At 34.5% G+C, this 127,976-nt stretch overlaps 3 protein-coding genes across 7 annotated transcripts in view; 2 read left to right on the forward strand and 1 right to left on the reverse strand.

The window, feature by feature from the left end:
* The window catches only part of LOC128214858 (melatonin receptor type 1B-B-like), a 17,340-nt gene extending 16,301 nt beyond the window's left edge, over positions 1–1,039 (forward strand). For all 5 annotated transcript variants that reach the window (XM_052921543.1, XM_052921541.1, XM_052921542.1 and 2 more), the window contains exon 3: positions 1–1,039. This exon is cut by the window's left edge and continues 812 nt beyond it. In XM_052921543.1, the coding sequence (XP_052777503.1) occupies positions 1–30 (30 nt within the window). In that variant the 3' untranslated portion in view covers positions 31–1,039.
* A 12,192-nt stretch (positions 1,040–13,231) lies between these two features.
* LOC128214234 (dopamine beta-hydroxylase-like) lies at positions 13,232–37,136 on the forward strand. The gene is made up of 10 exons (XM_052920594.1): positions 13,232–13,418; positions 15,735–15,927; positions 28,119–28,257; positions 28,905–29,018; positions 32,132–32,308; positions 33,648–33,683; positions 33,889–34,034; positions 34,571–34,814; positions 35,226–35,322; positions 35,898–37,136. Exons 1-10 carry the CDS (start codon positions 13,405–13,407, stop codon positions 36,460–36,462), a joined length of 1,725 nt encoding a protein of 574 aa, XP_052776554.1. The 5' UTR covers positions 13,232–13,404; the 3' UTR covers positions 36,463–37,136.
* Positions 37,137–45,529: 8,393 nt separating this feature from the next.
* On the reverse strand, positions 45,530–114,447 carry LOC128214256 (dopamine beta-hydroxylase-like). The gene is made up of 10 exons (XM_052920631.1): positions 114,099–114,447; positions 110,706–110,898; positions 52,565–52,703; positions 51,748–51,861; positions 49,655–49,831; positions 48,810–48,845; positions 48,467–48,612; positions 47,671–47,914; positions 47,352–47,448; positions 45,530–46,714 (listed from the first exon to the last, which is right to left on the reverse strand). Exons 1-10 carry the CDS (start codon positions 114,110–114,112, stop codon positions 46,174–46,176), a joined length of 1,701 nt encoding a protein of 566 aa, XP_052776591.1. The 5' UTR covers positions 114,113–114,447; the 3' UTR covers positions 45,530–46,173.
* Positions 114,448–127,976: the final 13,529 nt, after the last annotated feature.

Consider the following 127,976-nt stretch of genomic DNA (forward strand, 5'->3'; position numbering starts at 1 on the left):
TGTGACCAAGTGGAGATGACATCTCGATAGGAATGAAATTAAGAAGGATTTGAATTAACAAAATCATGAAAAAACAGTGTAGTTATTGTCTTAGTGAGGAAGTTTTGTCATCAGCAAACGCGTATTCAATTGTTTGTGTACTATTTCCCTATTTTCAGTTGTTTTGTATTATTATTTGATTATTTGTTAATGTTCTGATATAAGGAATAGTATGTTTTAAGTAACAGCGCCCATTACACGATTTAATTAAATTATAGACGAGCACGATTGTTGGTGAAGTCGTGTTGTCAAGAATTACTTCGTGCGTATGTAAACACGAATAACATTATAACTTATCCACATGCTATAGCTCTGTTCCAATAGAGTAATTAACAACAAAAAGAGCACTTCCAAACACAGTAACTGTTTTGTATCATTATGTCAATCATACATAAAACTCTTGCGTTCTGAATTTTGAACATTTCAAAGAGAAGAAACTGTAAAGATTAGAGTCAAGATTTGGATTATTTTGAGTGACCTTTCATACAGCTTATTAATTGAAACCAAGGAGGTTTGGTCTTTAAAGATGCACTCTTACTCCAAAATAAGATTTACCACAATTAATAATTAATTGTTGTAAAATTCCAAATTGGATGAATAAATATCGAAAACAACGTTTCTTATGCAGTATACCAAGTTTAATTGGAAAGAAGTGTGCATAAAACACGGAATTTTTACCTTAAGAGACTATAGTAGATCACAGTAAATATTTTAGCATTCTTCAATCATTTAACAGTTTTGCGCTATTGAATACACGGTGACGATCTTGTTATCAGTAATTAATATATTCCATAAATGCATAATTTTGTGAGTAGTTAAAGGTTTATCAGTCAAAATTGATGTTTGTTATACATGTGTATGCATTGATTTTGAATAAGAGTGTCACTTTAAAGTATTTGTTTATGTTGCTTATTGTCTTACTAATGTTCATATAAAAATATCCCTTATGATTTTCGTGTAAATATATAATGATACTCTTTCTTATTAAACTTTAACAATATGTTGTGTTTTCCTTCCAACATGGATAACAGAAATATAAAACTAGATCTAGTTGACAAGCTACCGTTCAATAAGTATCGTGCGGGTTATTCAAAACAATGTGAAGGATAAATGGTTGCTTCAGTGTAAGATAACAATATATTTCATCGAGTTAGCACCAAAGGTTATATTTTCCCCCGATCAGGATAAGGCGGTGGGCACTTATAGAATACTTAAACTAGGCCACTTAAGTTTAAAGAACATAGGCTAGTTGATTACGAATAAAGTACCAGTAATTGCATTAAAAAGGGCTGAATAATCTTAAAAAGGAAAACGTTAAGCAATCAAGGTCTACAATAAGGTTGTCTTTTCAGAAAAATGCTCAATCAAAACTACCTCTTAAAGTTAGAGAGTAGCAATACATCTAGTACATTAGTATCATGATTCTGGTCTATGTTGTTTTTTTTTTTCATTTTTCGATATTTCTCATCAATTGAAACATTATAACTCTTTCACATGTTAGAATGGTTTGTTTGAGCAAATATGAAAACCTGCGATTTGATCTTTTTTCAGCAGTCTTATATCACTGGTTTCCAGACATTAACGCAAAAAATTACTGATTCTAAGACAAAAACTAAAAAAGTCGTCAAAACGGTAAATCTGTGAGAGTGTAGCTTTAAAATGACCTACACTATCAATCGTAAAAGTCCCTTTAAATAAAGTATTTCCTCAAACAAGCCTAGAATTGTCAATGCAAGCTAGTATGAGGCATATAATACATCATTTTACATGGTGAATTTTTAACACTGATGTTGATCTGTCGGGCTGAGTGTCTACGTTGTTTCGCTTCCTTGCAATGTCCGGTCTTCCGGGAAGCCACGAAGTGTGTATATTAAGCATGTGAAAGTCACGTGATGAGCACAGATAAGCAAACCGGCGCTTTTTCTTAACTTATTGGTTTTATATGGTAGCCAACCGCAGTTCGAATTGGAAAAAGGCGCAAAATCTGCGAAAGATGCATGTGATACATCAGTAAAAGAGATTCAATGCGTTGTACACAACGATGTCAATTTTATGTAAGTTTTTTTTTCTTGCAATCTTCCCGTGTTTAGTTCCTTTAATATAATAATGAATATAAACTGAAAAGATGGTTGATACCATACATGTTGCAGGGCAAGTATCTTAGCATCTACTCTAGGTAATACTCTGCAAATAGAATGTAGGATATTATGCGAGGCCGAAAGATTGTATTCGACGTGAATAACTTACTACGCAAAACCTTATTATCTACGAACTTACGACAACATATCGCAATATCACGAATTTCAGTTAAAATGTTGAAAATGTTACAAATCAAATTAATAGAGTAACTTCCAAATTCAAATATTTCTTTCCTAAACTGACCAATACAGCTCTTAGAATTGAAATAAAATACTGATATGGATGTGACAAAATCACAATTCCATATTTCGATCGATATATAAATACTTATAACCATGTAAGGAGCTAATAAGTATAGTATTATCAGCTCATACATTTTAATAATGGTACAATCGCAACTACAGATATCACAAGACAACATACACATATTATATACATGTATTGAATATCGTTATCAATACATTTTGAGAAACCGCCTAGGAACGGTTGGATAAAAAATGAGGTCACTGGGGCAGGGGTGTTCAAATGGTTTGTGAGATCTGAAACACACCCTTGTTTTGTAATTTGTCAAACGTGTTCACTTATATTGAGGCTTGCCCCTGTAGTTTTCATTGTATTGTTGTATATACATTCTGGAATAGGGATCGTTAGGAAGCATTTTTAATGCTTTAATGAAACCGTTGTTAGACAGTAACTATAAGTCCTCTGTCAAAGTCACTTTTTAAAGGTTTTCGCGCTATCATATTTTTCCAGAAAACAGTCAGATAATGTCACGGAGCATACATACATACATAAATGTATGTCAACCTCATCCGAACCGTTATCAATTCGAAGAAAATAAAGTATAACGCAAACAAAATCTTACCCTAAATAAAACATTATGATTGTACCAATTAAACAGCAGGCCCAATTTGCTCGAAATAACGTAACAGGCTTAGGTAGCTTAATTCAAATAGTCATTTTACATGGTATTACCTAAATTTGATTTTGTTAATGAAAAAAATGGTTAATTGTGATTATTATAAAGATAGCTGCTATTGAAAGGTTGAACACTTTTTAAATGGGAGTAAATATAATATAGGTTATAGAAATACAAAAATATTAAGCTTAGTTTTATACTGTTATAAGGGACTTATGCAGTTTGGGAGTTTGAGGTCAAATAAGTACAATGTAAACCTATGATTGTTAAATATTTATAACAACACAAATCTTTTTGATTATTTAAAATCCAATTCCTAATCCAAATTTAAGATCAATGTCTAAACCCATGGTGGTTATTAAATACTGAATTTTATTATATACCCATCATAAATCCATATGCACTACAAATCGCAAAATACGGTAGTCCGTATTCCACTCCAGTGCACTCTTGTAACGTCACGTCATAAGAAGTATCGTTGCGCGATGTTATAATGACGTCATAAAACAAAATAGTGCGTTGTTAAAATGAGATTTATTATGATAACATGTGGTCCACTCTTGTAACGTCACGTCATAACAAGTATCGTTGCGCGACAAGCTTATCATTGATGACGGAGTTTATAAGTACGATGACCTGTCAAAGCAAGTCAAGAGGATCGGTAGTACACGGCTGGGTCAAAAACCACGTGGGACGGACCACGTGGTTGCGTTAACAGACCACGTGACCACAACAATGACCAGTCAACGGGCCCACGTGACCATGACGTCAGCAATGCAGACCAATCGGGATCGGAGGGCGGATATGAAAGCGAGACAGTAGGCGGGACTGACTGGGATGCAGGTCAAGGCCCCGTAAACATAAACACTATCACGTGGAATGTGTGCGGTTTGAGAAAGTTAACTGATGATAAACATTTTACAAGCTATTTGCAATCGTTTGACATTATTAATCTCTTGGAAACGTTGGGTGGTTTTAGTAATGAATTTGAGAATTTGCTTGATAATTTTACATGTTTTGATTGTGTTAGATCAAAATCCTTAAGTGCCTTGCGTAAAAGTGGTGGAATAGCTGTTTACATTAAGAATAATTTGTTGTAAAATGATTTTATTACCAGAATATGCCATGAATATACAGATTAAGTATTCTATATCAACAGTACTATATTTCGTTCTATGTACGATATAATATTATATGTTGCTTATGTTTCACCCAAGGGCTCGAACATTTATAGCAATAGAGATGAGAAAAATGGAATTAAATCTATTGATAATAATATTTCAATTTTACGAAGTAAGTATCCCGGTTCATATTTTTATCTAGCTAATGCCCGCACGAAAGAAATGTTAGATTACATTCAAGATGATATTCTGCAAAACATTTTTAATACTGATGTTGAATATAATTCAGACAATTTTGAGTTACCTCGCAATAACAAAGATAAAATAGGATAGATAGGATATTAGAACTTTGGGAAATCTCTTATTGAGCTATGTTGTACTCATAACATAAATATTTTAAATGGACGTATTTATGACGACATTGTTGGCAATTTTACATGTATAACATATAATGGTGCAAGTGTTGTTGATTATCATATTATGTCTACTGAGCTTTTTTCTGATATAAGTTCTTTCAGTGTCACAATGCGCGATGAGTCGGATCATTTACCAGTTTGTTCTAAATTGTCATTCTTCCTAGATAGAATAGAGCATACTGATGAAAACTTAGCGGGACCACCAAACGACGATGGTGTTGTACGTGTAGAAAAGTTTAAATGGAAACTCGCATGTAAAGATGAATTTTTAACGTAATTTGCAAATAAATGTAATACGCTCGTCGCTCAAATCGCACTTGAAATTAATATAAATATAAATGACGCGGTTGAGAAAATACTTGGACTTTATCGGGATTCTGCTTATATGATGCGCGTAAATAACCGTGATTCAACAAATCGCGATGTAATTTCAAATAATCAACCCCGGTGGGATAGAGACTGTGCTTTAGCTAAACAATTAAAGTACGCTGCATTACGAAGATTTAGATGGACAAGTGGGTTGTTAGATTTTCAAAAATTTCACTGCGTTGACATTTCAAAATTACGTGTTTCACTAAAAGACAATTGTACCAGCAAGCTAAAAGGAATGAGCTAGTATTATCTAGTTATAATCCAGAATCCTTTTGGAAATTGTTAAAAATGTACCAACGTAATAGAAAACAAGAGCTTCTGCACGTAGACCCTGCTACATGGCGGAACTATTTTCGAGGATTATTGTTTAATGAATATCAACCAAACCTGAACGATATAGCTTTTGACAAGAATAGATTTAATGAAGAATATGATTCCAATTTAAGTTGTGATATAACTGACGGGGAGGTTATTCCAAGCATTTCAAAATTGAAAAAGGGGAAATCTCAGGGACCTGATGGATTTGGGGCTGAATTTTACCAAAGTACAAAACAAACCATAACCCCAGTGTTGCGTCAATTATTTAATAGGGTTTTAAATACGGGTGTATTTCCGGATATTTGGAGAGAAAGTATTATTGTCCCAGTGCACAAGTCGGGCTCTAAAGAAGACCCATCAAATTACAGGGATATTTCTCTTATAAACGTTATGTATAAAATATTTTCAAATATAATACATGACAGATTATGTGCATTGTCGGAACAGTTTAACAAAATTGATGAGGCACAAGCTGGATTTCGGACTGGTTATTCGACAACAGATAATATATTTACTTTGCAAAGTATGGTTCAGAAATATACCAGTAAGCCCGGGGGGAGATTCTATGTATTATACGTCGATTTTAAAAAGGCGTTTGATGGACTGATACACCGTAACTTGTTCACCAGTTTGCATAAAATAGGAGTTCAGGGAAAGCTCTTCCGTATATTAACGTCTATGTATTCAAATCTACGTGGGTATGTCCGAGTTGGCGGTGGCACAGTTACGCAACCCTTTATTTGTAACGTTGGCACGCGACAAGGGGACGTAACCAGTACAATACTTTTTAATCTATATATTAATGAGTTATCTTCCTTCCTACGATCAAAGGGACATACGGGTATTTTTATTACTGAGTAAATCGCGGATATGGTATGCATACTTTTTGCAGATGCGAACTGCGCTGACATTGCTATTGAATTACAATTACAACTAAATTCTATTTCGGAATTCTGCGAAAATACTGGTATGACTATTAATCAGAGGAAAACAGAAATAATCGTGTTTAGAAATGGCGGGCCTCTGCGGTCATACGAGCATTGGTATTTTAATGGCACCCCGGTAAATGTTACATCGGTATACAAGTACATGGGACTCATATTCACGCCAAAATTATCCTGGACAAAGGCAAAATCAAAATTAGCTGCGCAAGCCCTGAAGTCAATTTATGCTATAAAGGCCTACCAGAGGGCTTTTGGAAACTTTTCTCACACTGAATATTTTAAAATATTTGATTCAATGGTTAAGCCTATAATTATTTACGGTGCTGAAATATATGGTACGGAAATATCTTATATTCTTGAACAGGTACAAATGCAATATTGTAAGGAATTCCTTGGGGTAAATAATTATGTTAACGATTGTGTTGCATTGGGGGAATGCGGGAGGTTTCATCTATGTATTGATCATCATGTAAAATGTATTAAGTACTGGTGCAAACTGCTATACATGTCCAATGAACGTTATCCAAGAAACTGCTATATAATGCTTAAACGACATGATGATATTGGAAGAAAAAATCGGGTTACATATGTAAAGAATTTATTATTCAAATATGGTTTGGGTTTTGTTTCGCTAAGTCAGGAAGTTGGAAATGGCGATTTTTTAATATCATTTAAGCAAAGGTTAGTTGATTGTAAAAGACAAAACTGGTTCGAAAATTTGGGAGACTCAACACGATGTGACACATATAAGCATTTTAAAACTTTGTTAAATCCAGAAAAAGATTTATGTATTAATCTACCATTTTATGTGAGGAAATCGTTAGCGAGATTCCGATGTTCTAGCCATAAATTGTTTATTGAGTCTGGTCGACATTTGGGTATCGAAAGGGAAAAAGGCTGTGTAGATATTGCTTAATTAATTTTGATATCAGATGTGTAGAAGATGAATTTCATGTATTCTTTCAATGTAACAAATTCAGGTAAGAAAGGCACTTTTATATATATAAATGGTACACGGGTAGGCAAGACTTCCCAAACTTCATAAATCTTATGCAAAGTCTAAACGATGACCGAATAAAAAATATAGCATTCTTTCTTAATGTAATAATGAAACAAAAAGATAAGGAAAAATGAATGTCATTAAGGAATCACAACTCTAAAGATTTTATGCTTTGTATTGTATGTGTTGTATTATGGGCCGGAGGCCTTTCTTTACAAATAAAATTTGAATTGAATTGAATTGTTATAATGACGTCATAAAACAAAATAGTGCGTTGTTAAAATGACATTTATTACGAAAACATGTGGCTTTTAAGTGATCTTACCAGAAATGTATATAATAATAAAAGGGTTATTAGTACTGCGTTTTGATCCGGATTGTCGTATTCGACTCGAGTGGATTTTTGCAGATTTCGATTTCACTCGGCTTGCGCCTCGTGATAAACGTATTATACATTCGATTAGTATCATGATAAGAATGCAATTAGCTTTGTAACAGGATTTTAATATTTACTTTCAATTTTTCTAAATAGTATTTTGACAAAGTCAAAACAGTTTTATTTGAAATAACCCAAACATGCAGTTTCCGATTAATTATCATAGAAACATATTTTAAGGGAAAAAAGAGGGAATAAGTATTATAAGGAGGTCCTTGACAAATAAGTTTCTGAATGAAACTAACCAAGTGTTTATGCAAATGTGTACTGAGTACTGATGTCCTTACTTAAACATGGTAACACGGCATACGTAGAACATTATAAAGCTTATTATCTTAAAGCGAAATATTCTTAACTAAAACTTTTCTTTAATCAGTATAAACGACAAGAATGGCAACAAAAATCCTGATTAAAATCCTTTTTTGAAACGGGACTCTTGTGCTTTGAAAAATAATCTTGTGATTAACTGTCGTGCCTGGGAAAAGAGTCCGTATTGGTCTTTTTCTGACTATAAAGGATACCATAATTAAATGATATCTTCGAGGTAGCATTGCAAAATGTTACGGCGTTTTGCTCACGTTTGTTTCGTTGATTGAACAATAGTCGTTAACTATTTGCTATACTATGTGCTCAAGGCTCATTTTGGTGAACGTTGTAACATGCCAATGGATAGGTGATGGTGCAAATTAACATATGTGCTGCTCATGCATTTTTTTTCTTCAAATTATTTCACTTTCACATAAATTACCGGGCTTCTGTTCTATACTGAGTATTAATTTGGTGTGCATAATTCCCCTCATACACTCACAGTATACAGTAGTTAACCCAGTTACGATATATACATAGGATCGCGCAATAATGAGATTTGTGCACATTAATCAATAGTTAACGTGTTTTGAACTGCTCTGTTAACATTTCATGTCATTAACAACTTTGTTTAGGTGAACAAAAGAAAGTCACCAATTTGTAACAAGTTGTAACTACAAGTCCCTTCAGTACCCTTTGGGTTATTATTTCATCATAAATGCATTATGGAAACGTAAAATGGGAGGTAATTCAGCAATGAATAAGAGTAAGAATATGGATCTAGTACACTGCACTTGTGCATATTGCCCTTTGTATATGTTTTGAGTTCACTTGTGCATATTGCCCTTTGTATATGTTTTGAGTTCACTTGGAACCCATAAGTAGTTTTTAAGTTTTAACGTTACCATGACAATAATGTTACCTTAACAACAGATGATTTTACATGATTTTTCTAGTAAGTAAAATGCGATATAAGATATAATGCGCTCTCAGCGTGATGTCTAATATAATGCGCTCTCAGCGTGATGTCTAATATAATGCGCTCTCAGCGTGATGTCTAATATAATGCGCTCTCAGCGTGATGTCTAATATAATGCGCTCTCAGCGTGATGTCTAATATCTAGTTTCGATAAACCATGAATGTGCTCAAGTTCTGATTTTTTCAACTGAATGACACAATAGACGTTTAATAAGACTTAAAATATAAGTATATCGTCTAAACACATGAAATGATCTTATATATTTCAACCTAGGTCCGACATTTTGTCAACAAAAGACTTAAAGAAAGAATGGACACTCCATGTTTTATTTATAGCCTCTTGAATGTGTTTTCAATATTATAATTTATTATTATTAATGAAAGTGCGTTTATTTAACTTTATAGGTATTTATTAGGTATTTATTATTAAGTGTTTTGTCTTCCTGTTTGGTCATCAGTCTAATTGTAGAACAGTACAGAACAGAACAGGACAGAACATACTTGTATTGAGACTTATACATAAGTACATCGTTTTAACACATGTAATTAAATATTTGTAAGTACTTATATGTAACATTAACAAGTTATAAATTACAGTCTTGTTGTTTAGGGTAATAATATATGCATGTTTAAAACAGAATAATGTCGCCGTATTGGAAACAGTATGGTAACAAAGTATGATCAAAATAACGAATAGTAGCATTACGAATACATAGTGATACATGTACTTCAACATAATTTAAGTCTAAATGGTTTACAAACATTTGCAATATACACATATAGAAGTGGTACTTTCTTGGTGACATATTCAAATATTCTTCATACTGCAATGCATTTGTAAAATTCTTATCCATATCAAGAACAGAACTTTTACTTAAGGATCAATGCCATTCCCGTATGAATGTTGTAATCTATAACTCGCCATTTAAATTCGCTAGCAAAAGCATTTACATGTTTATGTTGCACATCGTCAAATACATATTTAAAACCATAATTATTTAAGAGTTTTCTAACGTTAGTAACCCAGTAAAAATATCCTCCATTACTATCAGCTAATATTTGTAAATATACAGCTCTTAACAATATATTTTTTTCGTTTTTGCTAATTTCAACCAGTACTTAATTATCCGTACATACCTACTGAATTATAAGATATATCTAACAAGTTATCCATATACTCCACAGGGGAGTATCACGTGATCGCTATAGTACATCGGCCGAAAAAGATGGCGATTGATTCGCCCGCTTCAACGTATAATTTCGGCTTATACGGATGGTGAATGTTAAGATAGGATCTTTAGAATAGGCGCAGAGTACCCGCATTGTTACACAGTTGACTCGCGTGAATTTTGTTTTTCGGAGGTTTGCTTAGTTTTAGCCTGAAATTCGAGACAGATTTTATTTTTGTTCGTACATTGTCCGAATAAGTCTGTTTTCCGTGTGTTTTAGCGCAAAAAGCAGGTATTTCAAACAAATGTCAACAAAATATTGATTACATTTGCAAATGTATCCTTCGTTGTAATTTTCAAGTGATAGTTCGGTGTTCAACAAAAGTTCTGGACAATTTTCAAAGCGAGTACCATGTCCGAACAAAATATTTACGTGTACAACTCCATATTTCACATGAATAAACAATATAAACCTACTAAACAACTGGCAAAAAATAAATGAGGCTCTAAATTATGTTCTTGACATTAAAACATTAAAACATTTAAAACATTGTAGCTCTTTCATGTAAGTGTTTATTAAATTATTACTTTTTATATCAATGTTGTCAGTCTGATTCAATTTTACCACAAAAGTCATGAAAATACGTTTAAAACAGTGGCTCAATGAGCACATATATATAGAATAGTATACAAGTGTATCTGGTAGTTAATTTTGCATAACAAATAAGCGAGATGTTCTTATTGGGTAACAAATTGCCTTTTGTTATAATTATAAAGCTGTGTTACAGCTCTTGACTTAATTACACTGATATTTACGCACGCTTATTCTGATTCTGCAGCGAAAAAATCAACTGCATTTTACTTCCACGGCAAACATAAAAGGTGTTTAAACATTAAACAATGGCCATACAGTACCCATGTTAGGTGCACAAGCCGTCGTAAAGAAATACATGCAAACTCTCAATAAAATTTAGCTAAAATAGCTCCAAGAACGGTATATTTTGACCCAAAACATAGTTTCAAGTCAGGCAATTTTCTGTTTTCACTTTGTAAACAAACTTCAGCTTATACATTCAATATTTTTTTTTGTTAAGGCCTCTAGAAACATAGATTAAACACCGAGAGAAGCTTACACCTACTTAGTCAAAATATCCTTCAAACACACCAAACAATCCGCAATTTTGTTTCCCATCCAACATGTCCCTAACTTAAGATTCCACAAACATAATTTTACCATTATTTTTGATTTATTTAAATTTCTCTTAGCTATTAGAAACACGACACCATTAACGTCTTAAGTATAACATGCCATATTCCGAAAGACAGTTCAATCTTTCGTTAAGATCAACACATTTGGCCAAAATATTATTTCACGTACTATATTTTGGAAAGAGTCGAACGTGTGAACTATCATTATAACAAGCGGTCCATATTTCATCAAGGGGTACATCTTGACCAAGTTTAAACACAATCTGACCAATCATTACCATGATATGGTTCCTGACAAGATTTTTCTAAGATTTGACCTAGTGACCTTTTTCGATCATATGTGACCCAGTTTTATAAACTTCCAAGAGTTCATCAAGGAAAACATTTTGATTAAGTTTCATGAATATTTGACCATGTATAATGCCTCTAGTTTGTTCCAAAGATTTTTCTACGAATTGACCTAGTGACCTAGTTTTTTACCCCATGTGACTCACTTTATAAGTGGTCGAGATTTGATCAAGGGGAACATTCTGACCAAGTTTGAACATTTTCTTATCAATTCCTACCAAGATATGGTTCCGGACGGACGGAAGCACGGAAGGACGGACTGACGGAAGGACAGACGGACGGACGGACAACGCCAAAACAATATCTCCCTCCCGAAACCTTCGATTCGGCGGGGGATAATAAACATTATACTGATTACATTTTGATAGTGTAAACTTGGCAGTCTGCAAAATTCACATTGCAATAATGCATTTATTCCGTTTATCTTATAAGTTGAAATGTGTATTTATATGTGGTATGTTAACATTAAAAATAATGTATCTAACTTAAATCTTACCGTGTAATTCTGAAACATACAACAGACTGTTTTTTTTTAAATGACAGGGAAAACAATGAAATATTTTATTTTAGTCTGATGAGCTGCTCATGTCGTTTGTGTTGGTGTTTGTTTTCGATGGCTGACCATGCTGTTGGTTGGTTTCGAACAAGCGCCAGTCAGGGATGGATCCGTTCACATTTTCACCAATTTACTTGCTGTTAGACCGGATGACCATTATGACAGCCCACCACCAGGCCTAAAAAACCATCTAATCACGTATATTAAACCGGATTACAGTAATCTACTTGAAAGAGTAGCACCCCTTGTAAATTAACGTATTCTGTACGCAAGTATTTGAGTTGCCAAAGGATAAAGATTCAAAATATAGATATTATTCAATAAAATGAAACGCTTCTGAAAGTGGTTTTAAGTACTAAATGCGATAAACCTATTATTACGATTGTTATTGACAAATTTTGCTAATGGTGTTGTACACTTATGTTTGGCAATTAATATAACCTAAATTATTATAAATAAGTATAAACAGATTAAAAAACAACAACAGATACCTAAAAATGCACACAACAACAAAAACAACATTAAAAACAACAGCAACAACAATATTAGCAACAACAATATTAAGAACTACAGTATTAACAATATTTTTTAATAGCAACAACAAAAAATAACGTTTGAAACGCATTGATTACTTAAAATGCGTTGAGTCACAATTTATATCTTCGAAAACTCTAGGATATAAATAAAATATAACCATGGTAACTAAAAGAATAACGTATGTGTGTCTTGGTTAACATTAAACTTAAAACGCCTCGTTAAAACAACAAAACAAACGCCTATAACCGAGCACTAAAAACAACAAAGTTATCAAGTGATCTTAGATATCTGACAAAATACAATCGATACATTTGTTTCGAAAGACTCTCTCTGAGAAACGTTCAGATCAAACCTGAATCACGTGATCTGTGAGAGTTCCAGGCATCACGTGATCTGTGAGAGTTCCAGGCATTCTGAATGAACTGTTCTCAAGGAGACAAGAGCTCTTTAGAATATTCACTGCAGGGAGTAATTATATTTCGATAACACACGTCCAAACCTTCAAACTTAGGGAAAACGATATGTTCTAGAAATGATATCATGTTTAGATTTTCATAATAAGTGTTGTTAGTTTATAAGCATCCCGGAAAATAGCAATGGAGACTTTCAGGTTTGTAATTTCATTTTATTTTGTGTTCATTTATGGTTAGTCAAAATAAATTTAATATGTATACAAAAAACATAAGATTAGACAGATATAAAATTGTGAATACATACAGTAACGGTAATAATGAACATTTTGTCAGCGTTATTTTAGAAAGATACACAGTAAAGTATTTCAATTGCAGGCATCATTTATACTGAAGAGTCTTATTGAATCCTCAAATTATGCGCACCATTAGCTATGTTATTTTACTAATTGCATTTTTTTTGTGTGTGTTTTTTATACGATTACGTCGGCAGGTCAATTTTGCTTTCCTAGTGTTCAGCGAGAAATTCCTCGCGAATGTCTCTATATTGGCTAGATCGCATGCGCCAGTTTCTTAATACCTCACTTTATTAAACCAACAAACTACTAAATGGGCATTTGGCGGTTGGTTTCGTTACATAATGGATTTTCTTTGCGAATTAGTAACATGCTAAATAGAATAGTGATTGTCAGAACTCTGCTCAATAATTAAAAGTTAAGACGATCCCATTTAGGGAGACATAAAACTGAAGACTTAAACATATCCTGTCATTATATTCAGTGTCCTTTAAATAAAATGCAATAAAAAATAAAGGGGTCACAGCGAGGTCGATGCAAAACTTTGAAGTAAAACACATACAAACACAATGGCAAGTTTTCTTCATTGATGTCTACACATCTATCAGGGATACCCCAGATTCAGAAACTTTGCTTCTGTGGTAGACATATAAATCAACTGAATTATTTCCTATGTATTTGCACATTAAATGGTGTTTGTGCCCTCATCATCTCTAAATACAAACACTCCGAAATATGTGTTATTTGAATAGTACAATAGTGACCACAGGGACAGCATAAAAGCCTTGTATAACAAGTTGCAGGGCCAAAAGTCTAATATTTCGACATTCTCCATAAATAAACTTTTAATCACAAATGTCTCCAACTAGTCTCGAAGCAATAATCTTTGTCGTGCAATCTTCCCTAACTGCCTTCGGGTTTGGAGAGAATCAATAGCAATTGTCTGTTAGCTATCTCTGGTTATCAAATTGCAGGCCCATGATTTTAAGGCACACGAGGGAAGACTATTAAATTTCCTAAGGTCCGATTCTTTGTATTTTGGAATTTTTCATTGTTCACATTAAACTTCCACACAAACTGTGAATATTACAGTGAACAGATTGTGTTTTAATTTAAAAACTAAATTGCAGTTATTTACATATAATATAGTTAATTTTATGAAAAAGTGCCAGATTCAGAAGAATATGCACATACAAAGTTATTAAGGATTGTAATTTATTAGCCGGCGCTGGGCTTTATATTTCTTTTCAGAACAACGTGAACGACCCCAAAACATGAGCCCTAAATAAATGGTTGTGATATATAGTTTTTATAAACCAAGATTATATTCAATTCTGTTTCAGTGTTATTATGTTCGTTTGTTCACGTGTAAGTTGGAGGTCATTTTGGCGATCTACAGAAAATTGAGCGAGCGTAGCGAAGACGCAGGCCGAGAAAACTCGCACCATTTTCTGTAAATCACTAAAATGAACTCTAACTTATTTGGTGTTCGTACTAAGTTAACCCACAAGCTCCGCCCTTTGTGTAGTTACTTCGTTTAAAGCTCGAAAATTAAACGCCCAAGCGTTTGTTTCATTAGACGAATGTAAGGCAATTGTAAATTGTTGCGAATTTGTGAATATGTTATCAAAGTAGAAGGAATTGATTGATGTTCGTACAAATATGGCAAAGCACCGAAACATGAACGTTTATGATACTTTTCGTTTAAAAATTAAACAAATTGTTGAGATTAAGATCGTTTGAATTAACTAGGTGTGTTTGCATACTACAGAGTTTTACTGGGATGACCTCGTTAAGTTTTTTTATTCATAATGGTCAGCGCTTTGATACTGAATTTGTTTGATTGGTGGTATATAATAAAGAGCATTTTAAAGGAAGAAACGTAAATGATATTTGTATTTAAATAGTTTCACATACACATTTTATAGGCACGAGATAGATGTCAATTCGACAACCTGAACTGTCAATCAAAGTTACCTTGCGCATGCACAGAGGGCAGAGCGATCTATTAAAAATAGATGACTACCAAATCATGTAGATTGACAAAATATTCTGTACGAACATAGATGATTATGTTCACCGTCAAATACGCTCTACATGAAATGGAGCTGCGATCAATGTTGTAATTTCTGAATTGTCATTGGTCCACAAATATGTGCGAATACCAAATGTAAATGCAGACCATATGGAATATGATCATGGCAGATACAATCGTTTCAGATATACCAAGGTGGTCCTTACCATACTTCCACTCGTATGCGCCTATCCGAGATTCCAGAATGCCATACCAAACGGCGATAATGTGCCCCACCCATGTAACGCGAGTACCACGTGGGAGGGGGTAGGACACACCAATCCAGCGGGTGGGGGCAAGAGGAATAAATTTGGATTGGACTTCAAAGCGGCGGGAATGGTATGTAGAAATTGTAGTTTAAAGATTTGGAGCATGTATTTGACAATGCAGACCATTTTCCACAGTGCTTCCAAAATACAAACTAATTATTATTTCCCTTAATTAGTGTTTGCAAGACTGGCCAATTATATATTCAACTCAAACCGAGTATGGGGTGGATGCTGAAATAATGATAAAAAATAGAATTCCTATTTCTCGTGCGTGCAGGCAATTTGACCACTCGGGCGCGAGTCTGCAAATCTATGAAGCGCGTTCAAGTTAAACATACACACAACAAGAGAAACTGTGACAAGAATTCGATGTTCATTAGGTATAGGAGTTTAGTCGAATAGAGTTTTACACAACACTTAAGATTCAAGTGTTTTATCATTTTGGTAAAATATACCATTCTTCTTCTTTTCCTTGCCAGGGTTATGAAGAAATCGTTCAACATAGTATAATAATAATAACAATAATAATAATGATAATAATGATAATAATAATATAATAATAATAATAATAATAATAATAATAATAATAATAATAATAATAATAATAATTGTGATTTAGAAGATAACACATTAAGGAACATCAGTATCTTGTTCACAATGTGGTCTTTAATTATGAAAAAATATGGATTATACAACGCACTTGAATTGAAAAACGAATCAACACTCATTTACGTGCATTCATGACGAAAACCATTCAACACAAGTTTTCATTTTGCAACATACATTTATAATAAAAATGAACAAAGATCATACACGGGAAAAGTATCTAGATACTTTCATTTACCGCTATCATAATTTACTGGTCCCACATAAGGTATTTTTATACATAGCTACAAAGCATTTAATGAGGTAAGTAAGTAAGTAAGTAAGTAAGCTAGGGAATGAATCAACGTTCATCCCTTTTTAACAATCAAGCTTTTAATAAAAAACTGAAAAATATGTAACCTTTGCCTGATGGTTATCAAAATTTGCGTCAGAATATATTTTAGCATTTTTACTTCGCAGATAATTTGCACCTTGCAAACCCTTTTGCAAAATTGATTGATGTTCAGTTTTATTGGCTTTCATTGTGGATAATGAATAGTCTGTTTTAAACATCACTGGCAGATCCAGAGGGAAAATGGGGCACATCTGGTGAGTGCTCCCCTTAAATGTCCGAAGTGAACATTTCATGACAATGTTTGAGAGAAATAATGCATATATTACTAAATGGTACATCATTTTAAACTAAAATTACAAAGATCTGTGTAGGAAGACGCCCCAAGCCCCTGTTGCCATATTTAGAGCCTTTCTGATAGTTCCCCTCTTACGTCAAATCCTGTTTATTCCCTGTAAATTCAGGTGTAATCAAAGGAATGCTGATATAGCATGAGCACGAATTGGCTGCACTTCAAAAGGTCGCTGCAAACATATATCAAGCACGCGGGAAACAAATTGTACAGGGCAAAATCGTTTAGTAAGCTTTCATTACAGCCATCTAACATGCTTTTGATGTTATTTGCAATGCTAAGCCTATATCGTTATGAAACAAAATTAATGCATACTGAAAGGAGGCTTTAAAGGGACTGTACACCAGATTGGCACCAAAAGATTTCTGTAACGAATCTCAGGACAATTATTTAATAAAATGCTTTACTCTTTGATATCATAATTGTAAAAAATACCAGAATGTAAAAAAAAAATCGATTCGGAGACCGGGTTCGAACCGGTGTCGCCAGTGTTGTATCCAGTGTTCTACGAAGGCTTAGCCTAAACGGGTCTACTATGTAGACATACCTAGTTATCTTTTTTATTGGAAAAATACGAAAAAACTGCGAAAAACAAATCAATTGTAAACTATGTGGTACTTCAGTTAGTAAGTTTCAATGCATTGTACACATCGATACCAAGTTTATGTCAGTTTTCGACATTTTTCTTTTTTTCTTCGCTATTTCATCATACGGAGTACAGCCCCTTTAAACATAGACTGACACATTCAACGATGGTCCTGTTTTAAGACAACATACACAACAAACACTAAATCTCGCAAGACAATAGATAACATTGAGATACTTGCCGGACAACAGACACAAGAGAAATACTCAGCCTTGCAAGACAATAGAATCAATAGGGACACTAAAACGTGTGAGACAGGAGACGCAACAAATTCATTGCCGCATTGAACACACACAATAGAGACACTAAACCTCGCAGGACAAAAATACAATAGAGACATTCAACCTCACAATTGACATGATTAATATTCACAATTTACTATATGTACCTAAACATAGAACAATTGAAATGAGAGTTAAATGTGCAGTTTCTGTAACCCTGACTTGATAACTGAACAATAACTCAACCAGACATTGATAAATCTATCAATAAAATGTTCATTGAGACATGACTGATATTGAACGAAACACTACGTTTATAATATCTTAAGCGTCATTTTAATACTACTATGACAGCATTATCTTAGAAGGTTGAAGTCGTATTACGTCTTGCATGCGTGTGTTTTTTCATGTTTGTCTCCCCGTTCAGGAGCGGTTCAAAGATAGAATAAAGGGGCAGTCCATCTTGGAATTTTTAACCCCCCCACACCCATCCCATTTCTTTCACAGACTTTGATTCAGGAGATACCATTAAGACCCTTTTAGCCGATAAGGTGCGTTTTGGTGTGTTGTAGCCATGTCTACGTTTATGATACTGACATTAAAAGTGCACTTGAATGTAAGTTTAGAGGGTGGGCAACCCGCTTCTGTCGTTTCTCTGAGAGTGTTTTTCATATATGCGCCATAAATCAATGTCCATGGGACTCGGTATGTTCTTTTGTTGCTTCAATTACATTATATTGCAAATAGATCTATTATATACTTAATCGCGTCCTTCTGTCTTAATGGTAGATGTAATGAGACGTGCTAAAGCAAACAGTTCAATTAATACAAGACTGCCAGCGCGAGGCAAATTTAAGTGAAATTGTTACCCCAAAAATAAGAGAAGTGGCTCGACGAAAGAAAAAAACCCTTAAAATAGATGGATTTTTATTGCAATAACAAAGCGTCAGCAAGAGCTCACATAGCTTAAGTGTGTTTATATTAAATTACAAGTACATAATTATTTCTGTCACTTATAATACGAGATACAGTCGATCTAATATAACTGCACGCGAAACATGGCCTCGAAGTTTCATTGCAATCAAAGCATGCACAAATTGCGAAATAGTTATCAAAATTGCGTCAATAAATATCTCCCCGCCTTCAAAGTTTGAGATAATTTACAAATGCAGTATTAACTTACAACGGTTTCGAAATGTTTAGTTTCCTTCTGATAGTTATGCACGTGCTATCATAGAATGTTTGCATAGCTGGTGCAGATTCTGGCAATTAACAACCGATTATTTTTGAAGGTCGGAGCAGAATGTAACATGCTAGTTTACAAAAATGCGTACTGTAATGCTGTAACCGTTTACATAAAATATTATGGCGTGAACTTTGGGAACCACCTTTGATATATTGATTGAGTCAATGGACAATACACTACGTAAAAATTAATACACCAATTATACATCAGTTATAGCCTACTGGGTAATATAAATACAAACAAATTATACGGTTTATTATATAGCTAATAATATATATTCACGCAATACATATCGCAAACTTCGGTAGCCATTATTTCACTCCAGTTAAATATTGCCGTATTCGACTCTACTGACGTCATATATCATTACAAGAATATTGCACGATGTTAAAATGTCATAATCAAAATAGTGGGTCAATAAAATTACATAATTATGAAATAATGTGTCTTTTAAGTGATTTAAACAAGTAATACAAACAAGAAAAGGGCTATTACTACTACGATTTGACTGTCGTGGGGTTAATCGAGTCGTATTCTACAGAAATGAGTTGCAAAAATAATACTTCATAAACCGATGCGAACAAAATTGGCAGACCTATTCCAAGAATTAAAATAGCTGAGTTTTTCAGACCGATGCAAATGCCACTGTGCTGTTCTGGTATATAAAATTATGAATAACATACCCCATCATATTTGGCAGATATTGTAACGTCCTCTGACAATAAAACATACCAGTTAAGATCAGTATCAAACAAGGATCTTGTCTTACAGACAACACCTCATAGTAAATACATGGAGACATCATTCACAAATTATAGCAAAAATATATTGAATGACATTCCTTTACATATACGTAACTTGAAAACCGTTAAAACGTCCAAAGGAAATTATAAGCTTCATTTATTGTGTGAATGATAAGTTATTTTACATGTTCTTTAACATGTGTATATATTTAATTTATAGTCATGTCTGTCAGTGAATGTTTAAATTTGAATGCATTTATTAACAGAATGTTAAATAATTTTATAAATAAATGTATCTTTTTAGTTTAAACATTGACAGGTGACCTATGTTCAAGAATAATGCTCTTTCTTATGTGTTTTTACTTTGAAGGCCATACTGAAAATGTGAAATGTTTAACCTTCGGTAAATAAAGCTTTTATTATTATTATTATTATTATTATTATTATTATTATTATTATTATTATTATTATTATTATTATTATTATTATTAAGCCAGCAGTATCAAAATACTAATAACCACATTGTAAACTACGGGAACGTACTGAAGCAGAGTTTTAAACTCAAAAATTTAAAAGTTTTACTTGATAATGAATTGTCAGAAGAAAAACACAATCATAATTGTAAGCTTAGTAATAGACATGATACATGTTCAATAAGAAATGAATAAGATTAACTGAAACTATGCTCAGCGGATACGACGCTGGCGACACGGGTTCGAACACGGTCTCCGACACAATTTTTTTTTACATTTTGGTACTTTTTTTTTACAATTATGATATCAAAGCGTAACACATTCTATTAGATAATTGTCCTGAAATTCGTTAGAGAAAAAACTTTTTTGGTGCCAATCTGGTGTACATTCCCTTTAAATACAGTGTTTAATGATTTCAATTTCTGTATAAAACATGTACTTCATACTTAAACCACTCAGGCCACATTTAAAAAAAACACACGTTTGTTTGCGGTTACCATACCAACAAATTCAGAGGGGTATGAACATTTTGTCTTAAAACGCCTCTCTGTAGAAAACAGACGGAAACATTTTGAAACCGTAGAAGACCAAATTGTTTTTTTTTAGTCGGGACGATTTTACCGAACGAACAAACCACAAACAACCTTTTAAGGATGACATACGGATGTAATTGAGAGCAATACCGTTCAATGAACATGTCAGTAAATAGAGGCTTACAACAAAACACTACTTGCTGTTGATGTATAATATGTTTGTATGGACATTATCTAAGCATTCGACATGTGCGAGATAAAAATGATAGAGGAGTTCGGCGCGACGCGTGATGTGCATGTGAGTTCGGTACGATGTGTGGTGTGCATGTTTAGCGCGCGTTATCGTTTAACCTTTGTTCATTGGGGTTTTCACATGTTTTAAAGATCCAACATTCAAATAAGCGTTAGAGAACTATTGGTTGATTCAGTAAAACCTATTGCAATCATAAATTGAAAGAAGCATTTTTTCATCCCATACTTGTTATTAGATAAACTGTATAAAAGGATACAGTTCTAATTTTAGATTTATGACGTCACACCTGATACGACATCTTTGATTTTTTTCCTATACGTAAGTCGCCTATTTTTAAACGGGCTATTATTCCTGAAGCAATGTAATAACAACTATATTACACCGCAAAATAGTCTTCATGATGATCCGTAAAGTTCATCCCAAATATATTTATGTTGAAGAAGTAATGTTAAGTAATATTAATCACTCTCGTCCGCACGATTTTGCGCGGGAGTGTGGTCTTGTGTTGTGGGTGAAACCGGAGTTCTCGGAGAACCCCCACTTGTCCGATTGGTGACAACAAACCAAACTTACATGCGCTCAGGCCGGCAATCGAACCCAGTTCGCCTAGGTGAGAAGAGTATGCATTAACCACTGCGATAACCGGACAACCCCAGTGGTTACAATGTTGATGGGCATTCATACATATAGGTCAAATAGTGAATATTTACATACGGTGTGTGTCTATTCCTGATAAATCATCAATTAAAACAACGGACCCCGAAGCCATAATAAACACCTGTGATTTGTTTAGCTTTGCCCAGCAATTTTTTTAATATTAGCTTGGCAATGATGAAAGATTTAGTATTAAAAGCTAAATTATGTGGGAAATATGAATACAGTCACGTAGACCCATATCAAACTTATTGGGACTGGAATGTGCGCAACAAGCCAGTTTCATTAACAATCTAGTAAGAGAAACACTCGTTTTCTCGTATGAAATCCTATAATTCGATTAGATAGGAACAATAAGGTTCCAATCAGGTGGCCGAAAAGTCTGCTGAATTTATTGTTTAATTACAGCATGCTTTTGTTTCGATGAAAAGGCCAATTAGGTAGCAAAACATTCACTTTCCATAGACTTCATATGCCTGCATGCGGGGGTTACCCAAAAGGTTATTGCGTATTGTCTGTAGTTCTGCACAGTTACGCTTGTGTTATGTGCCTTTAAGAACAAAATGTTTTTTGAAACTAAAATATTAGCTCAAATACAGTGTTTATGTTGGAGATTGTTATTTCTGCTTTTCGTCGAGATATTAACTTCCATATCGGAACGATATCAAGAAGGCGGAGATTTACCGTGTTATAAATAGCGTCCTGATTGATATAAACGATGTTCAATTAACCGAACGCTAGTTATTGAACGTTGACCTTGACAACATGGTACACTTCCGTTTGTCGCCCACAACCCTCGTCATTGAAAGTATAAAACTAAAATTCGTGTAGTGGATGCTGTTACTATTACATGGAAACTACAGGGACAAGCCAGGGACAAGCCAACATTTAAGTTTTTATTGCAAAACATTCTATCACAGCTATTTACAGTAAATGTCAAGCGACCATGTCTGTTATTTATCAGGCGTTTGTGGCGTTGAGCGCCTTGAATCTCTCACTTCATACAGAACATGTTATAATAACAAAGTGAAGAGGTATATCATGCTATCACATTCCTTCTCTGTTAAACTGCTATCAAAGCATGCCACGAAATTCGAGTTTGCGTCCAGACAATTTCCCGGTGTTTCATTTAAGATAACCTGCACATGAAACATTTTCCTTTGAACAATGAAGTCTTTGCAGGTGTTATAAAAGTCGTAATTGATTACTTGAGCGTAATGGGGTAACTATCGTACTTGTAAACAGTCGATTAAAAAAGAAGCAACGTGTTGTCCTTAAAGAGCACGAAATGACCAGATGGGTGAATCATTTCATAATAACAAAAACTCATTGACATTATAACGATGTTTTAAAACGTCATGTTAACAAAAGAATACTGAGAAGTCCATACAGAAGGTTATGGTGAGGGGGCCTGGTTATCTCTTATGCTTTTTACAGAACCTTTAAAAATAAATAAAGTGTTCAGGTATATCCCGAGATAATATGTTTTTACTGCTAATCTGCAATCGAAGCATGCTATAGAACCAGAGTGTGCGTCTATAACGAGTGACACTTTAAAATAAAGCTTTTCACTTCAGTAAAAAGAGGTTTACATCGTGTTTTGACAATATAATGCGTATTTGTATACAATGTATCTATACAAAGCTTAATTGTAATGTCCTCTTTCCTATCGGTTTATCGGCTTCATACAGGGGCGTTTTGTGTGTGCCAAAAAGGAGCTTCGTTATAGTTAATCACGCTGACCGCATCATAGCCAACTCCAAGTTTTATTGAGATGCTCAGGTATCGAAATAAAACACGTACATTATAAACGTTTGTCATGAACATTGCTACGAATACTGTTAATCACAAATGTGCCCTTGAAATTATTTGAAAGTCAACAACGATCACGTTAACAACGTTGTTTACTTTAACAAAGTTCTGCATAATCTGCCTGGTAAACAGTTTAGATACCTTTTGAAAGTTAAACAACGGTGAACGTAATAAAGTTGTTAACTTTTACTACGTTCTGAACCGGTGTCCCACATAAGTAGTTTACATTCCTCCTGGAACTTCAACAACGATGGCGTAACCAACGTTGTTAACTATGACAAAGTTCTTAACAATTGGAGTAATTAGTAGTTTTCATACCCCTTAGAATTTAAAGAAGGATGACGTTAACAACGTTGTTAACTTAAACTTAGTTATGAAAACCCGGCTTAATAAATAGTATTCCTCTTGGAGTTTAAGTTAATTGCAGCACATGAATTGGAATTAAGATGGGAGGTTTTATTGACCAGTTTTAAATCCATTTCCATACAACGCTATGATACAAAAAACAACAACAATGTATTATGCATGACCCTCCCTGCACTGTAGTCCACACTTAAGTCACTTTAAATTAATCATAATTATGGTGTTTAAGATACACCGTTTAACAGAAATGCAGTATGAATGTCCAGCGATGTTTGTAAGTTATTGCTGATTTTTTTTAAACAAAACGAGGGTCTTTATTTTATCATTAATGTGCATACCAAAATATATCTAATCGTCTGACGCGTGTTGGATAAAAATCATATCTGTTTTATTGACGTGTTAGAGTAACGTTTTTATCTCTCGACAACCTTTCAACCGGCAATTGTTCTAAATACACAATTGGCCACTTATATAACTGTATAACTATATAATCTCGTATCGCGTATGTATTGCTTCTCCAAATTATCATTTTTTTAGCCGAATGTGCTTTCATCTTTGCATCGAATACAAGGTGAAGTAATACCACGCAGGGTTAGGTGATACGAGCGTACCAAGCTAGATCAAGTTATACCAATCAAGGTCATGTAATAACACAGAAGGCAGGTTATACCCTGCAAGGTCAGGCTATATCACGCAGGGTTAGGTAATACGAGCGTTCCACGCAGGGTAAGATTATACCACGCAGGGTTAGGTTATACCATGCGGGGTTAGGTTATACCACGCAGGTTAAGGTTATACCACTCAGTGTTAGGTTATACCACGCAGGGTTAGGTTATACCACGCAGATTAGGTTATACCCTGCAAAGTCAAGTTAACAAGCGTACCACCTAGTAATACCACGTTTGGTCAAATCATGCCATTTTAGGTCAAGTTTTATACATCGCAACTTTAGGTTATCCAAAAATTGTCTGGTAAGTTTTGACTTACGCAAGGTCAGTGAATACCACACAAGGCTAGGTCATACCACGTTAGGTCAGATATATAATACCGCGCTAGGTCAGGTTAATACCAGAAAAGGTCAGGTTAATTGCGGTCTGGCAATTTATACCACGCAAGGTCAGGTTAACTGTTGTCTGGCAATCATATATGTCAATCAGCGTAGTGGCACTTGATTGGACACGTGGCTTGCTCATTTCTTAACTTTTGTTCACCAGACCATGTTCCATGGCGGGTTTTGTCAACAATCATTTTAAACCGAAACCCTACATTGCTTTTGGTTTCATTTACGGCTATCCTTAACAAGACCAAATTATTTGTTTGCGCTTTTAATTTAACAGTTAGTTCGGAGTTGACTTTTGTATTGATTGACATGGACTATTGGTTTTGTATCCCGCACTCCACCACAAGATGTCCTCGATATTTTGCTTTAAAGTTAGGCCTTGTCACATTTTATTTTTATCATCTGATAAGAGTCATGTTTTTACTTTCAAAATAGATTTATCTTCAAGATTAATAGACGATTACCAGCAGGAATGTGTTTTATAACCCCACTCACACGGATCAGAAACCACTTTTCAAGATGAGCAAAAGTGCAATTGACGATAACATAAACATAATCAACATGTAGTCGATAGATAATGTAGATCTGATGTGCATAACATATGCAGATTCTTAAAAGGGTTTATATAGTTCATTTTGTCTTAACGGTAACGTTGACACGTGCCCGCAACTTTGTTTGTTTGCTTTATAATACAGACACCCAGTTATGTCTGAATTCCAAATTTCATTGAGGAAACAAAGAGACAGGCTATGGGTTGAAATCCACTAATGTTAGTGTACATGTCCAGATGCTGACAGCTGTTCATGTAAAATCTTACCATTTTATTTCAAAAGTCGTTTTTAAACAGTAATAAACAGTTAGTTGACCGACCCTTGTTTCTCTGATCGTAATGTTGGTCCTATTTATGTTTTTGCTGCCTTTATTATACTGAAGTGTCTTTGAAATTGATGTCAACTTTTAAAACATAGTTATGGAATATTATGTTATATAATAGTGTTAATCTGATTGTTGTTGTTGTCCTTACATTTATGTTCTACGTGTTAAACAGATCTGTGATTTACCCGCAATTGACTCTTAATAAGTGAGTTATTTGCTCAAACAAAGACCAGAATGGATATCCATAGTGTTTTGTAGTCTTTGCGCAAACTTGTCTTACATTAAATAATTTTAAACTTATTTCATGCCCTGCAAACCAAGATAAAATGTTCGGAGCTCTGATCGGCGTAGCTGAGGAACAAACACAAAGATATCAAAACGCCATAATTGCGTAGACACCGAGTGGGCTTTACGTGCCCAAATGTTAAGTGGCCATTCGAAACATGCCAAGATACAATAACGTGTATAAACGTGTATAAGTTACAAGAAATTGCCCGTCGCTATCAATGGTGTAATACGTCTACTTGCATTAATCAAATTAACAGAATTGATAGACATACATATCAAAACTCGAATAGACGGAATTTCATTCTCATAATATATAGGCAATATTCTGACATAACATAACATGTTTGGATATTTAAACCACAGTGTAATTAATCATTTTACAGATTTGATAGACATATATATCAACACTCGTACTGGCTCTGCGTTCACAGAATATCAAAGGCAACATTGGCTTTCTCCAGACAACACAATTACCAGTAATAACAAAGATGCATTGTAAGTTAATGAGGGAATATTCTGGCAACAGGGTGATTATATGACAGTGTATATTTATACAGGATATCGCAAATAATCTTTGGTGGTCTCAAGTCGTCAGTTTAACTGTTTGATATATATTGAGAAACTTTTTGAGTATGAGAACCATATGACACAGACCGGAAACATAGAGATTATATAAAACTTGTATAACTGTACTAAAGACAGATTTGATTTTATATCCCCATAAATATTATTATATTTTTTAGTATTTCAAACGTATGTTTATTTATATTTCATGACAAGTGTGAAAGCCCGTTTTAAATTTGGTTATGAAAATACGAGTTTTAAAAAAATGAAATATTTTGTCTTATAACCATGCGAAGTATTGGTTGGGCCCATTGGGATGACTCCGACTCCTTATTCTATATTTACATGGAAAATCAAAGGTGTCCATAAGGGTTTTTATTATTAATAGCCTGGTAGAGTATTGAATTTAAACGAAATGAAATTAAAAAAAAACAATCCGACTTCACAATTGAAACGCCGGATAGTCTTTTTTCAACATTATATGGTTAGCGTTGTAATTTATATATAACTAGTATAGTATTTTTTTGGTTCAATATATTATATTATTAAATATAGATATACCAGACACACATAATTTACTTATTTGAATCAAATTTATAAATCAATTAAAATTATTGAATATCCTCTCTAAGTTTCGTAATTTAGTATGTTTAATTAACATACAAGCAGAACGAAAAGCAATAAAATAATCATCATCCCTATTTACTTGGACAAAATGGGTGGCCACCTTCATTAGATATAAAAATTGAAGTCAATTATTTCTCTAACTCCGTTTATTATGTAAACCTCGTTATATCAAGTTTACATTCAATTGGCATGTATTAACAGAAGCCTTATTATGAATGCGGAAGTACAAAATGTGCTGTTTTATATCATGTTGCCAGATGCTTAGATAATGGGTTATGTCAGAAAAATGCGAGGTCTTGGAAGCTGTATCTGTCAGAGATAACCTAAGCATGAATGAAAACATTTGGCAATAAAACATTTCATATATATCATGTATGTGACAATATACTGTAAGGATAATATAAATATGAATTTAATCTTCATTCTTCATGTTATTATTAGTCAATTTGTTTCGCATTTCGTTGACGTTATCGACTCAAGACGCATCGGAAAACATTTTCCTGGCACAGCCTTAACTATTTCAAATCTTTCGAATGCATGGATATCAAACGTTCCTTAAACAAGCGTTATTTTATAGATTTGGACAATCACAAATATTTCAATAATGTCACAGATATGGACAGAGGAGCTGTGTCGCAAAGATTCGGACTCGGACGGACGGACGAATGGCGAGGAGCTAGGAGACCCACACTGCACGTGGCGTTCCGGGGTCGGGCAAAAGGCCCCGACTGCCTTAGGCATTACTAATCCAGGTAAATGTTTTCTTTTAACTCATATCTCTTAGATTTCCATTTTCATTCCTGAACATAACTGCACTGTGTTAAATTATTTACTCAGGGGTGACTTTTGTTATTGTTCATAGATAGAAAAACGGCAATTGGTACTCGCCATAGTTACCACTGTCCGTGTATATGCGGTTGCTATTGTAACTGTTCATGGATACATGTAGATGAATTATAACTGGTACTCGCTATACGCGATTTTGGTTAAAATTTGGGCTTCTTGGCGTGTCCTTCCAATTGCATTGTTTTTCTGTCATTGCGGTTAATCAATTGCTTAGTTCGTCAATGGCATATTGCAGAAACGTTTCGATGTTGGTTTTTTCAAATATAAAACTATATTAAAATATAAATGTGATAACCATTAGATAAGCAATGTTATTGTAGTTGCCTTTTGTTGATCACAAATATAAAATAATGATAGGACTCTCTTATTTCGCCGTGTATACAAGTTCGGTGTTAGAGGCGGTATCTTATTCGTCGCGTACTTTCGTTGTTGTGGTGGAATTTCACGTATATTCTATTGTATACTTTTACATTGTTTTTAAACAATTAGTGTTATATGTTTATTGCGGTGAATACCGTATATTTACTTGATCTGCAATTGATTTTGATTGAAGGTATCTGTGAGCCACTCGACTCTCCTAAATGTGTTGCATATAACAAAGCCTTCACTGGAAACTCACTTGACTGTGAACAGACATACGAACGATGCCCAGCTCTTGATCATAAAGGTATGGATTAAGACCGATTTTAGTGACCCTTTTGCAAATTGGAAACACGTACCTACATTGTTATGTTGTTCCCTCGTGTTTCTCTTGCATCCCATACCTCCAACAATGCGAAAGGACACACAGAAAGAAACACATAATTTGCCTTGATTATTGTTAATGCAGATATCGGCCAGCATTTAATGATATTATAGTCACCCTGTCCTTTAAAATGATAAATGATAAATGTTGACGTTTGTGTTGAATAAATAGTTAAGACGCCAATTTTTATTTCAATAATGCGTTCAGGTTGGATAGCGCGACGCCATTTATCCAATAATATTCTAGGTTACAAATGTTTTTTTAATCGTAAAGACTAATTACTTAAAATGTAAAAATTAGTATTGATCGCCATTTTTTCTTGCGTTAATGATGCATGAAGGTTGTAGGGCAAGCGTTCATACAACATACACACTAGAAAACAGGCGATCAATCCTTAAATACAATGAACACTACAGGGATAAGCCCGGCAGAAATATAAACACTAGAAAACAGGCGATCAATCCTTAAATACAATGAACGCTACAGGGATAAGCCCAGCAGAAATAAAAACACTAGAAAACAGGCGATCAATCTTTAAATACAATGAACACTACAGGGATAAGCTCTGCAGATATATAAACACTAGAAAACAGGCGATCAATCCTTAAATACAATGAACACTACAGGGATAAGCCCTGCAGATATATAAAACACTAGAAAACAGGCGATCAATCCTTAAATACAATGAACACTACAGGGATAAGCCCAGCAGAAATAAAAACACTAGAAAACAGGCGATCAATCCTTAAATACAATGAACACTACAGGGATAAGCCCAGCAGAAATAAAAACACTAGAAAACAGGCGATCAATCCTTAAATACAATGAACACTACAGGGATAAGCCCGGCAGATATATAAACACTAGAAAACAGGCGATCAATCCTTAAATACAATGAACGCTACAGGGATAAGCCCTGCAGATATATAAACACTAGAAAACAGGCGATCAATCCTTAAATACAATGAACACTACAGGGATAAGCCCGGCAGATATATAAACACTAGAAAACAGGCGATCAATCCTTAAATACAATGAACGCTACAGGGATAAGCCCGGCAGATATATAAACACTAGAAAACAGGCGATCAATCCTTAAATACAATGAACGCTACAGGGATAAGCCCGGCAGATATATAAACACTAGAAAACAGGCGATCAATCCTTAAATACAATGAACACTACAGGGATAAGCCCGGCAGATATATAAACACTAGAAAACAGGCGATCAATCCTTAAATACAATGAACACTACAGGGATAAGCCCGGCAGATATATAAACACTAGAAAACAGGCGATCAATCCTTAAATACAATGAACACTACAGGGATAAGCCCGGCAGATATATAAACACTAGAAAACAGGCGATCAATCCTTAAATACAATGAACGCTACAGGGATAAGCCCTGCAGATATATAAACACTAGAAAACAGGCGATCAATCCTTAAATACAATGAACGCTACAGGGATAAGCCCGGCAGATATATAAACACTAGAAAACAGGCGATCAATCCTTAAATACAATGAACTCTACAGGGATAAGCCCGGCAAAAATTTAAACACTAGAAAACAGGCGATCAATCCTTAAATACAATGAACGCTACAGGGATAAGCCCGGCAGATATATAAACACTAGAAAACAGGCGATCAATCCTTAAATACAATGAACTCTACAGGGATAAGCCCGGCAAAAATTTAAACACTAGAAAACAGGCGATCAATCCTTAAATACAATGAACACTACAGGGATAAGCCCGGCAGATATATAAACACTAGAAAACAGGCGATCAATCCTTAAATACAATGAACTCTACAGGGATAAGCCCGGCAAAAATTTAAACACTAGAAAACAGGCGATCAATCCTTAAATACAATGAACACTTCAGGGATAAGCCCAGCAGAAATAAAAACACTAGAAAAAAGGCGATCAATCCTTAAATACAATGAACACTTCAGGGGTAAGCCCAGCAGAAATATAAACAATGAACACTACAGGGATAAGCCCAGCAGAAATATAAACAATGAACACAACAGGGATAAGCCCAGCAGAAATATAAACAATGAACCCTACAGGGATAAGCCCAGCAGAAATATAAACAATGAAGACTACAGGATAAGCCCAGCAGAAATATAAACAATGAACACTCCAGGATAAGCCCAGCAGAAATATGAATAATGAACACTCCAGGATAAGCCCAGCAGAAATATAAACAATGAACACTCCAGGATAAGCCCAGCAGAAATATAAACAATGAACACTCCAGGATAAGCCCAGCAGAAATATAAACAATGAACACTCCAGGATAAGCCCAGCAGAAATAAAAACAATGAACACTCCAGGATAAGCCCAGCAGAAATATAAACAATGAACACTACAGGATAAGCCCAGCAGAAATATAAACCATGTACAGAGGCACAATGTCAGGGCATAACGACCCTGAGCGAGAACCACAAACGTTCAAACCCATAAACAGACATCATACATTTCAAAATAGCTTCATCATTAAGTAATTGAATTATCCCATTGAAACGGCCATTTTGCTAAATGGGATAGGAAATTGGGGGTACGTGTTTTAATTTCTTTGAAACACGTAGTGTTTAGGGTTATAAATTTATTTGAATCTGTGAAAACTTTCAGAATCATGAAACGCTTAAAATCAAGCAAGAAAATCAAATATCTTTAATTGGCTTAAGCTTCAAGCACATTATTCAGCCAAACGAGCTAAGAGCATTGATGTAAACATTTTTTCCGTAAAGATAAGCAGTCGTTTGCGCATATAAATTACAATTAGGATACTTTATGTCAATGAAAAACGATGCTATTTCCTACTTATATAACGCTTCATAAGTGTCAGAGAGATGCTCTAAGATAACCCGATTAAATATATAATCAAATACATATGTGGCTTATCAGATGAAGAATTTATGACAATATGACATATTTTATCATTATCGTAATATGATTATAATTCGAAATGAATGAATGCGTTCTTATTTCATAAAGATAAGTTACATTATCATATTTCATTTTCAGATATTCAGAAGATGGATATCAACTTCCCCATGACGAGCGTTCCTACGGAAGAAACGACGTACCATTGCATGCTGGTAGATTTTCCGGCAGGGGACCATCATTTAGTTGCCACTACCCCGTCTGTTGACAACGTCGATATAGTTCATCATATGATTCTGTGGGGATGTACATTCCCAGGTAAGTCTTGTTTGGATACATCAAAGTTGCCTCCCCTAGTTGCCACTTCCCCGTCTGTTGACAACGTCAATATAGTTCACCATATGATTCTGTGGGGATGTACATTCCCAGGTAAGTCTTGTTTGGATACATCAAAGTTGCCTTTCCTCGTTGCCACTACCAGTCTGTTGACAACGTCAATGTAGGCCATCACATGAATTTGTGAACAATTACTTTTCAATGTAGATCCAGTATGCTTCCGTTACACCAAATGTATAAAAAGACTATATAATTAATTATTGCTGTGTTCATATGCCCAATATTTGCCCAAGGGTAAATGTGCCCCGGTGGTCAAATACATCCGCGAGGGACAATCTACCTCTGGGGTATTTTAAAACGCATTTATATGGAAATTGAGAAAATTTATGATTTAAATTAAAAAGAAATATTGTATTTTTAAAAAAAACATCATATTACCAATTATGATAAAATATTAATTAGTGACAGACAAAGGGAAAATGATTAATCAAATCCGTGGTTATTTCCGTTTTATGCACATATTTGCACAGCCCCACCCCCGAGCATGATTGCATGATTTGCCATGAGCGTATCATCATTTAGTTGCTGCTACACCGTGTGCTATAGTTTCACATGTCTTATTGTTTAGGTTCATTTTTCAACAAATCAAATCGCTGATAAGAGCTCCGACTACCGAGTATTCATGAAACACAATACAACTGCTTAACGTCCATTAAGTAACGAACATAACAGGAAATTTTGCACTTAACTGGTTTTATTAAGACAGTTATTAAGAAACTCGTTTATGTATAGTAAAGAGTTATTCGATAAGCATTTTGCGCTGAACACTAAAAAAGTTAGCTGTAAATTTTGATCTGCGCCCGGTATGTCGACTAAATCGTTTAGAAGACCCAAAATCAACACAAACTATTACGTTGTGTTGAGGTTTTCGAACCAAGATAGGTCCACTGCTTGGTTAACATACAGCTGCCCAAACTAATTCATCAACATAGAAAATTATTTACCATGTTCGAGCTGCTTGCTTGGGGCCACCATTTAACGTCATTGAAAACAACCAAAAAATCTTCTCATGTAAATCTTCTATTGCGTATATATTGCTGCTCGTATAACAACTTAAATCATCTCGTCCTTCATGACACACAACATACACAGCAATGACATCTTTTATATGACTAGACATTCACATTACTCAATAACAAATCAAGAACTGAATATTTTAAACATATATTAATTCGAATGTCCTCTATTTACCTATGCACTTATTTTGCTTGTTTTTACCGTTTAGGGACTACGGTTCAAACTTATTTTCCTGTTGTTTCAGAGGACATGGACATGACGGAAATAAATAATAGAAAAGGTATTGTATGTCTGGAAACATTCTAAAGCGTCACATGTTTTATGTTATACTTTCAAAACAGTTAGTATTTGTTACATTTTTAACATTTTTCAAAGCCAATGGTCAGCGGTAAAGAAACATATATCTCTTAAGTTTACAAAAATCAAATTTCGCTAAAGACTGTTAAGTAACCATCTCGCTTCATAAATATATACATGTATTCCAGGCAGGGTGTATCGTTGTGAGATGACACCGGACCGTCACTGTCAGCAGCTACTTGGAACATGGACGTATGGCCACCGAGGAGACTGTTTTAAAGGTGACGCCGGCTTCAGGATTGGCAGAAAAGGCACAAGAATAGCAGCGCTTCAGGTAAATTTTGAATGGCTTCACTTATTAAGTAAGTGGTAGCATGCTTTTTAAAACATTTCAAAAATGTCAAACACCATGCTAATGTATTTGCTGGCAGATGATTTTGTTTTTATCTCATTATCGTTTTAAATGCAGCAGTTCCATAAATATACATTTATTCTTGTATCAAATTACAATGTCAGCTTTGTCAAATATTCAAAAAAGATACATATAAAGGGTCTTCAAAACGAGCTTAACTTAGAATTTCTCATTGCCAACGTGCTTTTTATAAATGTATGTGAGGAACGCGGGATTTTAGTGTGTTAAGACCTCATACCCAAGAAATCATGGTTTCGCGCCCTACCAAGGGCACGTTTTCTCTGCATATCAGAAATGACGCCAGGATTGTCTTATCAAAAACGAACTCGAGAGCGATTTGTGACAGCTAATAGTTTTGTTCACAACCGGAAAAATATGAACACAAGAGGAAATCAGGTAAAATCAATAGTATTCTTAGTTAGCTTTGATGCCATTAAAGTCCGTCTCTATTGTTGCAGATTCATTACAACAATCCAGAAGAACTTACAGGGGAAACCGACCAATCAGGAATGGCCATTTACTACACGACAAAGCTGCGCGCCCATGATGCTTCCATGTTTGTTGTAGGACAAGAATATCTCGATATCCCACCATATTCACGAGGAGTGACATTTGAACACACATGCCCTTCCCAATGTACTTCGGAAATGTTCAAAGAGCCCATTTATATAACAAGAGCAGCAAATCATATGCATTACTTAGGTAAGACTCACTAACTTAACCAGCAGTGCGTTCAGTAAGGCGAGCGTTTACAAAACGCTCGCAAACGCTTTGTTTTGTATCCCAGTGGCAACGCAGCGCATACACGTTAAGCGGGAAACCAGACAGCAAACGTTCGCCGCAAACATCTTTACTGAACGCGTTGCAGATCATAAATATATATTTGAAGACTTGTTGCATCTCGCTTCATGTATTGCTTTAAGTTGCAACCAAATCTAAATTAAATACAGACTTCTTTAAGTGCTTAAACTAAATGTATGCCTTAATGTCTTAAACTAATTAGACCTAATCTCGTTTTCAATTGGCGCTATATTTTAATTACTAAGTTACAACAAGGCAAAATATCATTAGATAAAAGTTGCTAAGTTTTTTTCGTGAATAATTTCTTTTCAGGTGTAGGTCAAAGTATTACAGTTTATCGCAATGGTTCAAAGGTATTCGATCTCTCCAACGATGATGACTACCATTACGACAGACCTACTTTTTACCAGTAAGCTCTAATACATCTAGTTAGACACTATAGAGGTAACGCACCTCGACGTGTATATGTTCGCTGATGATCGCAAATATCACGTTCCTTAATATGCTATCGTAAACGTAACTATGAAGTTGAGCGTTGTTCACATACATCGATGATGAAGCGCACAAAAATAGCCAATATGCACACGTAACCGTTACAGCCCAGAGGTAACACCTTTAATATTTTGAAACAAACTGCTGATTTTGAATGATATTCTGACCCGTTGCTTACAATTGTGCTTGAGTATTTATTATGTATTGGCCGTTGTGTCTTTAAATTAGTGAGCCAAGGAGCGAACGCCAATGCTCATATTTTGTTCTTTTCCAGAAGTGTTAACGATTTTGCATGACAGCGCACCACTAAGGCAGTTACAAAACCCTTGAATAAATTCCTTTGAAGTACATACGAGCTTATGCATAATGGCTGTTTAACTTGTCTTTTGTCTTAGAGTTACGATTTGAAATTAATCTTACGTATAAATCACTTTCTGGAGTAAAATTTAAAACATGTAAATTATATGTTGTTCATTCTGTTTTTCGTTTCAGTTACAATCCTCCCATCAAGGTCATGCCTGGCGATGAAATAGTTACCAAGTGCAATTACACTTCGAATAGAAACACTTCCGCGTCATACGGCGCAGGAACAAACGACGAAATGTGCTACGGTTTTATAACCTACTTCCCGGTGCAGAAATTTCAAAACACAATTTGTATTGCTTGGAAAGGGATTCAGAGATGCAAAAGAAAACTAGATAAGTTTAAAGGCATCTACAATGGCTGCAACTGGAGGCAGTTTCTGTCCAAATCAGGATTATTTCTTCGGGAACTTTTGTCAAATGAAACCTGTGGGAACTACTTACACGATGGCGTATGCACTGAAAAATGCATTGCTGAGTCACGTGATTTTCTAGCTAACCCTTGCCTTCAGGGAGATCTTGGAGAGTGGATGTTCTCACGAACACCAAGTGCCAAAAGTTTATTTCCAATCTTGCAGGAATGCTCTCGTTCGAATGGAATAAAATCACTTAATGAAGTTAATAAAATGAGCATTTTATTATCATTTGTGGTGCTTCAAATTATTATTTTGGTGAACATGCAGTGTGTCAAATAATAGATTTTTCCGGGTAGATGTTTTTTGCCGTTGTAATAAATTTATGAGTGTGTTGAAACAGCAAAACCTTGCAGTGTGTCAAATAATACATTTGTACCAGGGATATATGGTTATGCCAGTGTTACAATTAAGTATGTATACGAAATAAGTACCCATGCAAATGAAGAATAAGTTACAAATTAAAGAATTTGTGAGGATATTAATCATACAAACAAATCAAGAAATATGGTAGAAACTACTGAAATCACATTGCAATATATTTATGGACCTGAAATTTGTATAATTATGTTATAATGGTAAATTGCTACGTTATATTTTGTTAACAAATATAAATAACACAATAAGGCGAGTTTTTTTCGTAAATCCTAGTAGGCGGATAGAATCAGTTTGGTATGGCATGTACTTAGCTTTTTTTGTATTATTGTATGCATTGGATATTGAATATCCACCACTCAGTCTTGGTTTAGCTTTGAGCATATTATCATATGTATCCTTAATAAAACTCATGTTCCAAACTTCAAGAGACAACCAGATAAAAAACATAACTGTTTTATATCAGGAAGACGACCTTTATTAGTTGTTAGCTACTGATCGATTTCTTAACTAGCTGTATTGATATATCTATATATGTTGCAATTTATACTTTTACATGAAATACAAAGTGTTTAAACTGACATGTCTAATTGTGTTTTAAACTATCAGTATAACTGAGTGTTTTGATCTCTTTTTTACACTGGGATTACCATTAAAACATACATTTGAACATATTTTGTATTCAAATAGAACAATGGAAATTACAAGGATGAGCATGGCCTGAAATGTTACAAAGATCCTGCATTTCACATGGATCAATGCCAAACAATCACTAAGCGAGAGACATACAACAAGGTTTCAAATTCTTCCAAATTGGTTCACCTAACCAACGTTGTTAGTGAGATAAACTGTAAACAGAGCATTTCAAAACACGTTTATTAATTATTATTGATTAATATGCACAAATCCCATAATTGTGCGATGCTTTGCATATATCTACCTGGGCGAACAAGTGTATGCTGAGAGTTTGTATTCAGATTCTTTTTCTTATTAAAGACACCAGATATTTTGTTACTGTGTTATTGAGTATGTTAACTTTGATGCTTCTCGAGTGTATGAGAATTATTTTGTACGTTAAATCAATACACAATATTAAACAGAACTACACATTTGTGAGGGAATGCTAAACCCACCGAACGATCACATTTTTGATGAAAATCAAACTTTTTTCGTTTCAGGGAAAAATTAAATGCAAACTACAGCCATCATACAATGCATACTACATTTTGTGTAAGTGTCACATTAAAAAACTAATAATACAACTAAACCATAATACAAGAACTCGAACTAAAGTATGTTCATAAAATGCTACCGCACCATCCAATCGAGAGTATCGGTCTTGTAAGGATTTGTGCAGAAAGAATATTTACCATGTTAGGTCGCATCATTCTACTGAGAAAACTGAAGACGGTCACTTTCGTAAGTCCTGAGTAAGAGGATCGATCATGTAACCCCTAGATTGTTAAGTGCCTAACCATTAAACCACCAACTCGCCACATTTCATGTACCGTTCTCGAACAAAATATATGACACATACCGCCTTTCTTCGTTCATGGGTATTTTAGCACCCTTCCATTAAAAGACCAAAATCCCGCTTAAACAGTGTTACAGTATTAATCAGTATATTTAAAAAAGTATTTAATTGTGATATAACAAGACTATTGAACAAACAAGAACATATTAATAAATAAAGGAGGACAATACGAACATATTAATAAATAAAGGAGGACAATACACACACCTTTAATGATATAACAACATATCAAATAACATTCATCTGCTTCTTCTTTCAAATAATATGCAGGGCCCACTCTGGAGCATCGTCGCATATACAAACTATGTACAAGTTCGTTGTGACGCGTGCAGCGTGAAGGTAAAAGATGATCAAAGCAGGTAAAATCCTGTAGAAAGCTCATTAGTGTTGCTCCTATTCCATCCATAAAGGCACACAAGTCCTGGGCAGTTGCGATGTGCTCTGGCAGCTGGTTCTACAGGCTGGGAGGAAGGAGTGCGGTACACTTCCGAGAAGCTATAAACATTACGTCGAGTTCTATTAAGTTTTATGTCGACAAAAAGTCAAATCAGCGTTGAAAAATATAAGATCATGTCATGTGCTTAGACGACGTTCTTACAAGTCTTAATAATCGTCTGTTGTGTGCGTTTTGTCAGTCAAAATACATGTATTCAGAACTTGAACACATTCATTTTTATCGAAACCAAATATTAAACATCCCGCGGAAAGCTTTTTATTTTTTGCAGAAATGTACTATTTTGACTTGGTATATGAATATCGCAATTATATTTGAGAAAAAAAATCATGTAAAATCATCTGATGTAAGGTAACATTAACAGAGCAGTTAAACACGTTTAATATTGATTACGTGCATGGATCCTATGCAAACCATAGCCATCATACAATGCATAAATTATTGTATTGATGCATTGTGTGAAAATGTCACATTATTTTTGTTTAATAATAACTAAACAAACACTACGACATAATCAAAGAACGTATTCTGGACTATGACTTTAAACAAACGGTATTTTAAGACACTACCGGAAAATCCCAACGAGGGTATCGGTCATGTTAGGATGTGTGCAGACATGACATTAACCAGGTAAGGTTCAGAGGATCGAACCTGCTACCCCTTGATTGTAAGGCAAGCGCACAACCACTATACTCTCCGCATTAGATTACTGCCTTTTCATTCCACTTAACTGAAAGTGTTCCATCTGGTAAAAAGGAGGTGTCTTTATACAAACTGCAATTTTCTCTATTCTTTCACACTGGCGAAAATATCTCCTTTTTAGAAAGCGTTACTACCCTTATAGCAATAAAAAATAATTTTCAAACGTAAATATGAAAAGCTACAATCTGATCTTTTGTCAGCAATTTTGCATCACTGATTTCCAGACATTCACACAAAAATTGGATCATTCAAAGACAAACATAAAGCAGTTGTCGAAACCGGTAATCCGTGAGAGTGCAGCTTAAGTACACTTACATGGAAAAATAATTAAGTCAACATATTAATATTACATTTTTTTTATTCTAAATTAATGTCAAAATGAATTTCGGAAAAGTTAACTGATCTTGCAGGCTGAGGATATTTTTGAAAGGCCAATTGAGGTTTTATATTCAGGTATTTTAACAAAACGAACGTTTTATACTTTGCTCTTTGTACTGCTAAACCAAAGTCACATGCGCTCTGGCAGGTAATTGAGCCCTAGGGCAGTGATTACGAACAGTCTCAAGTCTGAATTTAGTCTCAAGAATCATTATGGCAAACCTTCATTTCATTGTAACTTTCCTTCTATCAGAGCATTGATGGTAAAATTTGCTCAAATGTATTACTGTTTTAATGTTTTACGAGTATTTACATTCTTTTTCTGTAAAAGGAAAAGAATACATATGATTTTTTGTTCCTTTAAAAAAATGTTTTTCAGAGTCTGAGTCTGAGTCTAGAATTGGACATGAGGCTGTTTGTAATGCACCCGAAACTTCTTAAGCTTAACAGGCTTAAGTAGCTTATTTCAATAAGCCAAATTACATACTTATATTGAATTTTGATGAATGGAAACTCGTTGATTCCGATTATCATGAAGTTAAATCCTATCTAAGTATAAAATCTCTTAAAGAAGTTAACATTACGCAATTTATTGAAATCCAAAAATAGCGAGCTTAGCTTAATCCTGTTTTAAGGGACTTAAATCAGGACAGGGCAGGACATCTTATTGAGAACTGAGTGAGCTACGACAAGAGGTATAAATGTAAATGTATCCACACACCCCTTATTTTTTATGTGAAATATCTTTGATGTTATTATTTGTTAAACATATTTGAATATTAAAAAAGATATGATTACTTTTCATATGAAAGTCATTCATAAGTTTTTTCAACCAAAATTAGATATTAAAATAGATATTAAAAAGATGCACTCGCATCAGGTGTCAAACCTGTGTAAAATTAGTCTCGTGGGAACACTATAACATATTCAAAGTTGGCAGAGGTTTAAGAATTTGATATGCTTGTTTTATCATTTTGGAACATTTGCTAAACATTGCATTGATATTTGTAAACATTCATATTATTATACAATGTGATCCTTCTTGTTGATATGTTTAACGATAAGACAAAAGGTTAATTAGAAATGCTTCAAAAACATTGGAATATGAAAATACTCTGGTAAGAACAGAGTGCGTACTTTAAGCTTTCATAGATATGCATTATAAATTATGTTAAACTGCATATACATTGGGAATTGTCAGGTAATCTGTGAAAGAAACATCAGTATGGACATTGATATAATGTTATATCGGATTACGAACTTCATTGATATTTTCTTATTTTGATCAGTACATTTTTACCGATCATACCTTTATAGCAAATCAACATGAAGCCTCTTAGCCACATGCACATTTTGTTGAGGCCAATTGCATTGCTAAGGAACCATTTCTCTGACTACAGTTTTATTTTGTTTAAAATCGTGTTCAAATTCAATTTTGTTTCTTGATTTAAAAAAAAAATCAAACAGCAACTAACAGACATTCATTTATTTTGTATATGAAATCATAAAATAAGTCAATTTTCAAAGGCGTTACAAGCACATTTCAGCATAGTTGTCAGCCTCTCACCCAAGAAGTTGTGGGCTCGATCCCAATTAGGGGTGCTTTTTCGTGGCGTCTCAAAAAGGACAAAGTACTGGTTTCTGCCAAGGAAAGGGACTGGAGACTGAATTTATAAGGTCAGAACTTTAAAACGTGAACGAGACCCTATCTTATTACACACTGTTGTCAGTCAGGAATATAACTGGAAACGTTCTTAAACTGTTGAAATATATCATGAAATTGTAATTTGTGTTTGTTTTTAATTTTAAATTTGTTTTAACGCAACAATCATACAGTCTTTGTAATTCATTTAAGAAATATAGTAAAGTCCTAGAAGCTGGGCTTGGACCTCACTTGTGAAGAAGGCGGAGAAACACCTACTACGTGATGTAAGGGACACGCCAACCTACCAGCCCATTAAGACTACCGCACTGCAAAAGCTCGCTAACTCGATCAAAGCACTCGCAAAATCGGCCAAAACTCGCAAAAAAAACAAACGTTTTCCGGTTGGATCCGGTACTGACTGGACTTAAGCGCCAACGCATGATACGTGTTAAACCAGAACCGCCAAACTACCACATGTTTATATGTACCCATGCCAGCACTCTGGAAAATCGTTGACTCATTTAAAACACACATAAAATTGAACAAAAAAAATCTCTAAATCGACACAAAACTTTTAAGGGCTAGGTCTGGTATTCGGGGTTGTATGTGAAACACCCACCTTCCATCCAATATAGGTCAACAATTTTGGAAAACTTGTCAACTATTTTACATCGATTTGCTCAAAATTTCTTTTTGATTTTATTGATGATATTTTGATCATTAAAATGTTTGTAACACTTTATTAGACTTCAGTGCTGTTAACACTCATTTATGCTATTTTTGATGAGAAATATAACAATTATTTTCTTATAATTATAGTGATTTAGGACAAGCATTTTAACCAATAAGGTGTGTTTTTCTTATGACGCCCACGGCCGCCTGTCCCATCGGACGTATGTATTACACATGCTATGACTCGAACAAGACGAGGTCCAAAACCCTTTTGAAATATGAGCACGACTATTCGTCGGCGTCGGCGTCCGGTTAAAGTTTAAGGGCAAGTTGCAATTTTCACTTATAACTCCAATTGCCTTTATTCAAATTGATTTTGACATTAGCAATAGTTTTAAACTTTAACTGCATCGTATTTTTGAAAAGTTTTTTGCATAAGGTACTCGGAATTGTATTCCTCCGTCTGCAGATATAGCTGGGATCCATAATCATTGAAGTACTTGGGGTTTACCTATTTGTTAATTAGTATTTGTTTTATTATCTACGTTCTTCAAGTTAATGCATACTTCGATCAGACGTACCTTTTACGTTTTAACTTTATTCATGATTGCTGGGATAAGAGTAATGTTTGTGCACGTACAATGGTTTAAACCCCCAGTAAATTTACATTTTACTGACAGTTCCAAGGCGGTACCGTGATATACATACCTATTTTTTTTTTAAGTATATAATTTTATGCACTGTGTTGTTTTTGGATATCTGTGCTGTTGTTCCATGTTTCTTGTTTGTAATGTTTTGTTTTAGTTTTCTGTGTTTTTGGCGTTTACCCTGTGCCATGAAACGGGGTTAATGCTTAAACTTTGGGCTACTGAGCTTGTTTCTGTAGTTTAAAGTATAGATTTAACACTTGAAAATACAAATATTTATTTTGATTAATAATTTGACCTAAGAAACATTTGAATACATTAAAATTGAAGTCTTACAAATTAACCGTTTTAGTTTTGTCTTTGAATGAGCCAATGTTTGTGTAAATGTTGAATAGCAGCGATGCAAGACATCTTGTCAGATTACAGTTTTGAATATTTACGTTCGAAGGCTTTTAAGGCTAAAAGCGTATGAAACGCTATAGCAAAAAAAGAAAATTTCGGCAGTTTCCCAAACATTTGAGATATGTTATATTGTGAGTTATAATATATAACTGAACTAGAGTCATTGATTTCAAGATTTTAAAGCATTTTTATGAAATCAGTTAGCTACTACAACTCAAGATTCTCTTCGAAATAAAATGTTAAAAACAGTATCATGTATTTTATAATTATATTCCATTGTTTTAAAATAATAATCAACTCGTGAAATAAATAACAACATATCATACCACATGCTATTTTGTGAATGATTTCTTTTGCAACATACAACAAATCAGCTACGTTTTAAAAAATATTATTTATGGCGAAAGCGCCGTGTAAATTTGGTTGTGGAAGCCGCATCTATTTAGTTTCTTTGCTAAAACATATAAGCCGATTGTATATCGGAAAAGCTTATTTTAGTTCATGCATTATAAATCGCTCCCTGAAAATGTCTCTGTTTAGTTTTGTTCTTTAAAACTGTGTTAATTGCCTGGAATTTATTTCTTTTAATCGTACTCTAATTATACCAGTGACTGTCATTTAAATGATTGGATCCAAGAAATGTCATTTATTACCGAAGGCAGCCGAACAATCCGTTGACTGTTCTGAAGTTCGTGTGAACTTTTATTTAACACTGTTAAAAACTGTTTATCAATAAATATTTAAACATCTGAAATATTTTAATCTATATATATATATCAATTACTTAAGCAATCAGTTTAGCTTCATTTTGTAGACAAAACGTGACGCATTAATAATCTCATTCTTCAACGTTTCCAGAAAAAAAGAAGCTTATACTGCACACTTTTTACTGCATGTTGTTCATGATTTCATTGTACAAAACAATTACGTTATCCCCTTGAGAGTGAAATCGTACACTTGCATTGTGCCACTTAAGCACTCGTGTATAATCTATAAACTTTGGGTTGTGGGTGCCGTTTTTATTACTGGTTGCATAGTTTATGTTTATCCAGCATATAAAGCTTTAAGTTCAATATAACTCGGCTATGCTAGTTCTCAAATTTTGTATCCTAATCTTTATGTTCCGAACAAAAATATTTAAAGGGGAAAGGGGGTGTTAAAATTTATTTCTGCATTAAAGAGCACTCTACGCGGGATGTCAAGTATCTAGCTGTGATAAACCATGAATTTAATTTGTTCAAGATCTAAATATTTTAACTGAACAAAACACAACAGATGTTTATTAAGACTTTTAAGTTCATCGCCTAAACACATTGCATGATCTTGTATATTTCAACGCTGGATTGACATTTTGTCGACAAAATACTTAATAGAAAACATTGAAACTTGATGTTTTGTTTATAGGCTCTCGGACATGTACCGCAACTCCTTATTCAAGCTGATATTTGCCAAATGAAACAGCTGCCGAAACTCATCGCCACTGCGAACACCTTGGGTGCCTTTTAATATTGGATAGCAGGCCACCACAAAAAAAGCTTTATACGGGATTTTATCGGCAATTTCCTTTTTTACCTGCATTCTGCACGCGTCACAACGACCTTGTACACATTTTTCATACGCGACTTTGCTCCTGAGCGCTCATATTATTTAAATATATTCGTCAATAGCATTACAATGGTTTAGCTTATTTGGTAATTTAAATGAAAAGGTGCTTAAAATAAACATGAAGGAAGTGAGGCGGTAGGTGAAATATATTTGAAGCGAGAAAGTAAGTTAAATTGTGGCAAGTCGGTGGACTAGTGGTTACGAACTTGACCATCAAGGGGCAGCAAGTTCGATCCTCTGCTCAGGACATTAGAATGAAAACGTCTTCAGTTATATCAGTAGAATGGTGCGACCTATCATGGTAAATATCATGCCTGCATACATCCAAACAAGACTCTTGCTGGGATAGTCCTAGTGGTGTCCTTTTATTTTAGTTATTTTCTTTAAATGTTACAGTTACTCTAAATGTAGTATCCATTGTATGATGGCTATAATTTTATTTTCAGAAAAAAATAATCGTTCTGTGGTTTTGGCATTCCCTAACGTATGTGAAGCCTTCTATAGATAAAAGGTTAGCTTTTTACACATTTTAGAAATTTATTTACGATATAACTATATAACTATATAATATTTTATGAACGTTTTAATGTGCTAACAAATAGGTCGCGGAACCAATAAACATCAGTGCTGCCCATGCAATACTTTTTCGCTCCTAATATATTTTATTTCAAAATAAATTACCGGGCGTATGAATTATATTGGGTATTAAGTTGACGGACAAACATACCCTCGTTAATAACTATGTTCCGCATACGAGTTGTTTGGCATTGATCCATGTGACATGCAGGATCTTGTTCATATTTAAGGCTAAGTGCCATGCTCGTCCCTTTTAATTTGAGATTGAAATGCTTGTTTTAATGATTATCCCAGTGTCAAAATAGTGATAAAAGCGTTTATTGATATTAATACATTGTAGTTCAAAACAAAAACAGACGTGTACGTTAAACAAATTGTATTTCATGAAAAAATGCAACACATATATCAAAACAGATTTTTAAGAATTCGATCAGTAGCTAAACTGATCAATGTCATATTCCTGATATCAAACAATTATGTTTCTTATCGGGTTGTCTAATGAAAAAAGAGTTCTATGGCCGATTCAAATGAATCCAATGCATAGTATGCCCAATGCGTCAGCAATACTGAATAGTGGATACACAATATCCAATGCAAACAACAATACAACAGCGTCCAGTGACGCCATACCAATTTAATTATATCCGCCTATAAGGATATTCGGATAACACGCTCCTTATTGTGTTATTTATAGTTGATAATTAAATATAACGTAGCAATTTACGATTATAACAGAATATTTTTTTCCAATCACAGGTACATAAAAATATGCATAGTGCAATGTAAATCCATTAGTTTCTACCATATTTCTTTACCCATTTTATCATTAATATTTTCACAAATCCTTTCAGTTGTGACTTAATCTTCAATTGGTATAGCTTTAATATAGGTACGTATTCTGTAAACATTATCACACCGGCATTAAGCATCTAAACCCGGAACAAACCGAGTGTTTGACACACTTCAAGGTTTTTCTGTTTAAACACAAACGCTTTATGTTCACTCAATAAATAAGTTGAAGCACTACAAATGATAATAAAATGCTCATTTTATTAACTTCATTAAGTGAATTAACTCCATTCGAACGAGAGCATTCCTGCAAGATTGGAAATAAACTCTTAGCACTTGGTGTTCGTGAGAACATCCACTCGCCAAGATCTCCCTGAAGGCAAGGGTTAGCTAGAAAATCACGTGACTCAGCAATGCATTTTTCAGTGCATACGCCATCGTGTAAGTAGTTCCCACAGGTTTCATTTGACAAAAGTTCCCGAAGAAATAATCCTGATTTGGACAGAAACTGCCTCCAGTTGCAGCCGTCGTAGATGCCTTTAAACTTATCTAGTTTTCTTTTGCATCTCTGAATCCCTTTCCAAGCAATACAAATTGTGTTTTGAAATTTCTGCACCGGGAAGTAGGTTATAAAACCGTAGCACATTTCGTCGTTTGTTCCTGCACCGTATGACGCGGAAGTGTTTCTATTCGAAGTGTAATTGCACTTGGTAACTATTTCATCGCCAGGCATGACCTTGATGGGAGGATTGTAACTGAAACGAAAAGCAGAATGAAAAACATATAATTTACATGTTATATTGTGCTCAAGAATGTGATTTATAAGTACGGTTAATTTCAAATCCTAACAAGAGACAAGTTCAATGGAAATCATATAAAAGATCATCTGTCTTTGCAAGAAACAAATTCAAAGTTTTGTAACTGCCTTAGTGGTGCGCTGTCGAGAAAAATCTTTAACATTGACCACAGTTCAAAAACCGTTTAAGATATTCACATATAATGCAATATAAAATGAACACGCGCGCGTGTGTCAATGCCCAGCTTCCCAGCTGGAAAAGAACAGTATTCGATCGTTGGCGTTTGCTCCATGGCTCTCCTGTCTAAATACACAACGATCAATGCCTAACAAACACTCATAAAGCATCAATGGTGAGCAATGGGCCAGAATATCATGAAACAACAGGACATTATTGGTGATACTATTGAGGGTCTACGGATAGATGTATTTGTAGTCTAAGTATGTACGCTACATCATCAAGGTATTGTAACAACGTTCTATTGTAGAGTGACATTTACGATAGCACAAGGAAGGTGATATTTACGATCATCAGCGAACAATTAAACATCAAGGTTTGTAACCTCTCTATTCTGAGTGGATGTATTAGTGCTTACTGATAAAAGGTGGGTCTGTCGTAATGGTATTCATCATCGTTGGAGAGATCGAATACCTTTGAACCATTGCGGTAAACTGTAATACTTTGACCGACACCTGAAAAAAAATATTCACGAAAACAACTTAGTAACAATTTTATATCTAATGACATTTTGCCTGGTTTGTTATTCAGTAACATGAAATAGAGCACCAATTGAAAACGATAGTTGTATTGGGTTAAAGGAATTTAGGCATACTTTTAGTTTAAGCACTTAAAGAGTTTCGCATTTATAACTTAGAATTGTTTGCAACTTAACAGCTAAATAAAGTAAGCCTTACCTAAATAATGCATATGATTTGCTGCTCTTGTTATATAAATGGGCTCTTTGAACATTTCCGAAGTACATTGGGAAGGGCATGTGTGTTCAAATGTCACTCCTCGTGAATATGGTGGGATATCGAGATATTCTTGTCCTACAACAAACATGGAAGCATCATGCGCGCGCAGCTTTGTCGTGTAGTAAATGGCCATTCCTGATTGGTCGGTTTCCCCTGTAAGTTCTTCTGGATTGTTGTAATGAATCTGTAACAATAAAGACGAGTTTTTATTGGCAAATAACCTAAGAATAATACTAACTTATAATCACCCCAAGTGTACGATTAATATTTTTCCGGTTGTGAGAACAACTATTAGCTGTTATAAATTAATCTCGAAATCGTTTGTTATAAGACAATACTGGCGTCATTTCTGAGATGCCGAGAAAACGTGCCCTTGGTAGGGCTCGAAACAATGATCACTATATGACGTCCTTACACATTGAAAACCACCGCGTTTACCTACACTCATTAAACGCTTCTTGGCATTGAACTTAAGGAATCGCTAAGTTAAGAAAGATGTGAAGACCGTTTATATGCGCCTGGTTTTAAATATTTGACAAAAATCACATTGTTATAAGATAGACGAACGAATAACAATATTTATAAGTTTAATTATAAAATTATGGCTTTTATCATGACTAGGTAATAAATACGAAAAAATCTAAATATGTATAGAACAATGGTGTTTTAAATTTTAAATCCGTTTTAAAATAGCATGCTCCCGAATACTATATAAAGGAAACCATCCAACATTTACCTGAAGCGCTGCTATTCTTGTGCCCTTTCTGCCAATCCTGAAGCCGGCGTCACCTTTGAAACAGTCTCCTTGGTGACCATACGTCCATGTTCCAAGTAGCTGCTGACAGTGACGGTCCGGTGTCATCTCACAACGATACACCATGCCTGGAAAACATGAGTCGTACAATGTAAAATAAGGTGTTTGACCTCTGACCACTGACTGTGAAAAAATGTTAAAAATATTATAAATACCACATTTAACTGTTATTTACAGAATACTAATTTTTCCTTACTTTTGACATTCTGATTTAGACTTTAAAACATGTGACGCTTTTGAATCTTTCAAGAATATCATACAATACCTTTTCTTTTATTTATTTCCGTCATGTCAATGTCCTCTGAAACAAGAGGAAAATAGTTTAAACAGTAGTGGCCTAAAACAATAAAAACAAGCAAAAAGGTAATGGGATTGTGAAATGGTTTATTCTGCTAACATGAGAAGGGGTTCTGATGGTGTCGTTTTAAATGATGGTGGTCCCATGCACGATACTGGTAAATAATGTAATGCCGATTCTGTTGTTGTTTTTTCAACAGCACGTTTATCAAGCGTTGGACTAACTTTTTAGTATTCAGCGCGAAATGCTAATCGAATTTCTCTTCACTAGCCAGAGTGCATATACGAGCTTCTTAATAACTGACTTAATAAAACCAGTTAATGACCATATGGACATTTTGTTGATATTTTAGTTATTGCATAAAAATAAAGTGATTGCAAGAGTATGATTAAAATTGTCCAGTGACCCGATTGTTGGACGAATGAGCCTTAACAAAAAGACATGTTATATATATATATATATAAGTTACCTATAAACAATATGTATTTCCTTTAAACACATTATTACTTATTCATTGAAAATCATTGCCATATAAATAGGCCCCCAAAATACCCCTGGATAAGATTGACCATCGCGAATAGATTTGACGTCCGCTACACATTTACCTAGTGGCAAATATTTGGGCATATGGAAGTAGCAATAGTGAATAAGTATGTCGTTTCCTACTTTTGATGTAAGGGAAACATCATGGAACTTCCTCGTAAAGTTAATCTTCACAACATTATGTGATGGCCTATATTAACGTTGCCAACAGACGGGGATGAGGCAAATAGAGGAGGCAACTGCATATGATGTATCCAGACAAGACTTACCTGGGAATGTACATCCCCACAGAATCATATGGTGAACTATATTGACGTTGTCAACAGACGGGGTAGTGGCAACTAAATGATGGTCCCCAGCTGGAAAATCTACCAGCATGCAATGGTACGTCGTTTCTTCCGTAGGAACACTCGTCATGGGGAAGTTAATATTCATTTTCTGAATATCTGAATATGAAATATAAATATATATATGAATAGTTATCTATATAGAGAATAATTATTCAGTTCAATGTAAGGTCGTATATAATTTCACCGAGTGACCACCAAAAGATTCATTTTACGAGTGGCGTAGCCACAAGTAAAATATGTACTTTTTATGTTCACGGGGTGAAGTATATTGCTATCTTACACTGAAGCATTTTTTTTTCTTTTTATAATATGCCTATAATAATATGAAATGAAATTCAATTAAAGATTTTTACAATAGGGCGCCAAACTGTATGTGAACGTAACGTTATTTCGGAAATGACATTGTTGAAGTTGTGTCTTAGCCCTGTGTGCGCTGCTGTTTGATTTACGAGTGGGGGCGGGATATAATTTTAAAATTTAAGTTGTGTTTTATCTAAAATGTTATCTCACATAATTACTGCAGTTCAAATTCAGTAATTTATGATGATGTTATTTATCTTAATGAAATAAGAACGCATTCATTCATTTCAAATTGAAATCATATTACGATAATGTTCAAAATATGTATCGCCAAATCATATTGTCATAAATCCTACATATGATAAGCCACATATGCATTTGATTAGAAATTTAACCGGGTTATCTTGAAGCATATCTCTGATACTAATACAGCGTTATATTAACTAAAAAAATCATCGTTTCTCAGTGGAATTACGTATACAAATTGTAATTTATATGAGTAAACGATTGCTTATCTTTTAGGAAAATGTTATTTACATGAATTTCCTGAACTCGTTTTGCTGAATAATATGTTTAAAGATTAAGCCCATCCCAGATATTTGATTTTCTTGCATGATTCTTAGCGTTAGAAGTTAGATATATTTCTTGTCTACTTTAATAATACAATGAAAAAAACAGGGGAAATCTCAGTAGTGGAACACTCAAAAACAATCTCTGTTTAGGGGTACAAGGCACGGACCCAAACGGCGATGAACTATAAACAGAAACATATTAACATCACATACACAAATACAAACAAACTTAAACCACATACTCAATTACAAACCATAACCTCGTCAAAATTGCTTTACCATAAATGATGGGTTTACCGCCTTGGAAGAATATTTTATAGGAAAACATACGTTCATAATCTGTTATTCTGTGCCGTTGTTTTCAATTAAGTCGGAGAATCTGAACACTACATGTGTAAAAAAAATGAATCATGTTAGTCCAATTTTCTGTGATTTTACTTTACTATGGGATAGTCCCATCATTTGTTGATAAAGCTATTTCGAAAGATAGGTTGTATGTTAACGGTGTTTGTACGTTTGTGTCTTTCGTTCAGTGTCGTAAATGCCCTTATATTATTCCGTTACACAAGGTTTATGATTTATTTTTGATTGCTGAACTTATCCCTGTTATGTCATTTGCATTTAAGGATTAATCGCATTTTTTCTTGCGTTGTATGGACGTATTAGGGCATAGCATAAACGCAAAGAACAAGGCCATCAATACTATTACTTGCATTTTAAATAATTAAGGTTTAGTGCTTATGTTAAAAAAAACACTAAATTCTGTAATTAAGTCGTTGTTCTTCCATGAATGTAACCGTCAGTATATGTTTGTATGAAAGGACAGCTGATATTTGTTACGTCGTATCTCATCATTGGTTCAATGACGTCTCGCTATCCAATCGGAGTGCAGTTAACAATTACTTCCTAACTCCGTGCGTGATGTACAATACCAACGGCAAGTTTTATCTTTACGAAGGACAAGGCGGATATAATATTATCACATGTTGACCGATATATGCAAAATCAAGGCAATTATGTGTAGCTTTATGTGTATGTCCTTTCACATGATTGGTGGGTGGGACGCACGAGAAACATAAGGCAACAATAGAACATCAATGTAGAAGTGTCTACAAATTTTCAACCGGTCATAAATCATACCTTTTTGGTCAAGCGCTGTGCATCGTGTGTTTGCCTGTTGACAGTCTAGTGAGGTTCCAGGGAAGGCTTTGTTATATGCATCACAATTAGGGGAGCCCCGTGGTTCACATATACCTAAATGACAGCAAATCAATTAAAGATCAAGTAAATAAACTATATTCATCGCAATGAGCCTATAAAACTAATTGTTCAAAAGTATGTAAAAGTATACAAAATAATTTAGCTGAAATTGCCTTTAACACCGTACTCAGTGTGAAGATGACAACAGAAAAGAGTCATATAATTGTATTTTATATTCCTGATCATACAAAAGGCAGCTAGAATAACGAGGTCAATAAAATGTTTATGACAAATATTGGTCAATTATATGTTTTATTTAGATATTTTTTAATACAACATCATTGAAACCGCGATATGTCATTGATAAACTAATCGGTTACTAAACAAAAACGACAACAAAACAATGCAACTAGAATGACACACAAAGAAGCCCAAATTTTAATCAAAATCGCTTATGGCGAAACCAATTTTTAACTACATCTATCCATGAACAGTAGAAATAGTAGCCGCATATACACGGTCAGTGATAACTAAACGCGCATACAGCGAGTACCAATTACCGTTTTCCCATCAGGAGTCATTTACAATATACTCAGTCAGTGATACGTTTTATGGCGATTACGTATTACCGTATTTCTATCTATGAAGAGCAACAACAGTTACACCCGAGTAAATGAGTTATTTTGTGAAAAGCACCGTGAAAAGAAAAAAAAGAAACAAAAAGAGAAACAAATATGAGGTAAAACGAAACATTTACCTGGATTAGTGATGCCTAAAGCAGTCGGGGCTTGTTGCCCGACCCCGGGGCGCCACGTGCAGTTAGGGTCTCCTAGCTCCTCGCCGTTCGTCCGTCCGTCCGAGTCCGAATCTTTGCGACACAGCTCCTCTGTCCATAACTGTAACGGTATTGAAATATCTGTGAATGTTTAACTCATCAAAGAACGGTTTCATTGAGAAAAGATTGATTTCCAGGTGTTCGAAAGACCTGAAATAGTTCAGGGTTCGCAGGAAAGTATTTTCGAATGCGCCTTGATTCGACACCTCAACGAAATGCGGAACAAAACCAATAATAATAACAAGAAGAATGAATAAAGTTTATGATTTTATTTTTTATTAGCATTACCGAAATCGTATATTGTCACAAACATGATATAATTATATGAAATGTTTTATTGCCGAACGTTTATATTCATTCATTGGTTATCTCTGACAGATACAGCTTCCATGACCTAGCTTTTTTTCTGACATATTCCATTATCTAAGAATCTGGCAACATGATATAAAACAGCCCATTTTTTACTTCCCCATTCATAATATGGCATCTGTTAATACATGCCAAGTGAATGTATACTTACTATAATGAGGTTTACATAATAAACGGAGTTTTAGAAATAATTGACTTTAATTTTTAGATCTAACGAAGTTGGCCACCCATTTTGTCCAAAGTGAATAGGGGTTAAAGATCATTTTATTGCTGTTTGTTCTACTTATATATTCATTAAACATAGTTAATGCATGTGTATATTGTTATAAAAGTAAGGAAATATAGAGAAATAATAGAGGATATTCGGTAATTGTAATTGATTTATATATTCTATCTAAAATTAAGTAAATAATGTGTATCTGGTCTATCTTTTTCGATTAATGAATTTCATTTAAAATACGTAAATTGTATGTCAGCAGCCAATTGTATAAACGTGGATAAGTCTTTATTTGTTGATTTATGTATTCTAGCAAGAAAAACCTATTTGTTTGTACTGTATTGGACCAAATTATACATATATTTATACATTACGACATAACAATATAGTGTTGTAATATATGCTATTCTGCGTTTTAATTTTGACATACTCGTTTTGATAATTGATTTCGATTTTGTTTAGAAATAGAACTTTCTCTTATGGACACCTTTGATTTGGTCCGTTCACTTAGTGTTTGCCCTACATTGTCAGCCAATCAGGGGCGCTGGATTTTTAACATGTTTCCTTTTTTATTTGTGCAGAATCGTTATTTATTTCTAAAGACGACTTTCCAGGATTAAATAAATTTGCTATAACTGCGCATGCGCATATATACATTCATACCGTTTGCAAAGGCGCTATTTCAGTGTCAATGCTGATTTAAATGACGTCACAATATCTTGCTTTGATTAACAGGTCTTTTTTAACAGGCGCACGGCTCAATTTTAAAGAGATGCAATTTTGGAGGGGCAAACACCAAGTCGGTTAAAATGTATTGAGTATTCTTTTCATGAACAAGAAACAACGGTCGCTTCGCTGCGCTCCGCTTCCTTAGGTTACTTATTCGCGATGAAATTCCACAATAAACTCTAACCTTTACATAGAATAAGGATACGGAGTCCTACCGATGGGCACGTACAATAGCTGACATTGTTAAGAGATTAAGCATTTCATTCGGTAACAACGTGGAATTTTACAGCCATATTTTATACAGGCTTCTATCATCATCATAAAATATAATCAAACATAAGTTTAAAATACTAAAAATATATAATGATATTTATAGCGATACAAAATAAAATCTGTTTTTATTACAGTTATACAACAAGTTATGTGAATATCATCTCTTTTTTCCGGACTGTGTCATGTGGTTGCCATAGTTCAAAAGTTTCTCAATATTTATCAAACAGTTTAACTGACGACGTGAGACGACCAAAGATTATTTGCGATATCCTGTATAAATATACACGGTCATAGTATAACCCTGCAGAATATTTCCTCATTAACTTACAATGCACCTTTTTATTACTGGTACTTGTGTTGTCTGGAGAAAGCCAATGTTGCCTTTGATATTCTGAGAAGGCAGTGCAAGTACGAGTTTTGATATGTATGTCTATCAAATCTGTAAATATGACTGTAAATATGATTTATTGCACTGTGGTTTAAATATCTAAACAACTGTTGTCAATTCACAATATTGCCTTGATATTCTGAGAAAGAAATTCCGTCTTTACGAGTTTTGATATGTATGTCAATCAAACTGTAAATTTAGTTTATTTAAGAAGACTAATTTCACCATTGATAGTGATGGACAATTTCATGTTTTTTAAACACGTTATAGTTTTATTGGCCACTTCACATTTGGTCAGGTGATGCCCATTTGGAGTTTACACAATTATGATCAATGCATTTTAATATCACTGGGCTTGTTCCTATGTTACACCGACCAAAGCGTGTTGTAATGCCACAATATTGCTTTTGAACTTCTGAGATCTATGTTTTACGAAGAATAATATGTATTTCAATTAAACCAGTTAATATGATTAATAGAAGTACACTTATTACACCATTGATAGTGACGGACAATTTCTTGTCATTAATACACGTACTGTGTCTTGGCATGGTTTGAATGGTCAAATCACATTTGGCCCCGTGATGCCCACTCGGTGTCTATGCAATTACGACCAAGGCACTTTGATATCATAGAGCTTGTTTTTAAGCAACGCCGATCAAAGCTCCAGAATTTTTTTCTCCCTGCTCAGATAAGTAGATCCAAAAATTTAACCATGCTAGAATATAAGTATCTTCCATGGCCGAGAGTGTAACCCTGCGCGAGGGTCGGGATGAAACTATCTTACACGAACGGCTTTGGTAGATGCTTTTTCTCCCAACTCAGTTAAACAAAATTAATTAAAAATGCATTTTTTGCTGGAACTATTTTGTGCTTAGTGAAAATAATTGCGTATGGATATGCGCTAGCACGTGGTTGTCATGGATACGCGCGCAGGGATCCAGTTAATGTTTATAGTCAAATCGGTCTTTTTAAATAGTTCTAAAGGAAGCATTATTTCTTGAATGGTGCGTGAAAACTGTTTTATGGTGACATTTGAAGCGAGAAATAATTAATTAGCGTTCTGAATATTACCATAAGACAAGATTTCCTTGATGCTACTGACGACAGTCTTCAACAAGGGAGGCTATTATAATGTGGTGACCGTTAAAAAGGAGTTCCATACGGGCATTTTATCTTCGCCCGTGGGCAAGGTAAGAATATCTAGCATGGTTAAATTATTGGATCTACTTATCTGAGGTGGGAGAAATTCTTATCTTGCCCACGGGCAAAGATAAAACAAGTACCTGTTTAAATGGTCATTACATTGTAATTACCTCCCTTATTGAAGACTGTCGTCTGTAGCATCATAGAAAGCTTGTCTTGTGGCAATATTTGGAATGCTAATTAATTGTTTCTCGTTTCAAATGTCATTATAAAATGTTTTCACACACCTTTCAAGAAATAATGCTTTACTCTCTATAGAACTATTTAAAGACCGACTTGATTATTAACATAATCTGAATCACTACGCGCATATCCATGACAACCATGAGTTATCAAAAACCCATACGCATTTATTTTCACTACGCACAACATAGTTCCAGCAAAAAAATAGATTTTTACTAAATGTTTGTTTAGCTGAGGTGGGAGAAAAAGCATCTACCATAGCCGCTCGAGTTAGATAGGTGGTAACCTCGTTTCCTCAAAACACCCTACGCTCGGGTCCGGGTGACCCTATCTTACACCTTCGGCCATGGAAGATACTTATAATGTTGATTTGCATGAAAAACGTTTAAAATTGTTTTACGTAAGAAGATTTTGCACACACCTAGTAAAAAGATTTGTATCACATATAAGATATCTGATTAATTGCAAAAAATAAATAACAGCTTAACACTATATATACTTATGTTCCCGTAACTATGTTTGAAAAGTTGACATCAAAACAAAAAATATAAAAGAAGCAAAGACATTAATCTCGGATCTACATAACGAACATAACTGTTTTGATAAAAGCAAAAATATTTTGAATGGACGGTTTTCTGTATTTGGACAAGCATAGTCAACTGAGTGAATTTCAACCCATAGCCTGGGGTTGGGTTCTTTCATTATGTTTGGAATTTAGACATAATTGGGTTTCTGTATTATAAAGGAATGAATAGAAATGGCGGACATACGTCAACATTTCCGTTAATCCAAACATGTACCATATAAACCCTATTAGAATTTGCATATGTTTTGCACATCAGCTCTACACTATCTGTATTTACTGCATGTTGATTATGTTAATATTATCGTCAATTGCACTTTGCTCATCTTGAACAGTGGTTTCTGATCCGTGTGAGTGGGGTAATAAAACACATTCCAGCTGATTATCGTAAACCTTGGAGATAAAACAGCTTTTTGAAAGTGAAAATCTAGTTGTTATCGGATGATAGAAATGACAAAACCTGACGTAAAAGCAAAATAGTGAAAACACCTTGTGATGGAGTGCACCATACTAGGCCAATAGTTCATTTCAATAAATAAAAAAGTGAACTGCGAACTGTTACACTAAACTTGCCAAAAAAACTTTGGTCTGGTTAAGTACAGCCACAAATAAACCCAAAATCAATGTAGTATTTCGTCTAAACAAAAATGAATGATGATGGTATAACGCCACGGAACATTGTCTGCTGAATTGTAGTAAACAACTTAGCATACCACGTGTCAAATTCAATGCATTCAAGTGCAACTGCCCTGATTGACATATATGATTGCAAGACAACCTGACGTTGTGTGGTATAACCTCAACTAACGTGGTATGCTCGTAGTACCTGACCTAGCAAGGCGTAAACTGATCTGCATGGTATAACCTAACTCTGCGTGGTGTAACCTGACCTTCTCTATTCGATGCAAAGATGAAAGCACATTTAGAAATGATAACATGCAACAGCAATACATACGCAATACAATATTCTATAGTTAGCAGCTCATATCGGTAGCAAATTATGTGTTTAGAACACAAGAGGTCAGAAGGTTGTTCTGAGATGAAAACGTTACTCCAACAAGAATAAAAAACAGATATGATTTTTATCCAACACGCGGCAGACGATTAGATATATAATGATATGAACATTTATGATAAAAGAAAGATCCTCGTTTTCTTTTTAAAAAAAATCATATTTAATAGACGTCCCTGGCCGTTCATATTGGATTTCTGTCAAACGGCGTATCTTGAAAAGCATTATTATATTGACTTGAAGTGACTTCAGGGATGTGGCAAACATATTTCATTTGTGTGTTTTTATGTGTTAGTGTAATATGGAAACGATACTTAAAAGTGGCCAATGGCTTTTATGTTGCATGCTATATATACAAGTAATCGTGAATTATTTAACAAACATATATAGAAGCAGCATTATCATAATTCCTAGTCATGTAATGCCATAAACTTAAACTCCAAGAGGAAAACTACTAACTAGGCCAAAAGGTATGTAAACTGCTTATAGGGGCTTTGGAATATTCATAACTTTTTTATCTAAGCTGCTTACTTGGCCTATAATTCAGAACTTTGTTAAAGTAAACAACGTTGTTGATGTCATCGTTGTTGACTTTCAAATCGAATCTGCTCAACTTTCATGGACACATTTGTGATCAGCACTAATTCAAGCAATGTACATGACAACTGTTTCAGACGTTAGTGTTTTTATTTCGATGAGCGTCTGATGAAATATCTTCTATTTTAGAGAGGTCAATCATTCGTTCAGAGTGATTAACTTCAACGAAGTTCCAAACAATCGGCCAATTATATCTCATTTTTGTGCACACAAAACGCACCTGCATCAGGCGATAAACCGGTTGAGAAGAAGCCATTACAAATAAGCTTTGTATAGATAATTATACAAAAGACACGCTTTTTAATGATATATAATTATTATATCAAAACACGATGAAAACCTTTTTTATTGAAATATAAACCTTTATTTTAAAATACCACTCTAGTTTCATAGCATGTTTCGATTGCAGAATAGCAATAAAACACATTGTCTCGGGATATGCCTAAAAACTAGTTAAATTTTTAAAGGATCTGTAAAAAGTATATGAGATAATCAAGCCCTAAACATAACCTTCTAATTATTTCTTGAGTATTAAACGTTTTGAAACATCGTTGTAGTGTGAATGAGTTTATGTTGTTTAGAAATTGTTCACACTTTTCGTGGTCTTTAAGGAAAAGACGTTTTATTGTTTCAATCGACAATTTGAGGTGCGATAGTTTCCACATACAGCCTAGTTATCAATCACGTTTATTCTAACACCTGCAATGACTTTATTGTTCAAAGGGAAATGTTTCATGTGCAGGTTATCTCGAATGAAAACACCGGGAAATTGTCTGGACGCAAACTCGAATTTCATGGCATGCTTTGATAGCAGTTTAAAGGTGAAGGAATGTGATCGTGTGATATGATCCTCAACGTACTAAACGCTTGATAAATAACACACATTGCCACTCCACATTTAGTGTAAATACTCGCTGAATAAAACCATGTTAGGCTATTTGGCTTGTCCCTTGTTTGTTCCTGCAGCTTCTGAGTTTTTGATAGTATGCACGGGCGTGTTGAGCAAGTTGTATACTTGTATACCATAATTTAGCCTTTAACAAATATTAGTAATTTGCTGAGCCAAGCTCAACAAATCACTGGTGTTCATTATGGTTTTGGGGTCTGTTGTTTTAATTGATGTTTTACAAATCAGAAATAGACGCATGTATTAAGTAAGTATTCACTATTTGACCTTAATGTACAACAATGAAATCAAAAATTGAAAAGAAGTGCTCAAATAAGAGCGCGAATAATTGGATTTGGACTATTGTGACAGTTCAAGGGCCAACTCTGGAGTAAAATGTGCGATATGGTTGTTGATCGAGCTCAATCGAGATGGTATAGCAATAAATATGATCAGGTTTGGTAAGGATTGAAATACAAATGAAATAGAAAGAGAGCGGTAATGAAAGTGCGACGCCACCGACCACAACGACGGGCAGTATAAAGAACCAATGCATACCGATATCATTAAGTATGCATATGTATTTGTTTACTATGCAAAAACTGACATTTATTGGTAAACATAAATATTTTAGGATGAACTTTACGGATTACCATGAAGAATATTTTGTGGTCTAAGAGCGCGCAAACCATTTATGGCTAAGTGTGATAGAAAAACAACACCATTTTATGACTTTTGCACAAGATTCAACCAGACCGATTTTTATCGAATTTGTTTTATTTGTATGATATTTTATACATTTTTTATGTATATGAAATATTTAATTAAGGATCTTCTGTTTTTAAGCAACGTCTTAACTACATGCGAATATGTTGAGAAAAAATTCTAATGATACTGAAAATGATAATTATTAAAATAAACATTTTTATATGCTGTTTTGGGAAAGACAATATTGAACACAAATTGTATTAACCCAAACATCGAATATGTGTTTTCAGTTATTTTTGACATTTTAACAACCCGGAAGTAACGGCATCCAAATGAGAATGATAGAAAACAGCTTTGGTTGTTAATCGAAACTTACCGTGAATTCAATTCTTCTTAACTCATTGAAAATATAGATATACTTTCACTTTTCTATAAAAATAAACCCCGTTAAGGTAAGCCGACGTTAGGATAGAAAAAAGACAATGATATTATTTTAGGTGTGACATTATTAATTTAAAATTGGAACTGTATCACTTTAGATAAGTTTATCTAATAACTGGAATGAGATGAAAAGAAAACAAATGTTTGTTTTAATTTAAGATTGCAGTGGGTTTTACCGAATGAACCAATTGTTCTCTATCGCTTATTTGAAAGTTGGATCTTTAAAACATGTGAAAACCCCAATAAAAAAGGTTAACGATTATCGTTAAACCATGCACGCCTCACATCGTCCCGAACTCAAATGCACATCACGCATCGCCCAAAACTCCTCAATCATTTTTATCTCGCACATGTCGAATGATAAGATAATTTCAGACAAACATATTAGGCCAAATAAAAATAGGTGCGTTTCAGGTAACACTGCCAAAAATAGGGTAGGTAGGTCGGAATATTTTTTTATTTTTTTTTTATATATTTTTTTTTGATATATTGATTTCAGTAACTGTTCACCCACACTGTAACAAAAATAAAAGTCATCAATTTTCAGGTTTATCAGCAGTTTTTAAACATCTTCCATGCTTCAAAGGAAACATGCTTTATTTATCTGGTTAAATACTTTGACAATAATGGTTGGATTTCAACTAAGTTATGGTACACCACTCTGCTATTATTAAAGACTTTCCAGGAATGGTTTTACTTTTCTTTATGCACCCTTTTGCTTTCAATCACCCTCTGTAGTATGCTAAACTTCCTGTAACATAATTACATGGAGAGTGGGGCAGAAAATTTACCATATAAGCCATCAGCCAAGGAAACCTCATTGCTGGGGGTTCAGGTTTAAAGAACAAGTAACATGCAGGTTTTATTGCCAAAATTGCACTTAAGGCTGACATATCAATCCGAAAGTCAGTATCTGACACATTTGTATCTGACAAGAAAATATAGTTCAAGAATTGAAATATACCTGCCACACAAGCACAAACTACCCGTAATTCACCTTAGAGTTCGGACACTCTAAAAATTCAGACATCCATTATTATTTTCAAGAATAATTTATTTACGTACCTAATTTTCAGACACCCAAAGGACATCGATTATAACTTTTACAGTTACTAAGTCTCACAGACAAAGATAATAGATCTTTATCCTTACAATGTATTTGTCTGGCTTAATTACCTTACCGTATACTGCACCAGTCACTTGTAACCACCACGCCCCCCTGCCCCCCCCCCCCCCCCCAAGGTTCGGTGAATAGCTGGGACTTTGGACTTTCAGTCTAGCCAACCCGGGTAAAATCCCCGTCCTGCGGGGAAGAACTGTTGGTATAACCCCGACCAAATGCCCCCGCACCCCAGAGACTCTATATAAGGCCCAATCTCCGCTAATTTGGCGCTATGACAAAACCACCGCAGTCACCCGGCCATACGGGGTCAACTGGAAAGTAATAACACGGCCCTTTTCCCATGTATACCCCGGACCTTGGGGGCGTGGTTACAATTGACTGGTGCATAACATCACTGTGACAAGTTAATTAGTAACTACTCATCCTAAACGATTGATTGCCTGTTGAAAAGGAATTGTGTTATGTTTAATTGAGGATTAAAGAAACAACAAGGGCAATCAAGGGATTAAGAAAACACAGACATGACATGTTTGTAAAACGATCCGCCAATAAACTTTGAAACTTGTACCACACTTTTAATATAGACTTTATGAAGCAATAATCGTACAGTAATACTCATTGAAATATCAATAGAACAATAAAAGTCAACACATTCAATGATACAGGTAACTATTTAATGTGATGAATTAAAGTTAGATATGCAATACTTAAGTTACAATCGAAAACAACACCCAGACACATTAATCCTGCATAACAATATCCACGCTCTCCATGAGATCCTCGTGGGTCTACTGTGAGTTATGTGACGTCACACAGTGTGACTGTTTGATCTGAAGCCGATAAAAGCAAGGGCAGTAATGTCAGGTGCGTCCATGCTTCCCGGTTCATTGTTTTGAGTGGAAAACGTCCTCGATTCGGTGAGTATTGCCACTGTTTTCTATATGTTTCAACGATAATTTTTAGAAACGACCTTGTGCACCGAATGAAGAGTAATTGCTAGTTTACGAAGACGCTTGTTTTAAATCAAAATAATGTTTGTATTAAAATATCTCGTGAAAACAATGCACGTTCTTACTAGGCTTCCCGACTCATTCAATGCATTTTTTGCTTCAAAACAACTATTTAATACCGTTCTCTTGCGTACAAACCCCGCCCGATGCTTTGTTTTGGACAATAAAAGTATTGCTATTGTTTTCCGAATGCAGACAGCCAATTTTAGGGTTAAATCGGCTCATTTACGAAAATGCTTGCTGGTTCATTCTGTACATTTTTAGAACCTAGGTTCATCCCAAATCTGGAAGATCTATGGCTCATTAAAATAACGAATAAAAGGTGTCGATTTTTTTTAAATTTGAGTATATGTACTAAAGAACGTCTAAGACGGTTAATTTTGTACAGGCAGTGTGTGTATACCACATGATAGTTTACGTCATATATGCTACGTCGAAGGGCAACATTTTGCTTAAAATGAAGACTTAAATCGAAGGTAACTTTTCAATCACTACACCATTTCAAATGAAAAAAAGGGCAGTCTATGCCACCTAAGGAGCCACACCTTTGTTGTAGTACCGGAGTTTGATAAAGTGATTAGTTTCAACAAACACTTCGACAAACCTGTTTCCAAAATAATGTCAGACGGCCGTATTGTGAACAGTTTTGTTGAATTGTTTGAAGAAACTAAACTCTCAATCAAACACTGGTAAACGACCGAAGGAGGGCTCCGCGAGCGGCGTACACTGCGCTATATTTCATTTAAAATGGTGAAGGATTAGGAAAGTTATCTTTGTTTAAAGTCTTCATTCGAAGCAAAATTTAGTTTTCGGACGTAGCGTTTATGATGTTTTTTTATCACGTGGTATACACACACTGACAGGGCTCTCTACTTAAAGTAGAACTGCCATTATTGTTGGAGGTTATATAGCGAGTCGAGACACGGTTATGTCTTAACAAAAATCAGTTTAATCAACTAATGTGTAACATACAACATTTAAGACCTTAAATTGTTGACTGTTTCCTGCAGGTTGTCTCCCTTTTTATTTCGATTGCCAAAGTAAGCATATAGCACACTCTTTAAGGTTAACTCGTTGTTCCTTTTCATTGCTTTTCCTTAAAAGGTAGTTTTAAATAATCCACAATTTTACCTTACATTATTACATAAGCAATTTTATAGGGGCTGTACTTCGTATGATGAAATAGCGAAAAAAGAGAAAATTGTCGAAACCTGACATTAACCTAGTATCGATTTGTACAAACTATTGGTATTTACTAACTGAAGTATCACATAGTTCAAAATTGGTTTGTTCTTCGCAGTTTATTCGTATATTTTTTTCAATTAAAAAAAATACTACACCTGTATGTCTACCTAGTGGAATTCATTCCCGTAATGCGTGATCGATGTCATCACGTGATATTACCAAGTAAGGTATATAGCTTAAATATTCCAACCGTTTAGGGTAAGCCTTCGCAGCACAGTGGATACCACACTGGACTGCAATTTTGGCGACACCGGTTCCAACCCGGTCTACGACTCGATTATTTTTAGATTTTTTTCTACAATTTCTTTAAATAATTGTCCTGAATTTCTCTACAGAAAAAACAACACTTTTTTGGTGCCAATCTGGTGTATAGTCCCTTTATTATATAAAGAACCTCTATTTTTATTTTACCATCAAGTATGCAGAGTTCAATTATTATGTCTTTTATATAGACTATATTTAAGCGTCTTGTTTTTTATCTTATTTATTTGAATATTTAACAAAATTATTTTTTGTGAAAAACAAAAACAAAACAAAAACAAAAGTACGGTAATTCGGCTAAATACAGCGTGCCATGATCTTCCAGATTCGGGATGAACCTAGATTCTAAAAATGTACAGAATTAACCAGCAAGCATTTTCGTAAATGAGCCGATTTAACTCCAAATTTCGCTGTCTGCATTCAGAAAACAATAGCACTACTTTTATTGTCCAAAACAAAGCATCGGGCGGGGTTTGTACGCAAGAGAACGGTATTAAATAGTTGTTTTGAAGCAAAAAAAGCATTGAATGAGTCGGGAAGCCTAGTAAGAACGTGCATTGTTTTCACGAGATACTTTAATACAGACATTATTTTGATCTAAAACAAGCATCTTCGTAAACTAGCAATTACTCTTCATTCGGTGCACAAGGTCGTTTCTAAAAATTATCGTTGAAACATATAGAAAACAGTGGCAATACTCACCGAATCGAGGACGTTTTCCACTCAAAACAATGAACCGGGAAGCATGGACGCACCTGACATTATTGCCCTTGAAAAGGTGTTTATTCATTTCTATGCATGTATTAAATGGTGTTGAATGGGATTTTTAATTAACTTGATGAAGGAACACTTATAGGCGTTATAACTATTGATAACTACGGATAAATTAATAAGTGGTAAAATGCAGACATGAAGAAAAAAGGCAGGTTTAACATACATGTAGATAAAATGTAAAAATGGTTATTTTCTATGAATTCGAACAGCGAAAAAAATAATGATTTTTAGGTGTCCGAACTCTATTGTGAAATACGGGGTAAATACAATAAGAAATCCAACTCTAATATTGTCAACCTTTCGTATTTATTTCGTAACAAATGCGTTTCGTACCCAAATCACTTTTTTTTCAGGGAAAAAATAGGTTAGGGTCGGCTGGAAAAAATAGGGTCGGTCGGGTAACCTGAAACAGACCTATTTTTTATTTGGCCTTATAAATATGCAGCGACTAGTGTTTTGTTTTAAGCCTCTATTTACTGACACGTTCATTGAACGGTACTGCTCACATTGTATTTGCATGGCACCCTGAAAAAGTTTTTTGTGGTTTGTTTGCCAAGTTAAATCGTCCCGACTCTGAATTTGGTCATATTTGGTTTCAAAATAATGTTTCCGTCCTGTTCGCAAACAAACGTGTTTTCTTAATTGTGGCCTGAGTGATTTCAGTATAAATTGTATTTAGAAATTTAAATCTTTAAACACAGTGTTTAAAGGAACCAGATGATACAACTGCAAAAGAAGAAATGGTCAAAAACTATAATGAAATTGATATAGTTGTGAACAAAGCATTTAATCTTAATTACTGATGTATCACATCGCTTACGACACATGTATCTTGCGAAGTTTGTTTTCAAAAATTCAGCATTTAGATACTGCAAGTTATATGTACAACTCGAGTGAATCCACGTGAATCGAATATGACAATCTGGATCACAACTACTACTGGCCCTTTTATATTAAATCACTTAAAAGACACAGTATTTCATAATAAATGTCATTTTATTGACGCACTAGTTTTTATGACGTCATTTCAACATCTCGCAATGGTACTTGTAATGATATATGAAGTCAGTTGAATACGGCAATATTGCACCGGAGTGAAATAATGGCTATCGAAGTTTGCGAAATGAATTGCCTGAGAATGTATGATGGGTATATAATTAATTGTATGATTTGTTTGTTTTTATACGTCTAAAATATAATATAATGATGTAATATTGGTGTATTAATTATTACATAATACTTTTGCTTTGGCTCAATCAACACATATATGGTGGTTCCCGAAGTTCCACGCCATACTTTTTAATGTTAAGGCATAAAACACTACGCATTTTTTGTGAACTAAGTAAACTTGAATGTTGCATTCCGCTCCGACCTTCTAAAACAATTGCTTGTTTTTGTCAGAATCGGCTCCAGCTGTGCAAATGTTCTTTGATAACACAACAAACAGAAGGAAACTGAACGTTTCGTAACTGTTGTAAGCTAATAATGCATGTGTAAGTTATCTCAAGGATTGAAAGACGCGGATATGTTTAATGAGGCAATTTGGATAACTATTTTTCAATTTGCATATGCTTTGATTGCATTGAAACTCTGTGGCCATGGTTCGCTTGCAGTTATTTTCCTTTTGCTTATTTTCAAAAGATGAAGGACGTTGTAGCAAAATGATCTGCCATTATAATGTTAGAGCGGATGAATCTTGCATTATAAATGGCAGAAATAATTATGTACTTAACATTTGATATAAACACACTTAAGCTATTTGAGCTCTTGCTGACGCTTTGTTATTACGATAAAACGTCCATCTGTTTTAGATTGTTTTTCTTACGTCGGGCAACTTCTCTTATTTTCTGTTTAAATTTAACAGAAATTGACCTCGTGCTGGCAGTCGAGTACCATCTATCCATGTATCTGAATTAGTTTAACTGCATGCTTTTGAACGTCTCATTATTTTCTATCATCAAGATATAAGGACGTGATCTAGTATAGCTCTATGTGCAATATAATGTAATCGAATCAACAAAAGAACATGCCGAATCTTATGGACCTTGATCTTTGGTGTACATATGAAAGAAACCTACAGACGAGCGTCACAAGCAGGTGCTACCGGTTGCCCACCGTTTACACAAAACATTAACTGAGTTAATTTTTGGTGTCAATATCATACACGTAATTATGGCTAGAACACACCAAAATAACATTTATGGCTAAAATGGTCTTAATGGGATCTCCTGAATCACTTTTGTGAAAGAGATGGAATGGGGAGGGGGTTTTAAAAATCAAAGTAAGGCTGCCGTTTTCGTCTTCCCTTGAACTGCTCCTGAACGGGCAGACAAACACGAAACACACGCTTGCAAGACGTAATACGAATTCAACGTTCTTAGATAATGCTGTCAAACAAGTCTTTAATACAAGTTTAGTGTCTCCATTGTGTCAGTTGTCTTGAAATGTTGAGTATTTGTCTAATGTCTGTTGTCTGGCAATGTTTTATGTCTCTATTGTGTGTGTTGTATTGTATTTGAGTGTCTCTATTGTGTGTGTTCAATGCCACAGTTGATCCTCCTGTCCCTGTCGCTATTGCATATATTATCTTGCAAGGTTGAGAGTCTCTATTGCATCTGTTGTCTTGCAAGGCTAAATGTCTCTATTGCACCTATTTTATTACAAGGTTAAATGTCTTTATTGCATCTTTTTTGGTTTGCAAGGTTAAATGTCTCTATTGCAGCTATTGTCTTACGAGGTTAATTGTCTTTATTGCATCTATTGTATTGCAATGTTTAATGTCTCTATTGCAGCTATTGTCTTTCGAGGTTAAATGTCTTTATTGCATCTATTACATTGCAAGGTTAATTGTCTTTATTGCATCTATTGTATTGCAATGTTTAATGTCTCTATTGCAGCTATTGTCTTTCGAGGTTAATTGTCTTTATTGCATCTATTGTATTGCAATGTTTAATGTCTCTATTGCAGCTATTGTCTTACGAGGTTAATTGTCTTTATTGCATCTATTATATTGCAATGTTTAATGTCTCTATTGCAGCTATTGTCTTTCGAGGTTAATTGTCTTTATTGCATCTATCATATTGCAATGTTTAATGTCTCTATTGCAGCTATTGTCTTTCGAGGTTAATTGTCTTTATTGCATCTATTACATTGCAAGGTTAATTGTCTTTATTGCGTCTATTGTATTGCAATGTTTAATGTCTCTATTGCAGCTATTGTCTTTCGAGGTTAATTGTCTTTATTGCATATATTGTATTGCAATGTTAAATGTCTCTATTGCAGCTATTGTCTTTCGAGGTTAAATGTCTTTATTGCATCTATTATATTGCAAGGTTAATTGTCTTTATTGCATATATTGTATTGCAATGTTAAATGTTTCTATTGCAGCTATTGTCTTACGAGGTTAATTGTCTTTATTGCATCTATTATATTGCAATGTTTAATGTCTCTATTGCAGCTATTGTCTTTCGAGGTTAATTGTCTTTATTGCATCTATCATATTGCAATGTTTAATGTCTCTATTGCAGCTATTGTCTTTCGAGGTTAATTGTCTTTATTGCATATATTGTATTGCAATGTTTAATGTCTCTATTGCAGCTATTGTCTTACGAGGTTAATTGTCTTTATTGCATCTATTACATTGCAAGGTTAATTGTCTTTATTGCATATATTGTATTGCAATGTTAAATGTCTCTTTTGCAGCTATTGTCTTTCGAGGTTAATTGTCTTTATTGCATATATTGTATTGCATTGTTAAATGTCTCTATTGCAGCTATTGTCTTTCGAGGTTAATTGTCTTTATTGCATCTATTACATTGCAAGGTTAATTGTCTTTATTGCATCTATTGTATTGCAATGTTTAATGTCTCTATTGCAGCTATTGTCTTTCGAGGTTAATTGTCTTTATTGCATATATTGTATTGCAATGTTAAATGTCTCTATTGCAGCTATTGTCTTTCGAGGTTAATTGTCTTTATTGCATCTATTATATTGCAAGGTTAATTGTCTTTATTGCATATATTGTATTGCAATGTTAAATGTCTCTATTGCAGCTATTGTCTTACGAGGTTAATTGTCTTTATTGCATATATTGTATTGCAATGTTAAATGTCTCTATTGCAGCTATTGTCTTTCGAGGTTAATTGTCTTTATTGCATCTATTATATTGCAAGGTTAATTGTCTTTATTGCATATATTGTATTGCAATGTTAAATGTCTCTATTGCAGCTATTGTCTTTCGAGGTTAATTGTCTTTATTGCATCTATTATATTGCAAGGTTAATTGTCTTTATTGCATATATTGTATTGCAATGTTAAATGTCTCTATTGCAGCTATTGTCTTGCAAGGTTAATTGTCTTTATTGCATCTATTATATTGCAATGTTTAATGTCTCTATTGCAGCTATTGTCTTTCGAGGTTAAATGTCTTTATTGCATCTATTATATTGCAAGGTTAATTGTCTTTATTGCATCTATTGTATTGCAATGTTTAATGTCTCTTTTGCAGCTATTGTCTATCGAGGTTAATTGTCTTTATTGCATATATTGTATTGCAATGTTAAATGTCTCTAATGCACCTATTGTGTTTCGAGGTTAAATGTCTTTATTGCATCTATTATATTGCAAGGTTAATTGTCTTTATTGCATCTATTGTATTGCAATGTTTAATGTCTCTATTGCAGCTATTGTCTTTCGAGGTTAAATGTCTTTATTGCATCTATTATATTGCAAGGTTAAATGTCTTTATTGCATATATTGTTGTGCATGGTTAAATGTCTTTATTGCAGCTATTGTCTTTCGAGGTTAAATGTCTTTATTGCATATATTGTAGTGCATGGTTAAATGTCTTTATTGCATATATTGTAGTGCAAGGTTAAATGTCTTTATTGCATATATTGTAGTGCATGGTTAATTGTCTTTATTGCATATATTGTAGTGCATGGTTAAATGTCTTTATTGCATATATTGTAGTGCAAGGTTAAATGTCTTTATTGCATATATTGTAGTGCATGGTTAAATGTCTTTATTGCATATATTGTTGTGCAAGGTTAAATGTCTTTATTGCATATATTGTAGTGCAAGGTTAAATGTCTTTATTGCATATATTGTAGTGCATGGTTAAATGTCTTTATTGCATATATTGTAGTGCATGGTTAAATGTCTTTATTGCATCTATTATATTGCAAGGTTAAATGTCTTTATTGCATCTATTGTAGTGCATGGTTAAATGTCTTTATTGCATATATTGTAGTGCAAGGTTAAATGTCTTTATTGCATATATTGTAGTGCATGGTTAAATGTCTTTATTGCATCTATTATATTGCAAGGTTAAATGTCTTTATTGCATCTATTGTAGTGCATGGTTAAATGTCTTTATTGCATATATTGTAGTGCATGGTTAAATGTCTTTATTGCATCTATTATATTGCAAGGTTAAATGTCTTTATTGCATCTATTGTAGTGCATGGTTAAATGTCTTTATTGCATATATTGTAGTGCATGGTTAAATGTCTTTATTGCATCTATTGTAGTGCATGGTTAAATGTCTTTATTGCATATATTGTAGTGCATGGTTAAATGTCTTTATTGCATCTATTGTAGTGCATGGTTAAATGTCTTTATTGCATCTATTGTAGTGCAAGGTTAAATGTCTTTATTGCATCTATTGTAGTGCATGGTTAAATGTCTTTATTGCATCTATTGTAGTGCAAGGTTAAATGTCTTTATTGCATATATTGTAGTGCATGGTTAAATGTCTTTATTGCATATATTGTAGTGCATGGTTAAATGTCTTTATTGCATCTATTGTAGTGCATGGTTAAATGTCTTTATTGCATCTATTGTAGTGCATGGTTAAATGTCTTTATTGCATCTATTGTAGTGCATGGTTAAATGTCTTTATTGCATCTATTGTAGTGCAAGGTTAAATGTCTTTATTGCATCTATTGTAGTGCATGGTTAAATGTCTTTATTGCATATATTGTAGTGCAAGGTTAAATGTCTTTATTGCATCTATTGTATTGCAAGGTTAAATGTCTTTATTGCATATATTGTAGTGCATGGTTAAATGTCTTTATTGCATCTATTGTATTGCAAGGTTAAATGTCTTTATTGCATATATTATATTGCAAGGTTAAATGTCTTTATTGCATCTATTGTAGTGCAAGGTTAAATGTCTTTATTGCATCTATTGTAGTGCAAGGTTAAATGTCTTTATTGCATATATTGTAGTGCATGGTTAAATGTCTTTATTGCATATATTGTAGTGCATGGTTAAATGTCTTTATTGCATCTATTATATTGCAAGGTTAAATGTCTTTATTGCATCTATTGTAGTGCATGGTTAAATGTCTTTATTGCATATATTGTAGTGCAAGGTTAAATGTCTTTATTGCATATATTGTAGTGCATGGTTAAATGTCTTTATTGCATCTATTATATTGCAAGGTTAAATGTCTTTATTGCATCTATTGTAGTGCATGGTTAAATGTCTTTATTGCATATATTGTAGTGCATGGTTAAATGTCTTTATTGCATCTATTATATTGCAAGGTTAAATGTCTTTATTGCATATATTGTAGTGCATGGTTAAATGTCTTTATTGCATATATTGTAGTGCATGGTTAAATGTCTTTATTGCATCTATTGTAGTGCATGGTTAAATGTCTTTATTGCATATATTGTAGTGCATGGTTAAATGTCTTTATTGCATCTATTGTAGTGCATGGTTAAATGTCTTTATTGCATCTATTGTAGTGCAAGGTTAAATGTCTTTATTGCATATATTGTAGTGCATGGTTAAATGTCTTTATTGCATCTATTGTAGTGCAAGGTTAAATGTCTTTATTGCATATATTGTAGTGCATGGTTAAATGTCTTTATTGCATATATTGTAGTGCATGGTTAAATGTCTTTATTGCATCTATTGTAGTGCATGGTTAAATGTCTTTATTGCATCTATTGTAGTGCATGGTTAAATGTCTTTATTGCATCTATTGTAGTGCATGGTTAAATGTCTTTATTGCATCTATTGTAGTGCAAGGTTAAATGTCTTTATTGCATCTATTGTAGTGCATGGTTAAATGTCTTTATTGCATATATTGTAGTGCAAGGTTAAATGTCTTTATTGCATCTATTGTAGTGCAAGGTTAAATGTCTTTATTGCATATATTGTAGTGCATGGTTAAATGTCTTTATTGCATCTATTGTATTGCAAGGTTAAATGTCTTTATTGCATATATTATATTGCAAGGTTAAATGTCTTTATTGCATCTATTGTAGTGCAAGGTTAAATGTCTTTATTGCATCTATTGTAGTGCATGGTTAAATGTCTTTATTGCATATATTGTAGTGCATGGTTAAATGTCTTTATTGCATCTATTATATTGCAAGGTTAAATGTCTTTATTGCATATATTGTAGTGCATGGTTAAATGTCTTTATTGCATATATTGTAGTGCATGGTTAAATGTCTTTATTGCATCTATTATATTGCAAGGTTAAATGTCTTTATTGCATCTATTGTATTGCAAGGTTAAATGTCTTTATTGCATATATTGTAGTGCATGGTTAAATGTCTTTATTGCATATATTATATTGCAAGGTTAAATGTCTTTATTGCATCTATTGTATTGCATGGTTAAATGTCTTTATTGCATATATTGTAGTGCAAGGTTAAATGTCTTTATTGCATATATTGTAGTGCATGGTTAAATGTCTTTATTGCATCTATTATATTGCAAGGTTAAATGTCTTTATTGCATCTATTGTAGTGCATGGTTAAATGTCTTTATTGCATATATTGTAGTGCATGGTTAAATGTCTTTATTGCATCTATTATATTGCAAGGTTAAATGTCTTTATTGCATCTATTGTAGTGCAAGGTTAAATGTCTTTATTGCATCTATTGTAGTGCATGGTTAAATGTCTTTATTGCATCTATTGTATTGCAAGGTTAAATGTCTTTATTGCATCTATTGTATTGCAAGGTTAAATGTCTTTATTGCATATATTATATTGCAAGGTTAAATGTCTTTATTGCATCTATTGTAGTGCAAGGTTAAATGTCTTTATTGCATCTATTGTAGTGCATGGTTAAATGTCTTTATTGCATATATTGTAGTGCATGGTTAAATGTCTTTATTGCATCTATTATATTGCAAGGTTAAATGTCTTTATTGCATATATTGTAGTGCATGGTTAAATGTCTTTATTGCATATATTGTAGTGCATGGTTAAATGTCTTTATTGCATCTATTATATTGCAAGGTTAAATGTCTTTATTGCATCTCTTATATTGCAAGGTTAAATGTCTTTATTGCATATATTGTAGTGCATGGTTAAATGTCTTTATTGCATATATTATATTGCAAGGTTAAATGTCTTATTGCATATATTGTAGTGCAAGGTTAAATGTCTTTATTGCATCTATTATATTGCAAGGTTAAATGTCTTTATTGCATATATTGTAGTGCATGGTTAAATGTCTTTATTGCATATATTGTAGTGCATGGTTAAATGTCTTTATTGCATCTATTATATTGCAAGGTTAAATGTCTTTATTGCATCTATTGTAGTGCATGGTTAAATGTTTTTATTGCATATATTGTAGTGCATGGTTAAATGTCTTTATTGCATCTATTCTATTGCAAGGTTAAATGTCTTTATTGCATATATTGTAGTGCATGGTTAAATGTCTTTATTGCATCTATTATATTGCAAGGTTAAATGTCTTTATTGCATCTATTGTAGTGCATGGTTAAATGTCTTTATTGCATATATTGTAGTGCATGGTTAAATGTCTTTATTGCATCTATTATATTGCAAGGTTAAATGTCTTTATTGCATCTATTGTAGTGCAAGGTTAAATGTCTTTATTGCATCTATTGTAGTGCATGGTTAAATGTCTTTATTGCATCTATTGTATTGCAAGGTTAAATGTCTTTACTGCATCTATTGTATTGCAAGGTTAAATGTCTTTATTGCATATATTATATTGCAAGGTTAAATGTCTTTATTGCATCTATTGTAGTGCAAGGTTAAATGTCTTTATTGCATCTATTGTAGTGCATGGTTAAATGTCTTTATTGCATATATTGTAGTGCATGGTTAAATGTCTTTATTGCATCTATTATATTGCAAGGTTAAATGTCTTTATTGCATATATTGTAGTGCATGGTTAAATGTCTTTATTGCATATATTGTAGTGCATGGTTAATTGTCTTTATTGCATCTATTATATTGCAAGGTTAAATGTCTTTATTGCATCTATTATATTGCAAGGTTAAATGTCTTTATTGCATATATTGTAGTGCATGGTTAAATGTCTTTATTGCATATATTATATTGCAAGGTTAAATGTCTTATTGCATATATTGTAGTGCAAGGTTAAATGTCTTTATTGCATCTATTATATTGCAAGGTTAAATGTCTTTATTGCATATATTGTAGTGCATGGTTAAATGTCTTTATTGCATATATTGTAGTGCATGGTTAAATGTCTTTATTGCATCTATTATATTGCAAGGTTAAATGTCTTTATTGCATCTATTGTAGTGCATGGTTAAATGTTTTTATTGCATATATTGTAGTGCATGGTTAAATGTCTTTATTGCATCTATTCTATTGCAAGGTTAAATGTCTTTATTGCATATATTGTAGTGCATGGTTAAATGTCTTTATTGCATATATTGTAGTGCATGGTTAAATGTCTTTATTGCATATATTGTAGTGCAAGGTTAAATGTCTTTATTGCATATATTGTAGTGCAAGGTTAAATGTCTTTATTGCATATATTGTAGTGCATGGTTAAATGTCTTTATTGCATATATTGTAGTGCATGGTTAAATGTCTTTATTGCATATATTGTAGTGCATGGTTAAATGTCTTTATTGCATCTATTGTAGTGCAAGGTTAAATGTCTTTATTGCATCTATTGTAGTGCAAGGTTAAATGTCTTTATTGCATCTATTGTAGTGCATGGTTAAATGTCTTTATTGCATCTATTGTATTGCAAGGTTAAATGTCTTTATTGCATATATTGTAGTGCATGGTTAAATGTCTTTATTGCATATATTGTAGTGCAAGGTTAAATGTCTTTATTGCATCTATTGTAGTGCATGGTTAAATGTCTTTATTGCATCTATTGTAGTGCAAGGTTAAATGTCTTTATTGCATATATTGTAGTGCATGGTTAAATGTCTTTATTGCATCTATTGTAGTGCATGGTTAAATGTCTTTATTGCATCTATTGTAGTGCATGGTTAAATGTCTTTATTGCATATATTGTAGTGCATGGTTAAATGTCTTTATTGCATATATTGTAGTGCATGGTTAAATGTCTTTATTGCATATATTGTAGTGCATGGTTAAATGTCTTTATTGCATATATTGTAGTGCATGGTTAAATGTCTTTATTGCATATATTGTAGTGCATGGTTAAATGTCTTTATTGCATCTATTGTAGTGCATGGTTAAATGTCTTTATTGCATATATTGTAGTGCAAGGTTAAATGTCTTTATTGCATATATTGTAGTGCAAGGTTTAATGTCTTTATTGCATATATTGTAGTGCATGGTTAAATGTCTTTATTGCATATATTGTAGTGCAAGGTTAAATGTCTTTATTGCATATATTGTAGTGCAAGGTTAAATGTCTTTATTGCATCTATTGTAGTGCATGGTTAAATGTCTTTATTGCATATATTGTAGTGCAAGGTTAAATGTCTTTATTGCATATATTGTAGTGCAAGGTTAAATGTCTTTATTGCATATATTGTAGTGCATGGTTAAATGTCTTTATTGCATCTATTGTAGTGCAAGGTTAAATGTCTTTATTGCATCTATTGTAGTGCATGGTTAAATGTCTTTATTGCATATATTGTAGTGCAAGGTTAAATGTCTTTATTGCATCTATTGTAGTGCATGGTTAAATGTCTTTATTGCATATATTGTAGTGCATGGTTAAATGTCTTTATTGCATATATTGTATTGCAAGGTTAAATGTCTTTATTGCATCTATTATAGTGCAAGGTTAAAATTCTTTATTGCATATATTGTAGGGCAAGGTTAAATGTATATAATGCATCTTTTGTCTTCCAAGGTCAGTGTGTGTATACCACGTGATAAATTACGTCATATATGCTACGTCGGAGGGCAAAAATTTGCTTAAAATGAAGACTTAAATCAAAGATAACTTTTCATTTACAACACCATTTTAAATTAAACAAAGGGCAGTCTATGCCGTTTAAAGAGCACCGCATTTGTTTTATATTCGAAATTTGATGAGGTCATTAGTTTTATCAAACACTTCGACAAACCTGTTTCCAAAATAATGTTTTGACAGTGCTACGTCAGACGGCTATATTGTGAAAAGGTTTGTCGAAGTGTTTTAAGAAACAAAACTCGCAATCAAATTTTGGTAAATGACCGAAGGTAGGGCTCCGTAAGCGGCGTAGACTGCGGTATGTTTCATTTACAATAGTGAAGAAATAGTAAAGTTATCTTTGCATATGTTGTCTTGCGAGGTGACAACTAGTTTAAATGCTGGATGCATTTATTCATTCATAGGTTATTTCTAACAGATACTGTTTTCTAAAACTAACCCATTATCTAAGCATCTGGAAACATGATATAAAACAGCAATTGTTTTCTTCCGCGTTCATAATATGGATTTTGTTAATACATGCCAAGTGAATGTATACTGAATAAACGATGTTTACATAATAAACGGAGTTGGAGAAATAATTGACTTCAATCTTTAAATCTTATGAAGGTGGCCAGCCATTTTGACATATGGATTATTTTATTGCTGTTTATTCTGCTTGTATGTTCATTAAACAATATAAATGCATTTGTATATTCTTATAAAAATACGGCAATTTTAGGGAATATTCAGTAATTTTGATTGATTCATGTATTCGATTCAAAACTAGGTAAATCATGTGTGTCAGGTATATCTGTATTGATAAATGTATTCCATTAAAAAATAGGAAAATATCTTTACTGTTTAATGAATACTAGCAAGGCAACAACATATAGAAAATTAACACTATATCAGTTTTATAGAGGCAGCAAAGACATAAATCTCGGATCTACATAACGATCAGAGAAACAACGGCAAACTAACCAGTTTCTTAAATTGTTTTGAAAAGACATTGGAAATACAATCGTACGATTCGACATGAAAATTAGGTTTCTGTATTATAAAGTAAACAAACAAAATTGCGGACACATGCCAACGTTTCCGTTTAGAAATAAATGAACTATATAAACCCTTTTAAGAATCTGCATATGTTATGCACATCAGCTCTGAATTATCTGTATTTACTGCATGTTGATTATGTTAATGTTATCGTCAATTGCACTTTTGCTCATCTTGAACAGTGGTTTTTGATCCGTGTGAGTGGGGTTATAAAACACATACCTGCTGGTAATCGTCTATAAACCTTGAAGATAAAACAGCTTTTTTGAAAATGAAAACAAAATATATAAACTCCTATCGGATGATAGACATGACAAGGCCTGATTATTTAAAGCAAATCAGCGAAGACACCTTGCGATGGAGTGCACCATACAAAACCATAATTTCATGTCAATAAATAAAAAGTCAACTCCCCATTTCCCAATTAAACCTAATTTGCAAACAAATATTTTTTTCTAGTAAAGTAAATCAGCAAATAAAACCAAACTCAGTGTAGGCTTTCGGCTTTACTAAAATGATTGTTGACGAAATATCGCCATGGAACATGGTCTGCTGATCGGTAGTAAAGAAATGAGCATACCACGTGTCAAATCAATGCATTTAAGTGCCACTGCGCTTATTGACATATATGATTTCCAGACAACAGTTTACCTGACCTTGTGTGGTATAACCTCAATTAACGTGGTATGCTCGTAGTACCTGACCTAGCAGGGCGTAAACTGATCTGCATGGTACAACCTAACCCTGCGTGGTATAACCTGATCCTGTATTCGATGCAAAGATGAAAGCCCATTTACAAATGTTAACTAGGAGCAGCAATACATACGCAATGCAATGTGTTATTGTTAGCAGCTCATATCGGTAGCAGATTTAGAACACTTGCAGGTTAAAAGGTTGTCGTAAGATAAACACGTTACCCCAACACGTCTAAAAAACAGATATAATTTTTATCCGACACGCGTCAGACTATTAGATATATCCTGGTATGCACATTTATGATAATATAACGATCCTCGTTTTCTTTGAAAAAAAAAATCAGCAACAGTTTACAGACGTTCATGGCCTTTCATTCTGCATAATGGTGTATCTTGAACACCATTATTATAATTATTTGAGTTGACTTCAGTATTGACTACTGAAAATTTTAGAGAGAGTGTGGGAGGGGGTCAAACATATGGCATTGGTTTGTTAAGTGTAATATGAAAGCGATACTAAAACTGACCATTGTTATTATGCTGCATGATATCAATACAAGATATCGTAAATTATTTAACATTGTTTACACAAGCAGTAAACCCATCATATTTCCAATTCATGTACTACAATAAATTGCTTAAATTCCAAGAGGAATACTACTTATTAAGCGGATTTGTCAGAATGTTGTTAAAGTTTACAACGTTGTCAGCGTCATGATTGTTAAGTTCGAAGAGCTATTTAAACTACTAATAGGACCAACTCTTCAGTATTTGGTTAACTTTGTTGATCGATAGTTCAGAACTTTGCTAAAGAAAACAAAGTTGTAAACGTCGTCGTTGTTATGGTTCCATGAGGTATGTGAATTACTTATCGGGTCGATCTTTTAGAACCTTGTTAAAGGTAACAACGTTGTTAACTTCATCGTTGTTGACTTTTAAATAGACTCTGCTCAAGAATGTTTAAGAACACATTTGTGTTTAGCAGTATTGCTAACAATGTTCATAACAATTGTTTAAGACGTACATGTTTGATTTCGATAGCTGATCATCTGATGAAATATCTTATTTTTGAAATAAATAATGAAGCGGTCAACGTTATTAACTTTAACGAAGATCCAAACAATCGGCCTGTCATATTTTGCACGAAAAACTGCACCTGTAAGCAGACGTTAACCCGTTCGGAAAGAAGACATTACAAATAAGCTTTGTATAGATATACAAAACGCATTTTATTGTTAATCACGATGAAAATATTTTTTTACTGAAATATAAACCTTAATGTTAAAATAGCTCTCGTTATAGACGAAAATATAGTTTCCATAGCATGGTTCGATTGCAGAGCATACTATCTCGGGATATACCTGAACACGTTTTATATTTTTAAAGGTTCTTTAAATAGTATAAGAGATAATCAAGGCAAGGCCCTCAACGGAACCTTCTCCTTATTTCTTGAGTATAAAACGTTATGTCAAGGAGTTTATTTTGTTGTGAAATTATTCACACTTAAATGTTCTATCTGAGCATTTCGTGGTCTTTAAGGACAACACGTTACTTCTTTTTCTATCGATTGTTTGCGAGGTACGATACTTTACACGTGACGCGGTAGTTATCAATGACGTTTCTTTTTATAACACTTTGCTTGTTCCTGTAGTTTCCATATAATACTGACAGCAACCGCTACACGAGTTTTTTTGCAATTATGCACGAGAGTATAGCTGTATACGAGGGTTATCGGTGACAAACTGAAGTGTACCATGTTGTTAAGGACAACGTTCAATAACTAGCGTTGAGTTAAATATACATCGTTTATATTTACGCTCTTTATAACAATGTTTATATTCGCCTTCTTGATATCGTTAAATTACGGGAGTTGACGTATCGACGAAAAGCAGGAAAACGATCTCCAACATTAACAATGTATTTGAGCTTTATTTTTGTTTCAATACACATTTTGTTCATAAAGGCGCATAGCAAAAGCGTAACTATGCAGAACTGCACACAATACGCAATAAACCTTTGGTTAACCCCCGCATGCATATGAAGTCGATCAAAAGCGAATATTTTGCATCCTAATGGGCCATTTCATCAAAACAGTAGCAAGCTGTAATTAAACAACAAACTCAGCAGAATTTTCTGCCACCTGATTGGAAACTTATTGTTCCTATCTAGTCGAATAATAGGATTTCATACGAGAAAACGATCGTTCTTCTGACTAGGCTATTCGTGAAACTGGCTTGGTGCGCACATTCCTATCTAAAAATATATATGTGGGTCTACGTGACTGTATTCATATTTCGTACATAATTTAGCCTTTTATAACAAATCTTTCATCATTGCCAAGCTAATATTAGAGATTTTGCTGAGCCAAGCTTAACAAATCACAGGTGTTCATGGTGGTTTTGGGTTTGTGGTTTTAATTGATGTTTTATAAATCAGAAATAGACACATATCCTATGTAAATCTTTACTATTTGACCTATATGTGTGTATGTCCATCAACAGTGTTACCAAGATTGGAAAAGAATTGCTCAAGTAAGAGCGCGGACAATTTAATCTGGACATTTTTACCGTTCAGTCTTTGAGCATTTTCTGTCATAAACAATGTCTTAACTATAGGCTATATGTTGAAATAATATTCCATAACTATACAGATTATAACTATACTTGAACGAAGATGTGCTGTTTGTCATTTTTACATATAAACAACCCGCAAGTAATATTAGCCAAATTAGATCAATAAGAAGTTATTTTTTAAGGTGTGATGATATTAACATTGGAACTTTATCATTTTAGCCCATAACAAGTATATGACACGAAACACAACGACAATGTTTGTACAATTCAAGATTGCAATGGGTGTAACAGAATAAACCAATAGTTTTCTATCGCTTATTTAAAAGTTGGATCTTTAAAACATGTAAAAACCTCAATGAATAAAGGGTAGACGATTATCGTACAACATGCACATCACACATCGTCCCGAACTCACATGCACATCACGCATCGTCCAGAACCCATCTATCATTTTTATCTCGCACATGTCGAATGCTTAGATAATGTTCAAGCAAACATAGTATACATCAACAGCAACTAGTGTTTTGTTTTAAGCCTCTATTTACTGGCACGTTCATTGAACGGTAATGCTCAAAATTGTATTCGTAAGTCATTTAATGTTTGTTTGTGGTTTGTTTGCTCAGTAAAACAAAACACTTTTCAAAATAATGTTTCTGTCTGTTTTCTACAGAGGGGCGTTAGAAGCAAAATGTGCATACCCTTTTGAGTTTGTAGGTAATGTAAATGCAATCAAATGTGATTTGTTGTTTTTTTTGGCCTCAATGATTATAGTATTATTAATAATTTTATTCAAAAATTGAAATCATCTATCAGTGTGATTAACTTCATTTATGTTACTTTAAGTTAGTCATTTCTAATTAAACTTGTAAACATATCCATGTGTATTACACATATCATTATTATGATCATTGTGTTTTTCTTCTGACAAATAATTAGCATGTAACGCTTTAGAATTTTGAGTCTACAACTCTGATTAAGTTTACAATTAGAATAGCGGATTGTTTGATACGGAGGTTGTGTACCACTCGAGTGACCCTCCACGATAGTTTCAAACGACAATAAGGATGAAAACGTAGTACTAATAGCCCTGATGTTGAATGCATTACTACTTAAAAGACACATGATTTTATAATTGATGTCATTTTATTTACACACTAGTTTGTTTTATGATGTCATTTTTACATCGCACAGTGATACTTTATGCAAACAGTTTTTGATATCACGTAGAAAACTAACAGAAGAAAACTGAATGTTTCGAAACTGAGGTAAGTTAATACTGCATGTGTACATTATTTCAACGATCGAAAACGCTGAGATATTTATTGACGCAATTTGTCTATGCTTTGATTGCATTGAGACTTCGTTGCCATGTTTCTCGTGCAGTTATTTTTCTTTGCTTCTGTTGAGAAGATGGCACGAACGTTGATAACAAAATGATCTCCACGCTATACTGTTAGATTGACATTATCTCGTATTATAAATGACAGAAATATATACTTGAAAATTGATATAATCACACTTGAGCTAGATGAGCTGTTGTTGACGCTTTGTTATTACAGGTACAATGAAATTCCTTCTATTATATATTTTTTGTTTAGCGACTTCTCTTATTTTTTGGTAAACGATTTCACAGAAATTTGCATTGCGCTGGAAGTCCTGTATCACATATCTGTATTATATAAATTTATTGCGTTTCATTAATTCTACCTTCAAGACAGAAGGACGCGATCAGGTATAACACTATTTGCATAATAATGCAATTAAAGCAACAAAAGAACATTCCGAACAGTAGGGACCTTGATGTATTGTGTACAAATATAAACACTTATAGTGAAACGCCACCACAGACTACAAACCTAGCAGTGTTTTTTTTCTGACATAACCCATTATCTTAACATCTAGCAACATAATATACAACAGCACATTTTTTCTATCTTTAGTACAGTAAACAACAAGTTATGCGGCATTTAATATGATCTCTATATTTTCGGACAGTGTCATGTGGTTGCCATACTCCAAAGGACGTTTAAAAGTGTATAATGTAAGAAAAGTTTGCGCAAAGACTACACAAAACTATGAATATTATTTTTTGTTTGTTTGAGCAAATAATTTGACTAATAAACATTCAATAGAGGGTAAATCAAAGATATATAAACATGTAAATCATGAATGTTAAGGCAACCACATATAGAAATTTGACACTATTATATAGCTTATTTCCCCATAACTATGTTTAAAAGTTGACATCGAATTCAAAGACATATCAGTTTTATAAAGGCAGCAAAGACATAAATCTCGGATCTACATACCGATCAGAGAAACAACGGCAAACTAACCAGTTTCTTAAACTGTTTTGAAAAAAAAACAGTGGAAATAAAACTGTAATATTCGACATGAAAAGCTATCAGCATCTGGGCATGAACACTTACCTCTTAGTAAATTTCAACCCATAGCCTGTCTGATATTTTAAAGTCAGACATAATTAGGTTTCTGTATTATAAAGTAAACAAACAAAATTGCGGACACCTGCAAACGTTTCCGATTAGAAAAAATGTACCATATAAACCCTTTTAATAATCTGCATATGTTTTGCTCATCAGCTCTAAATTATCTGTATTTACTGCATGTTGATTAGGTTAATATTATCGTCAATTGCAATTTTGCTCATCTTGAACAGTGGTTTCTGATCCGTGTGGGTGGGGTTATAAGACGCATACCTGCTGGTAATCGACTATAAACCTTGATGATAAAAACCGTTTTTGTAGATCAAAACAAAATATATAAGCTCCTATCGGATGATAGACATGACAAGACTTGACTTTTTAAAGCAAATCAGCGAAGACACCTTGTGATGGAGTGCACCATACAAAGCCATAATTTCATGTCAATAAATAAAAAGTCAACTCCCCACTTCCCATTAAACCTAACGTGCAAACAAATACATTTTTCTAGTAAAGTACATCAGCAAATAAAACCAAACTCAGTGTAGGCTTTCGACTTCACTTAAATAATTGTTGACGAAATACCGCCATGGAACATGATCTGCTGATCGGTAGTAAAGAAATGAGCATACCACGTGTCAAATCAATGCATTCAAGTGCCACTGCGCTTATTGACATATATGATTTCCAGACAACAGTTAACCTGACCTTGTGTGGTATAACCTCAACAAACGTGGAATGCTCGTAGTAATTGACCTACCAGGGCGTAAATTGATCTGAATGGTACAACCTAACCCTGCATAGTATAACCTGATCCTGTATTCGATGCAGAGATGAAAGCACATTTAAAATTGATAACTTGGAGCATCAATACATACACGATGCCATGTTATATAGTTAGCAGCTCATATCGGTAGCAGATTATGTGTTTAGATCACTTGCAGGTTAAAAGGTTGTGTTAAGATAAAAACGTTACCCCAACACGTCAAAAAAAATGATATGATTTTTATCCGACACGCGTCAGACGATAAGATATATCCTGGTATGCACATTTATGATAATATAAAGATCCTCGTTTTCTTTGAAAAAAAAGCAACAGTTTACAGACGTTCCAGGCCTTTCATACTGATGTACCTTGAATACCATTATTATAATTATTTGAACTGACTTCAGTATTGACAACTGAGAAATTTAGAGGGAGTGGGGGAGGGAGGTCACAATATGGCATTGGTTTGTTTAGTGTAATATGAAAGCGATACTAAAACTGGCCAATTGCTATTATGCTGCATGACCAATACAAGCTATCGTAAATTACTTAACAAATATACACAAGCAGTAAACCCATCATAATTCCATTTCATATACTGCAGTAAACTTCTTATATTCAACGTTATTAACTTTAACGAAGATCCGAACAATCGGCCTGTCATATTTTGCACACAAACCTGCACCTGCAATCAGGCGTTAATCCGTTCGGTAAGAAGATATTACAAATAAGCTTTGTATAGATAAACAAACACGCATTTTAGTGTGAATCACGATGAAAACCTTTTCTTACTGAAGCATAAACCTTACTGTTAAAATAGCACTCGTTATAGACGCAAATATTGTTTCCATAGCATGCTTCGATTGTAGATAAGTAGTAAAAGCATATTATCTCGGGTTATACCTGAACACGTTTTATATTTTTAAAGGATCTGTAAAAAGCATAAGAGATAGATAACCAAGGCCCTCAACGGAACCTTCTCCTAATTTCTTGAGTATAAAACGTTTTAATACATCGCTGTAATGTTAAGGAGTTTATTTTGTTGTGATATTATTCACACTTAAATGTTCTATCTGAGCATTTCGTGGTCTTTAAGGACAACACGTTACTTCTTTTTCTATCGACTATTTGCGAGGTACGATAGTTTACACGTAACGCTCTAGTTATCAATTACGTTTATTTTATAACACCTTGCTTGTTCATGTAGTTTCCATGTTATAGTAACAGCAACCGCTACACGTGTTTTTTTTTTTAAATAATGTACAAGCGTAGAGTTGTATACGAGGGTTATCGGTGACCAACTGAAGTGTTCCATGTTGTCAATGACAACGTTCAATTACTTGAGTTCGGTTAAATACACATCATCATTTGTTTCACACGCTCTTTTTTAAAACATTTTTATATCCGCCTTCTTGATATCGTTGAAATACGGGAGTCGACGTATCGACGAAAAGAAGGAAAACGATCTCCAATACTAACAATTTGAGCTTTATTTTTGTTTCAATAGACATTTTGTTTCTAAAGACACATAGCAAAAGCGTAACTGTGCAGAACTACACACAATGCGCAATAAACCTTTGGTTAACCCCCGCATGCATGCAAGTCGATCGAAAGAGACAAGTTTGTATCCTAATGGGCCATCATCAAAACAGTAGCAAGCTGCAATTAATGTTTATTGATGTTTAACAAATCAGAAATAGACACATATCCCATATAAATTTTCACACGCCTCTCCACGAAAGTTGCAAACGACAATTAGGATCAAAACGTAGTACTAATAGCCCTTCTGTTGAATGTATTACTTCTTAAAAGACACATGATTTTATAGTTTATGTCATTTTATTTACTCACTAGTTTATTTTATAACGTCATTTTAGCAACACGCAATGACACTTTATGCAGACAGTATTTGATAACACGTGCACAACTAACAGAAGGAAACTGAACGTGTCGAAGCTGAGGTAAGTTAATACTGCATGTGTACATTATCTCAACGATTGAAAAACACGGAGATATTTATTGACGCAATTTTCCCATGCTTTGATTGCATTGAGACTTCGTTGCCATGTTTCTCGTGCAGTTATTTTTCTTTGCTTCTGTTGAGAAGATGGCACGAACGTTGATAACAAAATGATCTGCACACTTTACTGTTAGATTGACATTATTTCGTATTATAAATGACATAATAATGTGCTTGAAAATGGATATAAACACACTTGAGCTAGATGAGCTGTTGTTGACTCTTTGTTATTACAATGAAATTCCATCTATTTTAGATTTTTTTTAGCGACTTTCCTTATTTTTTGGGTAACAATTTCACAGAAATTGGCATCGCGCTGGAAGTCGTTTATCACTTAGCTGCATTATATAAATTGATTGCGTTTCATTAATTCTACCATCAAGAAAGAAGGACGTTACCAAGTATAACATTATTTACATAATAATGCAATTAAAGCAACAAAAGAACATTCCGAACAGTAGGAACCTTGATGTATTGCGTACAAATAAAAACACTCATAGTGAAACGTCACCACAAACCTAGCAATGTTTTTTTTTTCTGACTTAACCCATTATCTTAACATCTAGCAACATAACATACAACAGCACATTTTTTCTTTCGCATTCATAATATGGCTTCTGTAAATACATGCCACAAAAATGTATACTGAATACAATGATATTTACATAATAAAGAGAAATAATTGACTTCAATCTGTAGATCTAAAGAAGGTGGCCACCTATTTCGTCCAAAGTGATGAGGATGAAGATCTTTTTGTTGCTGTTCGTTCTTCTTGTATATTCATTCAACAGAATGAATGCATTTGTAAATTTGTATGAAAGTAAGGTATATTATTGAGGGTATTCAGTAATTTTAATTGGTTTATGTATACGATTCAAAATTATGTGAATTATGCCTGTCTATTTAATCTGGTCTATCTTTATTGATTAATGTATATCATTTAAAAATATGTAAATTATATGTCTGGCCAATCTTTATTGATTAATGACAACTAGCAAAAGTAAACCAATTTGTTTGTAATGTTTCGACCAATATTTACTGCAATATATGAATTACAACTTAAACCATATAATGTTGTAAAATAGGCTATCCGGCATTTCAATTTTGACGTGATTGTTTTTAATTCAATTTCGTTTAAATTCAACACTTTTCTAGACTATCAGTAATAAAACTTTCTCTTATAAACACCTTTGACCCCCCCCCCTTAATGCAGCATAAGGGGTCGGGGTCATCCCAATGCGCCTGTACAATATTTTGCAATGTTAATAGAAAAAAACATTTTATTTTGTTTCAACATGTAATTTTAAAGCCAAAATTTAATACAGCCTTTTACCATCATCATGAAATATAATAAAAAATATCTTTGAAAAGCTAAAAAGATATAATTATATGTTTAGCGATACAAAATAAAACAAAAAAAACACTAAAACTATCTTTAGTACAGTACACAACAAATTATGTGACATTTTATAAAGTCACAGTCACCGGACTGAGTCATGTTGTTGCCATACTCCAAAATATTCTCAATAAATATCAAACAGTTAAACTGACGACGTAAGACTACCAAAGATTATTTGCGATATCCTGTAATAATATAAACTGCCACATTAATACCCTCTTGACAGAATGTTTCCTTATTAATTTCAATACATCTTTGTTATAACTGGTGATTGTCTGCAACGATTTGTCTGAAGAAAAACAGTTAAGGCTTTCGGCTTTTGATCTAATTTGGCTAATATTTACTAAAAGGAATGTTGACGAAATACCATCTGCTGAACGGTAAAATAAAAAATGAGCGTATTACGTGTCAGAATCAATGCATTTTAATTGCCACAATGCTTATTGACTTATATGATTTCCAGACCACAATTAACATGACCTTATGTCGAACGTGGTAAAACCTGTCTTGCCATCGTAAAACCTAAACTAGCGTGGGATGATCTGACCTAACGGAATATGACCTTGCAAAGTAGGTAAGAGACCACTTAATAGTTTTCCTACATATTTTATAGTTGACCAAATTGCACGCATTGTTTAACGACCACAAACACTATATATGGGGAAAAGGCATACCTTTTGTACTGACGTTAACAACCTTAGGAAAAGTTACGTTGCTCCAAAGAAAAAGAAAATTAGATGTACGTAACAACTGTGTATTCGGTAAAATGACAATATCGAAAACAAACAATGCGGTAAAAATGTAAACAATACAAAGTAGATCCAGCATGTTCAGCCTGGTTTTGAAAGCCTAGATCATTTAGTTTCAAACCTATACATATGGAATGTAGCCAATGGTCTACGATGTTATAGCCATGCTCGGATTCACTGTTATGTGTCAATTAAATTAAATTAGGCATGTAACAATGAGTAGCCTGACCTTGCAGGGTATAACCTAACCTGTTCTGCGTGATAAAACCTAACCTTGTGTGGTATAACGTAACCCTGCGTGGTATTCCCTGAGCTTGGTTGGTATAACCTGACCTAGCGCGGCACACTCGTATAACCTAACCCTGCGTGGTATAACCTGACCTAGTTTTTGATGCAAAGTGAAAAGCAAGCATAACTAAAAAATGAAATTTTGGAACGGTAAAACATACGCGATACAATGTTATAAAATAACAGGTTATATCGGTAGCAAGTTATGTGTTCATAGCCCTTACAGGTTAATAGGTTGTCCTTAGAAAAAAAATGTTAGACGAACACGTCAAGAAAACAGATCTGACTTTATCTGACACGTGTCAGACGATTATATATTTTTTGTATTCTCATTGATGATAAAATAAAAATCCTCGTTTTCTTTAAAACTTTTTATCGATATTTTACAAACATCGCTGGACATTTATACGAATTTCTGTCAAACGGTGTATCTTGAATTATTATACCATTATTTTATTAGTTTTGAGGTGATTCCAGTATAAAGTTCCGTGAGGTGTGTGCATCACTTTCATGATAGATTTTTAAGAACATTGTTAGAAGTTTTATGTGTTTTATTTCGATAGCTGAGGTTTTCACGAAATATCTTATATTTTAGAATTAGCAGTGATGCGGTCACCGTGATTTATTTTAACGAATTTCCAAATAATCGGCATGTTATATATTATATCTTGCACTAAAATCGCACCTGTAAGCAGCCAATTAAGCGGTTGGAAAGAATACATAACAAATAAGTTTTGTATAGATATACAAATACGCATTAAATTGTCAAAACACGATGAAAACCTCGTTTACTGACATATAAACCATAATTTTAAAGAATCACTCGTTATAGACGCAAAATCTGGTTCTTTAGCATGCTTCGATAGAAGATTAGCAGTAAATCACATATTATCTCAGAAAATACCTGAACACTTTATTTCGTTTTTTAAGTTTCTGTAAAAAGTATAAGAACCAATGCCCCCAACGTAACATTCTCATTATTCCTTGAATAAAATAGTTTTTTTAACATCATTGTTTTTTTCAAGAATCTCTTTTTTATTATGAAATTATACACATGAATGCTATATCTTAGCATTTCGTGGTCTTTTGAAGGCAACACGTAACATGTTTTCAATCGACATTTTGCCATGTATGACAGTTTCTACATAGCGCTCAATTTATGATATACGTCTTGTATAACACCTGCAAATACTGAATTGATTAAAGGGTAATGTTTCATGTTCAGGTAATCTCGAGAGAAACCATCTAAAATTCGCAAAAGAATTTCATGGCATGCTTTAATAGCAGTTTAAAGGTGAAGGAATGTAATCGTGCGATAAACCTCATTATAAAATGTTCTGTAAAAGAATACGACAAATAACAAACGCTTGATTAATAACAGGCATTGTAATTTGACATTTGACGCGTGAATACATATTGATAAAATGTTTTGTAATAATAACCTAATTTAATGTTAGGCTACTTGTCTTGTCCCTTGCTTGTCCCTGTAGTTTCCATGTACCGACAACACGAGTTTTTGAAATTATGCACGAGCGTGTGGAGCAAGTTGGATACTTTCAATCATGGGGGTTGCTGTTGACGATCTGAAGTGTACTATGTTGTCAAGGACAGGCCAGCGTTCGGTTAATTGAACAGCATTTCTTTATCCACACGTTATTTATAACACGGTAAATATCCGCCTTTTTGTAGCGTTCCGATATGGAGGTTAATGTATCGACGAAAACCAAGAAAAACAATATCCAAAATTAACAATGCATTAAAGCTATTATATTTGTTTCAATAAACATTTTGTCCAATAAAGAGCGTTAGTGTGCAGAAATACACAAACTACGCATTAAACATTTAGGTTTACCCCGCATACAGGCTTGTGAAATCGCAAAAAAAAAAAAATATTGCATCTATTGTTTTGCAAGGTTTAATGTCTTTATTGCATATATTGTCTTCCAAGGTTAAATGTCTTTATTGCATCTATTGTCTTGCAATGTTAAATGTCTTTATTGCATCTATTGTCTTGCAATGTTAAATGTCTTTATTGCATCTATTGTTTTAAGGTTAAATTGTTGCATCTATTGTCTTGCAATGTTAAATGTCTTTATTGCATCTATTGTTTTCCAAGGTTAAATGTCACTATTGCATCTATTGTCTTTAAAGGTTAAGTGTCTTTATTGCATCTATTGTCTTTAAAGGTTAAGTGTCTTTATTGCATCTATTGTCTTCCAAGGTTAAATATCTCTATTGCATCTATTGTCTTCCAAGGTTAAATGTCTTTATTGCATCTAGTGTATCGTAAGGTTAAATGTCTCTTTTGTATATGTTGTCTTGTGAGGTGACAACTTGTTTAAATGCTAGATGCTTTTATTAATGCATTGTTTTTTCCGGGCAGATACTGTTTCCAAGACCTAGCAGGGTTTTGTTTCTAAAATTAACCCATTATCTAAGCATCTGGAAACAAGATATGAAACAGCAATTGTTGTCTTCCGCATTCATAATATGGCTTCTGTTAATACATGCCAAGTGAATATATACTGAATATAACAAGGTGTACATGATTAACGGAGTTGGAGAAATAATTGACTTCAATCTTTATATCTAATGAATGTGGCCAGCCATTTTGACTCAAGTGAATGGGGGGTGGGGATTTTTAATTGCTGTTCATTCTGCTTGTATGTTCATTAAACATTATCAATGCATTTGTAAGTTCTTATAAAATTACGGCAATTATAGGGAATATTCAGTAATTTTAATTGATCCATGTGTTCGATTCAAAACTAGGTAAATCATGTGTGTCTGGTATATCTGTATTGATAAATGTATTCCATTAAAAATGGGTAAATATCTTTACTGATTTATGAATACTAGGTAGAGTAAACACATTTGTTTGTAATATTTTGGAACAATAATATACTGCTATATACCTATGTTGCATGGTTAATAGAGAAATTATTTCATTTTGTTGGAACATGTAATTTTATAGCGAAATTTAATACAGGCTTCTACCATTATCATGAAATATAATTAAACATATCTTTGAAAAGCTAAAAGGATATAATTATATGTTTAACGATACAAAGTTAAAAATACAATGCAATGACACTAAAACTATCTTTAGTACAGTAAACAACAAGTTATGCGACATTTTATATAGTCTCTATATTTCCGGACTGTGTCATGTGGTTGCCATAGTCCAAAGGATGTTTACAATTGTCTAATGTAAGAACAGTTTGCGCAAAGACTACATAAAACTATGAATATTATTTCTGGTATGTTTGAGTAAATAATTTGACTAATTTACAGTCAATAGCAGGTACATCATAGATATTTTAACACGTAAATCATAAATGTAAAGGCAACCACATATAGAAAATTAACATTTTTATATAGATTATTTCCCCATAACTATGTTTTAAAAGTTGACATCGAATTAAAAGACATAAAAGCTTTTTTAAAGGCAACAAAGCCATAAATCTCGGATCTACACAACGATAAGAGAAACAACGGCAAACTGACCAGGGTTTTAAATTGTTTTAAAAATACATTTGAAATAAAATTGTAAGATTCGACATGAAAAACTATCAGCATCTGGATATGTACACTAACCTTAGTAAATTTCAGCCCATAGCCTGAATAGTTGTTTCTTAAATGATATTTGAAAGTCAGACGTTATTAGGTTTCTGTATTATAAAGTTAACAAACAAAATTGCGGACACCTACCAACGTTTCCGTTTAGAAAAAAAAAGAACTATAAAAACCCTTTTAAGAATTGGCATATGTTTTGCACATCAGCTCTAAATTATCTGTATTTACTGCATGTTGATTATGTTAATATTATCGTCAATTGCACTTTTGCTCATCTTGAACAGTGGTTTCTGATCCGTGTGAGTGGGGTTATAAAACACATACCTGCTGATAATCGTCTATAAACCTTGATGATAAAACAGCTTTTTTTAAAAATGAACACAAAATATATAAGCTCCAATCGGATGATAGACATGACAAGGCCTAACTTTTTAAAGCAAACCAGCGAAGACACCTTGTGATGGAGTGCACCATACAAAGCCATAATTTCATGTCAATAAATAACAAGTCAACTCCCCACTCCCTATTAAACGTGCAAACAAATACTTTTGTTTAGTTAATTACATCAGCAAATAAAACCAAAATCAGTGTAGGCTTTCGGCTTTTAAATTACTAAAATGATTGTTGACGAAATACCGCGGTATTAAAGAAATGAGCATACCGAGTGTCAAATATATGCATTCAAGTGCCACTGCGCTTATTGACATATATGATTTCCAGACAACAGTTTACCTGACCTTGTGTGGTATAACCTCAATTAACGTGGTATGCTCGTAGTACAGACCTACCAGGGCGTTAACTGATTTGCATGGTATAACCTAACCCTGCGTGGTATAACCTGATCCTGTATTCGATGCAAAGATGAAATCACATTTAAAAATGATAACTAGGAGCAGCAATACATACGCAATACAATGTTCTATAGTTAGCAGCTCATATCGGTAGCAGATTATGTGTTAGAACACTTGCAGATCAAAGGGTTGTCGTAAGATAAAAACGTTAACCGTACACGTCAAAAAACATATATGATTTTTATCCGACACGCGTCAGACAATTAGATATATCCTGGTATGCACATTTATGATTAAAAAAAGAAAACAGCAACAGTTTACATACGTTCCAGGCCTTTCAAACTGGTGTATCTTGAACACCATTATTATAATTATTTGAAATGACTTCAGTATTGACTACTGAAAAATTTAAAGGGAGTGGGGGGAGGAGGTCAAATATATGGCATTGGTTTGTTTAGTGTAATATGAAAGCGATACTAAAACCGGCGAATTGCTATTATGCTGCATGATATCAATACAAGTTATCGTAAATTATTTAACAAATTTATACAAACAGTAAACCCAACATAATTCCAATACATGTACTGCAATAAACTACTTAAATTCCAAGAGGAATACTACTTATTAAAGTTAACAAAGTTGTTGACGTCATGATTGTTAAGTTCGAAGAGATATTTAAACTACTAATAGGACCAACTGTTCTGTATTTTGTTAACTTTGTTGACCGATGGTTCAGAACTTTGTTAAAATAAACAGCGTTGTACACGTCGTCGTTGTTAAGGCTGCATGAGGTATGTGAATTACTTATCCGGACGACCTTTCAGAACTTCGTTAAGGTAACAACGTTGTTAACTTCATCGTTATTGACTTTCAAATCAACTCTAATCGAGAATGTTTAAGGACACACTTGTGTTTAGCAGTATTCCTAACAATGTTCATAACAATTGTTTAAGACGTACGGGTTTTATTTCGATCTGATCATCTGACTTTAACAAAGATCCGAACAATCGGCCTATCACAGTTTGCACCTGTAAGCAGGCGTTAACCTGTTCGAAAAGATGATATTACAAATAAGCTTTGTATAGATATACAAACACGCATTTTATTGTTAATCACAATGAAAACCTTTTCTAACTGAATTTTAAACCTTAATGTTAAAATAGCACTCATAATAGACGCAAATATTGTTTCCATAGCATGCTTCGATTGCAGATAAGCAGTGAAAGCCTACTATCTTGGGATATACCTGAACACTTTTACATTTTTAAAGATTCTTTAAAAATCATAAGAGATAATAAGCAAGGCCCTCAACGGAACCTTCTCCTAATTGCTTGAGTATCAAACGTTAAAATACATCGCTGTAATGTCAAGGAGTTTATTTTGTTGTGAAATTATTCGCACTTAAATGTTCTATCTAAGCATTTCGTGGTCTTTAAGGACAACACGTTACTTCCTTTCTATCAACTATTTGCGAGGAACAATAGTTTACACGTGACGCTCTAGTTATCAATTACGTTTTTATAACACCTTGCTTTTTCATGTAGATTACATGTTATAGTAACAGCAACCGCTACACGAGTTTTTTTTAAATAATGTACAAGCGCATAGTTGTATACGAGGGTTATCGGTCACAAACTGAAGTGTACCATGTTGTCAAGGACAACGTTCAATTACTAGCGTTCGGTTAAATAAACATCGTTTATATTTATCCACACGCTCTTTCATTCTCTATTCATATTTCATACATAATTTAGCCTTTTATAACAAATCTTTCATCATTGTCAAGCTAATATTTGAGATTTTGCTGAGCCAAGCTCAACAAATCACAGGTGTTCATTATGATTTTATGGTCTGTTGTTTGAATTGATGTTTAACAAATCAGAAATAGACACATATCCCATGTAAATCTTCACATATTGACCTATATGTATGTTTGTCCATCAATATTGTTATCAAGATTGGAAAATAATTGCTCAAGTAAGAGCGCGGACAATTTAATCTGGACATATTTTACCGTTCAGTCTTTGAACATTTTCTGTCTTTAAACAATGTCTTTACTACAGCTTATATTATTCTTATAACTATACAGAAAATGATATAAAAAACCCATTTCATTTCAAATACGGCAGAGAGAATGTTAAAACGAACTGTAATATCTTGAACGAAGATGTGGTATTGGTCATTTTTTACATTAAACAACCCGCAAAATAATATCATCCAGATTAGATAAAACTTTTATGAAATTACTGAACAGGAATTGGCTTGTATATAATAAAAACAAAACAATATAATGATAAAACTAGCTTTGGGTGAATAGCAGAAGTTATGGTGAATACAATTCTTATAAACGTAATAAAAATATAGATTTAATCTCACTTCTCAAGAAATTAAAACCCGTTTAAGGTAAAACGGATAGGAAAACGATGATGTTATGTTATAGTGGATGATGTTATTAATTTAAAATTGGAACTGTTTCATTTTAGTCCATAACAAGTATATGACACGAAACACAACGACAATGTTTATGCAATTCAAGATTGCAATGGGTGTAACAGAATAAACCAATAGTTTTCTATCGCTTATTTAAAAGTTGGATCTTTATAACATGTAAAAACCTCAATGAACAAAGGGTAAACGATTATCGTTAAACATGCACATCACACATCGTCCCGAACTCACATGCGCATCACGCATCGTCCAGAACCCATCTATCATTTTTATCTCGCACATGCCGAATGCTTAGATAATGTTTAAGCAAACATAGTATACATCAACAGCAACTAGTGTTTTAAGTCTCTATTTACTGGCACGTTCATTGGTTGTATCGTATGTCATCCTTTTAATGCTTGTTTGTGGTTTGTTTGCTCAATAAAACAAAACAATTTTCAAAACAATGTTTCTGTCTGTTTTCTACAGAGGGGCATTAGAAGCAAAATGTGCATACCCTTTTGAGTTTGTAGATAATGTAAATGCAATCAAATGTGATTTGTTGTTTTTTGACCTCAATGATTTAAGTATTATTAATAATTTTATTCAAAAATTGAAATCATCTATCACTGTGTTTTACTTCGATTAAGTTACTTTAAGTTATTGATTTCTTTTTGAATTGAAAACATATCCAAGTGTATTACAAAAATTATAATAATGATCATTGTGTTTTTTTTCTGCCAATAATTAGCATGTAACGCTTTAGAATTTTGAGTCTACAACTCTGATTAAGTTCGTTCCTGTAGTTTACAATTAGAATTGCGTTTTGATACGGGAGATTGTAGACCACTCGAGTGCCGCTGCACGACAGTTGAAAACGACAATCAGGATCAAAACGTAGTACTAATAGCTAGCGTATGAAAATCGGACTCCATTTGCTATCGATAATTGAATCGAATCGGACCAAGTATTTCGATTTACGATCGGACAATAATAAAAAAATCATGATATCATTTAGGAATATATTCTTTATACATATTATAATCATGATTATTTAAATGGTTTAACCTGGAATCAGTACGTGTGATGCTACATTCATGCTTTTTGCAACAGTAAGTAAATAACCATAAACATTTCTGTCTTTAATGACTTAACGAAAAAACATAACAACAAAACACATACTTTATAATCGCACATGAATTGCAAAATGATGCACACCGCATCAAGTAAGTTATCTAGCATTTTATCCATGTAAAAGCATAAATATCTGTTGACCAGCTTAACTTTCAATAACCTGTAATGTTGAAGATATCATTGAAATATCTTGATTTCATGAAACTTTCACAAAAAAATTATATATGTCAATAACAAACGATACCAAAAAAGGTTTCAAAAACAGAATACATAGAGCCGGGATCCCCGGTATTTGCAGGTAAGACCGGACCCACCACACCATAGAGACAGATTATAAAGGTTTTATGAAATATATAATCAATTAAAACCAATTTGTCATTTTGGGAAAGTTTGTAAGTTTTATACCAAAAGTGTTTCAATTCACCGCATCTGTGTAAGAGAGTGACCTCCCTTGTTAAAATGAATTCAACGAACATTTACCGAAATTAAAATTGATATTTACTCTACTTTTATCGAATAAACAGCAAATACTTAGTTACCGGAAGTAACATTAGCGACATCGATTTTGGACAACCACTATCGATTGTCGCCGACATAGCATTGTCAGCGACGATTTACCGATTGTACTCGATAATCGTTTCATCACTACTAACAGGAATTGTTGAATGCATTACTTCTTTTAATCACTTAAAAGGCACATGATTTTATAATTTATGTCATTTTATTTATGCAGTAGTATGTTTTATGACGTTATTTTAATGTCGCGCAATGAAACTTTATGCAAACAGTATTGATAACACGTGCAAAACTAACAGAAGGAAACTAAACGTTTCGAAACTGAGGTAAGTTAATATTGTATGTGTAAATTATGTCCATGATTTGATTGCATCGAGACTCCTAGGCCATGTTTCTCGTGCAGTTATTTTTATTTGCTTCTGTTGAGAAGATGGCACGAACGTTGATAACAAAATGATCTGCACACTATACTGTTAGATCGGCATTATCTCGTGTTATGAATGACAGGAATATGTACCTGAAATTTAAGATTAATACACTTGAGCTAGGTGAGCTGTTGTTGACGCTTTGTTATTACAAAAAATCCTATTATTTTAGTTTTTTATTGAGCGACTTTTCTTGTTTTGGTAAACAATTTCACAGAATTTTGCATTGCGCTGGAAGTCGTGTATCACCTATCTGCATTATATCAATTGATTGCGTTTCATTCGTTCTACCATCAAGACAGGAGGACGCGATCAAGTATAACACTAATTACATAATAATGCAATGAAAGCAATAAAAGAACATGCCGAACAGTAGAGACCTTGATGTATGGCGAAAATATAAAAACACTCATAGTGACACGTCACCACAGACTGCAGATCTAGCAGGGTTGTTTTCTGACACAACCCATTATCTTTACATCTAGCAACATAATATTCAACAGCACATTTTTTCTTTCGCATTCATAATATGGCTTCTGTAAATACATGCCACAAAAATGTATACTGAATACAATGAGATTTACATAATAAAGAGAAATAATTGACTTCAATCTGTAGATCTAATGAAGGTGGCCACCTATTTCGTCCAAAGTGAATAGAGAATGAAGATATTTCTATTGCTGTTCGTTCTTTATGTATATTCAACAGAATTAATGCATTTGTATATTCGTATGAAAGTAAGGTAAATTATTGAGGATATTCAGTAATTTTAATTGGTTTACGTATTCGATTCAAAATTGAAGGTGAATTATGCCTGACTAGTTAATCTGGTCTATCTTTATTGATAAATGTATGTCATTTAAAAAAATGTAAATTATATGTCTGGCCTATCTTTATTGATTAATGAATACTACTATCCGGCGATTGTTTTTAATTCAATTGAGTCTAAATTCAACACTTTTTCAGACTATCAGTAATAAAATTCCCTTATGAACTCGTTTGATTTATCCTCTAAATATACCATAAAGGATCGGGGTACCAATGGGCACGTACAATATTTTGCAATGTTAATAGAAAAAACAACATGTCATATTGCTATAACATGTTATTTTATAGCCAAATTTAGTACATGCTTTATTATCATGAAATATAATATAACATATTTTTGAAAAGCTAAAAAGAGTTATATGTTTAGCGATACGAAATAAAAAAACAAAACAAAAAACATACACTAGAACTATCTTTAGTACAGTAAATAACAAGTTATGCGATATTTTATACAATCTCTACAATTCCGGACAATCATATGGTTGCCATACTTTCAAAGAGTCTTATTATATTTTAAGCAGTTTAACTGAGGACGTGAGACAAAGATTATTTGCGATTTCCTGTATAAATATACACGGCCATATAATCACTCTATGGCCAGAATATCATTTACTTTCAATACATCTTTGTTTTGTCTTGAGAAAGACAGTTAAGGTTTTCGGCTTTTGATTTACTAAAAGGAATGTTGACGAAATACCGTCTGCTGAACGGATAGTAAACTAATGGGCGTATTACATGACGTGTCAGAATTAATGCATTTTAATAACCACAGTGCTTATTGACTTATATGATTTCCAGACCACAATTAACATGATCTTGTGTCGAGCATGGTTAAACCTGACCTGCCGTCGTAAAACCTAACCTAGCGAGGGATGATCTAACCTAACGGAATATGACCTTGTGAAGTAGGTCAGAGACCACTAAATAATTTCCCTACATATTCCATAGTCAATTGACCAAATAACATGCAAGAAAACATTGTTGTAACGACCCCAAAGACCATATATGGGGAGAAGGCTTGCTTTGTGTACTGAGATAAAACGAAAGTGGATGAACGTAATCACTGTGTATTCGGTAAAATGACAATATCTGGTGTACGGACACAAACAATGTGGTAAAATGTATACACTAAGAAGTAGATACAGTATTCAACCTGGGTTTTGAAGGCACAGCTTCTAAACCTATACATATCGAATCTAGCCAATTGTCTGAGATGGTATAGCCATGCTCGGATTCAATGTCATATGTCAATTAAAATAAATTAGGGATGTTACAATAAGTAGGCACTTCCTATATAATTGGTGTAATTTGCCTTTTTGTATAACCTGACTTTGCGTTGTAAAACCTGACCTAGCATGGCACAATTTGACCTGATGTGGTATCACCTGACCTTCCGTAGTATAACCTCCACTAACGGGGTACTCTTGTATGATATGCGTGGTATGACCTAACCCTGCGTGGTATAACCTAACCCTGCGTGGTATTCCCTGACCTTGTTTCGTATAACCTGACCTTGTTTCGTATAACCTGACCTTGTTTCGTATAACCTGACCTAGTTTCGTATAACCTGACCTTGTTTCGTATAACCTGACCTAGTTTCGTATAACCTGACCTAGTTTCGTATAACCTGACCTAGCGCGGTACACTCGTATGACCTAATCTTACGTGGATTAATCTGACCTAGTTTTTGATGCAAAGATGAAAGCACATTTAGCAAAAAATGAAATTTCGTAGCGGTACAAAACATACGCGATACAATTTTTTAAAATAAACAGCTTATATTATTAGCAAGTTATGTGTTTAGAGCCCTTGCAGGTCAATAGGTTATCCTAAGATAATAATGTTTCACCAACACGTCAACAAAACATATATATTTTTTATCTGACACGTGTCAGACGATTAGATTAAATTTTGAAGTGACTTCAGTATAAGTTTCGTGAGGTATGTGATTCTCTTACATGACCGATTGTTTGGAACACTTTTAGAATAAACGTTGTTAACGTGATCGTTGTTGACCTTCAAATCCATTCAGAAGTTTTAAGGACAAATTTTTGGTCAACAGTATTTCCTAGCAATGTTCATAACGATTGGTTAAGATTTACGTCTTTTATTTCGATAGCTGAGCTTTTCATGAAATATCTTATATTTTAGAATTAGCAATTATGCCGTCAACGTGATTAATTTTAACAAAGTTCCGAATAATCGGCCTGTTCTATATCATATTTTGCACTTAAATCGCACCTGTACGCAGCCGATAAACCGGTTGGGAAGAAGATATTACAAATAACCTTTGTATAGGTATACAAATACGCATTATATTGTAAAAACACGATGAAAACCTTTCTTTACTAACATATAAACCTTAATTTTAAGGAATCATTAGTTATAGACGCAAAATATGATGCCACAGCATGCTTCGAATGCAGATTAGCATTGAAAACATTTTAACTAAGGATATACCTGAACTTGTTTTTTTTTTTTAAGGTTCTGTAAAAAGTTTAAGAAATAACCAAGCCCTCATCATAACCTTCTCATTATTCCTTGAATAAAAACGTATTTTAAAACACCGTTGTAATATCAAGGAGTTATATTTTATTTTGAAACTATTCACGTTACATTTTTTTCAATCGACATTTTGCCATGTATGACAGTTTCCACATACCGCTCAATTTATGATTTACGTCTTGTATAACACCTGCAAATACTGAACTGATTAAAGGGTAATGTTTCATGTTCAGGGAATCTCGAGAGAAACCATCTAAAATTCGCAAAAGAATTTCATGGTATGCTTTGATAGCAGTTTAAAGGTGAAGGAATGTAATTGTGTGGTACACCTCTTTACTTTTTCATTTTGAAGTCTTCTGTAAATGTATATGACAAATAACAAATGCATGCTAATTAATAGGCATTTTCATATGACATTTAGTGTTAATAAACGTTAATGAATGTTTTGAAATAATAACTTAATCTTATGTTAGGCTACTTGGCCTGTCACTGTAGTTTCCATTTAATGGAAACAGCACCCACTACACGAGCTTTTGAAATCATGCACGAGTGTGTAGAGCAAGTTTTATACTTTCAACCAAAAGGGTTTTGGGTGACGACCTGCTGTGTTGTCAAAGACAACGTTCAATCAATTACGTTCGGTTACTTTAACATGGTTTTTATTATCTAACATTAACAATGCATTTGACTATTATATTTGTTTCAATAATTTTTTTGTCCATAAAGAGCGTTAGTGTGCAGAACTACACAACTACGAATTAAACCTTTAGGTTTACCCCGCATACAGGCTTGTGAAGTCGATGTAAGTCTTTGATACTTTATTGAACATTTTCATCGGAACATAAACCAGCTGTTATTAAACAATAAACTCAGCAGACTTTTTGGAAACCTAATTAGAACCTTACTGTTTCTGTTTCGAATTATAGGATTTTACACGATTAATCGATTGTTGTAATTGATATAATATCGGTGTGTGAATTATAACATAATACATGTGTTCAATTTACATATCAAAGATGGTTCCCTGAGTTCACGCAACAACACTTTTGTAAATTATGCAAACTTGCATGTCACATTCTGCTGCGACTCTCTGAAACAATCGGTCGCTTTTTGTTAGAATCTGCTCCAGCTATGCAAACATTATTTGTTAGCTAATATTGTATGTTCAAATGGATTGAAAAATATTTATTGACGCAATTGTGGTAAGTTAATTTCAGTTTGTACAGTATTTAATTGCATTGAAACTCCGTGGCCATGTTTTGCGTCAGTTATTTTCCTTTGCCTCTGTTGAAAAGATAGCACGAATGTTGATAATAAAATCTGCACATTTAACTGTATCTCCTATTATAAATGAAAGAAATAATTATGTACTTGACATTTAATATAAACACACTTGAGCTGTGTAAGCTTTTGCTGACGCTTTGTTATTACAATAAAAAGCCCATCTATTTTAGATTATTTCTTCTATCGTTTAGATACTTTTATGTTCTGGTTAAATTTCATAGAAATTGGCTTCGTACTGGCAGTCGTGTATCAGTTATCTGAATTAGTTCAACTGCTTGCTGTTAGACGTCTCATGACTTCGGTCATCAACATAGAGGACGCGATTTAGTATCAGAGAAACGACACAAGCAGGTGATGCCTGTTGCCCATAGTCTGTACTTACATTCAAGTGCACTTCTATCATTTATCAATATCATACACGTAAATATGGATAGAACACAACGGAATACACTTTTTTAGCTAAAATGGTCTTAATGGGATCTCCTAAGTCACTGTCTGTACTTCAACGTTCTTAGATAATGCTGTCATAGCAGTTTTAAAGAGAAGATTCAAATATCATGAATATAATGTTTCAATGAACATTTAATATATATACAGGTTAATTTCTGGGATTTATTTTAAGTTACGGTGTGGCAAATTGTAAATAATATTGTATTATATAAATGTTCAATGTATTTCTATCCAGCGAGGTTAAGTGTCTCTATTGTGTTTGTTGTCTTGCGTGTTTGGGTGCCTCTGTTGTGTGTGTTGTCTTGCGTGTTTGGGTGTCTCTGTTGTGTGTGTTGTCTTGCGTGTTTGGGTGCCTCTGTTGTGTGTGTTGTCTTTCGTGTTTGGGTGTCTCTGTTGTGTGTGTTGTCTTGCGTGTTTGGGTGCCTCTGTTGTGTGTGTTGTCTTGCGTGTTTGGGTGTCTCTGTTGTGTGTGTTGTCTTTCGTGTTTGGGTGTCTCTGTTGTGTTTGTTGTCTTGCGTGTTTGGGTGTCACTGTTGTGTGTGTTGTCTTGCGTGTTTGGGTGTCTCTATTGTGTTTGTTGTCTTGCGTGTTTGGGTGCCTCTGTTGTGTGTGTTGTCTTGCGTGTTTGGGTGTCTCTGTTGTGTGTGTTGTCTTTCGTGTTTGGGTGTCTCTGTTGTGTTTGTTGTCCTGCGTGTTTGGGTGGCTCTATTGTGTTTGTTGTCCTGCGTGTTTGGGTGTCCCTATTGTATGTGTTGTCTTGCGTGTTTGGTTGCGTCTATTGTGTTTGTTGTCTTGCGTGTTTGGGTGTCTCTATTGTGTTTGTTGTCTTGCTTGTTTGGGTGTCTCTGTTGTGTTTGTTGTCCTTCGTGTTTGGGTGTCTCTGTTGTGTGTGTTGTCTTGCGTGTTTGGGTGTCTCTGTTGTGTGTCTTGTCTTTCGTGTTTGGATGTCTCTGTTGTGTTTGTTGTCCTGCGTGTTTGGGTGGCTCTATTGTGTTTGTTGTCCTGCGTGTTTGGGTGGCTCTATTGTGTTTGTTGTCCTGCGTGTTTGGATGCCTCTATTGTATGTGTTGTCTTGCGTGTTTGGATGCCTCTATTGTGTTTGTTGTCTTGCGTGTTTGGATGCCTCTATTGTGTTTGTTGTTTTGCGTGTTTGGTTGCGTCTATTGTGTTTGTTGTCTTGCGTGTTTGGGTGTCTCTATTGTTTTGTTGTCTTGCTTGTTTGGGTGTCACTGTTGTGTGTGTTGTCTTTCGTGTTTGGGTGGCTCTACTGTGTTTGTTGTCCTGCGTGTTTTGGTGTCTCTATTGTATGTGTTGTCTTGCGTGTTTGGATGCCTCTATTGTGTTTGTTGTCTTGCGTGTTTGGATGCCTCTATTGTGTTTCTTGTCTTGCGTGTTTGGTTGCGTCTATTGTGTTTGTTGTCTTGCGTGTTTGGGTGTCTCTATTGTGTTTGTTGTCTTGCGTGTTTGGATGCCTCTATTGTGTTTGTTGTCTTGCGTGTTTGGTTGCTTCTATTGTGTTTGTTGTCTTGCGTGTTTGGGTTTCTCTATTGTGTTTGTTGTCTTTCGTGTTTGGTTGCGTCTATTGTGTTTGTTGTCCTGCGTGTTTGGGTGGCTCTATTGTGTTTGTTGTCCTGCGTGTTTGGATGCCTCTATTGTATGTGTTGTCTTGCGTGTTTGGATGCCTCTATTGTGTTTGTTGTCTTGCGTGTTTGGATGCCTCTATTGTGTTTGTTGTTTTGCGTGTTTGGTTCCGTCTATTGTGTTTGTTGTCTTGCGTGTTTGGGTGTCTCTATTGTTTTGTTGTCTTGCTTGTTTGGGTGTCTCTGTTGTGTGTGTTGTCTTTCGTGTTTGGGTGGCTCTACTGTGTTTGTTGTCCTGCGTGTTTGGGTGTCTCTATTGTATGTGTTGTCTTGCGTGTTTGGGTGCCTCTATTGTGTTTGTTGTCTTGCGTGTTTGGATGCCTCTATTGTGTTTGTTGTCTTGTGTGTTTGGTTGCGTCTATTGTGTTTGTTGTATTGAGTGTTTGGGTGTCTCTATTGTGTTTGTTGTCTTGCGTGTTTGTGTGCCTCTATTGTGTTTGTTGTCTTGCGTGTTTGGTTGCTTCTATTGTGTTTGTTGTCTTGCGTGTTTGGGTTTCTCTATTATGTTTGTTGTCTTGCGTGTTTGGTTGCGTCTATTGTGTTTGTTGTCTTCCGTGTTTGGGTGTCTCTATTGTGTTTGTTGTCTTGCGTGTTTGATTGCGTCTATTGTGTTTGTTGTCTTGCGTGTTTGGGTGTCTCTATTGTGTTTGTTGTCTTGCGTGTTTGGTTGCGTCTATTGTGTTTGTTGTCTTGCGTGTTTGGGTGTCTCTGTTGTGTTTGTTGTCCTGCGTGTTTGGGTGTCTCTGCTGTGTGTGTTGTCTTGCGTGTTTGGGTGTCTCTGTTGTGTTTGTTGTCCTGCGTGTTTGGGTGTCTCTATTGTGGGTGTTGTCTTTCGTGTTTGGGTGTCTCTGTTGTGTTTGTTGTCTTGCGTGTTTGGTTGCGTCTATTGTGTTTGCTATCTTGCGTGTTTGGGTGTCTCTATTGTGTTTGTTGTCTTGCGTGTTTGGGTGTCTCTATTGTGTTTGTTGTCTTGCGTGTTTGGTTGCGTCTATTGTGTTTCTTGTCTTGCGTGTTTGGGTGTCTCTATTGTTTTTGTTGTCTTGCGAGTTTGGATGCCTCTATTGTGTTTGTTGTCTTGCGTGTTTGGGTGTCTCTGTTGTATGTGTTTTCTTGCGTGTTTGGTTGCGTCTATTGTGTTTGTTGTCTTGCGTGTTTAGGTGTCTCTATTGTGTTTGTTGTCTTGCGTGTTTGGTTGCGTCTATTGTGTTTGCTGTCTTGCGTGTTTGGGTGTCTCTATTGTGTTTGTTGTCTTGCGAGTTTGGGTGTCTCTATTGTGTTTGTTGTCTTGCGTGTTTGGATGCCTCTATTGTGTTTGTTGTCTTGCGTGTTTGGGTGTCTCTATTGTGTTTGTTGTCTTGCGTGTTTGGGTGTCTCTCTTGTGTTTGTTGCCTTGCGTGTTTGGTTGCGTCTATTGTGTTTGTTGTCTTGCGTGTTTGGGTGTCTCTATTGTGTTTGTTGTCTTGCGTGTTTGGTTGCGTATATTGTGTTTGTTGTCTTGCGTGTTTGGGTGTCTCTATTGTGTTTGTTGTCTTGCGTGTTTGGGTGTCTCTATTGTGTTTGTTTTCTTGCGTGTTTGGTTGCGTCTATTGTGTTTGTTGTCTTGCGCGTTTGGGTGTCTCTATTGTGTTTGTTTTCTTGCGTGTTTGGTTGCGTCTATTGTGTTTGTTGTCTCGCGTGTTTGGTTGCGTCTATTGTGTTTGTTGTCTTGCGTGTTTGGTTGCTTCTATTGTGTTTGTTGTCTTTCGTGTTTGGGTGTCTCTATTGTGTTTGTTGTCTTGCGTGTTTGGTTGCGTCTATTGTGTTTGTTGTCTTGCGTGTTTGGTTGCGTCTATTGTGTTTGTTGTCTTGCGTGTTTGGGTGGCTCTATTGTGTTTGTTGTCTTGCGTGTTTGGTTGCGTCAATTGTGTTTGTTGTCTTGCGTGTTTGGTTGCTTCTATTGTGTTTGTTGTCTTGCGTGTTTGGGTGTCTCTATTGTGTTTGTTGTCTTGCGTGTTTGGTTGCGTCTATTGTGTTTGTTGTCTTTCGTGTTTGGATGTCTCTGTTGTGTTTGTTGTCCTGCGTGTTTGGTTGCGTTTATTGTGTTTGTTGTCCTGCGTGTTTGGGTGTCTCTATTGTGTTTGTTTTCTTGTGTGTTTGGATGCCTCTATTGTGTTTGTTGTCTGGCGTGATTGGTTGCGTCTATTGTGTTTGTTGTCTTGCGTGTTTGGGTGTCTCTATTGTGTTTGTTTTCTTGCGTGTTTGGTGGCGTCTATTGTGTTTGTTGTCTTGCGTGTTTGGGTGTCTCTATTGTGTTTGTTGTCTTGCGTGTTTGGATGCCTCTTTTGTGTTTGTTGTCTTGCGTGTTTGGGTGTCTCTATTGTATGTGTTTTCTTGCGTGTTTGGGTCCCTCTATTGTGTTTTTGTCCTGCGTGTTTGGGTGTCTCTATTGTGTTTGTTTTCTTGCGTGTTTGGTTGCGTCTATTGTGTTTTGTTGTCTTTCGTGCTTGGGTGAATCTGTTGTGTTTGTTGTCCTGCGTGTTTGGTTGCGTTTATTGTGTTTTTTTGTCCTGCGTGTTTGGTTGTCTCTTTGTGTTTGTTTTCTTGCGTGTTTGGATGCCTCTATTGTGTTTGTTTTCTTGCGTGTTTGGTTGCGTCTATTGTGTTTGTTGTCTTGCGTGTTTGGGTGTCTCTATTGTGTTTGTTTTCTTGCGTGTTTGGGTGTCTCTATTGTGTTTGGTGTCTTGCATGTTTGGTGTCTCTATTGGTTTGTTGTCTTGCGTGTTTGGGTGTCTCTATTGTGTTTGTTGTCTTGCGTGTTTGGTTGCGTCTATTGTGTTTGTTGTCTTGCGTGTTTCGGTCCCTCTATTGTGTTTTTTGTCTTGCGTGTTTGGTTGCCTCTATTGTGTTTTTTGTCTTGCGTGTTTGGGTGTCTCTATTGTGTTGTTGTCTTGCGTGTTTGGGTGTATCTTAGGTGTTTGTTTTCTTGGGTGTTTGGGTGTCTCTATTGTGTTTGTTTCCTTGTGTGTTTGGGTGGCTCTAATTTGTGGTTTGTCTTGCGTGTTTAGGTGCCTCTACTGTGTTTGTTGTCTTGTGTGTTAGGGTGCCTCTATTGTGTTTGTTGTCTTGCGTGTTTGAAGTCTCTATTGTGTTTGTTTCCTTGTGTGTTTGGTTGCCTCTATTGTGTTTGTTTCCTTGTGTGTTTGGATGTCTCTATTGTGTTTGTTTCCTTGTGTGTTTGGTTGCCTCTATTGTGTTTGTTTCCTTGTGTGTTTGGATGTCTCTATTGTGTTTGTTTCCTTGCGTGTTTGGTTGCGTCTATAGTGTTTGTTGTCTTGCGTGTTTGGTTGCGTCTATTGTGTTTGTTGTCTTGCGTGTTTGGATGCCTCTATTGTGTTTGTTGTCTTGCGTGTTTGGTTGCGTCTATTGTGTTTGTTTCCTTGTGTGTTTGGTTGTCTCTATTGTGTTTGTTTCCTTGCGTGTTTGGGTGTCTCTGTTGTGTTTGTTGTCTTGCGTGTTTGGTTGCGTCTATTGTGTTTGTTGTCTTGCGTGTTTGGGTGTCTCTATTGTGTTTGTTGTCTTGCGTGTTTGGGTGTCTCTATTGTGTTTGTTGTCTTGCGTGTTTGGGTGTCTCTATTGTGTTTGTTGTCTTGCGTGTTTGGGTGTCTCTATTGTGTTTGTTGTCTTGCGTGTTTGGGTGTCTCTATTGTGTTAGTTGTCTTGTGTGTTTGGATGTCTCTATTGTGTTTGATTCCTTGCGTGTTTGTGTGTCTCTACTGTGTTTGTTGTTTTGTGTGTTTGGGTGTCTCTATTGTGTTTGTTGTCTTGCGTGTTTGGGTGTCTCTATTGTGTTTGTTGTCTTGCGTGTTTGGATGTCTCTATTGTGTTTGTTGTCTTGCGAGTTTGGGTGTCTCTATTGTGTTTGTTGTCTTGCGTGTTTGGGTGTCTCTATTGTGTTTGTTTCCTTGCGTGTTTGGATGTCTCTATTGTGTTTGTTGTCTTGCGTGTTTGGATGTCTCTATTGTGTTTGTTGTCTTGTGTGTTTGGATGTCTCTATTGTGTTTGTTTCCTTGCGTGTTTGGTGTCTCTATTGTGTTTGTTTCCTTGCGTGTTTGGGTGTCTCTATTGTGTTTGTTTCCTTGCGTGTTTGGGTGTCTCTATTGTGTTTGTTGTCTTGTGTGTTTGGATGTCTCTATTGTGTTTGTTTCCTTGCGTGTTTGGGTGTCTCTATTGTGTTTGTTTCCTTGCGTGTTTGGATGTCTCTATTGTGTTTGTTGTCTTCTGTGTTTTGAATGTCTCTATTGTGTTTGCTTCCTTGCGTGTTTGGGTGTCTCTATTGTGTTTGTTGTCTTGCGTGTTTGGTTGCGTCTATTGTGTTTGTTTCCTTGCGTGTTTGGGTGTCTCTATTGTGTTTGTTGTCTTGCGTGTTTGGTTGCGTCTATTGTGTTTGTTGTCGTGCGTGTTTGGGTGTCTCTATTGTGTTTGTTGTCTTGCGTGTTTGGGTGCTTCTATTGTGTTTGTTGTCTTGCGTGTTTGGGTGTCTCTATTGTGTTTGTTGTCTTGCGTGTTTGGATGCCTCTATTGTGTTTGTTGTCTTGCGTGTTTGGTTGCGTCTATTGTGTTTGTTGTCTTGCGTGTTTGGGTGTCTCTATTGTGTTTGTTGTCTTGCGTGTTTGGATGCGTCTGTTGTGTTTGTTGTCTTGCGTGTTTGGTTGCTTCTATTGTGTTTGTTGTCTTGCGTGTTTGGGTTTCTCTATTGTGTTTGTTGTCTTGCGTGTTTGGTTGCGTCTATTGTGTTTGTTGTCTTGCGTGTTTGGGTGTCTCTATTGTGTTTGTTGTCTTGCGTGTTTGATTGCGTCTATTGTGTTTGTTGTCTTGCGTGTTTGGGTGTCTCTATTGTGTTTGTTGTCTTGCGTGTTTGGATGCCTCTATTGTGTTTGTTGTCTTGCGTGTTTGGGTGTCTCTATTGTGTTTTTTGTCTTGCGTGTTTGGTTGCGTCTATTGTGTTTGTTGTCTTGCGTGTTTGGGTGTCTCTATTGTGTTTGTTTTCTTGCGTGTTTGGTTGCGTCTATTGTGTTTGTTGTCTTGCGTGTTTGGTTGCGTCTATTGTGTTTGTTGTCTTGCGTGTTTGGTTGTGTCTATTGTGTTTGTTGTCTTGCGTGTTTGGTTGCGTCTATTGTGTTTGTTGTCTTGCGTGTTTGGGTGTCTCTATTGTGTTTGTTTTCTTGCTTGTTTGGTTGCGTCTATTGTGTTTGTTGTCTTGCGTGTTTGGGTGTCTCTATTGTGTTTGTTGTCTTGCGTGTTTGGTTGCGTCTATTGTGTTTGTTGTCTTGCGTGTTTGGGTGCCTCTATTGTGTTTTTTGGCTTGCGTGTTTGGGTGTCTCTATTGTGCTGTTGTCTAGCGTGTTTGGGTGGCTCTATTGTGTTGTTGTCTTGCGTGTTTGGGTGTCTTTATTGTGAGTGTTTCCTTGCGTGTTTGGGTGGCTCTAATGTGTGTGTTGTCTTGCGTGTTTGGGTGCCTCAACTGTGTTTGTTGTCTTGCGTGTTTGGGTGCCTCTGTTTTGTTTTTTTGTCTTGCGTGTTTGGTTGCCTTTATTGTGTTTTTTGTCTTGCGTGTTTGGGTGGCTCTATTGTGTTTGTTGTCTTGCGTGTTTGGGTGGTTCTATTGTGTTGTTGTCTTGTTTGTCTTTATTGTGCGTGTTCAACGCAGTTGATTCTCCTGTCCCAGGAGTCAGGGTCAGTGTATCTATAGCATCTATTGTTTTACGAAGTATATTGTGTCTATTGTCTTGCAAGGTTAAATATCTCTACTGAGTCTATTGTCGTGCGAGGTTTAGTATTTGTTTTGTGTGTGTTGTCTGTCAAAGTAAGGTATCTCTATCGTATATATTGTTTTGCAATTTTGAGTGTATGTTTTGTGCATGCTGTCTTTAAACAAAATCATCGTTGCATGTGTTATTCAAGGTTAAATGCCTCTTTTTATTTTGCATATTTGGGATTTTATAATGAAGAATAAAGTTTTGCATGTTACATCGAACGCATATTTTGAGGGTTGTGCTGAAAGTTTACTTAATGTTTTTGCCTAATGGGATTTTTTCCCGCGTGCTTGATATATTTTTTCAGCGACCTTTTGAAATGCAGCCAAGTAATGCTCACGCTATATCAGCATTCCTTTGATTAGACCTGCATCTACAGGGAATACCCAGGATTTGACGTTAGAGGGGGACGCCCCCAAAGGGCTCTAAACATAGCGAGAGGGGTTGGGGGTCTTGCCCAAGAAAGATCTTGGTAATTTTAGTGTAATAAATACATTCTTTCTCTCCAATACTGACATGAAGAGTTCACTTCGAACATTTTAGGGGAGAACCCGCCGAATGCGCCCATATTCGCCCTCTGTATCTGCCAGTGTTGTATAAAACAGATTATTCATTATCAACAATGAAAGCCAATTAAACGTATCATTGATAAAATGTTCTGACGCAAATTTTGTAAACCATTAGGCAAAGGTTGTATGTTTATATCTGATTGTAAAAAGGAATGCACATTGGTTCACCTAGCATGCATTTCCTTACTGACTCACTGACTGACTGACTGACTCGATCCCTCCCTCACTCACTTCCTCCCTCCCTCACTCACTCACTCACTCACTCACTCACTCACTCACTCACTCACTCACTCACTCACTCTCACTCTCACTCACTCACTCACTCACTCACTCACTCACTCACTCACTCACTCACTCACTCACTCACTCACTCACTCACTCACTCACTCACTCACTCACTCACTCACTCACTCACTCACTCACTCACTCACTCACTCACTCACTCAACCACTCACTCACTCACTCACTCACTCAACCACCGACCCACCCAAACCAACCCACCCACCAACTCATCCACCTCATACTTAAAGCTGCACTCTCACATATTTAACGTTTTTACAACTTTTTTTGCAAACCAGTGATAAAAGACTGCTGACAAAAGACAAGATCGCAGATGTTCATACTTCCGTTCCAAAATTAATGTTTAATGGCTAAAAACGTTACTAACGGTTGAAGAAAAAAATCATAAAACATCAATTGTTTTAACATAAAAATTTAAATCTGCAACCTAATGTTTAATTTGTCAGCAGTCTTATATGACTGGTTTACATTATTTTTCGCATAAATTGGCTCGCTCCAAGACAAAAAAATAAAAAGGTTGTCAAAAAGTGAGAGTGCAACTTTAAAATGCGTGTTACATACATAAATGACCAGTCTTGCAAACAGTAATTAAGAAAAAGCATAAATGTGTCTTTTGAAAGCCTTGTAGAAAGTGTCTGTATTGTCAGGGACATGCTACATAATTATTTTAAACTACAATGTCTACGCACCATTCCCGCCGCTTTGAAGTCCAATCCAAATTGATTCCTCTTGCCCCCACCCGCGGGATTGGTATGCCCTACCCCCTCCCACGTGGTACTCGCGTTACATGGGTGGGGCACATTATCACCGTTTGGAATGGCTTCCTTGAATCTCGGATAGGCGCATACGAGTGGAAATATCGTAAGGACCATCTTGGTAACTCTGAAACGATTGTATCTGCCATGATCATATTCCATCCGGCCTGCATTTATATGTGAATAAACAAACATGATAACACTGAAACAGACTTGAAAATTAATTTGATTTATAAAACTATACTATCACAACCATTTATATAGGGATCTTGTTTTGTGCTTGTTTTGTGCTCGTTCACGTTGTTCTGCGTACTGAAGAAAAATATAAAGCCCAGTGTGTGCGTACAAAAGAGTAATATAAATCCCAGTGTGTGCGTACTGAAGAGAAATATAAAGCCCAGTGTGTTCGTACTGAAGATAAATATAAATCCCAGTGTGTGCGTACTGGAGAGAAATATGAATCCCAGTGTGTGCGTACTGAAGATAAATATAAATCCCAGTGTTTGCGTACTGGAGAGAAATATGAATCCCAGTGTGTGCGTACTGAAGAGAAATATAAATCCCAGTGTGTGCGTACTGAAGATACATATAAAGCCCAGTATGAGCGTACTGAAGAGAAATATAAAGCCCAGTGTGTGCGCACTGAAGAGAAATATAAAGCCCAGTGTGTGCGTACTGAAGAGAAATATAAATCCCAGTGTGTGCGTACTGGAGAGAAATATAAAGCCCAGTGTGTGCGTACTGAAGAGAAATATAAATCCCAGTGTGTTCGTACTGAAGAGAAATATAAAGCCCAGTGTGTTCGTACTAAAGAGAAATATAAAGCCCAGTGTGTGCGTACTGAAGAGAAATATAAAGCCCAGTGTGTGCGTACTGGAGAGTAATATGAAGCCCAGTGTGTGCGTACTGTAGAGAAATATAAAGCCCAGTGTGTGCGTACTGAAGAGAAATATAAAGCCCAGTGTGTGCGTACTGAAGAGAAATATAAAGCCCAGTGTGTGCGTACTGAAGAGAAATATAAAGCTCAGTGTGTGCGTACTGAAGAGAAATATAAATCCCAGTGTGTGCGTACTGGAGAGTAATATAAAGCCCAGTGTATGCGTACTGAAGAGAAATATAAAGCCCAGTGTGTGCGTACTGAAGAGAAATATAAATCCCAGTGTGTGCGTACTGAAGAGAAATATAAAGCCCAGTGTGTGCGTACTGAAGAGAAATATAAAGCCCAGTGTGTGCGTACTGAAGAGTAACATAAAGCCCAGTGTGTGCGTACTGAAGAGAAATATAAAGCCCAGTGTGTGCGTACTGAAGAGAAATATAAAGCCCAGTGTGTGCGTACTGGAGAGAAATATAAAGCCCAGTGTGTGCGTACTGGAGAGTAATATAAAGCCCAGTGTGTGCGTACTGAAGAGAAATATAAAGCCCAGTGTGTGCGTTCAGAAGAGAAATATAAAGCCCAGTGTGTGCGTGCTAAAGAGTAATATAAATCCCAGTGTGTGCGTACTGGAGAGAAATATGAATCCCAGTGTGTGCATACTGAAGAGAAATATAAATCCCAGTGTTTGCGTACTAAAGAGTAATATAAATCCCAGTGTGTGCGTACTGGAGAGAATATAAAGCCCAGTGTGTGCGTACTGGAGAGTAATGTAAATCCCAGTGTGTGCGTACTGAAGAGAAATATAAAGCACAATGTGTGCGTACTGGAGATAAATATATAACCCAGTGATTGCGTACTGAAGAGAAATATAAAGCCCAGTGTGTGCGTACTGGAGAGTAATATAAAGCCCAGTGTGTGCGTACTGAAGAGAAATATAAAGCCCAGTGTGTGCGTACTGAAGAGAAATATAAAGCCCAGAGTGTGTGCGTACTGAAGAGAAATATAAAGCCCAGTGTGTGAGTACTGAAGAGAAATATAAATCCCAGTGTGTGCGTACTGGAGGGAAATATAAAGCCCAGTGTGTGCGTACTGAAGAGAAATATAAAGCCCAGTGTGTGCGTACTGAAGAGAAATATAAAGCCCAGTGTGTGCGTACTGAAGAGAAATATAAAGCCCAGTGTGTGCGTACTGGAGAGTAATATTAAGCCCGGTGTGTGCGTACTGAAGAGAAATATAAAGCCCAGTGTGTGCGTACTGAAGAGAAATATAAAGCCCAGTGTGTGCGTACTGAAGAAAAATATCAAGGCCAGTTTGTGCGTTTTGTGAACAATGAAACTCCCGAAATACAAGAAATAGATCCTTAGAAATAGTCTTTCCTTGTCTCCCTTGAAATCATGGGCTCGCAATTTGATAACCAGAGATAGCTGACAGACAATTGCTATTGATTCTCTCCAAAAATTAAGGCAGTTAGGGAAGATTGCACGACAAAGATTATTGCTTGGAGACTGCTCGGAGAGATTTGTGATTAATAGCTTCTTTATGAAGACTGTCGGAATATTGGGCTTTCCGCCCTGCAACTTGTAATACAAGGCCTTTACGGTGTCCCTGAGGTCGCTATTGTACTATTCAAATAACACATATTTTGGAGTTTGTGTATCTACTAGACTACTATCTAGTGATTGCGAGGGCACAAACACCATTTACCATATAAACACATAGGAAATAATTCAGTTGTTTTAATTGTCCGTCACAGAAACACCGTTTCTGAGACTGGGCTATTTCTGATCGATTGCAATTGTGTTCGTATGTTTCATTTAATGAAAGAGTTGCATCGACCCCGTTATTTTTTTATTACATTTCATTTGGAGGACATTAAATAAAATGTCAGGTTAGGTATTAGTCTTCAGTCTCATGCCTCCTCTAATTGAATCGTCCGACAGATTAAATTTTAATTATTAAAAAGAGCTCTGAAAACCAAAAATCTATTCAGCAGGTAACTTATTAGCAAAACTTCCATTTAGTAACGAAAACAACCGCCAAATGCCCATTTAATTAAAGTGGCACATGCGCGTTGGCTAGAGTAGAGGCATTTGAGAGAGATTTATTGCTGGACATTAGGAAAGTTAGCTCGGCCTGACGACATAATCCTAAAAAGAGTGCTGACTATTATTACTTATGGACTAAACTAGCTGCTATCTGTTTGCCTCTTTCAAACAGTTAGATGCATAGATGAATGACATTGCAAATGGCGCGCATAATTTGAGGATTCTAGAAAACACATGATTATAGATGCATGTTATTAAAATACTTCATGTGTATTTCTATAATAACGCCAACAAAATGTCAATCATTACTGTTTCTATTCACAAACTTATATATGAACAATTGTATTTTGACCATATTAAATGTTTAAATTGATTTAAATAAAAACAAATTAAAATATAATAACAAACCTGAAAGTATCCATTGCTATTTCCCAGGATACTTATAAACAAACTACAGTTATCATGAAACCTTTAAAAATATATAATTTCTACATCACATCATATCCCCCTGGTTTCAAGTTTTGGACGCGTGTTATCGAAATATAACTCCCTGCAGTGAATATTGTAAAGAGCTATGTCTCCTTGAGAACAGTTCACTCAGAATGCCAGGAACTCTCACAGACCACGTGATTCAGTTTTGGTCTAAATGTTTCTCAGAAAGAGACTTTTGAATCAAATTCATTGATTGTATTTTGTCAGACATCTCTTTACATTTGATATCTTATTCTTCTGTTATATGCGCTTCTACTGTTCTGTTATATGTGTGACTGTATTTTGCCCTACATTTATGATCACTTGATGTCTTACGCGTAGTTTACTTTTCTGTTGTATGCAATTGTATTTGTCAGTCTATGAGCACTTAATAATTTTGTAGAATTTAAGCGGCCGGTTATAAGCGATTGTCTTGTAGTTTTAAAGAGATGTCTCAAGTTTAATGTTAACAAGTTTTTGTTAATACCATGGTTAAATTATATTTTATCCTAGTGTTTTCAAAGATAGAAAATATTACGCGAAATATAAATAACTTATGCATCTATAACGTTGACTTGTTGCTGTTGCTGTCGTATCGTAAATGTCAGCTTAGCTTAAGGTGACCCAGTCGAGCACTTACCGCCCCCTTCGGTATTTAAAAAAAATATTTGGGGAAATGCCGCTTTGTTTAAAAACAAATGCAATAATTACGTAACATATTTGCTTAAAAATACTTCGTATGTATCAATGAGTGTATCTTACCATACAAATGTTACATCGCAAACTCACTGAAGATGTGCCTTTTTGTTGATGACACAGAAAAATGCAAATATCATTTTAGAATTAAACCAACAATTGTGCCTCCTTGCAAAATCCACCACGCCCTAAAAGACCATTGGGTGTGTTCAAATCACATTAAAATAGCATTTTTACTGGATAGTTTAGGATCATAGGAAAAAAAACATTACATATATCAGATGGATTAGATATTCAATTGATATATGGGGAAAACTTCGTGCCAAGTGTAATCGTTGAATACAAGCGGACAGAGGATGAAAAAGTTTTTCTGAATCCGAAGAATCCGAAATCCTGCATTGGGCAGTGAAGAAGACGGAGTACCACAAACAGTTACATTAGGAGACCGACTTACTGATAACGTTTCACCTAAAGTTTAACGGTTAACGTCCTCGTAAAATATCCTTCATAACCATTGTTTCCGCTATTTATTCATCCTTTTTGGAATATTAAAACAATAATTATGAGTGTGGTAAATCTTATTTGGCAGTAAGAGTGCATCTTTAGAAGACTTTAAACCTGGCTATAAACCAGTGCCGAACCAGAAGTCTGCCTAGGTCTGGTACTCACTACAGTAAATTTTAACCCGAATTAAGTACGAATTTCCGTCTGCGTCTGATACTCACTGGAGTAATGTAAAAGGATTACCGCCTTGTAACGCCTCATAACAGCATCGCATCATAAACGAAATCGACCATGTTTATGCGGTGATTTACCACGCATAAACAGGACTTTCTTATGTGGCAAAAAGGCACACTTTCGCCACATAAAAACAAAACAATTAAAACACATACTAGTACAAAAGTGGTTGATAAAGTTTCATCAAGATCGGAATTAGTTTTTTTGTGTCCACTTAACCGAGCTGTGAACTAGACTTTTTAAGACGTTAATTCTGACAAAGGTTTAATAAGATCGGTTTAAATGTGAACCAAACCAATTGATCTTTCGACAATTCACAACACCGCTCATGGGACTATCAGAAAATTGAATCGTCGTATGACGTAAAATATATTCTCGCATGTTTGTCAGACTGACGGGCATGCACCCTTGACAATGCGCACTTTCAACGTCATTTCAAACGTTTCTAGAAAAGTCTATTGTTAACGACGGACAAACAACAGAAATCCAACAATCCTCACAGCTCCACATGTGCTCTTTGTGCCCAGTTGAACTAAGAATTATTTTAATGTCAAGAACCACTGGTAATTGTGCGATTGTGAAATTTATTCACGTCTAGGTCATCAGCGTATATCTCTGGTTAACAGGGCAACGCAAGAAAAACTTGTGAAAATGATATTGTTTCCAAAAAAAATCAACAAAACATTAGTTGTTGGGCACTTGAACAAGAGGACTCAGATGACTGATGTAGAGTCATCATGGACGTTACCTTTCATTGATTGTGTTTTATGCACTAGTCACTTGTAACCAAGAACATGTAGATGTTAACAGTCCAAGGGGAGTAATAATTTATTTTCAACTTTCAATTTTGGCTCAACTTTAAAATATTACCTTAAATTTGATCAAAATGCCTACCTACTTTTCCCGTATTTTCTTCAAAAGTAATATGCTACGCCCTAATCATCCACATCCACAACCACAACCATCACCATCATCTCCACAATCACAACCACCACCATCATCATACATACACCAATGAATAAATGTTAAGTGACTCTGGAGACTCTGGAGACTCCCATGTCACAAGATTTCGGGACGGACGTACGGACATCATCATCATCAACAACAACAACAACGTCATCACCATCGTTTTCCTGCAATTTCTGCTTTATGCGTTGAGCGTCGCAGCATAAACGTGGTCGCCCCTAGACGTGAATAGATTTTTAAGATATTAACTGCTCTGTAAACATGTATATTCATATTTCTTTTCTTTTTTTTTAAATCATAATTTTTACAAAATTATTCAGCCTTTTTATTTGTCAAAGAAAGCATCTTATGACGCCTTGTTTTTAGATTGTCTGCTTGCCTTTAGAGAGCTGCATTTCAGGATTAGGACGAGTGCCTGACACGGCAAAATAATTTTCTAATTATTTATACACCACCACCTGCATTTCAACGGAACTATTTTCGTGAATTTGGGGGTCAAATGCATGCTAATGTGTGATTCAAGTATTTTTATTACAAAACAACGCGTGCTATTTACAGTATATTTGAACTTGTAATATGATTAGTTTAATTCAAAAATCGAACGTAAATGTCATATTTACATACGTTTTCATGAGCGGTTGTGCGGTTATCAAAATAGTGCAACCTGAAATGTAATTGTATTATTTTTTTTGTTTCCTATGATTTTTTTCAGAAGCAATCAACCAGATTTTAGTCTAGCATTAATTTGTTATTAGTTATTATGAGCAACTTCTTTGTCCTAATTTCAAGTATTTCTTGAGATTATTAGGCTGTCAGTCTGCTGGGCTGCTGACTTCACGCTGCTAGGCTGCCAGTCTGCTGGGCTGCTGACTTCACGCTGCTGGGCTGCTGGGCTGCCAACTTCACGAACATTTATAATTGATATAAAAAGTAGTTGTTCCTTGACTCAGATATTGTCATTCTATTGCAAGCAACAGTAGTTCACAGTTGACAATTCACAATTTTGTAGAAATGCTTTATTATTTAAAAAACTCATAAACTGAAGATTCCGCGTATCCACCGTATACAAAATTGTTGATTGGTCGTTTGTAGCTGTAGGATGCCGCTTTAAATGTTTTTCATATGTCTGATTTTTGAAGAGGCCGACCAAGTATCATCGGCTTATATACGATTTTTCGTACTTACTGACATTTATTTTGGGTGTCGGAAAATAGTTCTGGTACCTTATGTTTTTTGTTATTAATTCCCCAAAATGCGGTGTGATCTATAGTTATCACTTTGCCCGTCCTTTTGTCCGTCCGTCTGTCCGTCCTTGAATTGTTTTCATCCTTTTCTTAATTTATAATTTTACATCATCAACTTCTAACTTTAAAACACTAGCACACGTTACAATGTGCTCTTTCATGATAAGTTATATAACTCAAACTTAAATATTGTAAAAGAAATCGCCCTTTATAAATTTTTAGAATTACATATTTATTATGTTTTTTTTATTAATATCTTTACAACCATTAATTAAATTAGTCAACTGCATAAACTTATACACAATTACAAGGCGATCTTTTAAGGCTAGAAATATATCCTAAATGTAAAAAAAACTTTTAACACTTAAAATTACACATATTATGTTTGTTTGTTTTATCATTCTTAAACTTTGGAAGATTTCAAACCTCATACACGTAACCACAGGAACAATATCTTGTTTTTTTTAACAAGTAATATAACTTCATTTATTTATATTCTCACATGCATGGCCCTTTGTAAAGTTTGGAAAGCTTATTGGGTGAAACAACCCTACAGAAATGGCAGTGTAGCCGCATACAATATGAATATGTGCATAGTGATAAGTGGATACAACTTACTTATCTTAAATGAAATACATGTATGTTGATCATCTCCCTAGGCTTAATATTCCTTTACTTAATCTTCTGAAATGGTTTGGTAAGTGTAAGTACAACTGAAAATAAAACAGTCCAGATCAAAGAGAAACATATTCTTTGAATGACGCATGATTCATAGTTAGTCCACCTAAATGGCCGTCAACCAGTCTTTTGACGATTTTTAGACTATGGCAGACTGGTGACGTCCACCATCCCAGCAAAAAGTAGCAAACGGGCCTTGCGCAGAGGATCCTCGCGGCCACAATTTTTAAATTATCTTTGTTATAAATTCAAATTTCTACGAAAATATCATTGCCTACTATCAAACACACATTTATTTATGTCATTATGCCAAAAAAACATGTTCAGATACCATAATGCACTTACATGCATCGATTGTATCCATTAATCTGTAAATCTAGGACAAATCTGACCGGTTGTGTACATGTATGAAACGGGGTAGAGGATTTCGAATATTTTGGTCGTTAATAGGCTCGGTTAAATAACACTATTAAAATGCAACCATTTCAATGCGCTGAACGCTAACGTGTTTGATGGGTCAAGTTTGGAGAAGTTGATGATGATGATGATGATGATGATGATGATGATGATGATGATGATGATGATGATGATGATGATGATGATTAGGTATCACCATTTTTGAACACTGTTGCGTTGCTCTGCACAATACATAGAAAAGGGAGGATAACTGTGACTGCGCACAGGGTTAACAATCATTGACGGATGGGTACAAATTCATTCGATAAAAATCAACATGTATAAAAAAATGGTGGACTGCTACGCTCATTTCGTGACCCAGAGTATATTTATGTGAAAATAACGACTCTAATGACAAATCCAACCCAGTTAAGATCACTGTCAGGTACATTTGTAACAATTATATCATTATTAATCAACATCGATGCATAATATTACTATATATTCTTTCGCCCAGTGTTAAATGGTAGAGAGTTGTAGCGTTACAGGGATACACATGAAATGTCAAAATAATAAAAAAGTATCCCTGATCGCTCATTATTGTAGCTAGATTCATAGTAACCCCACTTCGCTTTAAAAATGCCATGAAACAACTCCACCATTTAAATATGTTTCCATTCGAGTGGTTATATAAAACACGTCCAATAGCCTATATCGAAGAATTTAATTTATATATATATATATATATATATATATATATATATATAAAAGAAAAATATACATATATACCTTGAGCCTCGGAAAATTCTAGCCAAGCGGCTATGCTTACCTTTAATATAATGAAATCTGTCCTTAAATCCAGTTCGAACCAACGAGGAATTCGAGACAAGCGAGTTCGAGCCAACAGTGTTCGTCTGTATTCAAAAGCTGATATAAAGAGGTTCAAACTAGCACACCTTGTATTATGACTCTTAAACTTTACCAATAGGTATCATATATTTGTGCTTATTATAATCTCAGTTATCATTCACTTTCCACCTCTTTTCGGAACGTTCATCAAATGAATTAAACCGATAACTTAGTAATCGGTTTTCATTTAAAAGGAGTTAGGGATCTCGACGACAGTCTATCAATGCTTCAGCGCTTTGATGTTGGAAAGGAATTTCTCGAATAAAATATTCTATAAGCAGCAGTCTCTAAATTTAAAGACCATTCAATTACAGTTCTTACATATTGGCCAGATTTGAGTAATGGGGTCGGTTCGGACGTGACAAATAGTAACCACGGTTCGTAATCAATTTCATTATTCGAAATCTGAATAGCTTGTCATAGTTTATCCACCCAGTTTTGCAGCGCTTGGAAGCTGTTCTTATGATATCAATATATTTCATAAAAAAAATCAGTATGTGCGGACATAAAAAAACATGCTCAAGAACTTGATAAAAGGCATTTATCCATGATTCGTTTGAAAAAAAAAAAACACCCTGGGGCATGGGTTTTTGGATAAGGACGCGCTGGGAAGAAAGGGCTATGCTGTGGTCTGGCCTCATTTTGATCAGCGTGTCAAGCAAGACAGGAGTTTGGACGGTGTCACTAACTCAGCAGGCACACAACGTTGTTTCAACGTTGAAATATATAGAGGATATTTGTTTATTTCAGTGTAAGATTGTATTTTATTTCACGAGTGTCATAAAAAAACATATTTTCACGAGTGGCGAAGCCACGAGTGAAAATGTAGTTTTTTTATGATCACGAGTGAAATTAAATACGATCTTACACTGAAATAAACAAATTTTCTGTTTCTTTTATGCTTATTTTCGGAGTTTTATTTGTTACCCCCTTTTTTGAAAAGGGTGGGCTTTACGCCGCTACCCGTGGGGCGCCCCTCATGCATAATTATAGCTGTCAACTTTTCTACTTTCAGTTTGCTGAGAAATACTTCTCTGCTATTCATTCTTATAGCTTAATATTCGCTCGTTTTTTATTGCAAAGCTTTATGAACAGTAAACAATGAAGTATTATTAGAGTACATATGTTCCAAAAATAATGAAAACACTTTTTATTTTAAGATGGACATGAATCATAACCAAATTAATACGCCGCTATTTAAAGAATGAAAATTTGGAAGGTCAAATGTGTTAGCAAAACAAATGTGGATACTCATTGGATTTTAACCATTTTTCTTAGTTTAAGGCTGCATGTACGCGTGTTTTTATAGTAAGTTAATATTCAGTCATCTTACTGTCAGAGACCAGTCTGTTTCGCTTTAAAATGTTTGTTTTCCAGATATTAAAAGAGTAAATGCCACGCTAGTTTGTTGACACATTTTGAGGTGTGGGTGGGGTAAAAAATATCTATCTGTAAATTGTTGTGTGAAGTCTCCAGGAAGCTCATTTTACGTACTACAATGGTTAACAGTTCAAAATACATTTGAACGATGATATAAAATTTTATTTATGTTCGAACAGTTGTTTTTGTCTGTAATTTGTTTGGTATGAAAGCAAATGTTCGAACATTCAGCTTCAAAGATCAGTAAAATGTTTGATAAACGGGATAACCGGTAATAAACGGTAAGTTGTTAATTTCCAATTATATATTTATTTGTTTAAATTTATAAAACATTTCTTTTATATTTTTTAAACATTTTTTGACATAATTTATTGAGGTCCAGTGTTCTGTTTTGATCAAGGCAAGTACATGTAACAACAAAGGAATTTAAAGTAGTTCTGAAAGTTGATATTTTCACTCCTTATTTTGTAGTGAAAATATCAAATTGATATTTTCACTGTTGTTATTTCACTGGTAAAACCCCATATTTCATCGAAAAGCATGAAAGAAAGTTGAATATTTGTCACAACGTCGATCAACAATAGTTCAACGTTAAAACGACGTTGAAGCTTCAACGTTTAAAAATTGTCGACATTTCGACGTTGAAACGACGTTGAAATACGGTCGATATCTCAACATTGAGGATAGTTGAAAAATGGTTGTCAAAATGGTTGTCATATTGATGTTGTCATGACATTCGAATATAGATCGATATTCTGTTCAGATTATATTAATATTGACGAGTAGACTTCTTTTTTAGGCTGAATTGCCATCTACCGCAATACAGAGTTACCCCGATTGGAAAGTTCGAAACGAGTTGCGCCCTTAGCGTATTGCGTAGTTCCGGTCAGTTTTCAAATGGTTCAACCTCATTTCAACGTTGTTTCAACGTTTAAACCGCAACGTTGTTTCAACGTTAAAATCACAACGTCAATACAACTTTCAAATACAACCATATTTCAACCTTTTCTCAACGTTGAAGGATGACTGTTGTTTCAACGTTGCTTCAATGTTGTTGTGCCTGCTGGGATATAAGGGATAAATAGTTAGAAGTGGCTGAAAAATTAGCCGCTGATTACCTGTTATTACTGCACCCTGGGCCACTTCATCGGGATATCCTGAACCCGGTGTAGGACCATCGATAAGGGTCTTATAACCGGGGAACTCATGGGAAGGTCAATGACCTTGGACCTCCATGCAGACGGTTGATGATGATGGCGGAAAGGGGGGGGGGGCTGACGGCGATGCCTTCACGCTTGTTGCCTGGGTCTTTGACACCTTCACGAGTCAGACCACTTGACATTTTGGCTTTTGGTGTGGCTTCAATAGACATGTCCCTGGGTCTTTTCCTATAACGCAGCATGACCGACATTACTAGTTTTGTTCTTGTATGGTTTCTCAAATGCGAATGTAGGTGTATACAAGCAGTAATTTGACAAATTATTTACGGTGGAAATCAGTGGATTCATCGCCTGGACACTCTCTATGCATTGTTGATATTAGCACCGTATTTGTGCGAATGTTATGTCACTTTACTATAAACAGTGTATAATTCAACTTAACAGTACATTACAGTGCCACAGTTTATAGCAAATTCCAGCCGCACGTAAAATAATTTCTATTTCCAGTTCCGTGATATTCTTTTAGCCTCTTTCCATATACTAATATGTGTGGGTTTGGTTACAGATGATGACATGCATGGATAACAGAAGTCACCATGGGAGTACGAGGGTGTAGGAGTGTTTGATTCCATAAATCAGTAAGTTCCATGTCAATGTTTTGTTTTATGATGTACTGTGTTGTTGTTGTTGTTGTTGTAATCGATTGTATTATATGTGTGTTTTATATGCTTGAGCCATTTAATTTAATCTGCCACTGCACACGATTAAATCATATAAGATATTAGACTGTTTACGATGTTAACTTATAAACATGTTACTATTCATTATCTTATAAATGTTTATATTTATATTTTCAGGACGCTCCGATATGATATCTACATTCGATAATGTTGAATATAGAGATATTGAAGAACACTGTGTTTGTTGTTTGAACTATCAAACTGCTACATATGGTTACTTGGACATATAGACCCACCCTCGCTTAAGAATTACAAATGTATTCTCATCTTAAAACCTGGAATGACCTAGAAAGCAACAATGGTCTCATTGATTTCAATGATCGCACAGTTTCCCTGCTAAAAACATCACGCGATAGCCCACGTGGGAATAACAAACGCACGCATTACAGGCACGTACTAAAGTGCTGACGAGTTACATGACGATATAGAAATAGAAGAGAGTTGCTGACCATATAGACAATGAAGGAAAACAAGTTTTGAAATTAAATATTTTATGCTAACTATTTTACATTATATATATATACACACACACACACACACTTTTTACGTATAGACGGATGTATGTGCATTTATTTTTGAAAATGGAATTTTATTGAAATGAATCGATTTCTAAATTTGCTGGTTTGGTGAAAATATCGAGGATTTTATAACTTTTTTTAGGTGTTTCATCTACAATTGTTTAAAATCAATTATTTAATTTTTTATCATTTTAATTAAGAAACTATTTCTCTTTAATCTGTTGAATTTTCGAAGTTGTTTTGTGAATAACAAGGCAAACATATGCAAACTCTTTCTAATGAGTAAAGTTTGATTAGTATATATATACTCATATGTAACACCATATGATGGAGTTCTGCTTGGATTGATTACATTCTCCATCCTTGTTTGCCTTCTTACACAGCGGCATTAATTTTATTGTCATTAAAATATTATTTTTCATTTACCATCATGCTTCAATAAACCTGGGGCGGCCCATGTGGTTGTTTTGCACGGGGACTCTTAGATTCACTGAGCAACATATCAGCACCTTATTAATACACACATGATCGTGAATCATAATGGTGAAAACCCGTATAAAACCCTGTTCATGCAGCGCTATCAGCGCTTTGATTAAATGTGTTGAGGTTTACAACCTAATATGTCTACATTTATGTTGTATGTTTGATATATTTCAGTTTGAAGCACACATGAGACAAACATACGCCAAAATGGCATACAGAAACCGAGACACCGACCGAGTTAGAGGCAATGGGTGACGACGAGATAGAAAGTGCTGGTGCGACCAAGACCACCACAATCTGGCTTCCTCCGCCGACACAAGAATTGCTACCCTAAGGAAGACGTGAAGCAATCTAAGTCAGAGGAGTCCCCATACGCACAGGAACCACAGGAGGTCATAAAGCGACAGGTGGCCATGCAGATGACCGTTGGCTCTGAAAGCTACAAGAGGGAGAGGTGGGAGAGGTGGGTTTGATTTAACTTTATTTATTCCTTATTGTACATGGAGGTTTTTGCTACGTTATACTACGTTGTATCACGTTCTCGACACGTTGTTGCCACGTTGAGAAACAGTAGCGAATGTTGAATTTGTCCAAATGTAAAATTTCCAGTTCACGTTGTGTCGTGTCAAGTTTGATCACGGTTCAGTCACACTTCCGAACGTAGCTAGACGCGGCGGATAAAACGTGACACTTTGACTGGGACATTAATTATATAATAATACATTATTGATCATGGCTTTTGGTTGTTAATTGCCCCAGTGGGAAGAATATTTTTTCGAGGTTAGTTATTTTTACTGAGGCGTTATTATTTTCACAGAGGTATGAATATAGTTTGGCTGGTTTAAGTGTGTGGAGTCCGAAGGAATCCACCCGTTCTTTTAAATAACCAGCACAGCTGCGATCATATCCCCGATAATGACATCAATCATGCAATTCATAACGTATATTTACACTAAAAGTTCATAATTTCTTTCAAGAATTGTTTAAAAAAAATATTCAATTTCATTTAAGAAAACCTTACAGTAAATCTTTCTTACCCATTCTTTAAATAGAATGACCTGACCGTAACCGGAAACAGTTTATCATATGACGTCATAATAACGCGGGGCAAATTTAATCACATGATAAGTGAAATCATTATTTAACGTAAAGCTGAAACGCTAATGACAACAATACATTTAACAAATAAAAACAACAACACTTGGACAATTATCAACCGAAAGCCACTATTAACAATGTCGTATCATGTATAATTATTATACAGGATAAGTATTCTACATTAATTATTTGTCAATGATTTGGAAAACCGGCTTTGAAAATTAAACTGTGTAACAACATAGGATTCGATTAGCACGGAGTCTGAAGGGTAAAACAATGAGACATAACAAATTGACATCGATTGGCATTAGCTATTAAATATAACCAGTAATTTGAAATGAAAATAGCAAACATCTTCTCACGTGTTTACGGAAAGAGACGGCAAGATTTCCATTCTTCAAACATTTTTTTGTTTTTGCATCGGCTGCTTTTTCACGTTCATTTCAATATGTGCGCAAAGCTAACGTCGAACAAACGTAGAAGCAGTTTTATAAGAACCAGAGGCGGTGTTCATAAAACGTCTTAAGTCATTTTCTAACTTAAGAATCTATCCTTATTTGAGGGTCTCTTTTGTCCTATGAAGTAAAAAAAATATTCCAAAATACATTAATTTCATTGACGTAATTGAAAAAAACGTACTTTAATGTTAAAAACATTTATACATTTCTTTTAATTTGACTATGAAAATTATAAGAAATCGACTTAAGTTAGAATTTTACCGTTAAAAAGCTTTATGCATATGGTCCCTGGCCTTGAATGACCCTAGCCATTTCCCTTGAATAATTTACATTTCTCAGATGGTTCACGCACCTTATCATATTAATATAGCAGCTCCATATATCATTTCATAGATTATTTATGTATTTATGATATGTATATCAAACTCTCCTAGGTACAGCTGCTATTTATTTGATACAATTATACTTGTTTACTTGTTCGCTATTTGAATTTGAATTTGTATACGTAAGCTATTGTATTCGATGAATTTGATCACGGGTCATGTTGGCCTATTTCAAATGTATATTGTGTGTTTCCTTGAATAAACTTTCTTCTTCTATATAGAAGGCTGTTTTTAGATAGTTTCGAAATACTTCAAGTAAAGTTGCAAAAATAAGCCCGTTACTTTGACAGCCTGGCAGCGTTAAATTAGCGTGACAGCATTGGAGCCTCATAGCCAAACAGTGTTTCAAGTGTATGACTTCAAACGAGAGGAATGCATGTAATGCACACACTAAAACGGATTTGAATTATGCGATAAACAATATGTGCTTAACATACATTTTGACACAGCATTTTACATTTTGAAGTTTTACTTATCACTCATCATTCCTCATTCAAATGCTCACTAGGTGGTCCGCCCCTGAAGTCGATAGTCTTGGACTTTGAGAGTGATAAGTGACTGAGAATCAGGGCCAGACACTAACTATTTAAGTAACTTGTGAATCTATATTGTGTCATATGCCGTGATGTATGTCTGGGCAATAATTTAAATAAAAATTGTTTAAGGGACACTGGGACAATAATCTACATATTCATTTATAGTCTGGGCCTACGTGTTGTATGCATAACTAAAGACCTTATCAAGATAATACACATTTTTAAATCACAAGTAATAAATGACCGAATGAATCGGAATAAAGATGCACTCTTACTCCCAAATTAGATTCACCACAGTTAATAATATTGTTTAATATTCCGAAAAGGATGAATAAATGTTGGAAACTATGGTTGTTATGAAGGATACGAGTTTAATTTGAAATAAAGGTGCATAAAACATGGTATTTCTACCTTATGAGACTATAGCAGATCACAGTAAATCTTTAAGCATTCACCAATCATTTAATATTTTTTGCGTTTCCAGCTATTAAATAACGTTACAATCTTGTCATCAGTATTTAATATTTTCCATAAATGCATTATTTAGTAAGTAGTTAAAGATGTATCTGTCAAAATTATTGTCAGAATTTGTCTCCGTTGAGCTAAGTTGAGTAAATAGTTTTCGAGAAACTTGGCCGAGTTGTCTATAAAATAGAGTTACCGCGTTCTACTAACACTGTAACATGAACTGTTTAGACAGCAGTCCATTAACAAATTTAGATTCTATAAAAAGAATCATCAAACTCATCCCATTAATTTATTTATTGAATTTTCCATGTTTTTAAAATTCAAATACGATATAAAAAAGTATTTCTCACCAAATGTTCGTGCATTACCGATACACATTCGCATTACGCACTATTTCATTACAATGAGTTGTATTTCACAATTTAAATGAAAAGCTTTAATTTTGATTAGCTAACGGACACTTGAAAGTTGAAAATGATATTGAATATTACGCACAGGGCTTTTTCTGACATGGCCAGTTGCTGACCCAGCAGCTAGTTAAACCGAGGGGTACCGATTGCCTTCCTGCCTCGTATATGGGATAGGGAATGGGGAAAAGATGTTAACGAATGTAGGTGTTGGGACTAGTGCGAGGTTGACAAGGTTTTTTCCATGTCTTTATATCTGTAGTTATGTACACACAATAACATCGTATTCAACTGGTAACTGTTAATACAATTATAGCAAAATGGTATAAAAGTATCAATGACAAATAAAATATTACCACGGCTGCAACATTAGGCCAAATAAAAAATAGGTGCGTTTCAGGTAACGCTGCCAAAAAAAATAGGGTAGGTAGGTCGGAATATTTTTTTATTTTTTTTATTTATTTTTTATATATTGATTTTAATAGATCACATTTTTTTTCAGGGAAAAATAGGTTAGGGTTGGCGGGAAAAAATAGGGTCGGTCGGGTAACCTGAAA

The sequence above is a fragment of the Mya arenaria genome, chromosome 13 (assembly GCF_026914265.1).
Source record: "Mya arenaria isolate MELC-2E11 chromosome 13, ASM2691426v1".
NCBI lineage: Eukaryota > Metazoa > Mollusca > Bivalvia > Myida > Myidae > Mya > Mya arenaria.

Excerpts from the sequence above, each read along its gene's own strand:
- LOC128214234 (XM_052920594.1), top strand. Across the intron at positions 15,928-28,118 it reads ACTTCAAAGCGGCGGGAATG|ATATGGACAGAGGAGCTGTG; the intron begins GTATGTAGAAAT and ends ATAATGTCACAG. Across the intron at positions 29,019-32,131 it reads CCCAGCTCTTGATCATAAAG|ATATTCAGAAGATGGATATC; the intron begins GTATGGATTAAG and ends TTTCATTTTCAG.
- LOC128214256 (XM_052920631.1), bottom strand. Across the intron at positions 47,449-47,670 it reads AAATCATATGCATTATTTAG|GTGTCGGTCAAAGTATTACA; the intron begins GTAAGGCTTACT and ends ATTTTTTTTCAG. Across the intron at positions 46,715-47,351 it reads GACAGACCCACCTTTTATCA|TTACAATCCTCCCATCAAGG; the intron begins GTAAGCACTAAT and ends TTTTCGTTTCAG.